Source organism: Arvicanthis niloticus, chromosome 1, assembly GCF_011762505.2.
Source record: "Arvicanthis niloticus isolate mArvNil1 chromosome 1, mArvNil1.pat.X, whole genome shotgun sequence".
Classification (NCBI taxonomy): Eukaryota; Metazoa; Chordata; class Mammalia; order Rodentia; family Muridae; genus Arvicanthis; species Arvicanthis niloticus.
The window spans coordinates 107,552,553-107,668,503 of NC_047658.1; the positions used below are offsets into that span (position 1 = coordinate 107,552,553).

Below are 115,951 nucleotides of genomic sequence, written 5' to 3' on the forward strand. Positions count from 1 at the left end.
TGGTGGTTAAATTCCGTGCTGGGCAAATCAGTTCTGTCAGAATCTGGGCTGGAGAACAAGTTGGGGCTCAGCCAGCCTGGACGAGAAACTCAAACCCTTTAACTTGCGAAAGTGGCCCCCACCCCTTTCTACCCACCACACCCACTCCCAATTCCTGGCAGCAACCACTACAGGGCCTCCCCACTAGCAGTCAAGGCACTTCAGATCCACCGGGCTGCCCTAGGTATTGTGGTGACATTAAAACCCACCACAATGGTTTAGGAGGACAAACAGAGTCCCATAGACACAAGGAGAAGACCCAGGCAACTCTTGAGGTGCCTGCCTCTGAGAACCAGAAATAAGTAACCTTGGAAAGGCACCTGTGAGATGCATGATTGGCCCCAGCACTAACAGAGACAGATACCGCCCATCCATCCCCAGGAGACTCATAAATTCAATGCACCTAAGTGAAGTGGAAACGTGGGTACTGGGACCACCTCGACCGGAGAAGTGAGTCCTCCATATCCTGGCAGAAGACTGCGTGATTGGCGGTCTCCCTTACCAGATAGGATGGGGGGGGGGGGGAGCGGGGTAGGTGGGGGGGTTGGGGTGGCCAGAAGCCCCACACTGTCACCTGGCCAGCGTATCTGCAGAATCCCAGCAGGGGGCGCCAGGGCAGCGACTCTGAGCCTTTTTAAGGTCAGTCCAGGCTCCAGGGCGACATAGAATGAACTGCAACGCTGCTGTGAGACCAGCAGGGGACACCAGGCCCCCACCACAGCACGCTGAAAATCCTGGACAAGATCAGCCCAGGGTTCCAAGGAAAGCACGCATGGAACTTATGACACCATCTTGTCTGGGCCAGAGTATTCTTCCTGAAGAACAAGGACCCGGGCTTGGTCCTCCACTTCTGAACTGGAATGGATGCCCTGGGAATATGGGGCCAAGGTCAGATGAAGCTGGAGTTCTTCCTGCCTGGAGCAGCCAAATACCATCCAGGACTTTGGCCAGTAAATGTCCACAGTAGGTCAGAAACTACTGCAAATTGAGGATAACTTACACGCCCACCCCAGAGTGAGGAAGATTGAGGGGAGGAATGAATAAAAGCAAAGGATGGAGGCTATCAAGTGTACTTTATTGAATCCACGTGGATAGATAAATGGGCGTTACACCTGCGTGTGGGGGCGGGGCAAGGAGGGATGCAGCTGAGGATTGTGGAGCACATCAGGACCAGAAGCCAGAATTCTCTAGTAAGTCTAATAACGACTAGAGTTAAGAACGACGATGACGACGGCAACGACAGTGATAACAACCATGAGGATGCTGAGGACCAGGGTGCTGATGTTCAGGCACTTGGCAGTGGAGGCGTAGGCCTGGGCCCCAGTCACATCGCCCACCATCTTCCGGTCCCTAGACTGGAGCAGAGCAGATAGATGATCAGTGGCCCTGGAGCTGATAGGCAGATGCTTTGACAGTTTTTCCTGACATACTCCCTGTGGACCGCATCTCCCCGACCTGAGTCAGGAACATTTTACATATTCTGATCATCCAGGAGACCCTAGCACTTGTGGTTCACCCCACTGTGGACTATTGTTCCTCACGAATCTTCTGAACACTTTCCACACAGGCTAGCATCCCAGTCTGTAAGGTGGAGGGGCACTATAGGTATTCCTCTAGACTGCATTGAAAGAGTCTGACTCCAGAATCCCCAGGCAGCCTCACCTTGTGTCTGTCCAGACAGTCTTTAAGCCAACACAGACACACACATACACACCCCACAGAAGAAAGAGTGCACACAAACTTATTTTAAACAAAGGACCCCCTACCTCCTCGGTGCCACCCGAGTAGACGGAGAATTTAGATGGAGAACTTCAGGCTCACACACACCTTCTTACACCATCACTCCCCACTCTAGCACACTCACCTTCACAGAGTAGGCATAGGCAATGAAGCCCAGGCAGCAGAAGTTCATGAAGAGTGTGTTGAACAGGGACCAGACCACATGGTCAGGGACAGAGACCTCTCTGGGCATGTTGATCACAGTAGTTCTAACAGAAGCCGATCCGTGGGGTGCCCCCATCTCAGACACCTCATATTCTTCCTTGATCCTTTCGTAGTTTGGGGGTTGTCCCCCAGTGGCAGTGCTAATGAAGGCTTGAGACGTGTGGTTCATGGTGCCGAGCAGAAGCAGCAGTGAAGGGCAAATGATGGAGAGGCGGTGGATCTGCCCTTTCTCCAGCAGTTTCGGTTTCTCAGAAGTTTCCTTTTCCTGAATTTTGGCTTAATGAAACTGGTCTGGGTTCTGAGAGGCGGGGAATCTAAAAAGCCTGCAGATCAAATTACACCGGGGCAGGATGTCAGGAAGGATTGTGAATCAGGGGAACTTCCCAGCCAGGAACTCCAGTCAGGACTTGTCCCAAGGCCCAAACTCAGTGTTTATGAGGAGGGGTCCTGGAGTCTACCAAGCTCAGGCTAACAGCTGCAGACCCTCAGTGTCCCCTTATCAAGGTCCCAGCCAGGCCCCACCCTCTATTCTCTCAGCAATAGAGTGCCCAGAAAGCCCACTGTGAAGGCTAGTTCTACTGGCTTCGGTTCAGATAAACAGTGGGGTGAACCATCCTTCTTGTTGTGTTTTATAAAAGATAAGGAGAGAGAAGGAATATCTTTGATGGATGTGCAGTCACAAGTAGAGGAAGGGGTGCCTCTGAGTGTCCATGCTGAGGCATCCCTTTCCCTTGAGGGACCAGCCATACGACGGATGGTATAGTAGAGGATAGAGTTTATTCAGGGCATGGGGAGGGGAGTTGAGAAGGTAGTAGAGACAGAGAAAGGAAGGGGAGGGGGAAGTAGAAGAGTAGAGGCCGGAGCACTGGAGGTGGGGGGGGGAAGAAAGGGGAGGAGCAGGAGGGAGAGGACAGAGCTACAGCAAGAAGTCAAGAGAGAGCAGAGGGGCAAACAGCCCCTTTTATAGTGAGTCAGGCATACCTGGCTGTTGCCAGGTAACTGTGGGGCGGAGCCTAGACAAAATGCTAACATTTTGTCTCTTTTTGAAGAGACCCAGTGCCCTAAGTGGACTTTGGTATTAGAACTAAATGATCTTAGGTCACTTGGCTAAGGCCTCATGGTCCTGGGCTAGCATGTTTGTGCTACGCCAACTCTTTTTCCCTCCTGCTCTATCATAATTTATTAGTGCTATTGAATGGTCACGGAGGACCTTCATCATGCCAGAGAAGCTTTCTCAAACGCATGGTGGGGTGAGGGCTGTGCCCAGGAAAGCCACTCCTGATCATACTGAAGGTTTCAGTTTAGTGTCCTTCCCTGATAACATGGAGGCTTGGCCTGGCTTCTCTTGTTAGGAGTTGTATCCACTTTCTATCTTGGTGGCACTCTAAGGACCAGGCTACTAGACCTCCTTCAAGGTGCCCTGCAGCACCCACCCTTCCTCGAGCTCTGAGTCTCAGGGGCTGGGACTTCTCCAGTTTCCAGGTTCTACTCATTTCGTTATCTTTCTTGAGTTCTTCACAGGGACATCAGCGCCTCCTACAGACAGCCCTGTTTGCAATCCTAACAGCTAGTGCTGTTTGAGTCAACATCTCTGAAAAAATCAGCCTGTGGGAAACTAGGTAGAGTGGTTTCCATGGATATACCTACCTCGCAGAGGCTCCTGCCAGCCTCAGGCCTCAGGCCTCAGGGGTACCGTGTAACAGAGCAGAGCTTTGTTCTGGCAGCAGGGACTCTGATTGGAGCCTGAAAGTGGCAGTTTCTGTTGGATTCTGATGTTATTTCTTTGTGTTCTGTGGATGGCCCCAGAGCTCGTAAATGACAGCAAGTGTTATACTGTGGTCACAACACACTCTGGTTTCAGCAATGCTGGATCTTGGCCTAACTTTTTAAATAGTTAGCAATATTTAATTTCAGCCATAGCTCTGTTTACTATGGTCTCACAATATTCCTGAAGGCAAATACATTTGTTCCTGGACAGAGACCATCCTGAAAGTTAATGGTCATCTCAAACTTCATGGCCACTTCTCTGCCTCTCTCAGTCACAGGGATCCTCTCGCCTGGTGGCCTTGGTGAATCTTGAGGGTTCTGCTATGTCAAGGCCTTCACATGCATTCAATCCCCAGACATCTCCCCACCCACAGAGGTGGGGCGCTATGCTCAGCCCTGCATGCATGTTCAACACCCCCCCCCCATCAATGTCTTCATGTGACCCCCAAGTGAGCTGGACAGAAGACCTCTTCCTGTCTGACTTGCTCCCCCCTGTGGTGTACACCCCTTGAGACTCGGTCTTTGAATTTTTTCAATTTTCTTTGTTTAGTGATAAAGACAATCTCCGCTGTCCCAGGGATCATCAGAGGGACAGGTATTAACAAGCCCTGATGTAGAAGCAAGGGTCAGGGCCAGCCTTTCCCTCCATCCAGGATGATCCACTTCTGCCCAGGATGCACATGTTCGCACTTCACCTGTCAGGTTCTGTCCTCACTCTGCTCTCAGGGGACAGTTCTGGCCAGTGCCCGTGTTCTCTGATTTAGTGTCCCTCACCTTTCAGACCCACAGGCATCCACTACCTGGAACTGATCTCTAACCAGACTCCTAATGGTGGGTCTGCGGGAGCCCATTGTCTCTGTGTGGGCTGGGGCTGGGGGCTTCTCTGCCATCCTCTCAGGAGGAGACATTGTTTTGTTTACTCTCTAGCATTACATAGGGAGCAACCTGAAGTCTTCCCCTGCCTGGCTGACCACTTGACCTTGCCCTGCAGGCCACCAACACAATGGGAAGTTATAGCAACTTCCATTGCTCCAATTACACATTTGGTGAGTGGGAAGCAAGCATAGGGACTCTTCACGGCTGAGCAGCCCCACTCTGGGCTCACTTGAGAGTTGTTGGAAACACTAGGCAGATAGTCTCATAGGTTCCACTGCAAACAAATGGTTAGGGTGGTGTTCATTCCAGAGAATGAAGCCTAGCTCCTGTGTCTACCAGTGCCTAACACGTCTGAGGTTTCCATGCCCTCAGGATAGCTGCCCACACATTGCTCATACGAAGCACTAGAAAGGACCACAGTGTGGCCTCCTCCTGAAGTCTCTACCTTTATTCAGTCATAGACCTGGAGCTGAGATGAGCACTCTGAAGTTCAGCCCAGGGCCATGTGTTTTAGTAAAAACTCCACCCCGAGTCCTTCTCAAAAACTCTTGTTCCTTCCTGGTGCAATCTAAAAAGGTCTTGATTTCTCCCTAGGACTTGGTCTGGCTGAGCCACTCACTCCCTCCGATAAGATAGCAGCTCTCCCAGTGGGATCCTGTCTCCATTGCTATTAGGGTTTCTGTCTTCCTAAGACAGGCTCAGCTTCCCAAGACAGTAAAAGGAACTGACATTGCTTCAGAAGCCTGGACCTTGGTGAAGAGGACGTCTCTAACACTGCTTTAGCCTCACAAGATGAGTTTACGGGCCTTACATTATCTCAAACCCCAGGACTAGAATCCATATACCAACACGGGTAGACAGTAGCACCCGGGGAGCTCCAAAGACTTGTAATCTTAGGGTGCTCAAAATGAGATGGAAATGCGGGCTCCAGGGCATCCAGGAAGAGGAGACATAAATGAATTAGAAACTTCTAGCTCTTTGGAAAGTTAGTTGTAACAAATGATGTCGTGCTGGGGCACACAGGTGAAATGGTGCCTTGCTAAAGCAAACACATGAAAGATTGTTTTCTTGAAGCAGACACAAGTGAAAGGATGTTTGGATATAGCAGACATGTGAAAGAGTGCCTGGTAAAGAAGTGTAGATATGACCCCACAGACAGTGGGAGAAGACCACTGAGCATTGGTTTGGTTTGCCCCACCTCGCTATTCTTCACTAACAACACGCATGTATTGGTTCACCTTACATAGCGTTTTTTTGTGATAATACCACCATTGAGAGAAAATTGCCCAAGAACTGATGTGAAGTTTTTTCAGTATCTTGCCACTTCTGCAGTCTTGCCTCAGGCCTGGAAGTTTCTTCAGGATTGAGCTACTGTTGCTGGTTCGTGCCTGGTGTCTGCTTGCCAAGAGGACTGGTCTGCAGCTGCTGAATCATATTTGGTGTTTGCTATGGGACTGAACTGCTGCCCAAGAAGATCAAGAACCCCAAAGAACTATTGCTGAACAGGTCCACTTCCCCCATATCCTAATAACTTTTCTCTTCCACTACCTCTGCTGGGGTGGTGGGCTAGAGGAGAGATTGAACTTTTTTTTGTTGTTGTTGTTTTTGGGTTTTTTTTGTTTTGTTTTTTTTTTGGTTGGTTGTTTTTTGTTTGTTTGTTTGTTTTGGTTTTTTTTTTTTTTTTTTTTTTTTTTTTGTTTTTTTAGACAGTGTTTATCTGTATAGCTCTGGCTGTCCTGGAACTCAGAAATCCACCTGCCTCTGCCTCCCAAGTGCTGGGATTAAAGGCGTACACCACCACCGCCTGGTTTATCCTTCAACCTTTTACTAAAAGACTTGGAGTTTGGGGGAAAGATAGATGGGGCTGGACCACACCTACTGGGACCACAGGCATTGCAATGCCCAGTTAGCCAAGACCTTTCTGACACTGCAATCTTTTCTTCTTGCCTCAATACACCCTGCGGAAAGATGGCAAAACAGGATTGGAAAGAGAGAAGCAAGTTATGAGTGTGCTCTTCAGTTTCCCCTAAATGACAGAAACTAAGATCCTGAAGTAATCATCCCCCCACCCCACCCCCAGGCCTGGCCCTCTCCTCACACTGCAGATGCTAGGCTACCTGCTTCTGCTGTGTTCTCAGAAGCCCCAGAACCAGTAGTCCTCAGCATGTCAAGGCCACCAAGGATAGGATGTCTTGTCCTATCAGCCAGGACTTCTGGATTCCTTAAAGCAACTGTGCTGGATCTTCCCTAAGGGAGCTGAGCTGTGTGACCAGGGGCCTGTGGAGTGTGGTGCATTGTACCCATCGAGTGCATGGAGTATAAAGCACGGACTGATTTTCGAAGACTTGGTGTTCCAGGTCCGGTTCTGCCGTTAAGACAAATACCCCGACAATAAACAATTTAGAGAGAAAAGAATTTATTTGCTTATAGCTCCAAGTTACTACACGTAATTCCAGGAAAGTAGAGGCAGGAACTCAGGCAGTTTGTCATAGTGCATCTGCAGTCAAGAGCAGAGAAATGCATGAATCGTGGCTTGCTTGCTTACCTGCTTGCCCTCAGTTAGCTTTCCCCTCTCTTCTACTTTGCAGAACACCTTTGCCAAGCAATGCGCTAGATCTTCCTGTATGTATTAGCAAACTAGACACTCCCTCATAGATAGGACTACAGGCCAACCTGATCCAGAAAATTCATCTTTAAGACTCTGCCCAGATGACTGTAGACTGTGTCAAGTTGACACTCAGAACTAACCAATAAACTCAGGGGGTTGGGGGGGGGGTAATTTTAAAATAAAGTGCAGCACGCATATTTCATCAACAATTTTTAAAAGATTTATTTTTATAATTTTGAGTGACATGTGTCTTTGGGAATGTTCGTGAACATGAGTACAGATGCTTGAAGAGACCAGAAGAAGAGGGTATCAGATACCCTGGACCTGGAGGTCATTGTGATCTGCCTAAGTTTTAGACGCTGGGAACCTAAAACTTTTTGCTTGGCCAAAATATTTGAATTGTGTGGGCATTTTTTTTTTTTTTTTTTTTTTTGAGACCACAGACCTACTTCTAATACCTTCTTCTTTTGTCAGTGCATCTTGGCATAAGTGGACATGCACATGCGCTGTGGGGCTTCTGGGTAAGAGCTCTAGCTTCTCAGGAGTGCCCTGTTCAGGGCACCACATGCTGTAGAATGGGCTTCTCAAAACGGCCACTGGCCAAGGGATCCCTCTCTGCCACAGACCTGCATGGAAAGGAGGCATTGTATCTTCAGCTTGGGCTGAAGGGGAGAGGTACCAGCTTTACAGCCCCAGAGATACTTGGTAAGCAGAGTAAGAACCAAGCCAACATATAGACAGACAGAAAATGCAGGTCCACTTCTTGTAGCTGGCTCCATACTCTGGCAACACAGATTGGGGAAGGATCCAATTAGTGAGAAATGAGGAATGAAAGGAAACCGAGACAGTGCCTTTCACCCCAGCCAGCGAGACGGAAAACTACACAGACCTAAACCCTAAAGTGAACGGGAGAGTATAACTGTGGTAGCGCTGCCCCAGCCAGCGTACCACCCTGAGGGAACACCCAACTGGGGGCTGGACAACAAGGCTCCAGAAAGATATAAGGAGCACCCTCATCCACTGAAGCCTGAGGAGCACGGGAACCAGAACAGGCACTTAAGAAAGTCAGACACCGAGAGCCTGAGGGAGCTGAAGTACAAAGGAACAGTACAGAAGAGAGCTCTGAGGGCAGACACCGGGTGACGATAGCCACGTGACTCTGAATTCAGACAGGGTTTCTTTTTTAAAAAATTTTATTAAGTTTATTTATGTATTCACTTTACATCCCAATATCAGCCCCCCTTCTCCTCCCAGAACCCCTCATGCAGATCATCCCCCATTCCTCCCTCTCCTTCTTCTTTGAGAAGGGGGAACCCCATCTAGGTTTTGCCTTCCCCCAGTATCCCCTACCACCACCAGCACATCAGGTCACTGAAGGACTAGGTGTATCCTCTCTCACTGAGGCCAGACAAGGCAGCCCAGTTAGGGTGACAGGATCCACAGGCAGGAGACAGACTCAGGAATATTCTTTGCTCCTGTTGTTGGGGGACCCAAGTGAAGACCAAGTTGCCTATTTGCTACATTTGTACAGGGAGCCGAGGTCCAGCCAGTGCTTGCTCTTTGGTTGATGGTTAGTTGACTCTGTTGGCAGCCTGGGTTTCTTAAAGCTGATGACATGGATGAAGCCCTGGGTCTACCATCTAGAACCCCAGCCTGCCTCTGCCAGGTTTTCATTGCTGCAGCACAGTCCTTGAGACTAGGTATAAAGAATTGAGGTTTATCTGGGCTTGTAAGTCTAGAGACCAGAAGTACCAAGCTGGCCAGCTTCCCAGTGATAACTCCTTCATGAGAATAGATTCCTCTCCATGAGTCCTTCCCCTCAAGGTCCAGTGCAGTGGACTACTGCATATGGTTGTACCATCTCTAGAAGTAGTCCTAAGAACAACACTAAGTGCTACCATGCTAAGTGCTACAACTGTCCTGGGTAGACTGGTCTCTGGTTAATTAGACCAGCCATAAATTTGCCATTAATTCCAAGAGTAAACTGGTCTCTGGACCAGCCATAAATTCCTATTCACTGTGTCCCTACCTGGCTACTTCCCTGCTATGTTTCTGCTTCTGTAAACAACGCTTGCTTGCTGCAGATGCCCACAGCGGGCCTTTCTGTATATGTCACAACTGGAGGCTTGCTGTTAAAAAACTCAAACAAATTGGAGGTCAAGGCTGCTTGCTTCCTGCTACTCTTCCTGCGACAGCTCAGCTGGCAGTAAATAAAGAGTCTATATGATTTATTCAGGCATCTTAGGAGTTTTTGTCTTCAGATACCCTACCCTCAACACCATCTAACTGATGACCAAACCTCAACATGAGTTCTGGTGAAAACCAGCCACATCCAAGCCACTGCTATATCTGTGTCTCCATTGGCTAAAAGGTGCTGAGAAAACTGTGTAGGTCTCACAGCGAAAAGACACACTCTGAGGGCAGGGAAGAGAGGATGTGTCATCTCATAAACACATCAGAGTCTTGTCCAGAACTACCTGGCACCCGGGTCAGGCCCTCCTTCACCATCACAGGTACTACAGGGCTATCTGCATCCTCAGGTCAGTCTGCTGCAGTCCAGCTCTTCATCTGAATGGCTGTAGGAGCAAAGAACCTGTCCGTGTAGCCAGAGTTCTCCTGCTCGAGAGCTGCTGTCCTGAAAGGGGAGGGATCAATTGAGTAGGAGACAGACAGGAACAAAACAGACAGGAATGTTCATGTCTTCTCACAGCCTCCAGTAAATAATAAATCCACAAGTTATGTCAGTTTTATTTGCAGTCATTTTCCAGATGAATCTAATCTCAATCTCTCTCTCTCTCTCTCTCTCTCTCTCTCTCTCTCTCTCTCTCTCTCTCTGTGTGTGTGTGTGTGTGTGTGTGTGTGTGTGTAGTGTGTATATAGCTCTCTCTGTCTTTCTCTCTCTCCCACTTCCTTTCCTCCCTCCTTGTAGACAGGATTCTCCCTTTTATAATCCTTGATAGCCTAGAATTACCTATATACACCATGGTGGCCTCAAACTCACAAAGATCCACCTGCCTCTGTTTCCCAAGTTCGAACATTGAAAGCACACATGACTACAGAGACAAGCAGGGTCACAGGTTTGAGCTGAGTCTTGGCGTTGAGTCAAGCTGCACAAGCAAGGTGCAAAACCATATCCAGACAGATGACTGGGACAATAACAGAAGGTATTTCAAGTAGGCTCCATCAGCGGGGGGTGGGGGGGGTGGGGGGGGTGGGGGGGTGGGGTGGGGTGGGGTGGGGTGGGGGTGGGGGTAGCATGCTGAGCCCTGAGACAACTCTGATTCTCTGACAGTTCTTCAGTGCTGAATGCTAAGATTACTGGTGGGGCTGTTGCTATCTCAGCGCTAGGCGCCGCCTTTGCCTTTTTATGGAGTCCAGATGAGATTATTTATTGTGCCCTGTCGTCAGTCTGGTGTGTTCAGTAAGTCCTTGGCCCAGCTTTCCTGATGATATTTTTACTGTGTCCCTGTGTTCACATGGTCGATTCCGGTCTGCTCAGTTTGCAGCGTGGCACCTTTGTACTTTAGAAATAAGTTATTTGATGCTGTGGCCTGGTGGTGCACCCCTTTAATCCCAGCACTTGGGAGGCAGAGGAGGTGGATCTCTGTGAGTTTGAAGCTAATATGGTCTATGTATTGAGTTCTAGGCCAGCCAGGGCTATGAAGCCAGACCCTTTTCTGAAAACAAAACAGAAACGAACAACAAAACCAAGCATCTAGCCATCAAATAAAAGATCAAATATTACTCTTGCTCAGTGTTTCACACTGACTTTAGCAGCTAGTCAGAGATAGCCCAAGAGAAAATAAATTTAGAATTTTATTTTGGGAAGTTTATTTTAAAAAAAGAAATCAGCCAGGCATGGTGACACAGGCCTTTAATCCCTAGTTTTAGGAGACAGAGGCAGAGGCAGGCAGATCTCTGTGAGTTCAAGGCCAGCCAGGGCTACCCAGTGAGACACTGTCTCAAAAGTTTTTTTTTTTTATTTTTTTTTTTAAATCAAATAGTTTAAGCATGCAACTCTAGAGAATCACAGATAATAGAGAAATATATTAGTTATATGCTTAGCAAAAAATCATAACTTAAATATTTCAAAGGCAGATAAAGAATTGAAAGACAGATAAAGTTACTTCGTTGTAAAAGTTAAAAGCTGTAACCATTTTAATAGACAGGCTTAAGTTCTTTGTAACCAAGAACCTAGGGTATGCCCCAGGGAGCACACTGGAGCATCTTGATAAAACTTAAAATCTCCCCCCAGGGCAGTAAAAACCTTTTCAGTCCTTGGCTGATCCCAGGACAATCTAAGAAAATGTTGTCATTGTAGCAGGAAGATAAAAGTCTGACACAGGAAGCTGAGAAAGGTCTGATCTCTCTGTTCACTTTTTTATTAACGTTTCCTTCGGCTGGGCACAATGGGCTGGGCACAGTGGCTGGGCACAATGGCTGGGCACAGTGGGCTGGGCACAGTGGCTGGGCACAGTGGGCTGGGCACAGTGGCCTACCTCATAGTGCCAGCACTTGAGATTCGGAGGCAAAAGTTTTGCTGTGAGTTCCAGACCAGCCTAGTTATAAAGTGAAATTTATCTCAAAAAACAAACTAATAAACAACAACAAAACTCTTTTTGGTGACCTTATATAAAATTCCATTTTGGCCGATTGATGGGAGAGGCCCCCTCTTCCTTTCTAGTCTCTCATTCTGTTTGCATCTTCGTTCACTTCTGCTGGGGAGAAGAAAACAAAAAACAAAACAAAAACTCGAACAAACCCAGGACTTTACAAAATAGCTCCCGTGACTGAAGCATGTTCCGGATCTCATATTTACAGCTGTCCGGAGAAATGAGCTGCCTCTCCAGGTCTCCTCTCAGAGGTGGTTGATCCCCTTCCGACTTCAGTACTGTCAGCTACTGTCTTGAGATCGGGCTCCTCAACCTCTCCCCATCTTAGTTTTCTCATGAAAATGGGGAAGAGAGAAGTTAGGAGCTGTTTATCACCTACAGGCACACCTGAAAGCTGCTCTTTCACAATTTCTGTGAACCGTGCCACTTCATAATTTCTAGAAAACTTGCCTCTTCTGCACACAAGATTTACTGTACTTCAGACCAAGCTTGCTAACAGACCCCAACCCATATAGTTTTTCCACATGAAGAAGTCTGGAGTAAACAAGATTCCCAATGGTACCTGATCTTTAAGAAATCTAGATATTTAGTGATCACATGTCATTTACTTTAACTTGAATCGATGGGTATGAATCACCAAGGAGATTAGAAAGATGTTTGGAAGTCAACAGAACCAAGGGAACCTTGCTGTCTTGAGGCTGTCTTTCTTGTTAGCAAATTCTGTAACAGATAAAGTGCATTTGCCCATGGCACTCCGAGAAACAGTTTGCCTCTGTTGTCCAAGGCTACGGGCTCCACATCGACATCTCTTTTCATGAAACCAGCAAACGTCAAAGTGCTTCTGTTTGCTGCAGACTTGAAGACACCGGCTCGCTTTTCTCACGTTTCTGAGAGTTTTAGGAGCACTCAAGTTGTCTAAGCACCTATTCTCCTTCAAACCTGTTAAGTGGAGCTCTTTCACCTTTTCTTCCTGTGTATATATAACATAAAGGCTGAAATTTTGCCTCAGAAATATTACTGCTGATCAGTAAGTAAGCAGTATTGTTTATAGACAGAATAAATAGACTATGGGCTATAACATCATAAAGATGTAGCAGAGGAAGTAGCCCCAGTGTCTTCTGCACTCTTAGGTCAATATGTCCTGATGTCTCCTTAAGGCCTGACTCTGATGACTTTGGTCAATAATTTTAACAAATGATTAGATTTATGAGAACTGAAATGATGCTCACACTCAACATGTAATGATTTACTTTCTAGGCTTTGTGTCAGCCATGCCATTGTCCAGAGACACAGCCTAGCACTGCTGTGAGCAGCCTGAGGTGCTCCCTTCTCCCCGCCCCCCCCACCACCACCACTCAGATGCAGCCAGATCCTTGACCACATATTACTTTTCTTTGTTTGTATTTGCTTTTTTACTAGCCCACGGTGAACGTACACTTATCCAAGACTGAGTTTCTGTAACATCAATGTTCTCAAGCTTTAGAAAAATGTAGAAACAAAAGCTTAAAGTTCAAAAACTGGAAACAAAGAGCTTTTTAATAATTTTGGCAACAGCAATGAGAGAAAGAAGAACATGACAGGAGCAGACTGTGTGACTCACATCTGTAACCCCAGCAGTAAGGAGGCTATCACAGAAAGGTGCTCATGAGTATGAGGCCAACCTGGGCTATGAGTTGCAAGCTACAATGGGCTACAGAATAGGAACTTAGAGATGGGGGTAGGGGAGCACAGGAACACACACAGATGCAGATGTGATAATTTACATTATAAAATCTTAGCAGGGGCCACATGCACATGCTAAAGTTTTTAACAATATTTGCATAAAAGCTTAAGATCTGCAAGCCAGCCTGGCCCTTTATAAACTAGTGCATTTTGTATTAGCTTATCTGACTCATGAAAGGAATCCCCTTAGGTCCTAAAGCAAGAAAACTTTTAAATCTTTTCTATTACTTTTAAAACTTTTAATCTTTTCTATTAAAATTTATATCCCAATGACTGAAGAATTAAATAACAAGGTTTGCCAAATCAAAACAGATAAGGGCATGTCAAGGCCAGGTTCAAAGGATAGACAGGAAAACCTCCAAACCAGGGAAGTCCTGAGAGACAGCTTAAAGTACAGGACATCTCTGGGGGGGGGGGGGGGGTTCAGTCCCTCAGGAGCACTCAGCTGGCCTGGGGGGTCTGTCTCTTTTACCCAGGTTGGGAAGAGCAGAAATCATAGGTAGGCCTGGAAAATCTCTTCCATGAGCTCTTCCAACAGCCCTGGTCCTAGTAGCTGTCGTTTCCTTTGGCGACTGAAGGCAGCCAGCCACAAACAGCAAAAGGTAGCCGCTTCTAATGCATGGCTCATATGCAGACCGGAATGCTCAGCCCTACCGTGAGAGACAGGTGTTACAAGTCTTGTAAAGGCCTGGGAAGTCACCAGTCCTAGGCAGCAGCTAGCGTTATAGTTTCTGGGTCCGAAGTGTTTGAACCCTTCCATCCTTACAGTCCAACGCCTCTCTGGAGCTCTCCAGGGACCATGCTTTTGCCTCTCTGGCTCCTTCCATCCTTCAGCCTCAGCTTAATCTCTCTCTCTCTCTCTCTCTCTCTCTCTCTCTCTCTCTCTCATTTCCTCTTTCTGCCCTGGTCATTCCCCAGCTTCCTGTTATTGTTATTGCTGTGGTCACAGCTGTTGCTACATTCAGTAAGAGCCAATGCCACTTCTGCCAGTCTCATCCTCATGGTCATAGCCCCTAGAGTCACCAATCTTCACAGCCAAGAGAAGACTTTCATTGAACCTAATGTTGCAAGAACAGGGCAGAAACACAGAAAGGTTATCTCAGGCGGGTCACAAAGTAAGCCAAACAACTATTATATAACCAGGAAGAAAAAACCAGGGTGTTTGCGCCAATCACAAGACATTCATAGAATTGAAGAGATGTGTTTACACCAATAATGAGATTGTCTCTTTTGCACATAGCGGCAGTCGCAGTCCCTCTGCTGGGCCACCAGAGGACATGGCCTTGCTTTGGTCTGGGAGGGAATAGATGCAGGGAAGTCTGGCATAAAGTGTGGAGATGAGACTGTGCCAGTTTTTTTTTTTTTTTTTTTTCTTATTAGATCTTTTATTTACACTTCAGATGCCATCCCCTTTCCCCATCCCCCCCCCTTAGAAAACCCCTATCCCATGCCCCCTTTTCCTTTTTGCATTTATACATTTTTTTAAAAAAATGTTAATCATAGGCTTTATAAGTTTGGTATTGTTCAATCCGAGGTGTAACCCACTACCCAATCTAGACATAACAACTATCTTTGACTGGTGGAGATACATGAACATCTGCCTCCCTGTCTCCCCCCTCTTTCTCTCTTTCATCACCTAGCTTCTCCTCTCCTTCTTCTTCTCCTCTTCTTACTCCTTTTCTTCCTCTCAGTACTCCTCCCACCTTAGCTCCTCCTACACATCACCTTTCCTGTTAAAATGAAAATTTTCTCTCAAAATACAATTAGAGCATAATTATGCCAATTTGTACCAGTGAGGTACAAGATAGTCCTAATACCCAGTCCATCCTTTTGTTGACTAACTAGCACCTCTGTCATCTATCCTAACTAAAACATTTAGTTCTGAACCTGGCTTTAGGATGAATGTCAGCTGCCGACCATCCACTCAAATCTTTTCTCTCAAGGTAAATAGCTATAAGTTTTCAACCCCGTCAGAAATCCAGAATGACTGAGTTATCTATAATTGTGGGAAGCACAAAGCATAGCTTCTAAAACTTAGCCAATTTATAGAGACCTCTGAACACCTGGACATTCTCTCTACTTCAAAACGTTGGAGCATCTGTTCTTCTGCCTTCTGGCCCAGGATCATCTGACAGACCTTAGTGCTGCAGAATTATTAAGGGCTGATTACTCTGTCTAGGCAGATATAATCAGTCGACTACTCTGCAAGTGTGTCCTTTTCTGAACAGTAATTTGTCTGTAGAAGGAAAGAGGCAGTTCTTGCCTAGTGGCTGTCTCACCACAACTGGAGTAACTCCAAGGATGCTCAATTTCTTCTTAGAATTCAATATAGGAAGCTGTCAGGAGCAGATAGGTCTCTAATGAAAATGAAGATTAATACAGAAATGTTTGTGATGTCAATTCTAAGGATTTCTGATGTTTTGAAAACCAACTATCCATGTAAGGTAATCTGGACTGTTGCCTGTTAATTCCACTCAGCTATTTCTAAATAAAACATAGAGTATACCCTTATAATAAACTCCAAGCCATGAATTTGCTATAGTCCCTTAACTCACAGGCTGACCTTCTCAAATCAGTTTAAAAAAGTTAAAGAAGGACTGGGTCTAAGCTTTGTATTCCTAAATGTGTTATACTGGTACAATGCCTATGAGAGTAACAATATTTATCTCACTCTTATATCACTAAGAAGCTCATGCCAATGAAAACCTTAAAATTTGTAATCAAAGTAAATTGGTGCCATTTAAGAATTTATATCTTCATCTTGATACTAATTATACAGATTTCTACTAATAGGTATGGCTATACAATTAACCCCTAGCTAATCCTCTCTATTCCCACAAAACCACTACGCTTTCCTAGAAAGTCCAACATTTACCACCTTAGTCCCCAAGCCCAGGGAATAGGGGCGCTGACTCTTCATTAGCTTCTTCAAGCTGATTATGGGCGTTGAGATATTAGAAGAGGAATGGGGGGAAGAGCAAATTGACAATCCTGTGATGCTGTGTCTTCACTGCCTCCAGATGGAATTCCCGGACCTCAGAGGTTTGAGCAGGTCTGCCCAGCTTGCTTGTTGAGTAGATACACCAAGGCTGATCATTCTGCAATATACAATTCTCAAAACAAATTTTAGTAGCAAGATAGTTTTTTTTTTTAAAGAGGGCTGACATTTTATTAAGAATGTTGGTTCTAACCGCTTTTCTTTTTTTCCCCTCTTTTATTGGATATAATATTTACATTTCAAATTTTATCCCCTTACCGCATTTCCCCCACCACCCAGGAACCCCGTATCCCATCCCCCCTCCTCCTGCTTCTATGAGGGTGTTTACCTACCTACCCCCAGCCCCCCTCCCCACCCTCAGATTCCCCCTCCCCACTCAGTGCTCAGCCTTCAAGGTACCAATGACCTTGTCTCCCATCTATGCCCAACAAGGCCATCCTCCCCTACATATACAGCTGGAGTCATGTGTCTCTCCATATATGCTCCTAGGCTGGTGGTTTACACCCTGGGGAGCTCTGGCTGGTTGGTGTTGTTGTTCTCCTCATGGGGCCACCAGCCCTTAAGGCTCCCTCAGTTTACTCTCTAACTCCTCCATTGGGAACCTTTGATCAGATTAATGGATAGCTTCGAGTATCTGTCTCTGGGTATGTCAGACTCTGGGGGACCTCTAAGGAGACAGCCTTATCAGGCTGCTGTCAGCTTTCCCATCCTGACATCCATATCAGCGTCTATTTTTGGTGACTGCCCATGGAATGAATACCCAGATGGAATGGTCTCCATACAACCCTCCCTTCAGATTCTGTCCCACACTTTGTCTCCATATTTGCTCCCTTGGGTATTTAGTTACTCCTTCTAAGAAAGACCTAAGCATCCTCACTTGTTCTTTCTTCTTCATGAGCTTCATGTCGTCTGGTAGTTGAATCTTTGTTGTTTCAAATTTTGGGCTAATCTTCGCTTATCAGTGAGTAAATACCATGTATGTTCTTTTGTGATTGAGTTACCTCACTCAGGATATTTTCTAGTTCCATCCATTTACCTAAGAATTTCTCGAATTCATTATTTTTAATAGCTGAGTAATATTCCATTGTGTAAATGTACCACATTTTTTGTATCCATTCCTCTGTTGAAGGGCATCTGGGTTCTTTCCAGCTTCTGGCTTTTATAAATAAGGCTGCTATGAACATAGTGGAGCATATGTTTTTGTTATTTGTTGGGACATTTTCTGGGTATATGCCAAGGAGTGGTATAGCTGGGTCCTCAGGTAGTGCTATGTCTAATTTTCTGAGGAACCGCCAGAGCCAGACTGACATCCAGAGTGGTTGTACCAGCTTGCAACCCCACCAACAATGCAGGAGTGTTCCTCTTTCTTCACATCCTTGCCAGCATCTACTATCACCTGAGTTTTTGATCTTAGCCATTCTGACTGGTGTGAGGTGGTGAGGTTGTTTTGATTTGCATTTCCCTGATGACTAAGGATGTTGAGCATTTCTTAAGGTGCTTCTCGGCCATTCGAGTTTCCTCAGTTGAGAATTCTTTGTTTAGCTCTGTACTCCATTTTTAATGGGGTTATTTTGTTGTTTGGTGTCTAATTTCTTGAGTTCTTTGTATATATTTGATATTAGCCCTCTATCAGATGTGGGATTGGTAATGATCTTTTCCCAATCTGTTGGTTGCCGTTTTGTCTTGTTGACAGTGTCCTTTGCCTTACAGAAGCTTTGCAATTTGATGAGGTCCCATTTGTCGATTCTTGATCTTAGAGCATAAGCCATTGGTGTTCTGTTCAGGAACTTTTCCCCTGTGCCTAGGTATTTGAGGGTCTTCCCCAACTTCTCTTCTATTAGTTTCAGTGTATCTGGCTTTATGTGAAGGTCCTTTATCCACTTGGAGTTGAGCTTTGTACAAGGGGATAAGAATGGATTAATTTGTATTCTTCTACGTGTTGACCTCCAGTTGAGCCAGCACCACTTGTTGAAAATGCTGTCCTTCTTCCACTGGATGGATTTAGCTCCCTTGTCAAAGATCAAGTGGCCGTAGGTATGCGGGTTCATTTCTGGGTCTTCAATTCTATTCCATTGATCTTCCTGTCTGTCACTGTACCAATACCATGCAGTTTTTATCACTACTGCTCTGTAGTACAGTTTGAGGTCCGGAATGGTGATTTCCCCCCAGAAGTTCTTTTATTGTTGAGAATAGTTCTCGATATCCTAGGTTTTTTGTTATTCCAAATGAATTTGTAAATTGCTCTTTCTATCTCTATGAAGAATTGATTTGGAATTTTGATGGGTATTGCATTGAATCTGTAGATTGCTTTTGGCAGGATAGCCATTTTTACTAAGTTAATCCTGCCAATCCAGGAGCATGGGAGATCTTTCCATCTTCTGAGATCTTCTTCAATTTCTTTCTTCAGAGACTTGAGGTTCTTGTCATACAGATCTTTCACTTGCTTGTTAGATTCACTCCAAGATATTTTATTTTATTTGTGGCTATTGTGAAGGGTGTCATTTCCCTAATTTCTTTCTCAGCCTGTTTATCCTTTGAATAGAGGAAGGCTACTGATTTGTTTGAGTTGATTTTATATCCAGCCACATTGCTAAAGTTGTTTATCAGGTTTAGGAGTTCTCTGGTGGAAGTTTTAGGGTCACTTAAGTATACTATCATATCATCTGCAAATAGTGAAATTTTTACTTCTTCCTTTCCTATCTGTATCCCTTTGACTTCCTTTTGTTGTCTAATTGCTCTAGCTAGGACTTCCAGTACTATATTGAATAGGTAGGGTGAGAGTGGGCAGCCTTGCCTAGTCCCTGATCTTAGTGGGATTGCTTCAAGTTTCTCTCTATTTAGTTTGATGTTAGCTACTGGCTTGCTGTATATTGCTTTTACTATGTTTAGGTATGGGCCTTGAATTCCTGATCTTTCCGAGACTTTTACCATGAAGGGATGTTGAATTTTGTCAAATGCTTTCTCAGCGTCTAGTGAGATGACCATGTGGTTTTTCTCTTTGAGTTTATTTATGTAGTGGATTACGTTGATGGATTTCCAAATATTGAACCATCCCTGCATTCCTGGGATAAAGCCTACTTGATCTTGATGGATAATTGTTTTGATGTGTTGTTGGATTCAGTTTGAGAGAATTTTATTGAGTATTTTTGCATCAATATTCATAAGAGAGATTGGTCTGTAGTTCTCTTTCTTTGTTGGGTCTTTCTGTGGTTTAGGTATGAGCATAATGGTAGCTTCATAGAACGAATTGGGTAGTGTTCCTTCTGTTTCTATTCGATGGAACAGATTGAAGAGGATTGGTATTAGGTCTTCCTTGAAGGTCTGAAAGAATTCTGCACTGAAACCATCTGGCCCCGGACATTTTTTGGTGGGAAGATTTTTAATGACTGTGTCTATTTCTTTAGGCGTTATGCGACTGTTTAAATGGTTTATCTGTTCCTCGTTTAACTTTGGTACCTGGTATCTGTCTAGAAAATTGTCCATTTCATCCAGATTTTCCAATTTTGTTGAGTATAGGCCTTTGTAGTAGGATCCGATGATTTTTTTTAATTTCCTCTGTTTCTGTTGTTATGTCTCCCTTTTCATTTCTGATTTTATTAATTTGAATGCTGTCTCTGCGCCCTTTGGTTAGTCTGGCTAAGGGTTTGTCTATCTTGTTGATTTTCTCAAAGAACCAGCTCCTGGTTTTGTTGATATTTTGTATAGTTCTTTTTGTTTCAACTTGGTTGATTTCAGCCCTGAGTTTGATTATTTCCTGCTTCTACTCCTCCTGGGTATACTACCTTCTTTTTGTTCTAATGCTTTCAGGTTTGCTGTCAAGTTGTTAATGTATGCTCTTTCCAATTTCTTTTTGTGAGCACTTAGAGCTATGATTTTTCCTCTTAGTACTGCTTTCAGTGAGTCCCACAAGTTTTGATATGATGTTTCCTCATTTTCATTTAAATCTAAAAGTCTTTAATTTCTTTCTTTATTTCTTCCTTGCCCAAGTTATCATTGAGTAGAGCATTGTTCAGTTTCCAAGTATATGTGGGCTTTCTGTTGTTTTTGTCCATGTCAAAGACAAGTCTTAGTCCATGGTGGTCTGATAAGGTACTAGGGATTATTTCAATCTTTTTGTATCTGTTGAGGCCTGTTTTGTGACCAATTATATGGTCTATTTTGGAGAAGGTACCATGAGGTGCTGAGAAGAAGGTATATTCTTTTGTTTTAGGATGAAATGTTCTATAGATGTCAGTTAAGTCCAATTGGTTGATAACTTCTGTTAGTTTCTGTGAGTCTGTTAAAAAAAAAACTTTCTGTGAGCTAAGTTACTCTGTATGTATGCAACAGTGGCTTCAGGCAAGGTGTGCCCCACCTTTGGCTATCAGACTATTGAAACAATAGGCCTCAAAGAATGAAAATTTCCTCAGAAATCTCATGCAGGAAGAAGAGAAAAGCCCAGATGCCAATAAAAAGGCTTGTCTCCTACAGAGAAAATTCACACCACTCTGACAGCTTACTGAACCACCTTGTGGACAGACTAAACTGAGTAAGACAATGAGAGGTCAGTGGCGAGCAGAACCTACCTCCACCTGGACTCCAGCTATGCACACACTTCTTGTCCTATCTTTAATCCTAAACTTCATGTCAGTATTCCAGAGAAGGACCTGGGTATTAGATCTGAATAGATCGAGGTGAAGTGAGGACAAAGGAGGAGCCCAACCTCCACAGAAGCGCATGGTCCTTCAACCAGAATCACAAAGATGGGCACTCTAGGACGGTGGAACTGCCCCAGGATGCAGGAGGCTGGAGGCTTACAGGGCAGGAAAAGGAACTTTAGAGGTAGAATATGTAAATCTGTTCCCTGCAGTAAAGAACAACCATGGTTCATACGTTGATCTTCTCAGAAGCTTCCTGGATCCTAAAGATGTTTTCAGCATTTAAACTTTCCTGATCAGAGTTTCTCAGCTAATCTGAGGGTTTGGGGTTATTAGCTCTTTATTGGGAGGTCACTGGAGCCCTTTATTTGTTCCTCTTCCCAACAGAGTCACAATGAAGAAATCTATTCCTTTATTACTTCTTTTTGAAATTGTTTTATTTCGTTCATGTGTGTATGCACGTGTGTGTGTGTGTTTGTGAAAAACATGATTTCTCTAAGAATGAACTCTGAATTAAAGCAGTTGTCTTCGTGTGTCATTTTGTTTCAGTCTCATAGTTTGTGTTTGTGGTGATTGACTTAATGACTGCTGAAAGTCTTTTTAGAGATTTATATATGTTCCTGGAATTAAGAGCTGATGCTCCCTGCACCGCCTCCACCGCATGCACACCCATTTTAGTGACTCTAGGTGCCAGAGGGCAGCTGTGGAGCCCAAGGGCTACACTACAGGGACCCCAAGAAGGAAACTCAGGGAGGGCAACCACTGCAATCCAAGAGGATTTAATTAGTCCAAGGCATTGGGGCCGCTTGCTCACACAGAAGAAGCAGCCGAGAATGCACTTGGGCAGAAGCATATACACAGTTTGATCAGGGCAGGTGTTTTTGGCAATAAACTGGTCTGTTGGCATTGATGGGCTGTGGGGGACCCTCTAATGGGGAGCTATCTGTTATCAGACGGCTCCATATGTCTGATAATCTAATGTTTTTCTTGGAACCATGTGTCTTCACCCTTTTTGGAAAGGGAAGGATCCTGTGGTTTTTCTTGAGACCATGTGGCCTCACCCTTCTGGGAAGGGAGGGGGTCAGGGGGTAATTTTCCATGGACTTCAGTCTCTTCCACCTCAAATAATCCAGTCAAGATAATCCTTCACAGACATTTTCACCTTGGGTTTTCATTGATTACATAGTCAAAGTGACAACCAAGATTAGCCATCACACTAGGTATTGGGGCGTGTCAAGTCAAGGTGCAGGATAGGAGGAGATATGATTTAGTCAATCAGGCTTAAGAATCAGTGAGGGTATATTTCTTCATCAATTTGAAATGTCCTTAGAGTCTGTAATTTGTATAAATATCAAACCTATTTGATATTTGAACCGTAAAATAGTCATGGTGTATAATTATTGTGGCTTTGAACTTTCAGCCTTTGGTTTTAAGGAAGACTGACCCAATCAGTATCTGTGTAGATAGCTCTGTATGAACACATTAACACATATCTCTCAATATTCAAATGAAACAATGTTTATTAAGTCACAAAACAAAATTTGGTAAAGTTGTTAGAAATCTTTATTTAGCTGCTCATATAGTATGATAGTATATATGCATGTGTCTGTGTTTCTATACCACATGTGTGTGTGTGGGTTCTCATAGAGACCAGGAGAGGGCATCAGATTCTTGGAACTGGGAGCCAAACCTCTGTAAGGGCAAGAGGTGCTCTTAACTACCGAGCCATCTCTCTTGCCCCAGAAATATCTTAACATAAGATGATAGAACTAAAATCTGAGACCTCCTAAGTAATGTCTTTTACTTTTTAAAAGTTAAATCTTTTATCAGAGGACTTTATGTGTACAAATTTTTTATTTAATGTTTTAAGTTAGTATACAAAATAACAGGTTACATCATGAGATGTGCAATTGTTAAGTGTAAAGTTGTATTAACAGTACTGTTTTATGACAATCATGGGTATATACACATTTTCAAAAGTCCTCATGTGAATGCAGATATGGTCTGTGATTCCCTTTCATGATGGAAACGCAGAAGACACCAACTGCTACTGCTAAAAAAAACATAGGTGGCATCCAGGCTGTGGACTTGCTCTCTGGATGGCAGGTAATTGTTAAATCTCACCTGGAGACAGAGATAGCTTACATTTGAACAGTGATCAAATTGCTATTGTTGATTGTTAAAAGGAATTTTTTTTGTCATCTTTTGAGACAGGGTCTTACTGTGTAGCTCTGGCTGCCTTGGAAATCATTATGTACTCCAATTACTTATAAAAATCCTCCTGCCTGACTCCTAAGGGCTGGTACGAAAGGCCTGAGCCACCAACACCTAGGTTTAGAAGTCAGTAGAATCTGTTGCACACAGCTGCAGTCAGGGCAGAGGCATTGGCAGACAGGATTTCTCTCTCTAGTTTTGAGCAAAATTGTAAACACATTCATTCCTTCATTTTCCAGAATGTTAGTTACATTGCGTTCTCTTAATGTGAGCAAATACCTAGACCCAGAACTAGCCCCATGGCGGGGCTACGGCATCCATGGGACTATCGATGCTGAGTTGAGCTTTGATTGTTTGCAAAAGAACTCAATGCTACATCCACCCTGTCTAGTGTTGTGTTTTTTTTTTTTTTTTTTTAAGATTCATTTATTTTTATGTGTGTTTTGCGTGCATGTATGTCTGTGTAGGCTTAGACTTTTTAAAACCTACCTTAATAAGGGTTCTCAAATGCTTTAACCCTCCTTCTAGTCCACCATCCAAAAGTTGAAAGAAAAAAGATGGGAAACATGACAAGGGAACATGGACCTGTTTAGAAGTAGTTCCAATCTCCATTGTTAGGATACAGTCCAGTTCAAGAATGTCACCAAACACGTGCACGATCCAGCAGAAACACCTGGGCCTCCACCGAATGGGACAGCTGGATCTACCAGAAATAGCAGGATGCAGGAAATTCTCTGCTGTGCCTTTCTGAAGGTCAGTGAAGACACGAAACCAACAACGCATTGCAAGGGATGCAAGCACCCTGTCACTGTCCATTGAGTCCTATTTATACTCTCTTCAAACATCACGTGTCTTCCCACAGGTCTTGCCTCAGCAAAACACCATGTGAATCTGCATCACATGACAATACCAGAAACTTCTACTTCATGTCTACTTCTACTTCATGTCTGTGTACCCCTTTCATGCCTGGTGCCCTCAAAGGCTAGAAGAGATCACTGAATCCTCTGGAATATATGTTATATATATATAACATATATTATAATATATTATTACAATATTTATATATTACAAACAAGCCTCACAGCCAGCAACCATCAACACTTCTGGCTCTGTTCCAGGGGTAGGAACCATGTCACTCTGTCCCTTCCATGTCATTCTGTCCTTTCCATGACCATGCCAGGCTTGGCAAATAAATAATAATAAAAGTTTTAAATAGTTTTAATTGCTTTAAATTGATTTAAATTATCAAGGTGAAGATAGTTATAAGCTCAGTGGTCATGAGGGTATTATACACCCTCTATGAGAGAGGTCCAAATAGAACAGACCTAAACAAAAGAGAGGCTGCAGGAGTGACTGTCTATACTTTTAATGACTTTAGACAGCTGGACAAAGGACGTGCTACGTTGGGAGGGAGGCTCTAAGTTTGTGTTAACTGGAAAGAAAGGCTTTGGATTCCTTCCAAAGTAATAAGAATCAGATTTGATAGAGAGCCCCCCCCCCCAAGATCTCGGCTCCAGACAGGAGACTATCGAACAAACAAACCAGCAATGCTTTTCCTCACCCCTCCAGTTGGAGAAGACTCTGAAACTGACTGAGAAAGAAAAAATGTCTCCAACCAGAACTTCAGCGTGTATGGCCAATAAACCTTGCTGGCTACAGAGTTAAACAGCACCCTAGAGTGTATCTAAGTGTCACCCATGTAGTGGACCTGTTGGGCTCTACAACAGCAGGAAAGTCCCCAGATTTTCCTTAATTTGTTAAGCATAAATTTACAAGGTACAGGTGGTTTCAGCAGCAGCACTTTCCTAAGGATCCCTGCTTTCTTTGAGAATCCTGGCCAAGGCAGTTTGGTTCCTATTTTAATAATATTAACTCTCAGTCATACATTACACATCACACAGTAGATCTGTGTGTAGGTTACAGGATGGCTGTAAGAGTATGAAGAGGCCACAGCGAGGTTTGAGAGGTTTCCCAAGTCTTGGGAATCTCAAGGGACTTGATGGAAATGTCTAAAGTGTGTCCCAGTAGATAATGAACCCACCAAACAACAGGAAAAAAATTGGAAACCCTGTGGTGGCTGCAAGTCAGGCCACAGAAAGGCACAGGCACAGGTTTGACAGTGAAGCTGCAGAGATAAAAGAGCAAGACTGGATCCACACAAGGAAATAGGTGGGAGGATGTAGTGGGTGGATAGATGGGTGGGTGGATGGATAGGTGTGGGTAGGTAGATGTGTGGGGTGAGTAGATGGGTAGGTGGGAGGGTGGATGGATAAACAGCAGATTTAGAAAGTCAAACAGGACAGGCAGAGAGCAGTTGAGTAAGTGTTGTCAATAGTGGATGCTAAGCACCAAGGCAGGTGGCAGTTCCCTGTTTGTGAGTCCTTGAAGCACAGTCCAGGTAGTCAGATGGCAGATGTTAATCCCACCGGTGAGAGTAAGACCACTACCACAATTTTGAGCCAAATTTGAAGCAAGCTTGATTTGAAGCAAGTGTGTACTCAGGAGCTGCCCAGAAACTGCCTCCTAAATCAGGCTAAAAGACAGCAGTACCCACCCCCCATTTTTGTTTGTTTTTTTGTTTTTCCAGACAGGGTTTCTCTGTGTAGCCCTGGCTGTCCTGGAACTCACTCTGTAGACCAGGCTGGCCTCGAACTCAGAAACCCGCCTGCCTCTGCCTCCCAAGTGCTGGGATTAAAGGCCACCACTGCCCGACATTCTTAGCCCCCACCCCCACCCCCCCCACACACACACACACTCTTTTAAGGAGTAAAATCACAAGTAATTGAAAATCAGGTTTGCAGAAGAGAGACAATAGGACAGAAATACAGAAATACAGACCTCAAAACAAACAAGCAAACAAAAACTCCACATGGTTGCCTTGTGAGGAGGGAGCAAAAACAAGTCAAGGTCATCTGTTAGGGGAAGTCCGGCTTCAGGAAACAGACTTAAAAAGAGCAACTCTTAGACTAAATGGAACTGATTTTTAACAATACAGGGTAACGGCTCCTGCCTTCTGTTGGCATTTGTCTAGGCTCTGCCCTACAGTTACCTGGCAACAAGTCGGTATGCCTGACTCACTCTAAAAAGGGTTGCTTGTCTCCTCCTCTCTCTTTTGCTCTCTGGCTCCATCTTCTTGCTCCCGCTCCCCTCTCTCTCCATTCCCCTCCCCCACCCCTCTCCACATGCTCATGACTGACCTCTCTCTCTCTCTCTCTCTCTCTCTCTCTCTCTCTCTCTCTCTCTCTCTCTCTCTCTCTCTCTCTCTCTCTCTCTCCCTCCCTCCCTCCCTCCCTCCCTCCCTCCTTCCCTCTCCCTCCCTCCCTCTCCCTCCCTCTCTCTTTCTCTCTCTCTGCCTTTCTCTGTCTCTACCCTGTCAATTCCCTGCCCCATGCCCTGAATAAACTTTATTCTATACCATACAATCGTGTGGAAGGTCCCTGAGGGGAAGGGATGCTTCAGCATGTTGCCCACTGAGGCACCCCTTTGCCCCACACCTCCCTTGGTCCCTCTTAAGGAAGTTGCCTTGCCTGACTGCAAAGGAAGCTGGGAAGTGTAGTCTTTTAACAGGAAACGCAGATTCAAGTCTAAGCACCCACAGGATGCTTCACAATACTCCAGCTCTAGGGAATCTGTTTCCCTCTTCTGGCCTCTGTTCACACTGCACACGTGTAGTGTACAGGCAAACATGTAGGCAAAACACACCTACATATAAAATAAAAATAAAAAAAATGTTTTTAAAAACTTTAAACTTCAATCTCATTTCCAGACTTGATGATGGGACACTGGAGATTTGCAGATCTTTTTGTCCTTCCTCCCAATGTAGCTACATTTAATAAATCATTTGCTTTCTACATTTAATTTGGCTCTTATAATTGGCTTATGCAGGGCAGGTGGCTGCACTGACTTGGGACAGGGCTAGGGTGTAGGGTTGTGTCCCCCAAAGTCGATGGCACTAAATAAGGGCAGGAGGCAGGCGCATGACAGAGACTACAAAGCGCTGCCTCCCGGTAAGCAGCGGCAAGCAGTTACCCTGAGAGGCTCTGGGAATGAAAAGTCCTTTATCTCATTAGTCACAATGATTCCTCCTATCTCCGTTTGGTTAGCTTGGTCTCCACCCAAGACCAGGGAGTAGACTTTAGAGCCAGAACCAGATACCATCATTGTTTCATATGCTAATTTAAATTCCAGGAAAGGGCAAAGCTACTGTTTACTTTTCTTGTGTTGCCAGGGAACCTGCAAGTGAGGGCCAGAGCTTCAATAGCTTGAGGCTACAGTAGCAATGACAATTTAAAATAAAACTCCATTAGGTGACTACAGAAAGCAAAAAAAAAAAAAAAAAACCAAAAAAAACCCACCAGTTTTACCTACTGTTTCCATATTCTCTCTCACCAGTTGAACCCCCTTGCTAATGGGCCTGAAAGATGAATTGAAGGCCAGATCAAAACACGATTACACAACACTTGTGAGCCAAACAGCCAGCCTGTTTTTGTTGAAACCGACAAACTCTAACTCAGGGGCAGCAGACCTTTCAAAGTTAAACAAAACAAAACAAAACAGAACAAAACAGAGAGCCCTGGAGCCTCGTCTCCTCTCCCCTGCTCAGGCAGGCACTTTCTGTCTACGTGCATTTCCACATTTCTATGTGCATTTCTTCACCATCTGATTCTGTACGCTGACTGAGATTCTCCCAGCTGCTACCTGGCACATTTGAGATTTTTTTTTTTCCTGCTGTTTTGCTGAGGCCTGCTCCGCTAGCATACCTGTAGCCATTTTGTTCCATGCCTGCCAACTACTTCTTAAATTTTTGCTGTAATATGTCTGCCAGTCACGGACACAGAAAAATAAGGACCCAGAGCAGGGTTATGTTGACCACATACCCTGTTATAGTCTGTATGCTTTTGTTTTTTCGTTTAAAGGTTTACTTATTTATTTTATGCATGAGTACACCACCATTGCTCCCTTCAGACACCCCAGAAGAGGGCACCAGACCCCATTATGGATGATTGTGAGCCACCATGTGGTTGCTGGGAATTGAACTCAGGACCTCTGGTAGAGCAGTCATTGAGTGCTTTTAACCACTGAGCCATCTCTCCAGCCCTATATTCTGTATGTTATGAAGGTTTGTTAATCTTAAGAAATTACACAACTATAAGCTTCACAAAGGCCCTATCAAATTAGAGGTCAATATGAAACGTTATGTCTAAATTGTCTTGAGTCAGGGCCGGCCACCAGGCAGCACTTCCAGCACCTGTGTATGCGCGCATTGTGGTTTTTGTAGTTTTAGCCCTTATAAGTTGGCCCTGAGAAATGTCCCGTGCACAGCAGCTTTGAGCTGTTGTCCTGGTCGATCAGTCTCCTATACGTTCAATAAACCAGCCCTATTTAACTGAGGTTGGTGTTCCTGTGACTTGTGGAGTGACTCCCGGACCCCAACAGTTTATTTATTTATTTTTCTCTCAACACTTCTTCTGTGTAATCTGTGCGTAGTCTGGCTTTTCTGCAACTTGATCTGTAGACCAGGTTAGCCTCAAACTCAGAGATCTGCTTGCCTCTGCCTTCCAAGTGCTGGGAATAAAAGCATTTACCACCACTACCTGGCCTGCTTTTTAAATCCTTTAATAAATTAAATGAACCTGATTAAGATCCTTTAGACATAATGAGAGACTAGGAGTTAGACAGACTCCCTAATAGGCAGACAGAGAGGGAGAGAGGATGTGGCCAGCTAAAGAAGCGCTCCAAGATGGTTAGCTTCTTCCTTACCTTCCTGACTTGAGACAAAAAGCTTTTGTCTCTCACCCACAGGACCCCCGCTGATGAACTGGCTGGATAAATTCAAGATCTGATCAAGATACAGTTGTGGACAGATAAACTGACCAATCCTAAAGTAGGGGAGGGGACTGTTAGATCTGAGAATCAGGAGGAGAAAAGACCAAACCCACAACTGTCCAATCAATCCAAGCTGTATTTGGGGTGCACCCAGGACTGGCCAGCTGGCTGTCTCACCCTAAGTAAGGATTTGAAAGAACAGTCCCTGCTGGCCTCTTGAAGTCCCATTCATAGAAGAGAGAAGGTGTTAGCAGGGGAGAGTGTTGGCTGTTACACATTGTTAGAAAAATACAATGAAAGGGAAGGAACAAGAATAAGGATTACATCATGTGAGTGGCGCTGAGAGCAGTTTAAATCAGATCTAAGAAATGGGAAATTAATCTTAATTACAAATAGAAACCTTAACTTGCCAACACTTAACATAGATCAAATAGAAACCTATTCCTTAACTATAAACAGAAACCTTAATCTTCCCAGGAGAAACAGGAATGTCTTAGTTACAAATAGAAACCTTAACATGCAAGGGCTTAACATAGGACATAGATTCTTAACTGTCTTAGCAGCAAAGAGAACCCTTAACCTGCAACCCTTTTAACCCTTAACCTGGGTACTTTTGTGTGTTAACTTGACACAAGCTAGATTCATCAGAGAGGAAGGAGCCTCAGTTGAGGAAAGGTCTTCATGAGATCCAGCTGTAAGGCATTTTCTCAACTAGTGATGGATGGGGGAGGGCCCAGCCCATTGTGGGTGATGGCATTCCTGGCTCGTAGTTCTGGGTTCTATAAGAAAGTCGGCTGAGCAACCCATGGAAAGCAAGCCAGTAAGCAACACGCCTTCATGGCCTCTGCATTAGCTGCCTCCTCCAGGTCCCTGCCCTGCTTGAGTTCCTGTCCTGACTTCCTTCATGATAAACAGCAATTTGGAAGCATAAGCAGAATAAACCCTTTCCTTCCCAACATGCTTTTTGGTCATAGCGTTTCGTCGAAGCAACAGAAACCCTAAAACAGTATAATTTTCCTGTTTTGGCCACCCACTAACTTGCTTGCAAGGTATATTGTTCCTGTTCTGGTCTCATAGGAGCAACTCTTCTGGGCTTTAAAGGCCCCCAGCCCTCAGGAAGACACTGGGTTTTTGGCTTCCCAGGTCCCCTTCCTGCTTTGCAGAGGGTCTTGTCTCTGTGTGCCGTTTCCTCTCCCTAATAAAATGCCTTCCCTCAACTACAGATTCTTCTGCTGCTATCTATTGAGCTTCAATTTTTTTTTCTGCCTTTTTAATTCTTTAACTGGCAGAGAAAATGAACCTGATCAAAACCCCTAGACTCTATCAATAACGTCACCAGCTGGTAGCTTCTCACCAATTCAGTCACTTGGAGAGAGAGAGAGAGAGAGAGAGAGAGAGAGAGAGAGAGAGAGAGAGAGAGAGAGAGAGAGAAAGATTTTCTACAATAGATTGTCCTTTAATTAGAACAACAAAGGATACCAGTCTCTCTGGGGGAGTGGAGGCTGTGTCCAAGGCACCAGAGCCTTAGGGACTTTGGGGAGAAGACTTTGGGAGGGAAGATTCTATCTGCAGGTCAGTTCCCCTGCAGTCTCAGAGTGGTCGATACATTAGAGATTGGTACTTCCTTGATCTCATCAAAAAGTTTCTGGGATCCTAAGAGCCCACAGGTGTTGTCAGCCAAGTCAACTTTCTGGAGTTTCTCAGCCCACCTAAGGCTGTAGGTTCTCAGCCCACCTAAGGCTGTAGGTTCTCAGCCCACCTAAGGCTTTAGGTTCTCAGCCCACCTAAGGCTTTAGGTTCTCAGCCCACCTAAGGCTGTAGGTTCTCAGCACACCTAAGGCTGTAGGTTCTCAGCCCTTCAGAGATAGCAACAGATCCCAGCAGTCATGGACTGAGCCCAGAACACTGAGTCCCTCCCCCCATACATATCCACTTCAGATGCCAGGGACAGCCCTTGGTCATGACCACACCCATGCTTCTGGATGGCAGGCTATACATTCAGACAGACACCCTTCTTGGAGTCCATTTTTTCAAGTCTCCCACAAAACAATACCTCTGGTCTTCAGGGACTCTGCCACCATGAGTTGTACAAGTCTCACTGACTGAATCCTGGTTTAAGGATTTTATTAGTGCTCTATATAAACCCATCTTGACCTCAGTCCTCTGCTCTCCTCCAAATTATCCCCATCCATCTTCTCTGGCCTCTTCCTGACTCTCTGATCTCTAGGCTGGGAGGACTTTGCCATTCGATCACTGCTGTCCATGTACCCAAATTCTGCAGGACGAAGTAACTGCCTGCATCTGACTCAGGGGTACCCTGATCACAAAGGCTTGGATGTTCTGGAACCCTCCCACATTTGGGAGTGTGGGGTCAGGCCTTGGATCATTTTCCTCTTTTCCCTAAACCCAGGAGACACACTGACAGCAGGATTAGACAATCCACCAGTCCTGAGTGTCATTTCAAATTCAAACTAAAATTTTAAAAATGGGATCTAAATATCTCTCCCAAAATACTGTCCCTGGTTTGTCTTTGAAGAAAATTTAAAAAGCTCTATCTTACCAGACTCTAAGCCACCAAGCCCATTTAACTCTGCCCTCACATATGACCACAACACTCAATAATGGCCATCCCTGGCCCCAACTTGGAACTTTTGATTTTGACATTCTTCCAGACCTAGACAGCATTCGTTCTACAGAATGGCAAGGAGTCTGAAGTACCCTACATCCATGGCTTTTTCACCCTTCATGCTCATCCCTCTCTGCAATTACTCTTCTGCCCACCAGTTCCTCCTCTGCCACCAAAAGCCTGGACCCACACTTGACGCCCACCTCCAATTCCCTGGCTTGTGATCCCGTTTCTGAGCCTCCTCCCTCCTCTATCAATAACAGTCTCCCGCTGCTCAACCCTTAGCTTCCTCCTCAGACCCCCCAGTTTTACCCTGTCCCCCCAATTCCCAGTCTGATAAGATGTTCTGTCAAATAATTTTGAGATGTTCTGCCACGTACCTACATAACCAAAATTCCTCTGGAAATCTCCCAACCCTTGAAAGCCCCCTAGTCTTGAGCTAGATAAATCTGACTTTCTCCTTTGTTTAATGCTGTCAAATCCCACTTTAGAGAGAGAGAGCCCTGTCTGACAATAAAAAAAAAAGCTTGCATAATGTGATAAAGAAAAAGATATAGGGTTGGACTTGGGAGAGCAGGTGCTGCACCTCGCCTGGATAGCTCAGCAGAGCTGGCCCTGGTTACTGGGGTTGCAGATGAGCCAGACCAGACGGGGTAAGAGTGGAAGAGCTGGCTCAGCACCACCCTCCCCCTCGCCTGCTACAGCACTGGGGAGAGCAGGCCCTGCACCTCACCTGGGCAATGCAATGATGCCGGTCCTCCTGGTGTGGGTGAGGGTTTGGCTGGTCTCAAGGGAATGAGAGCTGGAGAGCTGACTCTACCCCTTGAGAGCTGCAGCATTGATGAGTTGTCCAGAGCAGGGTAGAGAGCTCACCCTGGTGGTGTGAGTGTGGGAGAGTTGATGGGATGACCAGCTCAAATACCACCCAGGCCCAGATGCAGGGCTTTCAGTTGGCCTACCCCCAACATCTACCCACTCTATGAACTACTGTAGCATGTGAAGGGGCTGGTCCTGCAGATCCAAAGCTGCAGGATCTTCTGACACAGGGCAACAACAGGATATTGATTGATCCAGTATTGATAGTGTAGAGAAACCAGAGGCCTTGAATCGGACCAATGACTTATTGCAGCGAACATTTGCAAGCAGAGAGATGTGGATGAAGGGGTGCACTGTGGGACACACTGTGATATACAACAGCTTCCTCAAGATTTTTTTTTTCTTTTGTGGGGGATAAAGGTTGAAAGAGCAAAGAGTCGGTCAGAAGGGGTGGAGAGATGAGTGGGATTGGGGGGGTGCATGATATGAAATTCGCCGAGTCAATAAAATGTCAACCAAAAAAGGCAAAAAAAAAAAAAAAAAAAAAAAAAAAATTAAAAATCTAGGGGCTGAAGAGACAGAAAAAATTGGGGGTTGGTTAATCCCCATTCAGTAGGATTAACAAAATATACTGTATCCTGGCCTTTACCCGCACCCAAGATGAAAAGGACCACACCTGGAAGGCAGCCAGAGACCACATTGATAAACTTCATCAATAAAATGACACCCTCCCCTCTGGGAGGAGACAGTCCCTTTGAGGGAGACAAGCTGGAATCCTCAGCACACTGGCACAGGGACAGAACACCTGCAGCTAATTATAACTTATTTAGCTGAAGACACACAACAAGCTCACTCTAGAGCTAACTTTGCCATCCTAAAAGAGGTCACTCAGGGCCCCAGTGAAAATCCAGTCTTAGCCCACTTCATGAGGCAATAACAAAGTAAACTAATGTGTACGTCAGTGCCTCTCCCCTACATCTCCCCCCACCCCCTTGTCCCACGCAGGAACTTTTGTTACCCCGTGTTCATTTCCTGGGTCAATCTGTCCCAGACATTAAACACAAGCTCCAAAGATTACAACGGGGACCCCTAACTCCTCAAAATGACTCCTAGACATGGTTCTTAGAGTTCTTAGGGGTTTTAACAACAGAGAGGATGGGGCCAAAAGGGAAAGGAAAGAGATCACAGGGTAGGAGAGAATGAATGCCTGTTTCCAGTTCCTGGCAGTGACTCTCAGCAAAACAGCCCATCTCATTACCCACTGTCCCAAGGAAGCAGGGTCAGCCCCCAACACACACACACACACACACACACACACACACACACACACACACACACACACCTTGCTTTCAATACAATCGCACTGGCTACTGGGCTATGGAATGCTCTAGGCCACAGCATCCAAGGGTTGTTCCAGGAATGGATAATGGGATCCCTGGAAGATGGGTTGGTTATGTGTTGGGTTGCCCCGGCATTCCCGTGACTTTTCTTGACGTTCCTCAGCCAGTGCCTTGGTCCAGTGAAAGGGCTTCAGTTCTCTGCCCATGATGAATGCCGCCTTGGCTCATCAAATCTCAGAGTGAATGGTACAGTGGCTAATAGAATTCTCCCTCTCTCATACCAGACACAGGGCTCCTTTCTCCTTACTCATTGAGTAGCATGGGCCAAGCAAAACTACTAACTTAGCAATAATCGGAGTCTCAGGGATTTCCCATAATCTCTTCTGTACATCTGACTTTGCCAATTTAGCGACATAACCTTCACCCATTATTTTACTCTAATGCCTCAATGCCCACTCCCACAATTAGGCTGAGATCTCTTATCAAAGCTTAAGGTTCTATACACATCCCTCCCCTGAGAGCAGCCGCCATTTTCCTCCTCAGCCTGGACTCAGGTAGCATCTCCACCCAAACCAGATCTCTACCCATAGCCTCTTGCCCTTGGCTCCTGTGTCTGTTGAAAAAAAAAAAAAAAAAAGGTTGGGATTTTGGGGTTGGAGAGATGAATCAGCGATTAAGAGCACTGACTGCTCTTCCAGAGGTCCTGAGTTCAATTCCCAGCAACCACATGGTGGCTCACAACCATCTGTAATGGGATCAGATACCCTCTTCAGGTGTGTCTGAAGATAGCAACAGTGTGCTCACATACATGAAATAAATAAATCAATCTTTGAAAAAAAAGAAAAAAGAAAAAGGAAAAAAAGGCTACACATTTTAAACTCTATCTGCATAGAGGCTCAATCACAGGTAATGTTGAAAGCAGACTTAATAATTCCAAGTAACATATGATCTCTCCACAGACTCTTTTTAACCCTTTTTTTTTTTTTTTTTTTTTTTGGTTTTTGGTTTTTGGTTTTTGGTTTTTCGAGACAGGGTTTCTCTGTGTAGCCCTGGCTGTCCTGGAACTCACTCTGTAGACCAGGCTGGCCTCGAACTCAGAAATCCGCCTGCCTCTGCCTCCCAAGTGCTGGGATTAAAGGTGTACGCCACCACCGCCTGGCTTTTTAACCCATTTTTAGCCCTAATTTTCAACATCCAGAAGCAAAGAGATCATCAACTTTATCACAGTATTTTTCTTTGAAGCAAAAGCAATACGTTCAGCAAGCATCTATGTCCCCATTGTTTTCTAAGGTTTAGTAACTCCACCAGGTGCCCCTTTTACATTTCCTCTTGCATGCTCTCAGCCTTTGTGGTCAGCCTTTGTAGTCAGGAGGTGCCAGGCATCGAGTCCTGAGAAACAAACCCACAAGAGCAATTTTCAAACCTCAAGGGGCATGATGCAGTCTTTGCACCAGGTAGCATGATCAGCATCGAGCTGTTTCCCAGTTGTGTTCCTTTGTGCCTCAGTCTTACAATATGGGCTTGTTCTCCTCCTGAGCTCCCTAAAGGGACGGTCCTGATATCTTACTCTTTTCCATTGTGCCATACCATCCCGGTTCCTTCAATGCCTGCTTCTGTACATGGCAGAGGGGGATCAAGCATTCTAACTTCTTCCCAGGATCTGCTTCTCATGGGGCATGCCAGACCTTGCCATTCATCCTGTAAGTCATGTACGTACCCAGGGAATCAATTGTGGGTGCTGCTCTATACTTATTAACTGAACTCTTGAGCTCAACTGCCAAGGGCTCAGGCTCTGGGTCTGGGCCAGTTGTTTGTCTCAGTTATGTGCTTTCCTCCTTGGGACCATAAGACCGTAAGGACCCAAGACTTTCTGGTACCATACAGCTTTCACTTCTCTGTACTCGGTGCAGAGGGGCACAGTAGGGATTCCCGTGTAGGAGTAGGCAGAGTTATCGCTCTGTGTGGTTCCATGCTGGTGGAAAAGAATTATTGTGTTTAGAGAGTCTGCCATTGTACGCATTCACATCCTCTACCAAAGCTCATACAAAATCTCCCAAAGGAGAAAAGCATAAGGAAACTCCCAGAATGCACAGTGAGAATCATCAAAGATGAAAGTTAAGGATGTTGGAGAATTGTGGTCTGGACCTTTGTCAAATAGCAATGGTCTCCATGCGGTCTACGCCACCCACCTCACAAACCAAGTGTGAACTTCTTGCATTACTAGGCCTCTTTTTCTATATATGGATCCCCCCTTCTCCCTCACTGCACAGCCTCTTTACGAAGCCAGTAAGGGATCCCTGGAGGAGCCACTCTTGTCTCCCAATCCCTCCTCTGTCCCATAAACCTACTTAAGTCTGGCCTTTCACTTGCCTCTATGCCAGCTCTTCCAGACCTACACAAGCCCTTCTCTCTCTCTCTCTCTCTCTCTCTCTCTCTCTCTCTCTCTCTCTCTCTCTCTTTCATTTACGTACTAACCAAGGACAAAGCTTTACAATACTCTGCCAAGGGCAGGGGGGAGGGGACACACCTGTTGCCCCATAGCCTATTTCTCGAAACAGCTACACATGATGACCAAAGGCTGGCCACCTTGGCTACAACTGTACTACTTACAACTGAGGCAAAGAAAATCTGACTTCACAGCCCCCTCCTCATTCTCAGTACAGACTTACTCAAAGCTCTCATCAGTCACCATGTTTTTCTAACACAGCCCTTTCTAGGGTACAGCTTCTCCATGCTTACTTATTAGATCCCAACCTTGTACATGAACCATCCCTCATCCCCACAACACTCCGCCCCAAATCTCTACATCCTCAAATCTCCTTCAACATTGATCATATCTTTGATTAACCCCTGCAAAAGGCCCCAGACTGGTAGCTCCCTGAAACAAGCTCCTTACGGAGTGAGATATGCTATACTTTAAAGGGATAGCACCTCCACAAGCCTACATAGGAGAAGCCACATCCCTACCCCCACACAGCTTCCCCACAGCAGAACTAATTGGTCTTACCTGGGCTCTTGGAGGCACACAAGCTTCCAACCTTACAGCCAATAAATATATACACTGACTCCAAATGTATCTATAATATAATACATTCATTCCAATATCCTAATCTTGAGGTTGGCATTTATACTCTGATATTTCTGTTCATCCACCTCTGTATTGCTGGTATTACAGGTATACAGGTATTTGCTCCCACTCCTTTTTTTTTGGGGGGGGGGGTACTTTAGAGACACGGTTTCTCTGTATAGCCCTAGCTATCCTGGAACTCACTCTGTAGACCAGGCTGGCCTCGAACTCAGAAATCCGCCTGCCTCTGCCTCCCAAGTGCTGGGATCAAAGGCGTGTGCCACCACTGCCCGGCTTTGCTCCCACTCCTGAAGAGACTGAAGAGAGAACTCAGGGGTTTGTGCCTGTTAAATTAGTTAACAGCTGAACTACAACTTCAGCCCCAAAAGTTTTCAATGTCTTTGTCCTAGTGTGTCCGTTTTCTTTGTGTCCTGTTTATGGTATTTTGTCCTATAATTTTTCTAGCATTTCTATAACCATGTGTACTCCGCTGGTCTTTCTGGTTGCATCTGGTCTTTAAACGTTCCTTAGAAAGGCATGCCTTGCCAGGCAGTAGTGGCGCACGCCTTTGATCCCAGCACTTGGGAAGCAGAGGCAGGAGGATTTCTGAGTTTGAGGCCAGACTGGTCTACAGAGTGAGTTCCATGATAGCCAGGGCTATACAAAGAAACCCTGTCTCGAAAAACAAACAAACAAACAAACAAAAAACAAAAAAAAAGAAGAAGAAAGGAAAAGAAAGAAAGAGAAAGAAAGAAAGAAAGAAAGAAAGAAAGAAAGAAAGAAAGAAAGGCATGCCTTAATATTCAGGCTAGAGAGTTTTCCCTGTGCTGTGATGCTGGCGTCTCAGCTTTCACGTTCAGATCCCTGATCTGTTCGTTGTGTTTCTCTTGGGTATGGTGTGCAATGTGAAATAAACATCGCACGCTGTCTTTTCCCAGAGCCCTGCAGCTGCTCCAGCGCCATTCACTGAAGAATCTACATTCGCCGCACACACTTGCCTCCTGTGTCTTGGGTCAAATCTGGACTTACTGTGTTCTCACTGTCCCATGAGCCTAAGCTGGTGCAGAGGGCACACCCAGCTTTAGCTGGCCTTCTTTTATGGCTTCCTCTTGCTTAGCCCTTGTGTCTTTAGCTGTGTTCCTGAGCTTTTTCAATACAAGGCCAATCTGTGGGGCAACCTGAGCTGCCTGGGCCTTTCCACAGCCTTGCTCCACTTCTTAGATCCAGGAGCAGATTCTGAGGAGCCCCAGGGAATCACTGATCATCTGTCCAAAAGCCCAGTGTCCGGGGCTAGCCAGTCTGTGGGCAGCAAAGCTCCACTCCGATTCTTCCACCGGCCCTGTGGAGAAAGGAGTGGGACGCAGGGCACTTTCATCTGAGCCTCCCACTCAAAGCAAGATAGTGGGCCACTGTGAGGAATGGTTCCTGGCAGCCAGATCTCCAGAGTGGATTTGAGGGAGGAATGATCTGTTCTTCTCTCACTCTGGACTGACTAAAGCTTTTCCCTTCCTGGGCTCTCCTTTCCTTCCTAGACCCCAGAACCCTCTGGCTTTTCTCCTGAGAGATCCCTTAACGATTGTGTTTGTAAACTTAGTGACTTGAAGCTTATATTCTTCCAAGTAACTTTTTAACCTTTCGAAAGAGAGTTTGTAAGTATTGATCTAGCCAGAAGGTCTCAAGCCCCACCCCTCACAGGCGGGAACCACAAGTCTGTGGTCAGGGCAACCTCGGCTGTGGCAGGACACATAAAACACTGAGAAAGACTTTTAGATAAAGCAAACAGAAACTCAGTTTTCCTGATGCTAAACAAGGGTCTCTCGGTAACACAGGCTTCCAGGCTGCAGATCAGGCTTGCTGCCAAGAAACCAGCTCCAGGCCAGGCCCTGTCGGTCCCAGCTCTACAGGGCAGGAAACCATCTCCTCTGTACACATACCAATGAGCCCGTCCTGCCAAGGCCCCATGCCAGGCCTGAAAATCATGAGCCACGGCAACTTCAAGTGCTAATCAGAAGCGGCAGTTTGTTTTTCTTGACCAAGCTCTGTATCGTCACGTGTTTGGAATAGTTCTCCATTACAACCTATTTTGGATTTGTGCTTAAGAAATGGAGTTCAGGAGTTGATGGCTCAGTGGTTAAGAACACTGGTTGTTCTTCCAGAGGTCCTAGGTTCAATTCCCTAGCAACCGCATGGTGACTCACCACCATCTGTAACGGGATCCAATGCCTTCTTCTGGTGTGTCTGAAGACAGCTACAGTGTACAGGTGTGGTATAGTGGTTCAGGCTTGTAATCCTAGCAGGATGATCATGAGCTGGAGGCTAGCATGGATCAATCACATAGCAAGACTCTATCTCAAATATAAATAATAAATAAAACGTCGTTTCCTTGGGGTTTGGCTTACTTTAGGTTTTCTTGCACAAAACTTCTCCTTGGAACATTATGAATATCAAGCTGTGCCCTGCTGTAAAGGCACCCCATACTCAGTGGGATAGTGAATTGTAAGCTGCGCTTTGCCCTGGGAGACTACATTTTACAAAGCATCATTAGGCTTCATGGAGATTGCAGACACAGGACAACTGAATCTCTTCTGTGCACATATACACACCCCCAAACCTGTCCAGCATCGATCATGAGGCACAGACGGACTAAAACTTGTTCATACGCCGGGTAGTGGTGGCTCACGCCTTTAATCCCACCACTTGGGAGGCAGAGGCAGGTGGATTTCTGAGTTCGAGGCCAACCTGGTCTACAGAATGAGTTCCAGGACAGCCAGGACTATACAGAAAAACCCTGTCTTGGGAAAAAAAAAAAAAACAACAACAACCAAACAACCAAACAAAAAAACCCCAACAACATGAAAAAAACAACATGAAAAGTTTTTGTATGAAAAAACTTGTTCATACAAGTTAAAGACCTTTTTGGGCTTTAAACCGGGAACCCCTATCCCCAACCCTGTTAATATATAGGCCATCCCACTGGCCTGCTCTCAGAGGATCCAGCAATTGCTTACATTATCACCTGCTGCCACCAGGTGTGCCAACTGCATGCTGCAGATAAAAGGCACCTGTGTTCTCTTTATCTCTCTCCCCCAACTCCCCCCCCCACCAACCACACACACACACACACACACACACACACACACACACACCCGCCTGCAGGGTGATTTCCCTCACCCTGTTCTCTGAAACCAGCGAAGCTGAGAGCTGCACCAAATAAACCTGCTTCTGCTTGGGTCTCCTTGTTTTAGTTCAGGAGGTACCTGTGGGCTGGCCTGTTCCTCTTGAATTGACTTATTTCATCATAGGAGAAAACCTATTAGCCTTGTCTGACCACCCATGACCCTTATCAAAGCAGATCAGGATTCCATGGACACATTAAAACCATCTCAGGAAAGCCAGACTTGTTGGCTTACTAAACACAGCAGATCAGCCAAAGGATGTAACTCTTTACCCAGTTCATGTAAAATGAGGGACAAGTAACGCTGTGGGAGCAGTTGCTCCACTAACCAGTCACTCAACCGTCCAGTGCTGTAATGAAGGAGCAGAGAGACAGAAAACATCTGCTCCTGCAGCCCCAGCTCAGTCCCTGTTGCTCGGTGTGTCCTTTTGAACTACCGTGATGGTCTGGGCTGGTCTTGAATTTCCTGTCAATTTACCTCAGCTCTGCACCTGGGTGTCTAGAGCAGCTCCCTGAGTTCCTTAAAACCTATCAAAGGGCTGGAGAGATGGCTTGTCAGTTAAGAGGATGGATTGCCTTTTCTTTTTTCTTTCTTTCTTTCTTTCTTTCTTTCTTTTTTTTTTTTTTTTTTAAAGATTTGTTTATTTTATGCATATGAGTACACCATTGCTCTCTTCAGACATAGCAGGACAGGGCATCAGATCCCATTACAGACAGTTGTGAACTACTATGTGGTTGCTGGGAACCGAACTCAGGACCTCTGGAAGACCATGGTGCTCTAACTGCTGAGCCATCTCTCCAGTTCTGGATTGCTTTTGTCAAAAGACCAAAGTCTGATTCCCAGCAATTGTCTCAGCCTACCACAACCACCTATAACTTCAGCTCTAGGAACTTTGACTCCTCTGGCCTCTGTAAGCACCTGTACACACACACACACACACACACACACACACACACACACACACACACACACACACACTTACTTTAAAATCATAAAAGTAGGGCTGGAGAGATGGCTCAGTGGTTAAGAGCACTGACTGCTCTTCCAGAGGTCCTGAGTTCAATTCCCAGCAACCACATGGTGGCTCACAACCATCTGTAATGAGATCTGATGCCCTCTTCTGGTGTGTCTGAAGACAGCTACAGTGTACTCACATACATAAAATAAATAAATAATTCTAAAAATATATATATAATCATAAAAGTAAATATTCAAAAAAAATTATCTAAGCAGCTGAGCACAATGCTGTATACCTTTTATCCCAACAATCTGGAGGTAGAGGAGGAAGAATCTCTGTGAGTTCAAGACCAACCTAGTCTACATAATGAGTTTCATGACAGCCAGAGTTATATCATAAGATTTTATCTCCAAAAAAAATTTTAAAAAAGTAAAAAAATTAAATAAAGGAAAAAAAATTCCTAGCTAACCATCAGAATCTTTTTTGGAATCCATGTCAGCGCTCTGCCTCTGCCTTCAGTAGGGTGTCTTTGAGCTGTAATCTATACACTTTGTAAAGTGCCATACATGAACTAAGTTAATATTAGAAATTAAGATTATAATAAAGGCTGGGCATGATGATATACACATGCCTTTAATCCCAGCACTCAAGCAGCAGAGGCAGGGGGATCTCTGAGTTAGAGACCAGCCCTACTCTACTACTGAGCTCCATACAAGCCATGGCTACATAGTGAGACCCTGCCTATAAATAAACAAATAAATAAATTTTTAAAATGCAAACAAATAAAAAAGTAAACAAATAAACTGGAATAAAGGAACTTGTGACCATCATGGCCATAATGTCAAGAGAAATCTGGACTTCTATAAATTGTAGCCAATAAAACCAATTAATATAGTTTGTGAACTTTTTGTTTGTTTGTTTGTTTTTTTCAAGACAGGGTTTCTCTGTGTTGTCCTGGCTGTCCTGGAACTAACTCTGTAGACCAGGCTGGCCTCGAACTCAGAAATCCGCCTGCCTCTGTCTCCCAAGTGCTGGGATTAGAGACGTGCACCACCACCACCCGGCTTGTGAACTTATTTTAATTCAATAAACTCTGACATGGAAAAACACAACTATGACCATACTTCTGATATAACGAACGTGCTTATTCTGGATCTTAGGAAAGAATTTCTATTCAAACTTGGACATATCAATTGCATGTCATATAGAGTTAATCAATACACGACTTCATTTTCGTGTTGGGATTCCACTCTACACCTGACCTGGGCAGCCTCGGGACCCTCTGGGGCTACCGTCTGTTGAGGAGGGAGCTAGAGGAGAGGATGCCCAGCCTGATGGGTAGGCCTTCACAGTATGGGTGACTCGGCACAAGGTCGACTCCTTACAAGAACGAGAGACGGAGCCTGAAGTGGCAGACAGGGACAAATGGCTGTTGGGAGGCCTTTGTGAACTTTTGGTGAAGCCGGGAGGGTCCTACCTATCTGGAGCAGTGCAGGGATAGATGGCCATACCCTGTGGCTTCCTTAAGCCCTAGGTTGTCTCTTTGCTGGATATAAGAACACTGCTAATTGTTTTCTTGTTTAACAAGAGAAAATCATAAAAATGTTATTAAATGTAAACATTACCAGGATGCTCACACGGTGGTACTGTTTTGTTTCGAGGTGTTTGGCATTGGTGGGGTTTGTTTGTTTTGGTTTTTAAAAAGTAGAAGTGGGCTGGAACTCAGATCAGTGTCTTGCTCAGCGATCTGCAGGGATCCTTCCTCTTGCAGTCGATGGGAACTAACACAGAGACCCACAGCCAGGCAATGTGCAGGGTGAGGGACTTTAGAACACTCAGTCCTAAACAGGCTGTCTTCGTCAAACCCCTCCCCTCAGGGCTCGGGAATCTACGTGGAAGAGTAAACAGAAAGATTTAAGAGCCAAAGGGAATGGATGACACCAAGGAAACAGGCAAGACACAGCAGGTCTGACTCACTTCTGAGCTCACAGAGACCTCGGAAGCGTGCACAGGCCCTGCACAGCTTCAAGCCAGACAGGGCCCCAGCACTGAGAGGGGGAAGTGGACAGGAGCTCCAATCTTAACCAAGAAGCTATCTCCACTTGACATCTGCTTTCAAATGAAAAATTAATTTTCTCCCATGGATAGATAAATTAATTTCTCGATAGATAGATAGATAGATAGATAGACAGACAGACAGACAGATAGAGATATATCACACATAACAGTAGGCCTCATCCTTAACAGTAAATGGACAACACAGAAGGAACTCAATGGTAGTAGACCTTGTCTCATATTGCTTTATTTGGGTATTTTTGTCCTACTGGTCTTTTGCTTGGATAATATGATCTCAGAATTTGTGGTTTTATGGATTTTGTGTGTACATTTCTTTAATGGTTGTTTTTGAAGATTTGGGGGGGGGGGAATTGATTTAATTTTTTTTTCTTTTTTGCCTGTTTGTTTTCTAAAGAAAGAGAGAAAGAATGTGAAGTTGGATGGCTGGGGAAGATCTGGGAGGAATTCAGGAAGGGGAAACCAGGATTAAAATATATTGTTAAGAAATTTCTTTTTAAAAAGAAATCCAAGAATAAATAAATAAAATAAAAGTGAAGGTCACACGATGGTGAGCACAAGGCCTTGGGATTGGTCTTGTGTGTTGTGTATTATTATGCATGTTTAGATGCTGAATGCTGTGCCCCAAGATCAGGTTACACTCTGTACATGGGCACTGTATTGATCAATGCACCATAAAGAATGTCCCCAATAATCTCTGATTGGGTAATAAAAGGCTAGAGCCTGTGACTGGGCAGGAGAGAGAGGAAGGTGGGACTGGAGATCAAGTAGGGGGTGTCTCAGGGTAGGGACTATGAGAGGAAGGACAGAGGATGTGGAAGAAGAAGGTCACCGTGAGGCAGGATGGACCATGAGCTTATAGCTAAGAGAAGCTCACATTGAGGATACACGAAGAACAAAGCAAGACTCAGTCAGTTGGCAAGTAATGGGGCATTTATCTGGTTATTAATAGCCTAGCCGGGTTATAATAATTTCAGAACCTGCGTAGCTCAGGCTTGTCAATAAATTCTGATGTCTCTGAGCTGTTTACTCAGGAGCTAAACAGGAGAGAGCGGGGCAGAAATCCCCTATAAAATTATTCCATAGGATGTTTCCTCCTACGGTGTGGGTCACAGGTGGTCAGGCCCAAGTTCCCTGATGTGCTGTGCTGTTTGGCCAGCCTTCGAGAGAGATTGGAATAAAAACCAAAGTGGAATGTGCTCACAGATTTTTTTGTTTTGTTTTGTTTACTTTTTTTTTTTTTTTAGTAGAGCCCAGGATGATGGTCTTTCTGCCTCCACCTCCAAATGCTGGAATTAAATATGTCTACTGCCACACACCCTTTATGCTGTTCTGGCAATCACACCTCGGGCCTAGTGCATGCTGGGCAAGCCTCTGAGACTGGGTTGTGAGTAGTGGTGGTAAGCTCTAGGGCTGGCACCAAGAGATAGGGGGTGACTCCTTAGTGGAAGATAAAGGCTGCTGTAAAGAGTAAGGAGTGTGCTCACTTCCCGCTCTGGATACCTCGCTCAGCTCAGTTAGTTAACTGGCTTAGTTTATTGGCCACAGCAGTTTTCTGCTTCAGTGTACGAAGGATATGGTTCCCAAGAGACACTGTGGTTTCCTGCCTGTGAGGAAAGAGGCCAAAGAATCCTTTCTGAAGTTACAGCCCTGGAGAGGCCTAAGTCTGAAACAACTCCCACCCCAGTTCCCCTGTGGGGGCAACCACATCCCCAACTGCTAGAGCTTCCGGGCTGATATGAACCCCACCCAACTCCACGTTAACAGGGTTTGCCAGGTCCTTGGAAGCTGTCAGAAGACAAGACTCTTGGAGTGAGAGCCAAAAGACATGGCTCCCCCAACCCCAAGAGGAGTAGGTCACCTGCCTACTCTGTCACAGTCCAGACTGACCCTTCAATTGGTGTGATCTTTGGCCTAAGAAACCAGGGTGCTCAGGGTGGCTGAGCAGAGAGGGCTTCCTGTATAAGACCATCCCCTTTTCACCTTAAACCCTCGTTTTATGAAGAAGCCACTCCCCCTGAATTGGACCTGGACTGGCCCCACCAGGTCACTTTCCCATCTGAAGTCTGAGATGTTCGTTGGACTCTAAAATTTAGTGCTGTGTTAAAATACCTCTCTGTGCAGAGACCCAGGCACATGTGGCTTGGGGCACACGAGGGTCACAGCTTTCTCTTAAGAAGCTGCCAGCTGCGACCTTACAAAGGCTGAGGTTTTCCTTCCCTCCAACCTCTTTCAGCAGAGAAACTGGTACTGAGGGGGTCCCTGGAAGCACCTCAACCTGCGTCCCCCCGAGTCTCTATACTGTGCAGAACTAATTCTAGGACCAAGGGCAGAAGCTGGGTCCAGACAAACAGGGTGGACATTCTTCCTGGGAGAAAAAGGGTGACACTGCCTACTGTACTCCTGTACTCTGGGCCCTTCTTTCTCTGTAGACTTAGAGCTCCAGAGGCTCTCACCCCTAGACCTAGCCCTGGATCCCTCTCGACCCCTTCCTAGCTCCCATGCTGTACTCTCCCACAGTCCCAGGCCTCTTTCTGCCTCTCCCCATCTTCAGGGATTTTCCCACCCCGACCCTGCCCACATCGCTTGGTCACCTACCCCCATTCTCCAAGATCTCCCTCTCCCGAACCCCCATTGGCTTGGTCCCCTTCCCAGCTCGCTCCACCCCGCAGGCACTGTCACTTCTCGGAAAAGAGGAGGCAGGAAGCTGGGAAGCAGCCAGTCTTCTGTCCTCCCACGTCCCTACATGCCTGGTTGCACTACAATTCTCCAACTCCAGCCCCACACCCACCCCTCTCCTTATCCAAACGGGTTTGGCCCCTGTGTGCCCCCTTCCTTTGTCTCCGTGTGTTCCCCACACATTCCCATGCACCCCTTCTTTGACCTACAGCACAATTGTCAGAATGCCACGTTCTCCCATCCCCCTGTCCTCCCGCCCCACGGACCCTGTCCCTTCCTGCTGCCTGGAGACTAGGCGCTTCTGTACTCGAGGATACTGTGGACATAGCCTCCCGATATTGTGCACCAGGCACCAAGCACATCAGAAAATGTGCCACCCACTGCCAACACCTCTTCAGAGCACTCTGGCTTCCTAAGCGCCGTCTGAAGCAGATCCTGTCCCAGGGCGAGGCCCAGAGCGCTCCGGGGTCCAAACGGCAGGTCTGTGGCGCCACCTGGTGGCCATTCTAATAACACGGAACTCAAGGACAGAGGGGCGGAGCCCAGGGGGCGGGAGCAGGCAGGGGTCGGGGTGAGAGGGGTGAGTGAAATCACTCAATTTCAAGGAGGGGCTGTCCCAGTAGCTGTCCCTTTCAGTTCCACAGGACTCTAGGCACCCGCATTTCACCCAAATGTCCACTTTAGTTTTCTTCCAAATATCAGGCATTCTTGGTTTTACTGAAGCCAAAAGCCAGGCACGAGAATTGAAAGAAAGATAGAAATGGGACATGGAAGAGAAGTCCGGGTCCTGCTGGCCCTAGGGTCTGGAGCAGAGCGTATGGAGCTTAGGGATGAAGAGGATGTAGTCACAAAGGCAGTTTGAGCACCAGTCTCCCCAAACCCACTCATCTCCAGGAAAAGAGACCCACCTTCACAACAGTTAGGGACAAAACAGAAAAATGGGGTCAGTGGCAGGTTCTAGGACAGAAAAGGCGCAAAGATGCACCTGGATAACTCCCAAATGCCTATGTCAAGAACTCGAAAAAAAAAAAAAAAAAAACTCGTATAGACAGATTATGCCAAAGCAATACAGATACCAGGCAACAGAGCCCTCTTGTGGACAAAGCTGAACAATTTCAGCAACAAAGCAAAGCAAAGAGGTGTGTTGGACTAGCCAAAAATGTGACATTAATATCCACGAGTCCAGCCTGTGTGACTAAATCAATGAGGATCCAGACTCTCAGAAAGAATCCTACACCAAAGAATAGGTTCCAGCTGAGGCTTTAAACCTCCACTCCTTTCGGTTCCTTTCCCAGAGCTGAGCAGAGGTGAGTGACCTGAAGAGGCACAGGGAACAGTGCTGTGTCAACATCAGCAGTCCTGAGCCACAGAGCAGAACAGATTGACAGTGAGGACTCCAAAGGAGGCGACCTAGGGACACTGCCTTTGGTGTCTTCCTTCCCAAGTCCCTAGTCTCAGTCCCACCCTGAGGAAAACCACAGGCAGCACTGGGTGGAGGAAAGCCATAGACTGACCTGAGTCATCAGAGCGAGCCTCTGTCATGGCCTGAGGAGCTGTGGTGACTCAGTGTTATGGAAGAGCCTAGACAGATATCTGGGGCAGAGGAGAACACAGGTGAAACACAAGAAAACTGGGGAAATATGAACAGATCATGGACTTCGGGTAAACATAGTGGATCGGCCTGGGAGGCAGCAAGGGCGTTAGGGCACTGGCTGCACAAGCATGAGTGAAGTCCTAAAAGCCAGGCCTGTAACCTGAGCTCTGAGGGGGTGGGAGGTGAAAAACAAAGGATAGCTGGAACTCAATGGCTGGTCAGACTAGACTAACCAAAAAACAAACAAACAAAACCAGCAGCTTCCAGGTTCACAAAGAGATCAGGAGAAAGTCAGAAATGACAGAGAAGGACACTTGATGTCTTCCCTTGGCTCTAAGTCTACGAATGCATGCACTTATACACACACATATACACCACATGCACACACATATACCATATGCATACACCACATACAAAGTAATGCATGGATACTACAGCAACAAATACATCACAGGAAAGCAAAACTGGCTTGAACTCTGTATTATGTGTTCGGGAGAGGTTACAAGTGTGTATTACCCTTTGCCTTAATTCCATTGTTGTTGTTGTTGTTGTTGTTGTTGTTGTTGTCTTGTTTTCTGTTTCGAGACAGGGTTTCCATGTGTAACAGACCCATTGGGTGTCCTAGACTCACTTTGTAGACCAGTCTGGCCTGAAACTCACAGAGATCCGCCTGCCTCTGCCTCCTAAAGGCTGGGATTAAAGGTGTGCGCCACTACAACCAGCTGTATGGGGGTTTTGTTTGTTTGTTTTTGTTTTTTTGAGACAAGTTCTCACTATGTAACTCTGACTGGCCTGGAATTCGTTCTGTAGACTAGGCTGGCTGAACTGGCTGGTTATCAGTGTCAACTTGACACAAGTCTATCAGAGAAAAAGGAGCCTCAGTTGAGGAAATCCCTCCATAAGATCCAGCTGTAAGGCATTCTCTCCATCAGCGATTGATGGGGAGGGGCCCAGCCCATTGTGGGTGTTGTCATCCCGTGGCTGATGGTCCAGGCTTGTATAAGAAGGTTGGCTGAGTAAGCTGTGGGAAGTAAGCCACTACACTGGCCTTGAATGCACAGACATGCCCCTGCCCCTGCCCCTGCCCCTGCCCCTGCCCCTGCCCCTGCCCCTGCCCCTGCCCCTGCCCCTGCCCCTGCCCCTGCCCCTGCCCCTGCCCCTGCCCCTGCCCCTGCCCCTGCCCCTGCCCCTGCCCCTGCCCCTGCCCCTGCCCAGGGTCTGAAATCAAAAGCATGCACCACCATACTTAGTTCTCAGTTGTATTTTGTAAATTGCTACACAAATCAATTTTGTGTTTGTTTACCCAACCCTTCCCTGGTTGGGCTCCCAGAAACATTTGGAAGACCCTCCCAATTCACACGGCCCTGAGACTGATTGACAAGGGGTTTTTGAAAGCCCTCAGAGCTCTGGTTAATGCTGCCAATGAAGTGGAACTCCAGCAAGGCAGGGTCAAAGGGCCTTCACCTCCAAAGATAAGGGAGGGTGATGACCACATTGGGCAGTGGTTAAAGAAAGAGCCAGGGCCTAATGATACCCACCTATAATCCTCACGTTCGGGAGGCTGAAGCAAGAAGATCCTTCTGAGCTAGGGGCCATTCTGGTCTACAGAGCATGCTTCAGGCCAACCAGGGTACTGGGGGAGGGGGGTTGGAGAGGGAGGACTACTCACAGCAAAGAGGGAGTTGGGTGAAAGTTTAGGAGGTAAAGCTGTGCAAGCACGGGATCCCTTACACATAGCAAAAGCTAGTTATGGCTTTTCCACTTTCAGCTCAGAGGAGGTTGCGGTGCAACTCTCTAAATCTGGGTTCATCCGACACCAGCCGCCTCCATCATGCCGCTCAGTTCAACCCCAATAGGATCAAAGTTGTGTACTTGAGATGCACTGGAGGTGAGGTTGGACCACATATGCCTTGGCCCCCAAGATCAGTCCCCTGGGTCTGTCTCAAAAAAAAAAAAAAAAAAAAAAAAAAAAAAAAAAAAAAAAAAAAAAAAAAAGTTGGAAATAACATTGCCAAGGCAACCAGTGACTGGAACAGTGTGAAAATTACAGTAAAAATGACCATCCAAATTGACAGGCCAGCATTCCGAGGTGGTGCCCTCTGCCTCTGCTTCTGCCTCTGCCTCGGCCCGATCATCAAAGCCTTCAAGGAGCCACTGAGAGACAGAAAGAAGCAGAAGAACCACTAACCACAGTGCAAATGTCACTTCTGATTGCCTGGCACATACAACACTAGTCTGTCATCAGAGTTTTCTGAAACTATTAAGAAGACCCTGAGTGATGCACAGTCTGCAGGCTGCAGTGGGGACGGCCACCAGATGACATCGATAGTAGTCTCATGGGAGGCCTGCTAGTTAATAAGCAGCAAGAGAAAATATTTTAATGAAAGACAACCTGGTTAAAAATAAATAAAAAATAAATACAAGAGCTGGGCATGCCATGCTTATAATCCTAGCAGGCAGATCCTGGGAATCAATTATCAGCCACTCTAGCCTCCTAGGTGAGGTCCAGACCAGTGAGAGACCCTATCTCAAAACACAAACAAGGTGGATGGCACCTGAGGAATGACAGCTGAAGTTGGCCTCTAATCTCCACATGTGTGCCCAGATGTGCACCAGCACACACATACCCCCACACACAAACTCGAAATGACTGTGTCACAGACATCTTTGCTGGCTACTTTATAACAAGATGAAAAAGCAGCTTGCTAAAGTTTCACTCTATCCAGGCCAACTAGAGTCACATGGTGAGACTGTCTCAAAATAAATAAATAAATAAAAGGAACTGGGACAAAGTGTAGTGCAGAATTGTAACCTCAGGAAGAAGGGAGGGAGGGAGGGAGGGAGGGAGGGAGGGAGGGAGGGAGGGAGGGAGGGAGGGAGGGAGGCAGGTTGGCTGTGAGTTCAGGGCCACCTTTGGAGAAAGGAATTTATCCCAAAACTTAATCTAGTTTCTTTTGTAGCCCTGGCTATCCTAGAACTTGTTCTGTAGACCAGGCTGGCTTTGCTCAGATCCTATTCATCTGCCTCTGCCTCCCAAGTGCTGGGATTAAAGGCGTGTGCTGCCACCACCTGTACTAACATAGTTTCTTAGAAAAATATTCTCTTTTTTTTGTTGTTGTAGTTGTTTTTTGTTTGTTTTTGTTTTTTCAATACAGGGTTTCTCTGTGTAGTCCTGGCTGTCCGGCTGTCCTGGAACTCACTCTGTAGACCAGGCCTGAATTTTTATAAGAGAATATTTTTCCACTGGGCAGTGGTGGCGCACGCCTTTGATCCCACCACTTGGGAGGCAGAGGCAGGTGGATCTCTGAGTTCGAGGCCAGCCTGGTCTGCAGAGTGAGTTCCAGGGCAGCCAGGACTACACAGAGAAACTCTGTCTCGAAAAACAAAAAAACAAAAAAGAAAGAAAGAAAGAAAGAAAGAAAGAAAGAAAGAAAGAAAGAAAGAAAGAAAGAAAGAAAGAAATTCAGTAAGTAGAAACTTGCTGGTCAGCTTGGACATTAATAACAAAGCACCAAAAGAGTTCTGGCCTTAGGGCACAGGAGCAAGTGGACACCCCCAGAACTGCAGAGTCAAGGTTCTAGGGACTCACACTTGCTGTTGCCCAAGTGTGGTCCCAGACAAGAGCAAGTCCAGGGCATCTTCACAGCTTCAGTCAGAGAAACATGGACAAGACAAAAGTGGCCTCTAAACCAGAAGGGACCTGGTTCCTCTCAAGCTAACAACGATGACATGGAACACATTTCAGCCCAGATGACACCAAGAGCCACTTGTAAAGTAGCGCTATCCCAGTGGTTTCTGCCTGTTTATAGTTTGCCAGAAAACGTAGGGAAAAAGAAACCGGACTTACTCAGGGCACCACGGCAGTTACAACCCACAGCACCTGCAGCCAGGACAAGCTGGATCCAGAGGGAGAGAAACAAATGTACTGCTCCCTGCTCTGGGGGCAGAAGCCTGAGATTAGAGTGCAGATATGGCCAGGTTCAGGATCACACTTCCATCCTGGCTGCTCAGAGTCCACATTGCTCTTTTCTTAAGGGGGTGGGCTTTTATAAAAGTCCAGGACCCCTTCATGACTTCACCTGACTCTTACCTCCCCCAAATACCATTTCATACCACCATACTAAAGATTAGGACCCCAGCACATGACGAGGGGACTCTCTGTTTATAGTAAGAGCCAAATCAGACCATCACAAGAAGGAATGGCCACCCTACCTGTGTTAATCTGAGCCTGAAAAGGGGAAATAGGAAGAACTTCCAGGGACTTTAGCTCCAAATTGGTGGAGTCTTAGAAAACTGAAATCCACCCATCAAGAGGCGCATGGAGGACAGCATATTCGTGAACTCTCACATAGGTCCAACTCCCAGTAGGGCTGCTGGTTCCTGGACCCATGCCCAGACATAAAGGAAGAACCTTGTGTGGGCTCCCCAGCCCATGTAGAAGCTGTTGAAATGCCTATACCTAGAAAGCAGGAGAATAAAAGTGTACTGCACTGTGGGACATGTGTTCCCACCAAAGACTTGCTGTCTCCCCACATCACCCTACACTCCACCCGTCTGGCCTATGTAGAAGACGGTAGTTCTTGAGGAACAGAAGACTGTCATCCTGTTATCGTAAATGGGATCAGACCACGGCTCCTGCAACTGCCTTTCCTGAGTGGCTTCACTGGTACGTCACACTTAGAACACATCTCTACTCCCACCACACCACAGCTGTACTGATGTGCATGTACCCTTTCTTAACACCTGTTGTAAAAGGATGAGGATGAAGACATTGCCTTCAACAGCTAGCTACACCTTCATGGTCCTATCTCCCAAGAGCAATGCTTTATCCCAGAACTGTCTCCTAGTCCACAGGAACCGTCATTATCTTTCCTTCCCATCACTGTTGGTGACACAGTTGTGACTGCACTTGATGGACAGAAAGTAGATGCCACCATCTACATAGAATCCATGTGCTGAGAAGTGGGCCCCACAGAGGCTGGAACTCTCTCTCTCTGGAATCCCAGGTGTGCTGGTTTGAATGAGAATAGTTCCTATCAACTCATATATCCGAACACCTCATCCCCAGTTGACGAAATTGCCTGGGAAGAATTAGGAGTGTCAGCCTTGTTGAAAGAAGTGTATTACTGTGTGTGGTCTTTGAGGTTTCAAAAGCCTGTATCGTTCCTAGTTCTCTCTGTGTGTCCAGCTTTCTGGTCCGGATGTGAGGTCTTAGCTACTACGTATATCTGCCTGCCTGCTGCCATGCTCCCCAGTGTGATGATCACGGACTCTAACCCTCTGGGACCATGAGTCCCAAGAAATGCTTTCTTTTATAAGTTACTTCAGTCATGATGTGTCTTCATGGCAATAGAAAAGTGACCAAGACACCTGGGTCTAGTGTATACAGTCTCTTCAAGCATAAGACAGATAGCATGCCTAGTACATCCCTGTTATTTAAGAGACAATTTTTACCTACCTGCTAAAATTCCTTCCCAGGGAGAGACATAATAAATATCTATCCTTTCTCTTAAGGTCCCAGTGGCAAACCAAGGCAGGATTCCTGCAAAGTTCACTCTAGAGAACCAATGAGCTTACTGGGCTTCCTTACAGAACATAGGTGAGAGGTTACTTACTGGGATGTAGATGTTCCTCACCCAACAGGCCACACCTGAAAAGCCTTACCTAGCTTTGATAGGAACTTCCTGTAGCAGCATAGACGGAGTCCCCCTCTTTCCATCTAGTTGTCCCCAGCCTATAAACTCTAGCCCCTCCTCAGGATCACATGCAATTAAAGTAGAGTTGTATACAACAGATAATAAAGAACAGATGAGGGTCTCATGACCATCCCCACCTCTCTATAAGGAGGTGCAAACTGTCACTAAGCCCAGCCGGAATGATCTTTTGCAAAAGGCACGGTTGAATTCGTAGTTGTTTGGCTGGGCTGTCAGCCACTCACGACAAGGTGCTTACTGCAACCCTTTAACTGAATAACTCAAAACAAGATACGGCTCTTCAGGGGCTGGAGAGAGGGCTCAACAGTTATGAGTACTTTCTACTCTTGCACAGGACCAGGGTTTGGTTCCCAGCACCCACCTTGTGACTGACTCAGAACCATGTGCAACTTCAGTTCTAACAGACTGCAGTTGCACTCTTCTGGCCTCAGAGGGCGCTGCATGCAAGTGGTACATATGCATATATGCAGACAAACACTCATATACATAAAATAAAAATAAATAAAACCTTTGGTCGGGGGGAGGGTGAGGGGGGCTCTACAATAAGTCCAGGCTGTCACACACTGACCCAGAGCAGGTCTGATAGAGCCTCTGCCTAGCCCTTTAAATGATTATTGCATGGACTTTGGCAAAGAGCTGCCCTCACCAGAAGAAAACTAACCTGGTTCCAACCAGTGCCCCCTAGATACTGAACACCCACCCGGAAGCCACTGTTAGAACATCTGACCCATGAGCCCCAGGGCGGAGTTCACGGAAGTGCCTCTCACTAATGAAATGTGATATATACTGCTGGCTTGAAGAAGCCCCAGAGGCCCAAGAAGGCAACTCCATGCACAAGAGTCACTCCTGCATGGCTAAGTTCTTTCTAAAGCTATACACACCAATAGCTCCATGGGGAGCTCCCTGTGAACAGCTGACAGAGAAAGAAAACATGAGTCCTGGCCTCAGGTGATTTAGCATATTACAGGGATGTCACCTGAAGGTGGAAAGCTACAGTACAACAGCTGCTACAGGGCTCACATGACAGCAATGTCAGCAAAGCCTCTGAGTGAGCAGAACAGTATGGAGTGTGCCTGGCAATGGGGCACTCAGCAGTAACCATAACCGAATGAGCCCCTGTGACTGGAATCCAGGTTCTGATGTCTGTTAGTTTGCTTTTCTGTTCCTGTGATAAAACTTTTTTTTTTTTTTTTTTTTTTTTTGGTTTTTTGAGACAGGGTTTCTCTGTATTGGCTGTCCTGGAACTCACTCTGTAGACCAGGCTGGCCTCGAACTCAGAGATCCGCCTGCCTCTGCCTCCCAAGTGCTGGGATTAAAGGCGTGCGCCACCACTGCCTGGCAAAACATTCTTGTTCTAACAGGCTTGTTTTACATGGAAGTTTGAAGGTAAGAGGCATGAACCTGTTCTGGTTCACAGGCAAGGACAGGCTGAACATCTGGGTAGCCTGGTACTCACAAGGAGCAAAGGTATACTTTGGATGGCTTGGGGGGGGGGGGGGGTCTGGCCATTCTGGTAACATTTAGATGCACAGAGTATGAAGAATCTTTCCCATGTGAATACTGACCCAAGCACAACCATAGCCAATGAGGCCGTAAGACCCAAGTGACTGGAAAGCCCATCTGTGGACATTATCATCTTTTCCCAAGCACACTGTTCTTATCTAGGGGGAAAAGAAGCCATGTGATGTATCAACATGAATACACGTTAGACATGACCTCATGCGCTGGTTAATTTCTGTCAACTTGCCACAAAATGGAGTCACCTGGAGAGAGGACACCTCAACTGAAGAACTGGTTTGTGGACACGTCCACAGGATACTTTCTTAATTGCTTGATGCAGGAAAGTCCTGCCCACTGTGGGCGGTGCTATCCTTAGGCAAGGAAGGCCTTTGCTGTATGAGAAAAGTAGTTAAGTAAACCAGCAAGCAGTGTTCCTCGTGATCTTTGCCTCAGTTCCTGCATCTAGATGCCTGCTTGAGTGCATGCCTCAGCTTTCCTCAATGACAGACTATTTATCCGCAAACTGAAATAGACCCTTTTCCTCCCCAGGTTGCTTTCTGTCAGAATGTTTTATCAAAGGAACAGAAAAGCAAACTAATAGACATCAGAAACCGGACTCCAGTCACAGGAGCTCATTCGGTTATGGTTACTGCTGAGTGCCCAGTTGCCAGCAGCAGAGAATGGCACTGAACCCTGCCATCCTGAAGGGACAGAGCTAGAATCATTGCTTACTCTGGTTGTGGGTGCAGGAAGCCTAAATGCTTCTGGCACCCTAATGCTTCCCTGGCAGCCTAAATGCTTCTGCCCAAATGACAATTTATGGCCTCAGTGGGAGACCTATTCCACACAGTGCAAGTCTCTCCAGTGAACTCACTCTCTGGCCATGTTCCCATTGAACAGTAAAATGGCTCCTAAAAGCTGTTTTGGTGCCAGCAGTGTGGTCACACTGTGGAGCTGGGATGTACCCAGGATATACTTGATGCTCAAGATCAGTGTCCACCCTACAGCTCCCCACGGGCAGCGTTCAGGGGCCCAGGGGTCAGGAAAAGAAAGAGCATAATTTTGTTTCCTGTCCCTACAACCTTAGGCTCTACTGGCCTCCTGATCTCAGATCCCAAGGAACCAACCAATGCATCCTGGTTCATCTAAGACTCTCACGGGGTTAAAGCTAAAAGTACCTGGTCCTTGGAGCAAGCCCCTTCAGTCCTGGACAAATACAAGAGGATTCTACCAGAGGATACATCATATAAAAGGCTGTCATGGCAGGAGATCTACAGAGAGGATGGTCTCTGTGCTGTTCAGGATGCTAGTCCTGTCAAGAAGAGATCAAGGCCATGGTGTAGACAAGGTGAGTGACTCAGAAGGCAGAGATTCCTTGAGGGTGTTTCTTAATGCCTGCAAGTCCCATGGAAAACAACTACAGAAAACCAGATCCATCCTGTACAAACAAACTTGCTAATACCAAAGTAGACCTTTTAGGAATCTAGACTTAGGCTTTCCCACATCCGCCAAAGAACCTCAGCCTTTTCTGAGTCCAAAGGTATTAGAATGCTTCATCAAAAAGGGTAGATGTCGGGGCTGAAGAGATGGCTCAACACTTAAGAGCACCGACTGCTCTTTGAGATGGACCTGGGTTCAACTCCCAGCACCCACATGGCTGCTCACAACCGTCGTTAACACCAAGATCCAACACCCCCACACAGGCATACATTCAGGGAAAACATCAATGCACATAAAATAAAAATAAATAAATTATTGGAAAAAGAAAGGTAGTTGCCAATGCCATTACAACTCCGTGACTGAGTGACACATGCTTTCCTTACCCTCCAGAAACCAATTTCTTTGCTTCCTTTATCCTTCTCCTGTTCCCCTCCCATCTAAAGCAACACCTATTTGCAATGGCTAATGTTTCTGTGTTCCCATCATTTACCTCTTGAACATTTTCAAAAAGTGTGACTCAGCTGCAAGAATGAGTAGCCTCCAAAGGTGAACGTGAGATTTTGACCTGGTTTCTCAGGAGATGCAGCCTGTTTTGGTCAGAGAGTTTAAAATTGTGGTTTTGCTTTGGTTAAACACAGTTGTAGGAGGCGAAGAGATGACTCAGCAGTTAAAAGCACTGGTTGTTCTTGCAGATGACTCGGGTTGAGTTCCCAGTACCAGCATAGGAGCTTAAAACCAGTTCCAGAATGTTCAACACCTTCTTCTGGCCCCTGTAGGCACCAGGCACACAGGTGGTACACCAGACATGCATACAGGCAAAACATCCATGTACATAAATAATGATTTAAAATCTTTAAAGAAACAAATACAGGTGTTTTTTTTTTTAAGTGCATACTTCCATCATTGGGGCCTGTTGTCTTATTGTCAGCTTGGTTAGGCTGAAACATTTCCCTCTGTGGTTAGGGTGAGATGTGGTCACAGCCAGATGTGTTAGCAAGAGGAACAGCTGTCTAGCTGATCACAGCTTGCCTACTCATCCGTTGTTCTGCCTTCTCCTACTTGCTGTATCCCAGATGAACAGAGGAGAGTCTCTGGATCCCCTAAAGGGTCCTGGACTCTTCCCAGCCAGTACACTTCTCTGCCCAAACACTTTGCTTGCGTCCCAACATTTGCTTTCTTTAAATACACTATTTGTTTTCTATCTCTGTAGTAAAACATAAGTTCCATGAAAGCAGAGACCTCATCTCTTCTTCACTATTGCACCTTCAGGTTTTCCCATTGTCTATTTGCTGGATGACTAGGAAGATCCAAAAGTAGCTACGACACGTGCCATGTAAGCGGGGTGTGTGTGTGTGAAACAGAGCACTGTTTGAGACAATGTTCAGGATATACACAAGTGCAAGCATCAGAAACAAGTCAGAACAGGGAGCCAGCTGATGAGACCAGCAGCTGATGCTTGGAAGAAAGTTTAAAAACAACAACAACAACGACAGAAAAAAGTTGAAAAGAAAGAAAAAAAAAAAGATAGAAACGAAGTCTATTTGATTTTATGTCCCAAGGATACATAGAGATGGTAAGGCAACGTTAAAAACAAAAGGCAAGTCACGTGTGTGGTGACCTGTGCCTTGAATCCCAGCACTCAGGAGGAAGAGGCGACAGATGTTTAATAGCTCCAAGGCCAACTAAGGCTACATAGTGAGACATTGTCTCAAAACAAAACAAACACACAAAACAAAACCCACAAAGCAACCTTGCAAACAACACAGTGGTGCATGGATGGCTCCAGTGCCTGCTGAGCTGGACAGACACTGGACGGTACCCAGTCATCTCCAGTGGGGCACACCCACTCCAGGGTGTGAAGGTCTCTAAATGACTCCACCTCATTCCAATGGCGTCTTTCCACTTAAGGCCATGGTATCACGGAGGAAGGGAGACTATTCAAAGGCCCAGTCCACATTCCTAACCCACAAGCTCTACAGGCTTATAGCAGCTTCTGCTACACCAACTGAAGTACCCTTGTCAATAGGCTGGAACCTCAAGGAGAACCGGCTGGTGCTAAGGTGGAATGCACCAGCTAGAAAGCGAATGGCGTGCACAACTGAAGCAATCTGGATAGAAACACCCTTCACCCACCTGTCCTAACTCACAGCTAAATGAGAACATCCCAGCCTGGTTCAAGTCCGACTGAGAGGTAGGCTGAGCTCCTTCTCTGTGTGTCATTACTCCCAGCATTTTCCCAGACATGCAACCTGATTCCCGCAGAACCCCTCGTCCCTGCCATGGCCTCCACACTAACAACGTCCTCTTACATCCCTCTCCCCGACGTCCCTGATGTCCCTCACTGCAGATTCGGTCCCCACAACCCCCCGCATCCCCGGGCGCGCGGCCGGCGAACACCAGGTGAATGCGCGCGTCGTGTGGATCGCTGGCACACCCTAACGCGCCACCCCGCCTCCGAGCATCACGGATTGGTTGTACGCGGGCTGGCCGCGGCCGATTGGCTCGGGCAACGCGACCGTCGTCCCGTTTCACGGTGGGTAGCACCGCAGCGTGGATGCTGCTCGGTCCCGCGGCATCCAGAGGAGCGTGAGCAGTCGGGAGGGGCGGGCGGGGGAGCGCCTCAAGGAGCCGCTCCCGCCGTCCACCCCAACCGCGGCCCGAGCAGCCGGGAGTCGTGGCCGAATCCCGTAGCCCCCCGCAGCGGACAAAGGACCATGCGGTGCTGCAGGCGCTGAGCGCAGCAGGGTGGGCCGGGGGATGTGGGGCGGGGCAGGCGGGGCCGGGTGGCCGCAGCGACGCCCCTGAGTGTGGCTCCGCGATGCCGTGGTTCCCGGTGAAGAAGGTCCGCAAGCAGATGAAGCTGCTGCTGCTGCTGCTGCTGCTCACCTGCGCCGCGTGGCTCACGTATGTGCACCGGAGCCTGGTGCGCCCCGGCCGCGCGCTACGCCAGCGGCTGGGCTACGGGCGAGGTACGCGATGGCGCGCGGCGAGAGGGCCAGGACCTCCCGAGGCGCGGGGGTCTGACTGTCCAGAGCCCCTGTTGTCCTGATCCTCCCAGCTCCGCTATATTGGGGGAGGGGTCGCAGCTCTGTCCGGCGGGACGCCCAATGACGTCAGCAGTAATGCCAGGGACCCTTGGGGCTCATCCCTAACCTTTTTGGACCCTGGAATCTGGCTTAGATCCAGTGGTGATGGAGTTAACGGTGGGCCCTTGGGGGAACCGGTGCCTTCAGCCAAGAGGTCTGTCAGGCCATTGCCTACTTAGCAGGGCCTCAGTTTCCTCCTCTGCTGGAGGATGGGGAGGTAAGGGTGGTGTTGAGGAATCCAGCTGCTGAGAGTGACCAGAACATCTGGAAACCCTGAGTACACCTGTGACTGTGGACTGAGATGTCTGTGTGCTAGGGACCAATGCTAACTTGAGTAAATGCTTGCTGTAGTTTGCACATTTAAGAGCGGGCAGAGGATGCACAAAGCAACTTAGGCCTGGCAAGCCCAGTGAGCAAGAATCTGGGGAGAACCTCTGGAGATGGTGGCCATTGAACCCACACTTTGGGAGAAAAGCTCCAGAGCAGGGTGACCATCAATGACAGCTAGGTAGACAAGGACCAGGAAATGAACCTGGAGAAGCCTAACCAAGCAGCATAGAGCTCAGCCTCATCTTTGTGAAGGAAGCTGGCGAGCTGAGGATTTATTTAGTGGGAAGGGAGCAAGTGTCTTTCCTCTCAAAGTCTCAGGGCAGTGACACTGGCTCACAACGTCCTGGTCCACTCCACCTGATGGATCCAGAACTCCCTTTTCAGCCCCACTCCTGTCTCCTGCCTACGAGGCCCTCTGCCTCCTCATGTGCCTGGGCAACTCTTTCCGTACATCTTCCACCAGATGCCGGGCCAAGGATCTGAGACAGATCCCAGCCCCCAAGAAAGTTTATGGGTCATCCCAATCCATGTACCTTATTAGCTGTGACATCTTCAAGATATCCTGCCACAACTCTATCCCTAAGAGATAAGTCTGGACCCAGTACCCAATAAAGTCAGCCCCCATCAGCTGCCCTTGTGGGATCAGCTGACTTCCTGGGCAATTTGTTTCTGTCTGAGACCAACCAGGAAGGAGTGAAGACAGGGAGCCCTGCTGTTGAAGGTTGATCATTAGGGCAGCTGGCTCTGACTCTGACTCCCCTAGGTGGGTAGGATCTATTCTGGATCCTGGAAGATCAGCCCTTCCCAATGGCACTACTAGAAGCAGCCTGGGCTGCACAGATGGGGCCCCAGCCACACATTCTCTACTCTGGGCTGAACCTCCATCTCCTGTCTGGCCACCTGGGACCCACCAGGTACCACAAGGCATGTGATAAGTTGAACAGCTGCATGTGCCTAAGACTTTGCTGACAGTGTTGTCAGTTTTCAGAGCAGGCAATGTTCAGTGGGTGTCCGGCAGCCTGTGCTTACAAGTAAGGGTGGGGCAGATGCCTGTCTCCACACCCTCTGTGCTGAGGCTTAGCCCCTGCAAGGCAGTGATGGTGGCCTGAGCCGAGACCCCACTACGGAAAGTTCCCAATGTATTCAAAATGCCTGGACTTAGCTTGATGGGCTATCGGTATCCAGGCCAGGCTCTGGGGATTTGACCAGGAGTCTTGCTTGCTTACTTCTTGGTTTCTCAAGGAAGGATCTAGAATGTGGAGCACTGCAGAAATTTCAAGGGAGGAGACCACACAGGCAGCCCCTCACCTAGAGGCAGTTCATCTGGTATCAGCTGTACCTTTCCAATAGCCTAGCTTCTGAGATCTGCACAGAGGGGTAGATGTGGATGCAAGGTGTGACTTTGAAACAGGAAGAATTTCTGTATCTAGAGTCTCTCATTGGAAGCACTAGGAGGGACAGAAAGGACTGGGATAAAATGAAACCTCCTGCCTTTGGAGACTCAAGTCCAGAAAACCGGACACCAGGGAAGACAGTGGACATGCAACTTAGGGAGAAAGTCTAAGAAGTGGGACAAAACAAGGTACAAGAGTAGACTACCCCAAACTGGAGGAACTGTAGTGGACATGTCTTCATATAGATCTGGAGAGAGGAGGCAAATACCCTAGCACATGGGAAAGGCATCAAGGGTGCTAGGCCATCTGGAATTCTTCCCAAGACAAAGCCATTCTGAGAAGATCACCAGATGGGTGTGAGTGTGTACAGTTTCACACTAGCTTGAATATATATATCCCTGCTCCCAGTGCTCACTAGGGGCTGGAGAAGAGCTGGCAAAGACTCTTGCTTTGTATTGCCCACCCAACGTAGGGTCTAAAATGCCCCCACATGATGGGGCAGAAGTGCAGAGGTTTCAGCAATCCTTGTCCTGCCCCTCCAGCTGACCCCAACAACAAAGATACTCGCCTCAGGGAATCTGAGCTCTAACACGCTTCACATGCACCTGCAGATGGTGAGAAGCTGACCGGGGTGACCGATAGCCGGGGTGTCCCAGTGGCATCATCCACACAGAGGGCAGAGGACTCTAGTGAAAGTCATGAAGAGGAGCAGGCGGTAAGGAGTGACCAGGAAAAACCTGTTCCCGAGGAGCCACTCTCTCGGATGGGTAGATACCCCTGTGGGTCGTATGTGAGCCTCAGCATCTCGGTTTGGATACTGTGTCTGGGTAGTCACTGAGTTTATGCTTATGTTGTGCATCCTGTTAGCGGCCACATATCTGGCTGGGCAGATCTGCTGAGGGCATCTGTGTGGAGAGTGCTTAGGTGGTGTGAATGGATGTACGAAAGGGGGAACCATGAAGTTCTGTTTGGCTGCGTGTGTCTAGATGGACTGTGCAGTTGTGACACTTCCTGCCTTTAGATCTCTGACATGGCTACTCTTTCCTGCAGCCTGAGGGGCGGGGCCCAAACATGCTGTTTCCTGGAGGAGCTAGGAAGCCACCCCCACTGAACCTCACCCACCAGACACCCCCTTGGCGGGAAGAGGTAAGTTCTGTTGGATTGGGCTGGACTGGGCTGGGAGGAGGGGTGGAACAGACTGTATAACAGCAAATGTCCCTTCTGACCCCTAGTTCAAAGGACAGGTGAACCTGCATGTGTTTGAGGACTGGTGTGGGGGTGCTGTGGGCCACTTGAGAAGGAACCTGCACTTCCCACTCTTTCCTCACGTGAGTACCTTGAGAACATACAGGTTGGCAAGGTGGGCAAGTCATGCAGTGAGCTGTGAGTTAGTGGCTATTGCACTATTGGCAGACTCGGACTACTGTGACAAAGTTGGCTGTGTCCCCTAAGTGGAAGAACTATGGACTCCGGATTTTTGGCTTCATCCACCCAGCCAGAGATGGTAAGTAGGCTGGGTATGGCAGGGGCGGAATGTCTTGAAGAATTCAGCTTCCTGAGCCTCTGTCCTGTGGACTAGGAGACATCCAGTTCTCTGTGGCTTCGGATGACAACTCTGAGTTCTGGCTGAGCTTGGATGAGAGCCCAGCATCCGCACAGCTTGTAGCCTTTGTGGGCAAGGTAGGTTCTGCCCTCTTGCCCTAGCTCCTCCATCCATACCACATATGTCTTCACTGGACCTCCTGCAGCCTCCTGGAAACACAGACTGTGTCAGATACCCCCAAGGAGAATGTGGTCACTCCTTTGTCCCCCTTGTATCACCCCTAGACTGGCTCTGAGTGGACCGCGCCTGGAGAATTCACCAAGTTCAGCTCCCAGGTGTCTAAGCCACGGCGGTGAGTAACTTAAGAGTGCATGCATTCACATGTGTGTGCACATCTGTGTTGTCACATGAGAGGGAGGCTGGATATCATCCTTGCCCATGTTACACAAGTGCTATCTTCCTGAGGGACCATCCTAGAGGATTATAAGATTCTGTCCTGACCCTCTGGGCTCTTAATCTATTTGGTGGGAGATAACTCCAACTCCTTATGTCCACAGGCTCATGGCCTCCCGGAGATACTACTTTGAACTGCTTCACAAGCAAGATGACAAGGGTTCAGACCATGTGGAAGTGGGTGTGAGTGTGGCCTGCCCTCTGAAGGAGCTCCAAAGACCACAGCTCCCCACCCCCATCCACTTCCTCTATCATTGGACAGTCACTGCAGGGTGGTCCCCAACATGAAGGGATTTCCAGTCTAGGAGATAAAGCAGATATTCGGGGACATGGACCAGGGTCAGGAGGGTATGTTATAACTGCTGGATGTTCAGAGGTGCTGCACTGAAAAGTGGCCCTTCACCAGGAGACATGGGGAAGACAGAGTCTATAGCAGAAAGTGTAGCATATAAATTCTGTACCTAGAGGACTAGCCCCCATTTTCTAGCATCTGAGTCTCCAAGAAGTCTGGTAGCCAGGCCTGCAGTGCTGTGATGAACTGCTCAGATTGTCATGGAGTAGTTGAGATTTTGCCAGGAATCCCTCCGGCCTGTGTGGAACAATGGGAAGCTGAGAGGCAGAGCCTTGGGAAGTATACTATCTTTTTATTGCCATGATTTTCACTGTAACAAAATACTTGACAAGAAGCAACTTAAGGGATGGTTTATTTCCGCTCACAGTTTGAGGGTGCAGTCCATGATGGAGGGGAAGTCCTGGTAGCAGGAGTGTGAGGTAGCTGGTTACATTGCCTCTGTGTCCAGGAACTGAGAGAGACAACCACTAGTGCTCGGCTCACTTTTTCATTTTTACTCAGTTTTGGACATCCATTCATGGGATGGTGCTCCCCACGATTAAGGGGAGGTCTTTTCCCCCAGTTAACCTCATCTCTGTACTCCCTCACTGACGTGCCTGGAAGTTCGTCTCCAGTGATTCTAGAACCTGTTAGGTTGAAAATCAGCGTCAGCCACCACAGAGAAAAAAGACAGGTAGCTGGGAGATAGGGAGGAGGGTTTGACAGCCAGACAGAGCCTAGAAGATGAGGTACAGCATCCACAGTAGCATTGGTGGTTGTGGGCCTCAGCACCTCAGTACATGTCGTCCCAACTCAGTAGAGTGGAGACGTGGTGTTTGAATGATCTGAGGGAAGAGAGCAGAGGTACAGAGGTCCCAGAGGAGCTGGAAGCAGAAGTGCCCAGTCAGCCCCCCAGAAGCACAGGCTGAATAGAAGTGGGAACACAGCTGCAAGGAGACTCGGGAGCATCCATGGAGCTGGGGCATGGGGAGGGCCATCTGGTGGCAGATACTAGGTCAGGGGCTGAGGAAAAATCCAGCATTGACCCAGGAAGGCAACATGCAAAACCAGAGAGAAAATGGAGTCAGAAGTTATAATCAGCAACCTTTGGAGAAAGAAGGGAGGGAGGGAGGGAAGGAGGGAGGGAGGGAGGGAGGGAGGGAGGGAGGGAGGGAGGGAGGGAGGGAGGGAGGGAGGGAAGACCCTTGGGTGGAGTCTGGATCTGCCCCATGAACTCCTCAACTTCCTGGGCCTTCTGTCAGGTGCCTCTTCCTTAAGCCCCTCCTACTCTCCCCACCAAGTGTCTTGCATCCTTTGAGGATTTTCACTTTGTAGTCCCTCACCTATGAACTAAGGAAAGCCACCCACCAGGACCCAACCTCTTTCCTATCCCTACACCCCCAGTGGCGAGCTTTCCTGCCTGGTCTGAAGTTCGAGATCATTGGTTCTGCTCACATTTCCCTGTACACAGGTGCGGGCTGGGTATTTCCTCAGGGGAATGGCTGGGTTCTGAGGGGCTCAGCATGGGGATGGTGAAGGGTAGGCCGAAGTTCCAGGTACCCTCCTACTCCTAGATGAGTCATCTCTCAAGATGGATCATGTGGCCCATGTGCCTCAGTCTCCAGCCAGCCATGCAGGAGGATACCCACCACAGGAGGAACCCAGCGCCGACATGCTACACCCAGACCCCAGGGACACCTTCTTCCTCAGTGAGAGGAGGCCCCAGAGGAGGGTGAGGATGGAGTGGGGTGAGGGCCAGGCCACCAAGTGACTTCCCTTTTTATAGCTCCTCGGATGGAACCTTTGAGCCTGGAGAATGTACTGGAGCCCTGTGCCTATGCACCTACTTATGTCCTCAAGGATTTCCCCATAGCCAGATACCAAGGACTACAGTTTGTAAGTGCCTGGTGAGGGAGGTGTCTTAAAGCTACCCTTTGCCCCCAGGCCCTACCCCTAAGCTGTTGGCCCTGCCCTCAGGTGTACCTGCCCTTCATCTACCCTAATGACCATACCCGTCTCACTCACATGGAGACAGACAACAAGTGCTTCTACCGTGAGTCCCCACTATACCTGGAAAGGTAGGTGGGGGCGTGGCCTGTCAGAAGTGAGGATGAAGAGTTTCAATGAGGAAGGCCTCTGATGCACTTTCTCCCTCAGGTTTGGGTTCTATAAATACATGAAAATGGACAAGGAGGAGGGAGAGGAAGATGAGGAGGAAGAAGTTCAGCGAAGAGCCTTCCTCTTCCTCAACCCAGATGGTGAGTGTCTCGCTCCTGCTGCCCTCCCAACGCAAATGCCAGTTACTTTTGCTTACCAGACATTCTCTACAGACTTCCTGGATGACGAGGATGAGCAGGAACTGTTAGACAGCCTGGAGCCCAGTGAAGCCTCCCTACAGCAGAGTCACAGGACCCCTACCCCAGCAGCCTCCACTGGAACTATAGCCAGCACTACCCCACCTACGACTAGTCCTCTGGATGAGCAGACCCTCAGACACTCCCGGGCACTGAATTGGGCCCCACGCCCCCTGCCCCTCTTCCTGGGGCGAGCTCCACCTCCCCGAACTGTGGAGAAGTCGCCGTCAAAGGTGTATGTGACCAGGGTACGACCTGGACAGCGGGCTTCCCCAAGGTCATTGAGAGACTCACCCTGGCCACCCTTCCCTGGTGTCTTCCTGCGCCCCAAGCCTCTGCCCAGAGTACAGCTGCGGGTGCCCCCACATCCACCTCGGACCCAGGGCTATAGGACCAGTGGCCCCAAGGTCACAGAACTAAAGCCCCCAGTCAGGGCACAGACCAGCCAGGGAGGCCGGGAGGGCCAGTTGCATGGACAGGGACTCATGCTGCCCACAGTGGACTTGAACTCCTCAGTGGAAACACAGCCTGTGACCTCCTTCCTGAGCTTGTCTCAGGTATCCAGGCCACAGCTGCCTGGAGAGGGTGAAGAAGGGGAGGAGGATGGGCCCCCTGGCGATGAGGCCACATCAGAAGACAGTGAGGAAGAGGAGGAGCAGGCCGCTGGGCGGCCACTGGGCCGCTGGCGTGAGGATGCTATTGACTGGCAGCGCACATTCAGTGTGGGTGCCATGGACTTCGAGCTGCTGCGCTCCGACTGGAACGACCTACGCTGTAACGTATCCGGGAACCTGCAGCTTCCTGAGACCGAAGCAGTGGACGTGGTGGCTCAGTACATGGAGCGGCTCAATGCACGCCATGGCGGGTATGGGGCAGGCGTCTGCTTGAAGAGAAGGCATGCTGGTGTCTGCAGGAATCTCAGAACTTCCTTGGCTCTCAGCAGCTCTCTGATCCCCTTCTCCCTCTCTGTAACTAGTGTCTTACTTATCCAGGTTGAAGGGCTCTCTAGAGCCCCACTCAAGACTGACTTCATCTGTCCTCACTGCCAATTCCCCTGTCTGTCACCTTAGACCTAGTCCCAAGGGTGAATCCAAACCATAGGCAACAGTAGTCAGGCTTAGCCAGATTGTGGGCAGACAGCCTTTTCAGGGACCAGAGACACTAAAGTGTCAAGCTCAGAAACCCTAGACCTCTCCTTGTGGAGCACTGCAGGGTCTTAACTAGAGGACTGTGTCTAGCTCAAGGGGGCCTTGGTCCCCTAGGTCTCAGGCATCCAACTTGTTTCTGCCCCATTTTGAAGGAGATTCAGTCCATGGTTTATCATTGAGGGAGTTCTTAGGAGAGGCTGTCCTGTACAGTTGTCAGCCTTGAGGAAAGGGAGACCCTTCTGTGAGCCTTGATGAACTCAAGGACATCAGGACAAGGTGTCTGTCTGGCAGCCAGTGTTGAGAGCTAAGCTCAACATGAAGTTTTGAACAGGACAGGGGTTGTACACAGATGTGCTGCTGTTCCAGAGGGCAAGAGCATGACTGTCCTCAAAAGGGGCCATGAGATCCTTCCCACCAGTGGTGACGTTGGACAGACCTAGGTGGCTCAGAGGGCAGGTCTCCTGAGAGCAGCTTATGGAGCAATCTTATGGTCTCTTTATAGGACTGTCCACTGTGTGGTCATAGGCAAATCTGGGTGCTATGGTGTGGGTGACCCCCAAGGATTGACCCAAAGTGTTTGGTTGGGAGTAGAAGCTTCCTGATTTGAGTGGGGTTGAATCACAGGACTCCCGTCTGAGGTCATGCCAATGATCTATAGGGGAGTACTAGCTGTCACCAGAGGGTGGGAGGCAGAGTGACTAGCCTAAGGACTGAGACGGTATCAGGGGCCTGCTAGGGGTATGAGGGAGACACATGGGAGAACTAACGGCTTCCTGGTGGTTCTGTGAAAGGCTAATCATAGAAGACTGAGACATCACCTCAGGACAAAGAAAATCAGGCAAAGGAAGACATCCGGGAGAACTTGACAATCCTGGGCTCATATCGCCCCCTAGTGTAGCCTTTCCTACTTCCTGCTGGTCTGGGGAAGTGGGAAGGCCAACCTGTGTTTGGGAGCGATGTAATGCGGTGTGGGGAGTACAGTCGCGTGGTTCTCGGGGTAAAGGGGGAGGCGTTGAGTGGAGCTACAACCCTCGGTTAATCAGCCTTGCCTCGCAGGCGCTTCTCGCTTCTACGCATCGTGAACGTGGAGAAGCGCCGCGACTCTGCACGGGGAAGCCGTTTCCTCCTGGAACTGGAATTGCAAGAGCGCGGAGGCAGCCGCCAGCGCCTATCAGAATACGTCTTCCTGCGATTGCCCGGAGCCCGCGTTGGGGACGAAGATGGAGAAAGTCCGGAGCCTCCTCCTGCCTCCTCGATCCACCCAGACGGTCGCCCAGAGCTCTGCCGGCCTCTGCATCTGGCCTGGCGTCAGGATGTCATGGTTCATTTCATTGTACCAGGTATGTGCACCTCTATGAGGCTTTCGGGGGTGGGATGGGAGGTGGGAATCATTCTGTCCAGTCATGCTGCTTCAGTGACACCCCCTCTTCCAGTAAAGAATCAGGCGCGCTGGGTAGTGCAGTTCCTGGCAGATATGTCCGCGCTACATGTGCATACGGGGGACTCCTACTTCAACATCATCTTAGTGGACTTTGAGAGCGAGGACATGGATGTGGAGCGGGCCCTGCGTGCGGCTCAGCTACCTCGGTAACGATGTTTACCTGCACCACTTAGGGAAGCCAAGGATCTTTCCTCTTACGGGAGGTGAGTTGTCCTGACACCGTCCACCTCCCTTCATGATTGTTGTGATTCCTTCGCTTCTCCAGGTACCAGTACTTGAGACGAACTGGAAACTTCGAGCGCTCTGCAGGCCTGCAAACTGGAGTGGATGCAGTGGAGGTCTGTGGGCCAGTCAAGGGCTTAGGGGAAAGAAATAAGGGTGCTGAGCTCACCTTGGGGAGGTGAGCAGGGCTCAGACCTCCCAACCTACAGGACCCCAGCAGCATCGTATTCCTCTGTGACCTGCACATCCACTTCCCACCTAATATCCTGGACAGCATCCGCAAGCATTGTGTGGAGGGCAAGCTGGCCTTCGCCCCTGTGGTCATGCGTCTGGGCTGTGGGAGCTCACCGTGGAACCCACATGGTAAGGACCTGAGTGTTCCCCCAGGAACTTCAGGTTCTCACAAGCACTAGGGCAAATCTAGGGACCCAACGTCCCGGGTAAGCCTAGGACCTTATCCATACACGGGTCATGCAGAGGTCGTGAGACCCTTTCCTTATGAGCTCCCGAGTTATTAACAAATACACCACCCCCACCCTCCCACCCAGAGTCTCCAAAATAAGAAGGCTTCTTAGAATTCCTCCCAGGGTCCTCTAGCCGCCCTGGGGAGAAACTGTTAAGGACCACTCCCTAATGGTTACCCTCTCCACCTCCAGGTTACTGGGAAGTGAATGGATTTGGCCTCTTTGGGATCTACAAATCAGACTTTGACAGAGTAGGAGGCATGAACACTGAGGAGTTCCGTGACCAGTGGGGAGGCGAGGACTGGGAACTTCTGGACAGGTGACTGCCCTCCCCTACCTCACACTGAGACATCTCTATCTTCCTCCAGTGAGAGGATGGAATGGCAGAACCCCACCTGTCAGGATTTTAGAGACACACAAAATCCCTTCCACCTACCCTATACCAGAGAACCCTTCCCACCCCCAGGCTCCTGCAGCTGCAAGGGCAGCCCCCAGCCAGAGCATCTGAGGCAGGGTTCTGATGTTCCACCCACTCCTCCCAGGGTCCTGCAGGCAGGGCTGGAGGTGGAGAGGCTTCGGCTGCGACACTTCTACCACCACTATCACTCGAAGCGAGGCATGTGGGCCACACGCAGCCGCAAAGGTGCCCGCACACAGCGATCCTGAAGACCTAGCTGTCCTCCGAGCCACTGGGTCTTGGTGCAGCAGGTAGAAGCTGTATCCTGAGCTTGATTCAGGCTCTGCCACCACCTGTGCTGTCCCCTAAGAGCCTCCTCTGTGACTCCGGACAGGCAGTGTTCATGGCAGGGCAGGCACCTTGGTCTCCACACTCCCTGATGATTTCTGTGAAATTTTCTGTAGCAATGACATTGTTTTCAGAATTTACAAGAGTTCTGTCTGTTCTGTTTTTTATTCAGAATGAAATGAAATATTTTTTTTAGTTCTGACTCGTTTTCTGTGACTGTTCTCTTCCGTGAGGCAGAGCTCTGGTTACCAGGGTGGCTCCCCTCCCACACCCACTTCCTGTCTGTAGCCTCCGTTTCCACCTGGTTTCTGTGGAATCTGTCTACTCAGAAAAGACACTGCGTGAGAACTTCCCACACAGGAACTGCTGCTGAGCCAGCATATGTGGTGACACCGAGTCTCCAGAATGACCTTGATCTGTCACCTCACACAGCCAGAGCAGACACACTGAAGCCCCCAGTTACCCACATTGCCTTCTCTCTATCTAGTTCAGATGAAGTGCCGCAACTTACAGAGGCTTTGCAAGAAAAGCATTGGATTTAAAAATATATCGTCTAGGTGCTGGAGAAATGCCTCAGTAGTTAAGAGCACATGTTGCTCTTCCAAGGGACCTGGGTTCAGTTTCCAGCTACCGCATGGTTGGTCTCAATCAGCCCTGACTCCAGGGATCCAACACCCTCTTCTGACATCTCAGGTTATGTGGTACATATACATATGTGTAGAAAAACACACATATATAAAATAAACAATCTTTTAAAAGCAGCAGCAGCAGGAGAAAGAAGAGGAGGAGAAGGAGACATCTTACAAGTAAGAAATAGTGGCATATACCTGTAATCCCAGACGATGGGAGAGAGACGGTCATATCTTTGTACCCTGGGTACATAAATGATACTCTACCTCAAAAAAATAAAAAAGAAGGGGCTGGAGTGATAGCTCATCGGTTAAGAGCACTGACTACTCTTCCAGAGGTCCTGAGTTCAATTCCCAGCAACCACATGGTGGCTCACAACCATCTGTAATGGAATCTGATACCCTCTTCTAGTATGTCTGAAGACAGCTACAGTGTACTCATAAATAAAATAAATAAACCTTTAAAAAAAATAAAAATAAAAAAATAAAAAAGAAGAAGGCAGCATGCTACCAGGGCTGTCAAGATGAATCTGCTGCCAACTCTGAGGACTCACATAGTAGAACTAACCTCTACAAAGCTGTCCTCTGACGTCCACAGGCATGGCACATGCACATAGAGACATAAAAAATTTTTTAAGTACTGCAAGTTAAAGAAAAAACTCTATAATAGTAATAATGATTATGATGATGATACATGGTGTGAGCTGGAGCTGGACAGCTGGCTCAGCAGTTGACATCTGCTGCTCTTGCAGAGGATAGAATTCAGTTCCCAGCACCACATGGTGGTGGCTCACAGCCATCCATGACTCCAGCTCCAAAAGATCCAATACTCTCTTCTGAACTCCACACGCACCAGGCATGCACATGCATGTGATGCAATACATGTGTGTGTGTGTGTGTGTAGGCCAGACACTCGTGAGCATATCCACTCAAAATATGAGCTGAAGAGACACTTAGGCACTGCTGCTCTTCCAGAGAAACTATCAGGTTCCTGGCATCCGGATCAGGCAGTTCATAATTTCCTTAACTTTCAGATCCAGGGGATCCAACGTTCTCTTCTGGTCTCTGTGAACACCCACACACAGATGGCATACACACACACATAAGTAAAAAATAAAAATCCTTTTAAATTAAAAAGAAAACTAGTGTAATGATACACCCATGTAAGAACCACCACTCAGAAGACTAAGCAGGAAGGTCTCAAGACTGCATCAAAGTGAGGTGGACACACAGAACACCAAGAAAGAAACATTCCTAGAAGAAAAGGAAAGGGGAAAAGGAATACCATAAATAAAAAGAAGGTGAAGCAGATTCATCTCAGAAGCTCATGCCAGCAGTCAGGCTGTGTTGTGCCTGCATGTATGCAGTTCTAGTTCTGGAGTTACGGACAGTTGTGATCTGCCATATGGGTGCTGGGAATTGAACCTGGGTCCTCTGGAAGAGCAGCCAGTGCTCTTAACTGCCAAGCCATCCCTCCAGCCCTAGCAGCCAGTCTATGTTCACACCATAAATTCACATTCACAAGCCAGAATCATCTCTCTCTCTCTCTCTCTCTCTCTCTCTCTCTCTCTCTCTCTCTTTTTCTGTCTCTGCATATGCCCCACCCCACCCCCTCTCTCCCCATCTTGGTTCTCACTATGTAGACAAGACTGCTTTTGAACTTACAGAGAACCTCCTGCCTCTACCTCCCAGTGCTGGAATCAAAGTGTATGCCATCTCACCCTGGTATGTTAAGGAGTTCTCAGTGAGCACCAGCCAGAGGGCCAGACTTAAATGCTAGCACAGTACTGGGGCAGCACCCAAGAGTCACACTAGTGCAATGTCTGACATCAGTGTCAGTTGATGGCAGGTGCTATAATGAGTAAGGCCAAAAAAAGAAATTAGTGCTTCTGAATGGTACTGCATTTGTAATTTGTAGTGGGCAGGGCAAGCAAGTCTGCAGAGGCCTTCCTTGTCGTCTGAGGGCAGGGAGAACAAGCAGATATTTGAAGGAAATTTAGAAAATTGATGATGAGAACAATGAAAACAAATTGTTGACAGCACTTATGTAGGACTGTGAAGGGGAGCATGGTTTCTGGTCGAGCGCTGGCTAGAAATCACCAGAGACCCCAGGTGATCCTAAGAGATGGCATGAATTTCGCCACGCTCCCAGTCTCCAGGCTCCCTCCATAGAGGAGGGTCCTCCAGTCACTTAGGACAACACCCACTAGCCCCTCCACAGGTAAAGGGTGTGACCACAGGCCACAGAGCCTCAAGACAAATCTCCATATTAATGAGATACAACCCAACACACTTAGGCAGGAAAAATTTAAAAAGTGAAATAAAATATTTGCAGAAATAAAAGTCATCTTAGCATTTTGGATCTAGCTTAAAGACAGAGCACTTCACATACAAAAACTCACTCAAAATTATTTTTTAAGGTGTACATAATGAAATGCTAAATAACACAGATAAGACAGTCAGACATGATGGCACACGGCTGTCATCCGAGGATTCAGGAGGCTGAGGCAGGGGGATGGCAAAAGCTAGAGGCCAAATGGTCTACAGAGTGAGTTATAGCCAGCCAGAACTATATAATGAGACTCTGCCTCAAATATAGGAAAGGATGACAAACATGGCCCATGAAAAGACAGTATCTGACAAAGCAGGAATAGAGAAGCCAAAGGGGGAAAAATACCTGATAAAACAAAAGAGCCAGGTGCCTTTAGTCCCAGCACTCGGAAGGCAGAGGCAGGCCAGTCTCTGTGAGTTCAAGGACAGCCTGGTCTACAGAGCAAGTTGCCAGGACAGCTAGCGCTACATAGTGAGTTCCAGGACAGCCAGGGCATGTAAAGAGATACTGTCTCAAAAAGCAAAAACAAAGGAGAGCCTCAGGTGCACACCCAGGCTAGCCAAGGGCTCCATGGAGACAGTAGCATCAGGAGGAGACTCACAGGACCAAAGAAGCAGTCTTCAGAACAGACTGACACCCCACCACTAAGAGAAACACATAGTCCCTTGGAGGAAGTGTCTAGGCAGTGGCCCAGACCTAGAGATGACATTAACAACTCTACCAAGGCTCACATTCTGCCAGCAAGAAACACTCACCATCACCCCTGCTCTGACACCATGCAGTGTTAGAAATGTCTCTAGACGCTGCAGGCGATGCACCATGTCTGTATTCCTAGCACTCAGGAAGCAGAGGCAGGCAGATTTCTGTGAGATCAAAGCCAGCCTAGTCTACATAGAGAGGTTTAGGCCAGAGAGCTACACAGAGAAACCCTGGCAGAGGGGGTGGGGGTGGGGGAGAGAGAGATGCAGAGACAGAGAGACAGAGATTCTGGCTCTCTTTACATTTATGTAATTTATGGAAACTCATTTAGCCGTACAGAGCCTCAGTTTCACCATCTATAAATGGAGGTAGTCATAGCTCCACCCTCCTGGAGTCCCTATGAGGATTAAGGGCAGCGTATGAATAAAGCACTCATCAACCTGTCTGGTACATCATCCTTCTGGGGTCAGCATTAGCCACACTCTAGGGATAACTCACTGCCTTGGGGCAATGCTTCCCATCACCAGACCTGCTGTAGGCTGCTACTCCTGTCTTTCCCCTCCTAATTCCTTCTCTACAAAGGCTAACACGAACGAACGTACGTATGCATGCATGCACACACTTGCACATGCACACAAGCACAAGTTACTCTTTGGTGCTTAGCTCTGTTTCCGTCTCTCTGCTACAAACTGGCCATTACCCCACCTTGCTCTCCTTGCTGCAGTGTCTGGGAGGGAATGCTCATGGAGAAGTTCTGGGTGAGCCTCCGTCCAGTGACCTTGTCCAGTGAATGGATTAATATGGATGGACTGATGGGCAGGTAGACATGCTCCCACATGTGTTGGTGACCTGGACTGGCACTCCTCAGCTACCTTCCACCCCCGGGGTGTAAGTCTGAGATTGGAACATGGGTAGTGATAGTGAAACCAGCACACCCATGGGCCCAGGATGGGGTAGGGGCTGCAAGGCCAGGGAACAGGTATGAAGCGACTCCCATGGAACAAGTCTGAGTAGGCTTTGAGAAAGAGGTGGCCTTTGGGCAAACATGATGACTCTCAGACTTCTGGACATCACCGATATAAAAATGTACACTAAAGGTCTCTGGCCCAGCCAGTTCATCAACTCACACCAAAGTGGTGCTGACATCACCCTGCCCCTCAGGCTTCATGACCACCAGGAACCTCCTTAACCTGTCTGTGCCCTGGCATACTCATGACATCTGCGTCTGAGAGACTCTGTTGTTAATATCCTAACACTCTCCTCCTAGGTGTTCAGCTTCCACTCCTTAGTAAGCCCATCCCTCACCCTTGTACTATCCACAGGCTCCCAGCCCAGAGGCTCCCCCTCTGTGCCCCTCCCCAGCTCTTTCCTCAACTGCTGCCCACAAGCAGAATTCTCCCACTCCTCCTTAACTGAGAAACCCTCAAGTCCCCCCACCCCTAATTTACACTCCTCTCCTCTCCTCTCCTCTCCTCTCCTCTCCTCTCCTCTCCTCTCCTCTCCTCTCCTCTCCTCTCCTCTCCTCTCCAGGAGGTGAAGCCACTGGGAGGGTGGGAGAGAGGATGGCAGCCCATCAACAGCTTTACTCACTCTTTGTGATCCTGAGTTCCAGGTTCCAGGCTTGATTACCTCAGAGGTTCAACCATCTGTCTCTCAGTTCCTTGAGTAAGCATTCTTCACCTCCTCCTGGAAACCCCCGCTGCACCCTTCCCATCCTCCTCCAAGAAGACAGAGAGACACAGAAGTTGAAGGGACACTGGTCACAGGGGTCAGCCACAGATCCAAACGTGGGGTGGAGAGCCACAGAACAGACTCAATGAGGATTAACCGACCCCAAAGCCATATAGCCATTAAAGGAAGTGCCCAGATTCCAGGCTTCTTAGGGGTGCCAGGTCTCAGAGGTGGTGGCCTGTGGCCTGACGTGAGAAGTAGATACAGCTCTAGGTCCCCATGTCCTTATGGAGGCTGGTCACAGCTGTGGCACCCACAGCCCTCTGCCAAGCCTACCCCTAAAGCTGACTCTGGCCTTCCATCCAGGTGCCATGAAAGCTATGTCCTCATGCCCACCAGGTGCCTCCTTACCTGGCTACAACCACACCTGAGCCCCTGGCAGCCCTGTGTAATTATGGGCCTCCACTTTGCACTCTCCTGGAACCCTTTGCCCCCCTCTACTCCTAAACCTGGCTGCTGCAGGGCTCTGGGTGGACCTAGCGCATGCAGGGCGGGCCTCTTCAGACCAGGCGTGTGCCTCCAGGCCGCACGGCGCCGCACAAACTTGTCTCCCAGGATTTTTCCACACGAAACACGTCTCCCAGGGAAGCAACCGGTCTGATGAGATGGGTGTGCAACATTCCCACCCCACCCTTGGGTGCCCCCACAGTACCATCTCCAAACAGAGGCTGTTGCCCACAGGAGCTGGGTCCTGATGGAGCCCACCACAGGATCTCGGACCCGGATGGAGCCCAGGAGGACTTGTCATACAGCAGTGACCTCCAGAATGAGCCAGGGGGCCAGTGGGATCCAGACCAGCAGCAAGGTAGGCTGCCAAGTCCCTGCCTCCACCGACGACCAGTAAACCCAAGTCAGACTCTATCCTAGGGGTGGAGGGCTTCACCCTCTGTGCTCTCTCCCCAGCAACCTCTGACCTCTGACTCCCATCCTCCAGCCCTTCCTACTCACCCTGATCTTGTCCCTGATGCTCTTTGTCCGAACACTCCTCGTTTCCAGGATTCTGCACCTAGTCACCCTCTGTTAATGTCTTTAAGAGACCAGGACTCGCTGGGCAGTGGTAGCGCACGACTTTAATCCCAGCACCTGGGAGGCAGAGGCAGGTGGATTTCTGAGTTCGAGGCCAGCCTGGTCTACAGAGTGAGGTCCAGGACAGCCAGGGATACACAGAGAAACCCTGTCTCGAAAAAACCAAAAAAAGAGAGAGAGAGAGAGAGAGAGAGAGAGAGAGAGAGAGAGAGAGAGAGAGACCAGGACTCTTAAAGGGCCTGGTGTGGGACGGAGAGCTCAGGCTGAGCCTAGGGACTAGGTTCTAGAAAGAGGTACGGCCTAAGGGTAGAGACCCAGGAATGCTTAAGGGAAGTCCCCAGCACATGTGGCAACTTGTCCCCATATGCCAATTTCCCTAGTTTTGTCTTTTAACCTTCCCAATCTACCTAGATGGCAGACCTAACTCATATCATGCTAGTCCTCCTAACAGGGGTGCTTGGGAGACCTTCTAGGAACAAGCTTTGGTACCCCTCACTTCCAACACTCCCACTTTCTCTAGCCCAGCTCTCCCCACAAACCTCCTGGCCCCCCAGCCTGGCAGGTGCTGACATGAGCCTAGGCCCCTCTGAGTCAACCCCCTGGGGCGGCCCAGCCTGCCTGCCCTGACTCATATGTTGGGAACGGGCCTCCCACCCCAGGCCTGGGGGGCAGAAGCTGGGGAGAGGTGCCAGAGAGGGCCAACCAAGCAGCCCTTCTGAAGCCTCTGTACAGGTAGAGTCTGGGGTGAGTTTCTAGGTTTACAGGTCAGGGGGTGGACATGTCTACCTCACTGGGCTCTCTTACTGAGTTGACAGGCCCAGGTTTAGGGCCATCATGGAGCTGCTTTTGACCCTAAGACTTCAGCGCTCAAGTTTTTATCCTCTACCCAGACTCTATAAACCTGAAACTGTCTCAGAATGCCAACCTTGCTGGGACCACACCAAGCCTGGGTCCAGCTGTCTTGGAGGCTGCTTGGTCTTTGATGCTCTAGAGCTCCCAACCCCCAGGCTGGGACATTCCTTCTCATACGGCTTGTAGTGACAGGCCCCCACAGGCTCCCTGCCCTACTCTCATACTAAGAACGCTGGCACCCATGGGGTTTGGTCTGGGCTTGGAAGACTGAGAGCAAGTAGAACCCACGTCCCTGTGGCCCTGTCCTGGGATAGGAGAAAAGGGAAGGCCAGGCGACTTGAGGACACGCAGGGCCAGTTCTTCCGCCCAAATTCCACCTTAAGCAGGCAGAGGCCCCTCCCTCCCACCTGGCCCAGGTGTCCCCGCCCCCAGCCAAGCTCTGGGCTGGGCGGCGGGCGTCTGTCTAAGAGAGCCAGCCAGGAAGAGACTCTGGAACCGGGCCTCGAGGGACAAGACCAGGGAGAGGCCCAGGACAGGTGGGCTGGCTAGTCGCCCCTGTCACTATGCAGGAAGGTAACTTCCTGCTGTCTGCCCTGCAGCCTGAGGCTGGGGTTTGCTCCCTGGCGCTGCCCTCCGACCTACAGCTGGATCGCCGGGGTGCTGAGGGGCCGGAGGCTGATCGGCTTCGAGCTGCCAGAGTCCAGGAGCAAGTCCGAGCCCGCCTCCTGCAGCTGGGCCAGCAGTCGCGGCACAATGGGTCTGCTGAGCTTGATGGCTCCGCGGAGAGCGCCAGAGGTAGGCCAACTTTGGGTATGGTAGGCGACAGAGGGTGATGAAGTTGGTAGTGGTGACAGTGGCCGGTAGAGGTGCCTAGGGCAGGAGTGATCGTGCCAGGGACAGAAGCCGTACAAGCTCGGGGTTCAGGCTTTGACTCACCTTACAGAGGCCTGCTCTGAGTCACTGCCCCGCCCCAGCAGGCATAGGGAACAGCCTGGGTGGGGCATCCCTCCTTCCCCAGCCAGGACAGGGGTCCCGGGGCTGGGCCTACTCACTTTACTTGGAAAGACTCGGGAGGCAGCCAGGCCCACCTGTCGGCAAACTCCCGGACACATTCTCTCCCAGCACCACAGAACACAGGCATACTTGAGGTCTCAGAGAAGCCAGAGTGCCTCCTAACCAAATGGGAGTGAGTCTAATAGTAGCATGTGAGAGAGGGGTGATCCTGGATAGAGCCCAGCTCTGTCTGGAGCAGGGGCTCCCTGAGGAATTGCAGAACTGGGCCTACCAGGAGTGACCCAGATACACTTCATGAGAATAGCCCACAAGGTACTCCTCAGGGGCAGTGTGTGTGTGTGTGTGTGTGTGTGTGTGTGTGTGTGTGTCTGTTAGAGGGTCACTCAGACATGCTGGGTTCAAGGCAGTCACTCCAGAAACATCATTTCCATACCTGCCAGGCGACAACAGCAGGAATTAAATTTACACAGTACAATGAACCTCTGTTCGGAGGTCCAGACCTCAGTTCACAGTGGGCCCATGATGGCTGGCCAGAAGGAGAGGGTTGACTGGCAGAAGGGAAGGTCAGGAACTGGATTGCTGCCTAAAATCTTTCTGAGCCTAAGTCTTACTGGAGCCAAGTTGATGCCCAGGGGTCATGGGGTGGGAGAGGGTACAGGGAGGGGTTAATTATCACCTGGCTACCCTGCCAATTAGGAGGAGGAGGATAGTAATTTGGGGGTGGGCGTAAGGTCCCCAGGCTGGGGTGTGCCCCCTAGGCTGGCCTTCACTAGCGTCAAAGGGTTAACAGCCCCTGCCCAGAAGCCTCATTAACCTGGGTGGGTCTGGAGAATATTCATGTCCACCCCCTGAGCCGAACTGAAAGGAGCAAAGGAAGGCCCCTTCCCCATACCGATACTGACCTCTGTAGTGCTCTGATACTGACCTCCGCTCAAGGAGCTCTTCCCAAAACCAGAGGAGCCTTGGCAAAGGCTGAGTCCACCCAAGGCCTGCCCACTGTCACCATCAACTCTTGGGATGATGTTTCCTGTGTGGCCTCACCTCTGCCTCTCTACCCTATACCATTCTCTCTGTGTTCATTCAGTTGCCTGGGTTTTTGTTTATTTTGTTTTTTAAAGATTTAGTTATTTTATGTATGTACCAGACACACCAGAAGAGGGCATCGGATCCCATTACAGATGATTGTGAGCTACCATGTGGTTGCTGGGAATTGAACTCAGGACCTCTTGGGGAGCAGTCAGTGCTCTTAACCACTGAGCCATCTCTCCAGCCCCAGTTGCCTGTTTTACTATACACCCATGTGATCCTCTTTCACCCCCTTCTCCCCTACCGTCCATCCACATATTCCAAACTTCTGACCAGCCCTCCCTCCCCTGCCCCACCTTTCTGTCCACTGACCATAGAGCTGGGCTGTCACCCTTTCCTCAGCTAATGTGCAGCTGGATGGTGTAGGTGTGGTGCCTGCCTCAGGCTCTACCAGGTGGTTCTACCACTGCCGCTCTGAGCAGACTGATCTAGAGAGACTGCATCCTTGGCCTGTACAGTGTCACTCCCTTGTGACTATAGTACAGATGCAGTCTGGGCACAAGAGGAGCTCAATGGGGGTCACGGTGGGTTGAGGTAGGTTGGGCTGTCTCCCTGGAGGGGCCAAATGCTGTGCTCTGGCAGGGACTGGGCAGCCAATGGAGACCCTGGCATCTTCTCCAGACAGCCCAGAGGTCAGCAGGGTGAGTTGTCTGGACTCCTTTGAACAGAGACAGCAGTTTGGAGTTCTAGGGAAAGAGGACCTACAAGACCAGACTGGATGAAGCCAAGCTGCAGCCAAGGCAGAATCATGGGCAAGGGATTAGCCACCCTGCCCTGGGTCTGATGTTACACCCAGGGTTGTGATCAGAGACTTCTGGCATAAAAAAGGAAAAAAAAAAAGCCAACACTTTTCTATTGGTCATGGTGTCATGGTTGTCACTGTCTCTGTCCACAGGCATGCCCAGAGGTCAGTACCACACTATGCAGACTGGCTTCAGCTCCCGATCCCAGGGCATGAGTGGAGACAAGACCTCGGTGAGTCAGAGAGTCAGCTCTGCAGTCCACAGTGAGGGGGAGGCTTTACAGGGGAGGCTGGGAGCTCCGGATCAGAAGGGGAAGGTGTCAGGTAAACCCCAGATACCCCTTCACTGTGCCCTCCCCTCCCATAGACCTTCCGGCCCATCGCCAAGCCAGCCTACAGCCCAGCCTCCTGGTCCTCCCGCTCAGCCGTGGATCTGACCTGCAGTCGGAGGCTGAGTTCTGCCCACAATGGGGGCAGTGCCTTTGGAGCTGTGGGATATGGGGGTACCCAGCCCACTCCACCTATGCCCACCCGGCCAGTGTCCTTCCATGAGCGAGGTGGGGCAGCCAGCAGAGCTGACTATGACACATTATCCCTGCGCTCACTGAGGCTGGGGCCAGGAGGCCTGGATGACCGTTACAGCGTGGTATCGGAGCAACTGGAGCCTGCAGCTGCCTCTAGCTACAGGGCCTATGCTTATGAGCGCCAGGCTAGCTCCGGCTCTAGCCGAGCAGGTCTGGACTGGCCAGAGGCCACTGAGGGTCCACCCAGCAGGACCATCCGTGCACCTGCCATGCGAACCCTGCAAAGATTTCAGAGCAGCCACCGAAGCCGAGGGGGTACTGGGTCAGTGTCAGGTGCTGGCCTGGAGCCAGTGGCCAGAGCCCCATCTGTGCGCAGCCTCAGTCTTAGCCTGGCTGATTCAGGCCACCTGCCGGATGTACGTGGGTTGGACAGCTACACAGGCCATCGAACCCTGCAGAGGCTCAGCAGTGGGTGAGGAGCTGGGCTTGGAGCAGGGAGGGGACTGTAGCTCACAGTTTGGCCCAAACTTATGGTCTGCCTGGCCACTGACTAACCCCTGGTTTTACAGCTTTGATGACATGGACCTGCCTTCAGCAGTCAAGTACCTCATGGCCTCAGACCCCAACCTGCAGGTGCTGGGAGCAGCTTACATCCAGCACAGGTGCTACAGTGATGCAGCAGCCAAGAAGCAGGTGACAAATCCCACGGACCATCCCCTGCTATCTCTTGATGACTGCCTCACTGGCCCTGATGCCCCCGATGGCTATCCTCACTAGCCCCTAACCTTCCCTGAACTATGGTCCTTATCCCTGCTTGCTAATCACTGGGCTGGCTGGGCAAACCTCACCCTTCTATATCCTCAGGAAAGAAAGGGCAGAAATGCCCTGTGTGTATATACCTGCATCACCGATATACACCTACATACATATACATCATACACACACATACATCATATACATCATATACACATACCTGTGGCATATCTATGCTGCATCATCTCCATAGACCTCAATATACATGCACAGTCCTGTATACTCCTGTAGCATATATAGTCACCATATCCATACACCTGCACCCCCAAAATATGTTTGCATCCGTTCTGTCCAGACTTGCATATCACCTGTACCGCCTGAATTACCGACATACATATGCATAGTTCCATGCTTGTGGATATGTCTGCATTCATGTTCACAGTCTGCATATGCCCACATATATCTGTGTATATGTACCACAGGCTCGCAGCCTTCAGGCAGTGCCTAGGCTGGTGAAGCTCTTCAACCACGCCAACCAGGAGGTGCAGCGCCATGCCACAGGTGCCATGCGCAACCTCATCTATGACAATGTCGACAACAAGCTGGCGTTGGTCGAGGAGAATGGCATTTTTGAGCTGCTGCGGACACTTCGAGAGCAGGATGATGAGCTACGCAAAAATGTTACAGGTACCTCTGTGCCTCTTCCTCTCCATACTGTCCCCCTCCTTTGGCCCTCCCCCTGTCCTGTCCCCACCCCTCTCTCACCATACTTCCCTCTCTTCCTCCTTTGTCCTCAACAGTCTTTATCTTATGCCTTCTCTGTCCCATCTTGCACTTTGGGGGACTTGTTGTTCAAGTTTCTTGCTGCTCTTGTCGCTTACCTTTTTGTTATCCCTTGGTGGATATTCAACTAGTATACATGTGTATTCAACATGTATTCAACTAGTGTACGTGTGGAGGTCAGAGGACAACTCTGGTAGTCATCTCCTTCAACTATGGGTTCTGGGGACCAAACTCTGGTAATCAGGCTTGTGCTTTACCTGCTGAGTCATTTTGCCAGCCCATTTATCTATCTATCTATCTATCTATCTATCTATCTATCTATCTATCTATCTATCTAGACAGGAACTTACTATATAGCCTTGGCTGTCTTGAAACTCACTATGTAGATCAAGCTAGTCTTAAACCCATAGAGATCTGCCTGTCTCTGTTTCCTGAGTGCTGGGATTAAAAGTGTGTCACTATGCCTGGCTTCTTTTATTATTTTTTTAAAGATTTGTTTATTTTATGTATATGAAGTTTTTGCCTGCATGTTTGTATGTTTACGGTATACATGCCTGGTACCCAGAGATGTCAGAAGAGGGCATTGGATCCCCTGAAACTAGAGTTACAGATGGTTATTAAAAGCCATATTGGAAGTGGGAACCAATTCTATGTCCCCTATAAGACTAGCGAGTGCTCCACTCAGCCATTTCTCCAGCCCCTGATATATATATATCAATTTGTTGATTTTATTTTATATATATCAATGTTTTGCTTGCATGAATGTCTGTACACCACATGCATGCCCTGTGCCCATGGGGTTCAGAAGAGGGCATCAGATCCCCTGGAACTGGAGTTAGAGATGATTGTGAACTATCATGTAGGTGCTGGGAATTGAACCCAAGTCCTCTGGAAGAGCAGCCTGTGCTCTTAACCAACCCATTCTCATTGTCCCACCCTGTACACCAAACTGGCCTTCATCTCACTATGTCTCATACTCTGGCCATGAACTCATGGTAACCAATCCTACATAGGCCTTCTGAGTTGTTGGGATTAGAGGCATGAGCCATCATGCCAAGTTCAACTTCTTATTGTTGTCAGTGTTTGTCACTGTTATGTGTATTGTTTGCTTTTTGAGACAAGGTCTCACTATATAGCTCTGGCTGACCTAGAACTCATGTAGACCAGGCTGGCCTCACATTCACAGAAATTACTTGCGTGTGTTTCCCAAATGCTGGGGTTAAAGGCATGTAACTTATGCCTGTCAATTGTTTATGAGAGAGGGTTTCTCTGTGTAGCCCAGGATAGCCTCAAACTCATGGAAATTCTTCTGTTTTTAGCTCCCTAAATTCCTAGATTATAAGTGTCTCACCCACGAAACTATTTTTGCGACTTTTTATTCTTATTTTTCTGTGGCTCTGGGTATGGGACTCAAGTGCACAAGCAAAGCAAGTGGTCCACCACCGAGCAACATTGAGCCCAGGCTCTCCCTTTCCATTCGATTCTGCTCCTAAGCCTTCCAATCCCCACCCCTTGTCTTTCTTGCTCTGCTCCTGCCCCATGCCTACAAAGGTCACAAGTAAGGTAAGGCTCCAAGAAAGTGTGGGGTCAAGAGCTGAAACGGTGGCCCAGGGAATGAGAGTGTTCGCTGCTCTTCCAAAGGACCCAAGTTCTGTTCCCAGCACCTACACCAGACAGCTCATAACTGCATGTAGCTCCAGCTCCAGGAGATCAGATGCTTTCTTCTGGACTCCACGGGTACCTGTACTCATGTGCTTATGATATACTCATGCATGGACACACACATCATTTCTTTAAAAAAAAAAAAAGAAAGAAAAGAAATCTTTGTAAACAGCTGTGGAGAGCCTGCTCTGCACCATCCTCAGAGGAAGCAGGAGCCAGGGAGCTGACTCCAGCCTTGGCCCCATCTTGTGCAGGGATCCTATGGAACCTGTCCTCCAGTGACCACCTGAAGGACCGTCTTGCCCGAGATACATTGGAGCAGCTCACAGATCTGGTGCTAAGCCCCCTGTCAGGGGCAGGTGGGCCCCCCCTCATCCAGCAGAATGCTTCTGAGGCAGAGATCTTCTACAATGCTACTGGCTTCCTCAGGTGTGCTAAGTGGAGGCACTGGGCCAGGAGATGCTGGGGGCAGGGAGCCAGGTGCCAGAGCAGGATTAGGGAAACTCCTAGAAGCATGTTCATTTGCCATCTAATTGACAAGAAAAGTTAGCTAAGCCCCGTGGGAGACATAAACAGCAGAGAAAAGTTTAGGGGCAGACGCAAGAATGGGACGGGCAGGACACCCTGGAGCCTTATGAGTCACTGAATCAAGTCCCTTGCCCTGACATCCACCTTCCTAAACTTTGAGTTAGTTGGGGGATGGGTATGTGAAGGGCAGGGCCAGAAGTGTCTGGTAAGGTCTAGGAACAGAAGGGCACAGGGGCCAGTGCCAACTCAGAATGGAAAGACCGGTGCCTGATGATTTCGTCTCCAGGACAGGGGCTTCAGATAAAGGGTCCCTGAGGTGGCACTTCCAGGCTCCCTGAGGGGACTGTGTTGATATCTCTGGGGAAGCTCTGATCTGCCTCCATCCCCAGGAACCTCAGCTCAGCCTCCCAGGCCACTCGCCAGAAGATGCGTGAGTGCCATGGGCTAGTGGATGCTCTGGTCACCTACATCAACCATGCCCTGGACGTGGGCAAGTGTGAGGACAAGGTGAGGGGCAGCTGGTGAGCCAAGGGGGCCCAGGGGCTTCGGCCCACTCTGATCACCCTCTGCTCCTTCCCTGCAGAGTGTGGAAAATGCTGTGTGTGTGCTGAGGAATTTGTCCTACCGCCTGTACGATGAGATGCCACCATCAGCCTTGCAGCGGCTTGAAGGCCGGGGCCGCAGGGACATGGCCGGGGCACCACCTGGTGAAATGGTGGGCTGCTTTACACCACAGAGTCGGAGGCTGCGAGAGGTGAGCCCAGACCTGGGAGGCCAGGGACAGGGAGTGGCAGCCTGATGCTCTGACCTCAGTTGTACCCCTGGTCCTGGCTGATTCCTGTTCCCTCCTGCTCAGCTTCCTCTCACAGCTGATGCACTCACCTTTGCCGAAGTATCTAAGGATCCCAAGGGCCTCGAGTGGCTGTGGAGCCCCCAGATCGTGGGGCTATACAACCGACTGCTGCAGCGCTGTGAACTAAATCGGCATACAACGGAGGCGGCCGCAGGGGCACTACAGAATATCACCGCGGGTGACCGCAGGGTCAGTAGGCTGACAGGCCCCACTCCTGGTCTTATGCTAAGCACTAGGGCTCATGGAGGAGAGCCACGCCCTAGGAATTCATGGTCTGTTGTGGGGAAGGATCCCTAAGAGTGAGTCATGAAACCCTTGCTTGGCCTGAGGAATGGGACCATATGGATTTGGGTTCTGACATTCCGAGCAGAAGGGTTACCTGATCAGGTCCTGACTTGGCAGAAGTAGCAGGCAAGAAATGAAGACGTGATTCTGCCTCAATCCTGAACAGGGCTGTCTAGGGCTGGCTGGGGTGCTTCTGGGCTTCACCATGTTCTCTGCCTTTCCCTGCAGTGGGCAGGTGTGCTGAGCCGCCTGGCCCTGGAACAGGAGCGCATCCTGAACCCCTTGCTGGACCGCGTTCGCACCGCTGACCACAACCAGCTGCGTTCACTGACTGGCCTCATCCGAAACCTGTCTCGGAATGCCAGGAACAAGGACGAGATGTGTGAGTTCTGTCCCTGGTCCAGTACACAGCCCATGTCTCCCAAGGAGCTGGCTTCTGGTTAGCGAGTCAAATGGAGTGGGCAGGTGTGTGTGTTAGCCCCCAGGGGAGGCAGAGGTTCTGGGCACCAAGGCAGCAGGGAATATGGCAGACTGACCGTAACCTCTTATCAGCCACAAAGGTAGTAAGCCACCTAATTGAGAAGCTTCCTGGAAGTGTGGGTGAGAAGTGTCCCCCAGCTGAGGTACTAGTCAACATCATAGCTGTGCTCAACAACCTGGTGGTAGCCAGTCCCATTGCTGCCCGGGACCTGCTCTACTTTGATGGCCTCCGAAAGCTGGTCTTCATCAAAAAGAAGAGGGATAGGTAAGGACCAACCAACCCACAGCAACATGGCCAAGGTATACCGCACCCCTTCTACCTCCTAGTCTTGACCCTGACCCTCTTGGAATGCCCACAGCCCTGACAGCGAGAAGTCCTCCCGGGCAGCCTCCAGCCTCTTGGCCAACCTCTGGCAGTACAGCAAGCTCCACCGTGACTTCCGGGCGGTATGTTTTATAGAACCCACCAACAGGGTCTCAGGGCATGAGGCTCAGTACAGGATGCAGGTCACCAGGGGAGGGACACAAGCCTGGAACACAGAGGCAAGGGACCCAGGCTATGCCCAGAACATTATGGGGAAGGCAGGATCTCAGGGATGGCAAAGGCAGTCCTAATCTCCCCTGTCCTCTCTTCACTTTAGAAAGGCTACCGGAAAGAGGACTTCCTTGGCCCATAGGTGAAGTCTCCTGGAGGTGAAGTGATCCAGCTTCCAAGAGATAGGTTCAGCTCCTGCTGTCCCCCAGCACATAGAAGAGGAGCTGATGCCACAGGACCTCTCTCTCTCTCTCTCTCTCTGGAGTCCTGTGTGTACCCTTGAGGGGCCAGAGCCACCAGAAAAGAACAGGCGCTTGCAACTGGGAAATGATTGGCTTCTGCAGGGCAGGGGAAGTGGGTAGGGCTTGAGCTGCTCTGGTGTACTGGGTGGTGATTAGTCACACTGGCAAGGGTGGGGCTGCCCGTGGCCTGACAGCTTTGTGACGGCAACATTGGGAATAAAGGTGGTTTTGAACACATCCCCAGCTCCGTGTGTTTCCAAGACTGGCCGTAGATCCTGAAGTGTACATTGCCTCCAAACATGCCTACCTGTCCCAGAAGATATACCCCCAGGCCTACACAGGCCTCCCAAGGCAGAAGACAGTCAGGACAGGGAAGAAATTAAAAGGGATAGCCAACCTTACTGCTATCTGAGGCATAAACACAGCAGAGCCGGGGACTTCCTGAGCAATATCCATGCCATAAACACACCCAATACTCCCTGTCCACCCTGAGCTGGTGCTAGGAGGTGCCCTGGCCAGAGGATCAGATTGGCTGCCCAAGGATTGAAGTCCAGGAGTATCAGAAACAATTCCTTGTAAAGTTATAAACTGTGGCTTCTTACTGAAAGATCTGTCCAGATGAGAGAGGACTAGAGACAGCCGTACTCCAAGTACCAAGGAGAGGTACTAGGAGCTATCGGAGCAAGGGATATGCCAGGGGTAGCTGAGGATAGAAGGCAGGTTTGAGGGGATAGCAGCCTGGGAAACATCGTGCTGGGGAGGATGAAAAGGAAGAGGCAGGGTCTCATGATGAGGCATTAAGAGATTATAGCAGTTACCACCCAGAGAGAAATAAGCCCAGGCAGGAACCAAGAGGATTTTATTTTGTGACACTCCTTTCCTGAGGGGCCCAGGGATAGAGGCAAGGGTTGTGGTCCTAGGAAAAAGAGGTGCCTGCCTCTACCCTGGAAGCTGCCGCCATGATCTGGGCTGCTAGGATGCGGGCTACACATCATCCTCAGACACAAGGCAGTAGAAGTCTGTCCGTGCACTGTAGTTTCGAGAGCCAAGGTCAGAGACATCCATCTCACTGTCATGGCCCTCTCCTATGGAGACCCTGCTTTCATGCAGTGGAGTCGGTGGCTCCCCAAAGACAGGTCCCCGGACACCTGCAGGATACCACAAGGCCTGAGGCTGCAAGATCCACAGCCAGTCTTCTACTAGGATCTGTGACCAGAAGGGGCTACTTTATGCTCACCCACCAGCCACAAAGACACCAGAAAACCCTAAAAGTTCCCCCATAGAGGCCTAGGAGCAAAACACCTCCCCAGTAAGAGGTAGTGAGGGCCACTGTCAGTGGAGGTCAAACCTCCTTAGGAGGATCTTTTGATGCCAGAGTCCTCCGAGCCTGGGTCCTCTCCAGGACGCTGGAGCTGTGTCTGACCCCTTGATCTGCAGAGAGCATACCCAGGTCTCCCTCAGGGTCTGGATCCAGCTCTGACTCCACGCCCCGGCCCTGGGCAGTACGTCCTCTCACGATTAGCATGGGATCTTTGTCATCCTGAAGTCGGGTTTGAGGGTCTCCCTCCACGGGCCTGTATTGCACCTTCCGTGGCAGTGCCAGCTGTAGCTCTTTCCAAAAATCAGAGGAAGGTGTCTGGGGGCCAGGTTTGGACCGTCAGTATAAACACATGGGGATCTACAAACTGGAAGCCTCTAGCCACCCAGGCTCAAATAGCACTGCTGGTGGCTGACTTGCAGGTCCCCCAGCCCTCCAACACCCCAGGCACCCACTCACAACCTTCCTCCCGCCCCCAGCCATCGCACCACGGAGCCAGGCTTCCAAAGCAGCAGGGTCACAAGGTGGCGGTGCTGGCGCAGGAGATGGAGAGCAGGATGCATGGGTTCACGCCTCTGGCCCTCAAAGGTGATGAAGATAGGTCTGCGGGTGAGCTCCAGCAGGCGGCACAGTCCCTCCCTGAGAAGACCGGACTGTCAGGAGAGACAGGATAGGCCTCCTGGTCCCCCACCCCAAGCCAATAGCCCGACGCACCGGAAGCTCTGGCTACACCAGGGCCGGCTCAGGAAGGCATCTGAAAGAACCACAATGAGACGCCGACAGCGACTCAGGTTCACCAAAAGGTCGGCAGAGGGCTCTGTAGGCAAGGGCGTGGGCAGACGGATGAGAGGCGGGGCCAGTGGCAAGGGCGGGGTTCAGGGAACAGAGTAGGGATGAGGAGGCAGGACTTGGGCGGTACCCGCGCGCGGCAAGAGGTCGCGGTCCTCCAGGAAGAGCTTGTATCCCCGACGCCGCTCCAACTGAGGCTTCAGAATAAAATTTACAAATTTGCGGTCCTCTGGGCAGTCGCTATAGGACACGTACGCATCGTATAACTTCCCATCTGTAGAGAAAGCCAGTCAGCACGGCCAGTTCTAGAGACACCCCTACTCCATGCCCAGCACTTCTCTGTCTCCTTCGGTTGACCCCAGTCCTGTGCCCTTCTGAGACACTGCCATTCCACCGCCTTTGTACACCTAGAACCCTCTAGAGCTACAACTCCCTCCACCCAGGACTGAACCCGGCATGCAGCAAAGCCACTGGCCAAATCCTGTGCCCTAAACCCTGCAGAACCCCACATACCGTTCATCTCCACCTCTCCATAAGTGTCTTGGTACCAAAGCAGCACGTTCAGACGACACTTAACATAGAGCAGAGCCACCAGCAGCAGAACCACCAGGACAAGGAGGGAAGCCAGCACTGCAGCCACATGGCCAGCAGGGCCTGCAGACAGGGAGAATCACTATTCCTTTAATGTTAGGACTACAGGAAACCCTTGCTATCCACCACCTCGAACCCCCTCACCAGCTCGCCAAAGAGTGAAGGAGTGGGAGCTGACATTCCAGACAGAACAGGTGAAGGTTCCATAGTCCTCAGCATTGGTCAAATTGAGCTCCAGAACACTGGAAACAATCTCTGAGAAGTTGGTGCTGACCCTGAGAAAACCAGACCAAACCCTCACCTGGGGACCAAGAACATTGGGAGATGCCCAAGTCCCACCTGTCTGGGGTTCACCCAGGGAGAGATTGCAGATTTGAGCTAAGTGGCCAGAATTTGGGTCTGGGTCATGGGGATCCTTTGGTTACAGTCTTAGCCAGTCAATGAACCATTTAAGACTTAGGATTCTATCCCCAGACAGTCTACAAGATACATGAATAAATTAAGACCTGTTCCCAAAGTCAACCCTCTTATCTGTGGCCATGGAAATTCCATGTCAGGTTTGCATAGGTAATATATAGCCCTTGTCCAGGTTATTAGAGTTTAGGGTGTAGGTCAGAAAGGCTGGACACCAGTATATCCTGGATGCCTCAGTCTCTTACCAGAAGTCCTGATGGAGGCTGAAGTGGCTTCCATTGCCCAGTGTCAAACCATCTTTTAGCCATTGCACTGATGGCTGGAGGCACTGGGGCCTAGAGACCACCCAAGCTGTGCAATTCAAAGCAACTGCACTGCCAAGGGCAGGTCCCAAGGTCTGGTCTTCAGATGGGGAAAGGAAATTAGGGGCTGTGTCACAGACACCTGCAGAAAGAGTACAACAGGTCAGCCATGTTGGGATGCCTACTGCCATGCTATCCACAGATGCTCTATGATCAAGAGGTAAAAAAAAAAAAAAAAAAAAGGCAATGGGCAAGTGGCGTCAGTGATCACACTACATCCATCATGGATCCTACAAGCCAGAGCCCGGGCTTGCACTCTTCCCTCAGCAGTGGGCAGTTGTGTTCTGCTGGTCCTCATGTGACAGCCTTGTGCTCAGGGGGAACATTAACAGAAAGAGGAGTGGCCAGAGTCATATCTGAGCTGAGCCAGCCCAGCCAGAGGAACCCATCTGTTGGTTTGTCCCTGCTGGACATGAATCCAGCAGGCCCTTCAGAGTAGAGCCATCTCCTGCATCCCTCAGCCTGACTGGCTTCTACTGAAGAGCTCCAGGGACTATGGGCATCAAAGGTTGAAAGAATACATATAGCGTTCTAACTTCTTCCACAGAGACAGGGCAAGCCAGAGTCTAGGCTTCCAGGAACCCCCTCCACTGGCCGCAGACCACCCTCCCACTTCTCTGAGGCTGAAATTTTCCCGTCTTTAAGTAAAAATGTGACCCTAGCAGGAGTCTGGAGAGGTACACTGGTACACTTTAACATTCACATCCCAGAACCCCACTGAGATTCCTGGCTTACTGATTCCTGTATGCCTCATCTGGAAGCCTTGGGCAAGAGAGAAATAGAGGCTTTCATCACTGCCCTGAGTTCAGACAGCTTTGACCTCTGGCACATATCCAAGCATAGAGTTGAGCAGAGAGCACAACGCAGGGGTAGCCTGACAGGCAGAAATTGGGGTGGAGACTTTGTCCTGGCCCTCTGTGGCTTGCCTACCTGCCATGGCTCTTCCAGGACCTCTTCACGGCAGGCTGAACACTGGTTCCACCCCTGGCACCACGGTGGCTCCTTAACCGAGCAGATGGGTCCACTGAAGGATGAGAAGGACTCCTTTCTGTCTATTCAGCCAGATGGACTGGAGGTCAGAGGCTGCCACCATCCCCAGGGGAAAAGTTAAACAGGAACAAGATGAGTTAACCAGTAACTGTCAGCCACCAGCAGTACTGGCTGCACACCAGATAGCTGCCTTGCAACCTTGGCCAGTCTCAGAGTGCTAGGTCAACTCCTAGAGCTCACAAGCCCAGAGCAGATTCTGCCTCACACAGTTTGGAAGGGGCAGGCCCATGGACCACCTTCACTTGTCCTGTGGCCACTGTGGTCACTCAGGCACACAGCAGACATGCTCCAAGAAGGATCTGACCTCAGGAGATAGCAATTAGCCTCATTCCTGTCCCCTGTAATGGATGGACTGCTGTATGCAGGTGGGTGCATGGGTGCTTGTCACCTGGCCAGGACCTGGGGATTAAAGGGATATGAGCCATAAGTGAAACCTAACTGTGAGATTTTGCTCTGGATGCAGTCACGCATGCACATGTGAATGAACGCATCACTCCCGTGGACACCCTGAGACCCATCTGGGCCAGGAGAGGTAAATGGGGACCAGGCTGGTATAGAGGCCACTCTGAAGAGCCTTGGGAACCCCTTCTGGGAGCCCTAAACACAGATGACTCCTTTCTAGAGTCCTGGGTCAATCTCAGCCCACAGTAATTATACACATCTAGAATTCGCAAAGCTCTGTAGCAACATGACTGCAGGAAGCACTTAGGAGCTTGTCTTTAGCAGCCCAGGGCCCCAGGCAATCCCTCTTTCCTGGGTGCCCCAAGTTCACTCTCTATGCAACAAGCATTTATTGAGTTCCTGCTCTCCTCCATGTTGCACAGACACATAGGCAGCAGGAACATGGGGTCAAGCCCCAAGACCCTGGGCCTGGCCTGCCTCAGATGCCCCTCCTATACCTAAGGCCCCAGAAGCTTTAATGAGAATGAGTCTCTTACTCTGTTTCCCTTTGTTCTGCACTGGAGAATGCTCAGCCAGAAATCTCAGGCTTGGAAGCTAGCTCAGCAAGAGGGACATTACTGTCAGGGTCGGCAAGGTAAATCCTTCTAGAAACCCCTTAGGATGAAGGAGAGTCCTACTACAATTCTGGAAGCAGAACCACCCACCAAAGCTACTCAGCTCACCCCTCAGAGTGATCAGAAGTGCATACCCTAGCCCAGCAGGTTCTAGAGCACATCCTGCCATAGCCCACAACCTCCTCCAGCTCAGAAGACCTTGACCCCTGCAAAGGCAGCCACAGAGACTGCCAGAAGTCAAGACTAAACTTCCAGGATGTGACTCACTGAAGCAGCAGGTGCCCCCGCCTGTGCTCCCTTCTCTTTCATATTCTGTGCGTGCACACCCCCTCTCTGTCCCCCACTCAGCCACACTGAATTCACCTTTGCCAATGTGCACACGTGTATCTTCTATATAGCACTGCCTTTCCCACAGGGTTTGGGCTGCATACACCTCACCTCACAGGCTCCTTCCTAATACCTCAGGGGCCACAAGTACACCCATACATGAGTGACCCTCTAACACACACACACACACACACACACACACACACACACACACACACACACACACACACCACTGTGCCTCCATGCATCTCAGCACCATGGTCCTCTCCCCAGCCAAGCCTACATCCAAGGGCAGACCACAAGGCCACAGGATCACTCAGAGCAATAGGGAAAGCACAGTCACCTGGTTCCGGATCCTTCCTCCAGAAGGGAGATGGCCATTGAGGTCAGTAGCATGCACTTAGGAGCAAATTGTTCCCTCAGCTGGGCCCCAGAGAGGAGCCACAGTATTGTGGCTACCCACAATGCATCGCCAAGCTTGGGCGAGGACCCAGCTTTTGTTGATGTGTATTTTAGTCAGAACTTTCCCCCTTAGTTTCCTGGCCTTGCAGTCACATCCTCTCCTAAACCTAAACCCCACCCAGGTACCCACCCCTTCCCCTGGCGGAGCGGGTGGTTGGCGGTCTTTGCCCCGCCTTGCCTGGTTCTTCCTGTAACTCTGAATAAGAAGGCCCCTTCCTCGGGGGGGGGGGGGGGGGGGGGGGGCGCGCCCTAGTCCCTAAGCACTACATGTGTTCCTGTGCAAGGGTGTAGGTGGTTACTCCAAGTGACAGAGGTTAGAGTGATCCCCAGCCAGAGTCATCCTTAACATACACCAGGAAGACAAGCTGGGCAGGAGGCATGCCTCCTAAATTCCACCCCCCCCCCACATCCTCTTTGACACAAGGTCTTGCTATGTAGACTTGGTTGACCTGAAACTGTCTATGTATACCAGGCTGGCCTGGAACTCAGAGCTCCACCTGCCTCTGTCTCTAGAATGCTGGGATTAAAGGCATGTGCCTGGTAACAGATATATATATATATATATATTTTTTTTTTTTCTTGTGAGTAGAGAGGAGGAATTATCCTATCTGACACACACACACACACACCACCACCACCAACAACAACAAAAAGCCCCATCCATGACTCACCTCTGACGTACTGTGGCAAAGGGGATCTCTCAGAAACTGGTGACCAACAATGAAACCTAGAGTGTATTTCTCTGATCCTTACCCTGTCCACCTCCCAAGCAAAAGACTGGGAGGAGTGAATAGCTGTGAAGGCTGTGGTATCTCACAGATATTAGCTTAGAGCTGGTATGAGATAGCAAAGCCCTTTTTCTTCCTTCCTTCCTTCCTTCCTTCCTTCCTTCCTTTCTTTTTTAGTTATTTTATTTATTTATATTTCAGATGTTGTCCCCCTTCCCAGTCTCCCCTCTGCAAACCCCCCATCCCCTCCTCCCTCCTCTTTGCCTCTATGAGAGTGCTCCCCCACCCACTCACCTACTCCTGCCTCACTGCTCTAGCATCCCCCTATGCTGGGGCATCGAGCCTCTGCAGGACCAAGAGCCTCCGCTCCCGCTGATGCCAGATACGTCCATCCTCTGCTACATACGTAGCTGGAGCCATGGGACCCATCCATGTGTACTCAGGTTAGTGGTTTAGTCCCTGGGAGCTCTGGGTGGTCTGGTTAGTTGATATTGTTCTTCCTATAGGGTTGCAATCCCCCTCTGCTACACCATTCTTTCATAACTCTTCGACTGGGGTACCTGGGCTCTGTTCAATGTTTGTCTGTGAGTGTCTGCATCTGTCTTACTCAGATGCTGGTAGAGCCTCTCAGAGGACAGCCATACCAGGCTCCTTTCTGGGAGCACATCTTGGCATCAGCAATAGTGTTGGGGTTTGGTGTCTACAGATGGGATGGATCTCAATGTGGGGGGCTGTCTCTGGATGGCCTTTCCTTCAGTTGGCAGAGCCCTTTTTCAAGTGTCAAAACACAAGAGCCACAAGCCCCTGATTCCAACGTGGGACAGGGGAAAAGATAACTGGTTTCTCCTATTGCTACCAATGACTCCCCCCCCACACACACACACCACCGCACCACCCCCTAGATTGATTTGAGCCTTGGAGCCCAGTAGTAGTATTTACAGACTTGAACAGGCTTTCCTCCAGTTCCTGGCTCTCCCTTCACAATTATAGCTACAGGAGTAAGTCCTGGAGACTCTCCTGTGGCCTTCCTGTCTCTGGTTCAGGCCACCCAGGAGCACTGTCAATACAGAAGCAGGCTTTTTTGCCCCTTTACCTGACTATGATGCAGCCCTGCTCAAGCTGATCCACTCTCAGCCCCCATGGCCTGGCATTCATGATCTCTGGGTGATGATGCACTTTGGGCTCAAGGCTGGAAAGGCTGAAGGGAACAGATCCCCTTCCTCTACACTTGTGGATCCATTTGTTTCCCGAAGCCGTCTCATAGGCCTCCTGAACATCGCATCCACAGTAATTGGCTGACCTCACTAGAGGCGGTTCTGTGTTCCCCATACTGTGAATCAAGAAACCGTGATGCAGCAAAGCTCAGGAGTCCCCAGGCAGAAGTGAAGAGATGGGTGCCCCAGTACTGAGGACAGTGCCCTCAAACAGCTTTGCCCCCTGAGTCGGGCAGAATGTTTGAGCTCCTGCACCTAGACAACCTGTCAGCCCCTCAGAGTCTTGAGTCAATACTGTCCTCTTTTCCTGTCTGCTAACATCTATCACCCTGTATCCCAGCGGTTCTCAATCCGCAGAGTCAAGACCCCTTGGGGGTATGTGTGTCAATCGACCCTTTCACAGGGGTCTCCTAAAAAACACTATTCAAAAATTCAGGTATTTACAGTTCCTAACAGGAGCAAAATTACAGTTATGAAGTAGCAATGAAAATAACTTTCTGGTTGGGGGTCACCACAACATGAGAAACTGCATTAAAGAGTCGTAGCGTTAGGAAGGTTGAGAACCACTGCTCTATCCCATACCCCAGCCTCAGGACAATCTTGCATAAAAACCCAGATAGCTTCAGATAGCTGCCTCTGAAGTCCTTTGGAGGCACTCCAGGGCCTCGGAATTTAAACCCCAGCCTAGACCCTCGGATCACTCAGCATTGCCTCCATTTATATCATGAGGTTCCTGGAAAGCCCTTCTCCCGCAGGCACAGACTCTAGAAGCACCTTGCGCTATCAGATGAGTGAGTGTTCTGGGGCGTCCCGCTCCCCACTTGCAGGTCTGTTTTTGCTGCTCAGCATCTCGAGGCCTGGGTGCTGCTCCAGCGCAACTCTTGACTTGCGCCGCCCCTGTTCCTAGCGTGTGTTGGGTCCCCAAATATCTTTTTTAAAGGAAGGAGTGTGCATAAAAGACCTCGAGGAGATCGATTCTCCCAGTTCACCAGGCTCCTACACCTTGCCCTTCATCTTCTGTGGGTGGCGCACGACCTGTTTCCTGGAACCCAACAGGTGAGGCAAGCCGACCTATCAGGCACGCGTGCAGAAGATAGGGACACGCACGGATTGCGGAAGCGCGCCGACAGTTAGTCTGAGAGCGCACCAAGCCCTGGCGCTCAAAGGACGCGAAAGTTCTGCTAGGGTCCCCGCGAGCCTGAGTCCCTGCCAACCTCTCAGTCTGCCCAGGTGTCCTAGAATTGCTCAGGTTTGAGATAAGCTCGTGGGAGCGAAGGTGAGGTCTTACGCCCCGCTTGCCCGCCTCTGCAGGCTTGCACTGAAGTCGAGAGGAAGCTATTGACTATGTTGGGCAGAGAGAAAAGAGCAAGGCCAGAGAAGGGGACTGGACGCAGCGCTCTCGCGCTTCCGGGGTGACCGGGGAAACCCGCTTGATTCAGAGCTACTTCCTGAGGGACTATGGCCCCAAGGCTCCCCGGAACGAAGTACTCCCAGGTCCTCAACATTGAAATTGAAGCAGCTCCGGGAACGACGACCTCTACTCACCCCCACGTGTCTGAGTCACGACTGCAACCCACCTGCTTTCAGACCTGAGACTCCCGCGGAAGCTGACAGTTTACCTGGCCGAGGTGCGCAGCAGCGACAAACCCAGCGGCAGGTGCAGCCCCGCCCCGCAGGCAGGGCGAGGGCGGACCCTAGTGTCCCGCTTTAAGCCCGAGGCTAGTGCTAGTGAGTGTCGGGAATTCAGTCCCGGGATCTTCAAACTTCCCGGCTTTGGGGCAGTGGTCAAACCAGCCCACCCAGCGCAACCCGCAAAGGGCCACCGTGCTGACCGTCATGGTGTTTTGCTTCTCCAGCCCGAACTCTTCCTTTTCCTCCAGGAAGTCAACTTGATCCACACCCTACCCATAACTGACTCCCGTGCCTTCTCTTGCCACTCAAAACCCCAGATATTTGGAAAGCAGAACCTTCTTCCATAAGGTGTCCCTCGCTTAGACGATGAGGCAAACCAGAGAAGGGCCAGGTGGCCCCAAGCCACCACAGTCCATCCCATCTCAATCTAGCAGAAATCATCCCTAGAAACTGGATCGACATCATGAGGCTCAGAAATCAATACACACAGGTTTATTTTGTTTGTCAACAGTTTTGCTGGCTGTGGGGAGCCAGGTTAATTGGGGGGAGGGGACCCGGAAGTTAGTCTCTGGGCCTCCCACAAAGCAGGAGGCCACAGAGCAGGATCTGAGGCCCAGAAGCCAGGAGGTCCATGGAACTTGGGCTAATTTTACCGCGTGGGGGTTTTATGAGCAGCCTGTGATTCTATAGGTGCTAGGGTCACTCAAGAGTTTTAAGTCAGGCCTGTACCAATCTGAACCCTAGGAAAGTTGAAGCAAATTTCACAGGCACATCTGTGCTGTTCATAAATACTGTAAATATACATGGAATTTCAATGACCCCTACATATACAAAAGTCTCCCGTGATTAACATATATACATGGGGCTTCCTAGGGTGCCTATATACAGCTACATATATCTAAGGCCCTCCTATGACCTTCATTCACTAACATATATGTAGAGCGTCCAGGATCCTACATAGACATGGACCATTTTCCAGCCTCCCTCAACACATGCATACACATTGTTATGGACAAAGGCAAACTGCAGAGGTAGGGACTTCTTCCTAGTCCAGGCTCCCGGAAAGTAGCATTTCTCCACCTGCCCCAGGTTATCTATACATCCGTGCTCCTGGAAGTGAAGCTACAGGAAGGGTAGGGTTGGTATGGGTCAGAGGCCAGGCCTGTCCCCACGCACAGACTTGCCCCAGCCAGGTGAGCCTCTGCACCCCTACCACATTCTCTCGCGGATTCTCTTATACTTCTCCTTCAGAACCTCATTCTTCACTGCCTGGGGCACGTCAGGGACAAACCATGCAGCTATGAGCTTGATACACAGGGCAAAGTGCTGTGGGTGACAGGGAGAGTGGCCTAGCAAGGTCAGTGGCTACGGAGACTCTAGGATTTGGGGACTAGGAAAGAGGAATAAGAGAACTGCCTCTTCTCGGGCTCACTCACAATTTACCCACCTCAAAGAGGATAACAAAGGTCAGTCGGATGGCCAAAATGAACCAGTACTGCTCAGAGAAGTTGTAGTCATGCTCATTTCTGTAGTCCCGGTACCTGGGGTAGGAAAGTACCTAAGGTCAGGAATCAGGAGTTTAGAGGCCATTTATGGAAGATGAGAGGTTCCAAACCTGCACACGGTCACATTTTCTTGGCCTTCCATCCTGCTGTGGTCCTTGAAGTCTTTGGTGTAGAAGACAGACAAGCTATGGTTGACATAGTTCTTGAGGCAGCTGGAGAGAGAAAAGTGTGGTGTCTGCTCAGCCTGAGGCCTTCCTGAGAAGTCCCTGCACCTAGAGGGCACTAGGGGGCAAGCCACCACGGAAGGCATCCTCCATTCTCCTTCATGAGGAAAGTCCCACTAACTAAGCACAAGACTACCTCTGGGAGAGCAAAGAGAAGCTGAGGGGTCTTGGGGATGCCACCAACAGTTTGCCCTACCAGGCTGAAAGAATACTCCTGGTGCTGACCTAAAGAACCCCAGTCTGCAGGTGCAGTGGGAGCTAAGACACATTTCTGCCTTGTCTTCCCATGCCAGAAACAGGACAGAGATGCAAAACTTAGCAAGAGAGGCATTTAGATACTGCCTGCTCAAAGCCAACAGAGCCTGGTACTTCCATTTCAACAAGGGTTCATCAGTTATTCCCGGAATCCAGCCAAGGTATGTAGGCCATGTAGACAGTGCAAAGAGTCAAATCCCAGCCTACGTACAGCCCTGGGTAGCTCCAGCAGCACCCACTTATACAAAGGAGAGCCCTAGGTCTGCGCTCCAAGGACTTAACTGGAAGGGTCAGTTCAATGCCTTACTCATCTGTGAAGGTCTGATTCTTTCGGCACGGACCATAGTGGTACTTGTAGACTACTCTGGGGATGAACTCAGAGGTGAAGGCGATGACCATTCCATTGGCAATGACTGCCAGCACTCCAATGGTCTCCAGTACCTGCAGCCAGGTCCCTGAATGACAGCAGTGGAATGAAGCAGCCAATCCTGATCATTGGTAGTCTCCTGGCCTAAAAGCTTGGAGCCTGATTGGTCAAGGAGCCTTGTGTTACCTCTGTTCATGGCCCCAGTGCTGCTGGGGGAGCTAACTTATCTGCTCGGAAATCCCCAGCTAATACAGACTATAATACAGTAATATAGTAATACAGTATAATATAGTAATACAGTATAGTTACACCTTTTTCTCCCAGACATGATTAGTGAAGGACTCAGACTTCCCCATCCCCAATTTCTTCCTGGAACTTTTCAACAGGTTGTCTGTCTCCTGGACCCCACCCAAGTGAGAATTCCTGAACCCAGCCCCAAGGCTGAGGCTCTCCCTGATGCTTTGCTCCACCTCTAACAACTAAACCATCTGTTTCCCTGACATCTGTCATTCTCATTATGGAAAGTCAGGATGACTGAGGCCTTGGGCTCTCTGATCTGCCATATCTTCTCTCCCATGGGATCAGATTCCTGCTCTTCCATAAGGTCCCCTTGGAGGCTGCATGCTCTCCAGCCACATGTTGGAGGCTCATGGGAGAACCTTGTCAGGCAGTACCTAAATGCACTCTAGCTTGCCTTTTTCTAGGGGTTGAGCCCACGAGGCTTAGTTACTGTATCTGAAAAACCTAATGTCCCTAGAGTAAAGGGAGGGGCTGCAGTTATTACAAGTTGCTTCAAGGTGGTCTGGCATGGGCTGGTGAAAGCCCAGGATTGGAAGTTGATCTTCCCAGATCCCTGGCTGCTCTCCTCCATTGTACAATGTGTGTGCACTCTGACCTATATCCTTAGCCTTTCGAGGAACCAGGCGCCGCTGTAGTCTGACCATCTTGATGGCATCCAGGCGGATCTCCACAAGGTTGCTGAAGAGCGCCAACAGGGGTGCAAGTGGGAAGGCAGCCACAAAGATGGTGGTGAAGCCATACTGGATCACTGCAGGGTGAAAATGTTACCATGTCCAGTACAGCCACCCTCTCTTCACCCTGCACACCCACCCTATCTGCCCAGCCAACTGGAGCACCACACACTCATCTCCATGAACTCATCAAACAGGCTGAAGGTGTTGACTGAATTCATGTGGTAGTTACGCTGCCACTCGTTCAGTTCTGGGTCTTCGGACATGTGACCATGTTTGTAAGCCCGCATTAAGTGGTATTTGTGGGCCAACAACCTGTGGGCACCAAGAATGTGTGAAACATACAGAAAGACTGCAGGGCATGGGGACAGGCACTGCAGGAGGCTGGATGGGATGGAAAGAGGTCCTCACGGGCTCAGGTACTCAACGCAGTTGCTCAGGGTTTGCTTCAGGCCCATGATGATGGCCATCTGGATGAACAGGTCCATCATGCAGCCACTGAGATGACACTGTGGGGCCAACGTGAAGGTAAGGGATGGAGCTTGAGGGAGGAGGGGAATCAAAAAAGTGGGCAGTGAGGCCTCAGGACAGACTGACCTCCTCCAGCTTCCACAGGCCAGCCAGGCGAGTGGACTTCCCAGGGTGACCATTGATCCTAGGGAGAAAATTAAGGCCTGTGAGGAAGATGGACAGCACCTTGATCTTGTGACCATGGAAGGTAGAGTAATAGTGTGGTGGTTTGAATGAGAATGCCTTCCCACCCCCAGTAGGCTCATATATTTGAATACTGCATCCTTAGTTGGTGGAATGTTTGGGAAGGATTAGGAGGTGTGGCTTTGTTGAAAGAGATAAGTCACTGGGGTTAGATTCCTTTGCACTCCCCCCACCCTTGCCTCTCTCTGCCTCATGGTTGTAAGTCAAGATGTGAGCTTTCAACTGTTCCTTCACTCCACCATCATGGACTCTAATTCTCTAAACCGTGGGCCAAATTAAGCACTTCTCTTTATAAGTTGCCATGGTAACACTGTTTTATCAATAGAAGAGTAACTAAGACAGAAGGTGGTACCAGGCTGTGGCTACTACTGAAAAAAGACCTGACTATGTTGTTTTTAGAGAAATGTAGAAGACTTTGGGACTTTGGACTAGATAAGCAGTTGAATGCTGTGGGCCCAGCTTAAAGGGCCATCCTAGTCTTTCTAGGAGCTTGGACAAATTGCCAGGAATGACTTCCAAGGGCATGACGGTTAAGGGACTCCCATGTCTCTGAACACACTGGGAGGTTTGGTGGGGAGGCAGGGTTGGGAGGAAGTTTGTGACTAACTGGTAATGTTTAAATGCCTTATGACATTTAAGCACGTAAATAAAGCAGCAATCATTTTCTTCAGAGAAGACAAAAAGGTGTACATTGACTGCACCAAAAATAGTCATTTAAATAGGGAAGGCGAGGGAATATTCACATAGCTTCTTCACGAAGCACAGCACAATATAATAAGTGGGGAGAGTGTGGTACACTGGGCAGAGCCACTGGGATGTTTCCATGGAAAAAGTCAGTCTGATTACTGACAGAGCAAAGCTACCTACGTAGTAGTTAATTAAAAGAACTGATCTGACCACGTTTTTAAAAAATATGGAACACTTCACAAGTTTGCCTGTCATGCTTACAGAAGGGCCATGCTAATCTTGTGTGTATTTTTCCAATTTTACCACATGTGCTGCTGAAGGGGGCACTTTTTCTTTTTAATGCAGGGTCTTATGTAACCCAGGCTGACCAAAAACTCACTCCAATTATTGACTTCTGAAATTACAAGAGTATGCCACCATATCAAGAGGTCACCACATTCAAGAGGTCACAGATACAAGAGGTCAAACAGGGCTTCATGCTTTTCAACTGAACTATATCTCCAGCCTCGAGATCTGCCACTTTTATTTTTTTATTATTTATTTTTTTATATTTATTTACTCATTTAGTCTTTTTTGAGACAGAGTCTCTCTATTTAGTCTTGGCTATCCTGGAGCTCAACATGTAGTCCAGGCTGACCTCAAACTCAGAGATCTACTTGCTTCTATAGGCTCAGTGCTGGGATTAAAGGTGTGTGACACCATGCCTGGCTAAGATCTGGCCACTTTTTTTTTTTAAGTTTGTTTGTTTGTGATTTAATATGAGTGATCTGCTGCATTCATTCATTCATTCATTCATTCAATGTATGAGTGCTCTGTTGCATATACACCTGCATGACAGAAGATGGCATCGGATCCCTTTCTAGATTGTCATGAGCCACTATGTGGGTGCTGAGAATTGAACTCAGGACCTTTGGAAGAGCAGCCATCTCCCCAGACCCAGATCTGGGCAATTTTAAAGGCAAGAAATAAGACAGGAAGGCTGAACCTGAAGGAGCTGGGGGCTAGGGTGGACAGCAGGCTTCTGGGGCCAGGGAGCATACCTGCCCAGAATGAAGGCAATGTAGATGAGAGAGGAGAAGTGGGCAAAGAACTGCAGGATGAAAAACTTGACAGTGAACTTGCTCTCTTGCTCTGAAAAGGTCCTGGGTTCCTCTGGAATGAGATATGGTCATTCTGTCTGTCCTTAGACCAATGAGACAGCATGACCTACACTCTCAAGTGAGGGGCCCCAGAAGAGGAGGAAGCCCCCACCCCACTTTTGATCACAGCCCTGTGACTCTCAGCCCTGAGTCCTCCCAGTTCCCAGAGAGAGGATAGCCTCTTCTCACCAAATTTACAAAGCTTCAGGGCTACACATTTGTTGACCTGAGGGAAGAAGGAACCAAGTGGGACTTACCTAGGATTTCAGTGGAGCCCCCCCCCACCCCAGGGCCTCGCCTGCCTGATCCTCACCTTAGTCATGATGACAATGATGACATAATGTACCACTGCCCCGGTCACCACCACAGCGGTGATCGACTGCTGACCCAGGAATCTGCTGAAGAAGGCACCAGCCACCACACGGTAGACAACCAGCACATGAGCCATGGCGATCATCACACAGATCTGCGAAGGGTTGGGGTTGGACATGAAGGGTAGGGATAGCCGGGTCTCTAGCGTTTACCACAGATCCCAGAAGTACCATGAACAGAGTCAGAATCAGGATGATGGTGCTGTTCAGGTAGGAATGGTGGTGCTTTTTCAGCTCATAGTGCGGAGAGTTGATGAGCTCAAGGGCCATCTCTTCCTAGGGAGGTCACCAGACATGCCTCAGACACAAGGATTCAGGTATGGGCCACATGGGACACTGTAAGCAAGCAACCTTGATGCTGCCGTCCCTGCCTTACCTCTTCCTCATCCCATTCATACAGGTCCCAGCTCTGGACCTCACGGGCACGCTTTCGCTTCCAGATCTCCAGGAAGACTGTAGCTGCAGTGAGCACAGAGAAATGTCACAGGATACCTGGGGTGAGCCAGAGTGGCTGAAGAGCTCAGGTTGGCTGGAGTCCTAGAGTCCTCCAGGGATGCCCAGCAGCAACTCACCCCACAGAGCCATGAAGATGGCAAATAGCACAGTGCCCTCGTTGTCAAAGAGATGAGTGAGCTAGGGAGAGGAACAGAAGGGCTTCATGCTGTTTCCTACCATGTCCCCTGGTGGGGGAGAACCTAGCTCTTCGGGGCAACAAGGTGCCTTCTCTTCCCCACTTCTAGACAGATATCCTGTGCCCACCCCTGCATAGGCCCAGGAAAGACTCCAGTAGCAACTAACCTTCGAGAAAGTGCACATGTCTGAGAGCGGCTGGTATCTGTGACTGTGGTCGCCAAGAGGGCACATGAAGATGTCATGGGCATCACAGATTTCTTTGCTGTGAGTGTAGAGACAAGACTGGTGATTTTGAGCTGCAGAACCCATCCAGGCTCCCACCTCCATACCTGTCCCACAACGAGATTGCAGGCCTCAGGCCCAACCCACCTGATCTGGCTGGAATCAAACAGGGCAAAGCCACTTAGAAAGACGATGAGGCCCACCACAGCAGCAGGCACCAGCATGTAGGTGTACCAGCCAAGCCAGGTGAAGTACAGAGCCACCTTCTCGCCAAAGTATTCCCTGTGGGAAAGCTTCCCCATCAAGGCCACCCTCCCCATTGACCTCAGTACCTGGTAGGGTATGGGCGGATGAGGAGAAGGTGGGGGGACGGTACTGCTAGCATCAATGTAAGTGGGGACTGTATCTGTCAGTCAGGACTGGATTGGCTGGGCCACAGATTATCCGTTTTGAACACAGATGTGTCAGTGACCCACAGGTGAGCTGCTTGGTATGGTATTACCTGATTTTATCAATCGGCTGTAACTGGAACATGTTCCTCCATCGAGCCCAAATTCTCTTCAGGTCTTTTTCCCCCTGGGTCCCGGAAACAGACAATGAGAGCTTAGCTTCCTCCCTCAGATCCCTACCCTCAGGCCCATTCTGAGCTAGCTGGTCTACCCCTCACCTTGTGCAGAAGAAACATGGTCTCAAAAACCCCAGCCTTCACCAGATCCTCAAAGGTTTCTAGGGTTACAGGGAGCCTCAATCAGAGAGCAATGACGGGTGGGAGGATCCAGCCCACAGCGGCACCCTCCTCAGCCACCTGCCCATCTGAGCTCACCACCAGGTCTCATCTTGCTGTTCACGACAAAGCTCACAATTCGGATTCTGAAACCCAAGAATCTAAGGATCAGGGTAGTCCCATGATAGCCTAGTGGACTCTGCTCCTAAAGACCCTGTTTGCCACACATCCAGGCCCTCTCTGTTCTAGAAGAGGTACCCCACCACTACTGACCAGAATCCAGAGTCCAGAAATCACCCTGAAAACCTGCTCAGGTCAAACTTGCCTGACTTCCAGAATGGGGTTCAATTCTTACTCTCAGGCTTCCACATCTCGCCCAGATGCAAGGCTAAGAGCCCCAACCTCTGACCACACTCCTCTACACATGCTGAGTGTTAATGTGCACAGATCTGTTTACATGGCTATGAGTCGTTCTCCTTATGTGGAAACTGATGCTCAGAGGTTAGAGTAACTTGCCTGAGGCCACACAGGCATTTGTGCAGCCATACTCAGATACAGCTTAAGTGCCTGAGAAGGTCACCTTGTGGACACAGGGAAATCCCCCCACAAGTCTGTCTTGTTTTGCCCCCATCAAGGTGTCTGTGATGGTTTGTATATGCTTGGCCCAGGGAGTGGCACAATTAGGAGGTGTAGCCTTGTTGGAGTAGATGTGTCACTGTGGACGTAGGCTTTAAGGCTCTCGTCCTAGCTGCCTGGAAGCCAGTCTTCTCCTTGCTGCCCTAGGAATAAGAGGTGGAACTCTCAGCTCCTCTGCCTGGATGCTGCCATGGTCTCACCTCAATGATAATGGAAGGAACTTCTGAACCTGAAAGCCAGCCCCAATTAAATGTTGTCCTTTATAAGAGTTGCCTTGGTCATAGTGTCTGTTCACAGCAGTAAAACCCTAAGACAGTGTCTCTACTCTTCTGATTTTCCCTCATTCCTTCCCAATACCAAAAAATTCTGTGTTTACAGGACTCTGTTGCCTGCTACCCAATTACCTGTCCGTCCTTTGCCATAGTCAACTAGCCAGGCCCCCAGATAGCTATTCCTAGAGCTGGGTAAGTGACACAGAACAACCAGATGGGATTGTATGAGCATTTGTGGAGGAGCAGGTAACTGGGGACATAGTAAGCTCTCCCTGTCAGATATCGAGGACCAGATGTCCGAGGAGAGTTCGGGCAGATGAGGAAGAGGTCTGTGGGAGATAAAGACCTCAGAGTTCAGAAGCAGTGACTGATGACTTTGATTCTGGATCTCCAGGAAAACCGTGATAAAGAGTTCTCACAGGATGTCAAGAAGTGAGCGTCAATATTACTATTATAAAATGTAAACTGAGGCACAGAGCCTTGTTCAAAACTGTGTCTAATCCCCTGTGACATCCACACTGAGACTGTGTGGAACTGTTGTCCTGCCTCAGATGGGATGTGACCCTTATCCTGCCTGGACACAGGGCAAGGGTCCTCCTGCCTGGCTCTGGATACATGCTCACCTTGTGGTAGCTATGTTGAAGCTCTGCTTGGCTTTGGAGCTGGGATCTTCGGGCTTCATGAGGAGAGTCCGGTACATGTCAATGACGCCACTGTCAGCTCGGATCCCAAAGAACACCTTCTTCTGGTCCCTTTTCACCTTGAGAGTCACAGGAGAAGAACTCATCCACAGCCACTATCCTGTCCCCTGTCTCTGGGGTATATGACATGGCATTCCTCATGACTGGGGTATATGACATGGCATTCCTCATGACTGGGGTATATGACATGGCATTCCTCATGACTCTCTGGCCCATGATTTGGCCCCTGAAGCAAACCAGCCCACCTTGAAGTGGAAGCCCCGGCTCTCGAGATTTTTTAGGAACTTCCGTTGCCTATCAACATGCTTCGGGATTTTCTGGGTCTGGAGATCAGCCACCAGGACACAGTCCCATTGATCAGAGGCCTCAGGCTGGAGGAATAAGGTATGGGATAGAAACACAGTTAGGAGGAAATGTAAATCTGAAACCCAGCACAAGACATAGGATGGGAGAGGGTGTGGAGCGAGAACCCATAGTCCATGGGATATGGAAGGAGGTTTAGAGCCATAACCAAGCACAGGATACAGTGAGTAGGTGGAATCCAGACCTACCTGACAAGTACCCATTTCTATCAATGGCAAATGGTCCCCTTCTGACCCCACCAAGATCTGGAGGCTCTCATCACCCTGGGGGACAGAGAAAGATAGGGAGACAAGTATGTAAGTCCCTCACAAACCTTTTCCTACATTCTCTGAGCAGACACATGAGCACTTAAGGGAGTGAGACTCCCTATCCTGCACCAAGCTGGGGACTGGTCTGCCAGAAACTAGTTAGCAAATAGGCAGCCCCTGGTGGAGGTCAGGCTGAGGATGTCACAAGGTGGCAGAAAGTGGAGCATGCAACACAACCAGAGTACAGTCTGTGTGGAAACACCAAGGAGTTCCTTCTGGGCTTGAAGGAAAGGTAGACAGTCCCGCTTCTCCATGACAGACACAGGCTCAAAGGAATGTCCCTGAAAGGAGTCCCAGTGAACACTAGATGGGCAGGAAATGGCAAACTCAGGACAATCAAGGTGACATTGGTCAGTGCTACCAATAGCTGGAGGGCTAGATGACACCAGCTACACACATTTAAGAGTCTGACGAGGGGGCTGGAAAGATGACTGCTCTGCCAGAGATCCTGAGTTCAATTCCCAGCTCATAACCATCTGTAATGGGATCTGATGCCGTCTTCTAGTGTGTCTGAAGACAGTGGCAGCATAATCATATACATAAAACAAATCAATAATTATGTTTTAAAAAAGAAGGGTCTGAATATACCAAAGTCTGGGGGCATCAGGGAGGGACATCAGGGATACACTTGGTACTGGTGTTTCACATAAACTTGGGGAACATTTTCACTGGGCAGTACAAATGTGGCCTGGCTTTTCTTGAGGACACAGACAAGAAACTCAGGACAAGGCATAATCCCCATCGCTGAGAGCCACAAGTGGAATCTGAAGGACTTGAGATTTTTCTGACTTGTTCACAGTGCAGATCCCAGATCTTCTGGGAGACAGGGTTACATCTTTCCCCACTGTGGGCTGGATTCAGTGCCTAGAGAAAGCTGTGAGTATGAGAACCAGTGGGCACCGGTATCACCCCAATCCATGGGAGGAAGGTTGCAACTGCCGCTGATAACCCTGGGAGTTGGGCACAGCAGGAGTGTGAGCGATGGATGGCCCCCCTGCCTGTAGCCAGTAGTCCATCCCACCCAAAGTCCTCAGAGAAGGTCAGAGGGTCATGTGAAGAGTGTCCAGGAGTTATGTCACCAGGACAAGGGGGGAAAATATCTTAAGTGGAAGCTAAGAAGACAGTGACTAAAAGCTACAATGATCCTGAGTGACCAGAATAGGAAAGGACACAAGGGTGTGTGTGGCTGAAGAGCTGGACGACACAAGTGTCTCCTGAGATGTGGTCACAGGAAGGTAGCGTATGGGCAGGGGACACCAGAATGACAAATGAGCTTGTTTTTAAGAAAACAGACCTTGGGAATCTACATCTGGCATGATGGCCTTTTTTTTTTTAAGTGCATAGAATAGGTGTTTTGCCTGCACATACGCCAGTCTGTACACCATTTGACAGTCAGTTGCCCATAGAGACCAGAAGAGAGCATCAGATCTGATGGAACTGGATAGGTGACACAGAAAGACCAGAGGAGTTACAGATTTTTGTGAGCCACCATGAGGATGCTGGGAATTGAACCAGGGTTCTCTAGAAGAGTATCTGGTGCTCCTAACCACTGAGCTATCTCTCCAATCCCTAGCATGATATACGTTTTTATATAAAATGAAAAGCAATTAACAAGTAAAGCTCCGCCGGGCAGTGGTGGCGCACGCCTTTAATCCCAGCACTTGGGAGGCAGAGGCAGGCAGATTTCTGAGTTCGAGGCCAGCCTGGTCTACAGAGTGAGTTCCAGGACAGCCAGGGCTACACAGAGAAACCCTGTCTGGAAAAACAAAACAAAACAAACAAACAAAAAAAAAAAAACAAGCAAAGCTCTGCTTTTTAATTTTTTAAAAGATTCTTTCCCCCTTCCCTTCTCCCTCTCGCCCCAGCCCGACTCACTCCAGCCCAAAGGTTTTTATTTATTTATTATTATATGTAAGTGCACTGTAGCTGTCTTCAGACACCCCATAAGAGGGCATCAGATCTCATTACAGATGGTTGTGACACACCCATGTGGTTGCTGGGATTTGAACTCATGACCAGTGCTCTTAACCACTCACTGAGCCATCTTACCAGACCTAAAGAAATATTCTTTTTTTTTCTTTTCTTTTTTCTTTCTTTTTTTTTTTTTTTCCTTTCTTTTTTCTTTTTTGGTTCTGGTTTTTTGAGACAGGGTTTCTCTGTGTAGCCCTGGCTGTCCTGGAATTCACTCTCTGTAGATCAGGCTGCCGCCCAGAATCCACATGCCTCTGCCTCCCAAGTGCTGGGATTAAAGGCGTGGGCCACCACTGCCCAGCCTTAAGAAATATTCTTAACTCTACTTTTTTTTCTATTTTATGCCTACATATATGTCTGTGTGAGGGTGTCGGATCCACCTAGAACTGGAATTACAGATAGTTGTGAGCTGTCGCGTGGGTGCTAGGAATTGAACCACTGGAAGAGCAGCTCTTAACCACGGAGCCACTTCTTCAGCTTGCTTTTTTCTTGCTTCCTTCTTTCCTTTTTTTCTTTCTTTGATTAAAAAAATTTTTTTTTTCTGTGCATTGTTGCTGTGTCTGTGTGAAGGTGTCAGATCCTCTGGAACTGGAGTTACAGACAGTTTCAAGCTGCCATGTGATGCTGGGAAATGAACTTGGTCCTTTGAAAGAGCAGCAAGTGCTCTTGACCACTGAGCTGTCTCTCTAACCCATTTTTTTTTTTTTTTTTTTTTTTTGAGACAGGGTTTCACTATGTAGCCCTGGTTAGCTAGAACTCACTATGTAGACCAGGTTGGCCTCAAATTCAGAGAGATCCATCTACCTCTGCCTCCAGAGTTCTGGGATTAAAAGCATGTGCCGCCACCACCCCTGCCCCATTTTGTTTGTTTGTTTGGGTTGGGTTGGGTTTTTTGAGACAGGGTTTTTCCAGTAGCCCTAGCTGTCCTTAAACGTTCTATATAGGCAGGCTGGCCTTGAACTCAGAAAACTGACTGCCTCTGCCTCCAGATTGCTAGGATTAAAGACATGTGCCACTACTGTCTGGCTCCCTTTTTTTTTTTTTTTGTATCTTTTTATTGTACAAATGTTTTGCCTTTACATCTGTTTGCCATGTATATGCCTAGTCCCTGTGGAGGTCAAAAGAGGGCATCAGACCCTCTAAAATAGGAGTTACAGGCAGTTGTGAGCCACTGTGTGGGTGCTGGGAATCAAACCCGGGTCTCTGCAATTGTTTTACCTTTTTGAAATAAATAATTTTAAAATGTTGGTTTTACAAAATTTTACAAAATTCTGTAATTACTGGCAGACACCTCCACGCCTGGTTATGTGATACCAGGAACTGAACTCAGGGTTTCATGTGTGCTAGGAGCGTGTGCTAGGAGAGCTATCTACTAATTGAGCTACACACACTAAAATTACACCACCAAGGACGGGAGAGGAGTCAGAGCAATGGATGCTGTGGGCTCTGTCTCACTGGTGCTGGGTCCTGGGTGCCTAGGATTTCATGTACTCTCAATAAATCAGGTGCCTGAGGACTGAAGTTTAGTGGCAGTCAGGGCTTCTTTCCCGAAGGTGTGGACTGTAGGAAGCAGGGAGAAAGACCTGGGGAAGTGGGGGCTGCCAGGCAGGTTGGAGCAAGTTGTGCTTTCCCAAACCCGGTGGAGTAAAGACCAAGGGAGGGGTTGAGCGGGCCAATGCACTGGCTAAGAAGACAGCATTGGGAAGATGCTGAGGACACTGGTTTTGTAATTCATGATGTGTCCCTTGGCTCTGCACACATGGAAAACAAGTCCCATCCATGTCTCTACAAGCAATGCAGGAGTCGATAGAAGGACTCCACGGTGGCAAGGACCCTGTGGCTCCATGGTCCCAGATGCAGGGGACTTTGTCCTTCTAGACACTTCTAGAGCCAAATAAAGCTGTTTCTCTAGCTGTCCAGCAGGTTGGGATGCTGTTCTCATACTCCATGGTCTGAGGGGCCCGTGTCTTCCTTAGCCCATGACCAACTCCAGTGCCCATCCTCAGTGGTCCCCACCTCCATCCCCACACTAAAGTTACCATCTCTGATGTTACCGCAATGCCATGTCTGACTCCTGCTTCCCCCACCCCACGAACCTGTAATCCCTCTCCTTCTCAAACACATTCCTCCTACCTCCTCCAGAGAGTCTCACCATACTGCTCCAACAGGCCAGTCGAAGAGCTGCCAGGCAAAATACAGGCCACCCAATCATGTAGGAATTTCAGATAGACAAACAGGCTTTGGGATGGGCATGGTAGTGCATGCCAACAATTCAGAGGGTTGTGGTGAATTTGTGGCCAGCCCGATGTACATAGCAAGTTCCAGGCCAGCTTGGTCTATATAGCAAGACCTCATCTCAAAACAAAGCAAAACCAAATAAAAGAAAGGGTTTATTTGGGGTGGGAGGGTATATTATTAAGTATATCGCAATATTGCCTGGGTATACTTATACTAAGAAAAAAAAAATTATCTGAAATCCAATTTAACATAAGGTGGTTTTGTTTTGTTCTGTTCTGTTTGCTTGTTTGTCTGCCTTGCTGCTGAATCCACACCCTACTGAAGCCTCATGAGTGCAGATTCATTCATATATGCCCAAGGAGCTTCTGGTTTGAGAATCAACAGGTGCCTCCCCTGCCCGCACCTCCATTCAACTGTTGGAAGGTAACAGAGGCCTCAGACCTTCATCTCCCTGTCTTGTGTGCACCCTGTGTGCTATACTCGACTCTCCACCTGGGCATTTCTATCTGCTCTCTCCTTCCCGCCTCTGACAACATTCCCCAGACTCCTGGGCTCTCTTGGCTTCTCATCTACTGCCTACAAACACATGTAACCCAGATATTGTGGGCAGGGATTGAAACTTCTCTAGGAGAGAAACCCACACTTAGAGCTGAAGTATAGGGTGAGCACCTGTGTCTCAAGTTGGGAAGGTGGTGACACCCCAACTAACAAGAGATGTGGGCAGGGGACCCTTATGTCCCTGGCACCCTGTCTAGTAATCCACCCACCACAAGGGCCCAGCAAGTGTCATGTGTGATGAATTGGTGAGTGAAATGAGCTTGACTTTGGGCCTGGGCAGATGTCCTCTGACGTCTCCCCTTTCCCATAAGCCACAATCATCAGTGTGGGCCCAAAATGTTAGTGTGTAGAACATATTAGAGCAGAGGCAAGACCTAGGACAGAACCAGGAACCTGTAGGACTTAGGAATCCAAACTCAGAGGTAGCCTGGGAAGAGGAGGTCATCCACAAAGTATACCTTTGAAGGCTGGGCTAAGAGACTGTCTCTATCCAACCCCCAAATTATATCAGAAAGCCTCTTCCCACTAGAGACATGTGCAGCTTTGGAACAGTTACCTGAAACCTCCTGGGGCTGGGGATTATCACTTCAGCCAGTGTAAGCTGAAGCCACTCTGGGCAGGACCACCATTTATATATCCATGGCAAAGTTATACACATACCTGATGACTGCACTAGCTTTTAGCTGCCACCGTAGCACAGGCACAGTGGCCAATCTATCAGCAAGGCCAGAGATCCTACCCAGTTCTGGTTCTGTCATTTCCAGTCTATGGCAAGACAGGCCCAGCCACTAAATTCTGCATTCATGAATGTTGGGCTGGGCCAGGCAGTGGTGGCACACGCCTTTAATCCCAGCACTTGGGAGTTCGAGGCCAGCCTGGTCTACAGAGTGAGTTCTAGGACAGCCAGGGCTACACAGAGAAACCCTGTCTTGAAAAAACAAAAAAGCTGGGTGGTGGTGGTGCATGCCTTTAATCCCAGCACTTGGGAGGCAGAGGCAGGCGGATTTCTGAGTTCGAGGCCAGCCTGGTCTACAGAGTGAGTTCCGGGACAGCCAGGGCTACACAGAGAAACCCTGTCTCGAAAAAACAAACAAACAAACAAACAAAAAACAAAAAACAAAAACAAACAAACAAACAAACAAAAAAGAATGCTGGGCTTACCAACCACCCATCCACAGCCACAGCATCCAGACTTCAAGGTCTAGCTGTCTAGGGCCAGTGTGTATAGGACCAGATCCTGCTGGTCCCTAATGGATGGGGGATACCCATGAGCATCTATCTCGGTGTTGCCCTTGGGGCACTCATGATGGGACCAGCTTGTGAAGCTATCTTTACCTCCGGCCAAGCAGCTTGCTCAGTGTTCCTGAAGTGTTCAAAACTCCTGGGTCCTAATCCATTGGATTCTACCTCCAAGAAGCTGTGTGGGCTCCTGAAACTCCAGGATACATAAGATAGGGACAAGGCTGTCCCCACACACTCAGCTGGGGCCTTGGACCTAGAGTTTCAACCTTGCCACATATAGCCAGACTGGGGCTTAAGCACAGGCGGACACCCTGGCTCTGATGTGACCAGCCCCTCAGAGACTCAACTTCTTTACCAATAGAATCTAAGGATATCACTTCTGCAACAAAGAATCACCCTGGCACAGGCAGGAAAAGAGTGAAGAAAATCACCCGCCCACCCAGCCACTAAGGTTCCTGCCATTTCCCCCAGTCCTTGCCACCTCCAATTCTACAGGCCGTACACAGTGGGCTAGGGCTCAGGGCTCAGGACTCAGGTAGGGCCCCAAGATCTTCATTATGGACACAGGTCACCTCTCCATAGCACCTAAGCACCTAAGGAATCCTCTCTCCTGAGGGTCAGGATTGCAGGGAACTAGAGCAGGGCAGTCCTGCTCCCTTCTGTCCACCTTCTAGCCACCTTCCTGGTCAGTACAGGCAGAAAAGACATGTGCATACAGCTCATCCATCTCCAAACCAAGCCCGCCCTGTGGGTACACGGTCCACATGCATGAAGACACGGACCTCGCTTCCCACCCCATTTGTCCTTTGGCCCACCTTGTCCTAAGATCATGTTTACCTCTCTTGCTAATTCTCTGAGGTCTGTAACACTCTTCAGTTTCATTATCCACAGGGGGATCCACCTGCTCCACCAGGGATTGTGGGCAGGGACTGAAACTTCTCCAGGACAACAGAAACCCACACTTATAGTACAGGGTGAGCACCTGTGTCTCAACTTGGGAAGAAGGTGACACCCCAACCACCCACCACAAGGGCTCAACATCTCTGCTTCCTTTGTCTCCTAGAAACTCCTGAGGCTTCTCTCTCTCTCTCTCTCTCTCTCTCTCTCTCTCTCTCTCTCTCTCTCTCTCTCTCCATCTCTCCTTGCAGTGGTCTGTAACTATCTGTCTCCCACAGGTCCATATTCATCCCTAGATACTAAACTGGAAATTCTTTCTGTGTTCTCAGTGCTGAGACCTGGAGGATGGTGCATTGGGTGGATGCATACAGACACTGGAGGCATGTCTACCTGGTGACAGAGGTGGTCCCAATCTTTACCTCATAAGGCAAGAGATAAACAAGCTGAAGAGAAGATTGGGACAGCATTTCTGGGAGAGAGACATGTATGTGTGTCAGTCCTAAGAGGCAGGCTGCACTTGGAGAGTTTACTCAGCTCTCAACCCCTTCAGAGACTCACTCCTTATCACCTCAGAGGACTCACTAGTTACGGACCTCAAGAACTCAGTCCCAGACTAGTGAGATAGCTCAGCAGGTGAAGGCACCTGCCGCCGAACCTCAGTTTCATCCCTGGGACCACACAGTCAAAGGAGAGAACTGACTTTAGAGACTTGTCCTCTGACCTTGCACATGCAAGTCCCGACAGGTCTCAGTCCTCACACCCCTGGAAACTTGGTAGTCACTACTCCTGGTGACTTTGTCCTCAGCACTTCAACTTTGCAGGAGTATAAAGGGCAAGGAGAAAGGCACCAGGTATGGCTAGAAGTTTACAGAAGCCAGTCAGCAAAAGCAACGGAGAGCCATGAAAGAAATGTAAACAGTGGAGGGCAGGCTCAGATCCAACCAGGAGCTGGGACCACCAAACCCTCTGTGTACCTAAACTTTAGGTCCTAACGACTCTCTCTTTATATCACTAGCTTGAGGAAGAGGCTGGCAAGAGAATGGGTATTAGAGCCAGGTTAAGGGTGTCTAGGTGCTGGCTTGAACAGTCAGCTCCCAGAGCAGGGTCTGAAAGGACCAATGAAAGGACTGAATAAAAGCAGAGGGAGCAGCCACCCACACAGCCCACACCTGGAGGCCTGGTGCCTCAGTGGGAAGTTGGTTTCACTCTCTACCTCACCCTTGCCTCCTCCCTGGGGATGAAGTGCTGGCCTATGCCCCAGGTGACCATTTTAGTTGACAAAAGGGAAAACTATGCTTTCCAAATGGTACCCCACGAACACACACATCTTACCTTCTAGACTACACCTAGGCTCCAGGTCCAGTCTGCCTGGAGCAGGATCTAGAAAGCGTGGCACACAGCCACACAGGCCAGTCTCACCTGGTGCCCATAGTCCCTCCCCGTCAGTGCAAGTCCCAGGTCTGAGTGCCCCAGCACAGCATCTCTATTCTCACCTTGCACCAGTCAGTCTGGCAGAAAAGCCCTAAGTCACACACATTCATAGAAGTCCAGTCCCTGGGATCTCCAGAATTCCAGAATAGGACTAGAAAGCTACTTCATCTGTCGTGCCTCACCCTTAGGCTGCCTCATAGGTACTGATCTAACTCCAGCCAACACACTCCCTGGATGGCAGGTTGTTGGGAACTACCTGCCACCAAGCCTTCCAGGGAAGGATGACAGCTGTAGGGGCTGCAGGCTTCTATCTTCAGAACCCAGGCTCACCTGCATGCTGGTGGCTGGTCCCTCAGTCAACGTGGGGATCTGGATGCTGGCACTGGCAGGTATGAGAGTGGTTGCTGGCTCCCGGTTGTTACCTGACTTCCGTGTGTGATTTGCCCCGCCCACTCCTCTGATTGCTTGCCCTAGTATGCTGGGGAGGAGCCAGCAGCAAACCCGCCAAGAAAATCCAGTGTCCTGCGACCCCAACACCTTCCTTTCAAGGGTAGGGCGGAGCTAGAAGGCAAAAGGGCGCTAGAGCTCCTTCCTGGATTTCCTATCATTTTCCCTGCATAGATGCCCTGGCTGCAAGGTAGAGTCCATGACACTTGGCTTCGAGAGAAAATGGTGACATAAACGACCTTAATAGACAGGTACTCAGTACCACCTGTCCCCACAACATCTGCAGAGTTCATTCCTGACCTTCCAAATGTACTGTCGACTCCACGGAGGAGAAAGAGGCGAAAGGATAGCAAGAAAGATTCCTCAAAGGAACTGTCTTCTCATTCCTGGACTCCTGTGATGACCTGAAGCCTGGGATCCTGAGACTGTGAGCCCTGCTATGCAGCTGCACTGAGACAGCTGCTGGAGAAGGCTATGGGCAGCCTTAGAGTAATCAATGTGTGTTCGCAGCCTGAGGATACTGAGGCTGGCAGGGAGTGGATGGCCTCTCCCTCAAGGACACTGAGGTACAAATGCCATTACACATGTCAGGGGACAAATAGGAAAACCACTGTGAAGCTGCGGATACAGGAACAAGGTTGATAGTCAGGGCAGGATCTCTGAAAGTATCTATCACAG

The 115,951-nt window shown here is 48.9% G+C and overlaps 5 protein-coding genes, 1 long non-coding RNA gene and 1 other non-coding gene across 12 annotated transcripts; 3 read left to right on the forward strand and 4 right to left on the reverse strand.

Annotated features, from left to right (window-relative positions):
• Window positions 1-1,093: 1,093 nt before the first annotated feature.
• LOC117713944 (interferon-induced transmembrane protein 3) lies at window positions 1,094-2,474 on the reverse strand. The gene is made up of 2 exons (XM_034510499.2): window positions 1,904-2,474; window positions 1,094-1,394 (listed from the first exon to the last, which is right to left on the reverse strand). The coding sequence occupies exons 1-2, from the start codon at window positions 2,150-2,152 to the stop codon at window positions 1,236-1,238; spliced, it is 408 nt and encodes a 135-aa protein (XP_034366390.1). The 5' UTR covers window positions 2,153-2,474; the 3' UTR covers window positions 1,094-1,235.
• Window positions 2,475-58,753: 56,279 nt separating this feature from the next.
• Window positions 58,754-69,940, forward strand: B4galnt4 (beta-1,4-N-acetyl-galactosaminyltransferase 4). The gene is made up of 20 exons (XM_034499413.2): window positions 58,754-59,196; window positions 61,649-61,752; window positions 62,088-62,183; window positions 62,270-62,365; window positions 62,451-62,541; window positions 62,617-62,717; window positions 62,865-62,932; window positions 63,138-63,216; window positions 64,769-64,835; window positions 64,939-65,073; window positions 65,151-65,260; window positions 65,342-65,442; window positions 65,522-65,622; window positions 65,695-66,583; window positions 67,923-68,206; window positions 68,300-68,453; window positions 68,573-68,645; window positions 68,739-68,892; window positions 69,186-69,312; window positions 69,536-69,940. Exons 1-20 carry the CDS (start codon window positions 59,046-59,048, stop codon window positions 69,657-69,659), a joined length of 3,105 nt encoding a protein of 1,034 aa, XP_034355304.1. The 5' UTR covers window positions 58,754-59,045; the 3' UTR covers window positions 69,660-69,940.
• Window positions 69,941-75,755: 5,815 nt separating this feature from the next.
• On the forward strand, window positions 75,756-86,731 carry Pkp3 (plakophilin 3). The gene is made up of 14 exons (XM_034485660.2): window positions 75,756-75,934; window positions 77,607-77,802; window positions 80,003-80,082; window positions 80,217-80,845; window positions 80,943-81,066; window positions 81,609-81,813; window positions 83,826-84,000; window positions 84,489-84,606; window positions 84,683-84,853; window positions 84,956-85,141; window positions 85,466-85,619; window positions 85,790-85,982; window positions 86,077-86,164; window positions 86,359-86,731. Exons 1-14 carry the CDS (start codon window positions 75,824-75,826, stop codon window positions 86,392-86,394), a joined length of 2,466 nt encoding a protein of 821 aa, XP_034341551.2. The 5' UTR covers window positions 75,756-75,823; the 3' UTR covers window positions 86,395-86,731.
• Window positions 86,732-87,331: 600 nt separating this feature from the next.
• Window positions 87,332-96,549, reverse strand: Sigirr (single Ig and TIR domain containing). 4 transcript variants are annotated; one of them, XM_076913201.1, is made up of 10 exons: window positions 96,385-96,549; window positions 90,899-91,051; window positions 89,852-90,050; window positions 89,337-89,467; window positions 89,115-89,255; window positions 88,732-88,875; window positions 88,527-88,629; window positions 88,301-88,451; window positions 87,941-88,130; window positions 87,332-87,642 (listed from the first exon to the last, which is right to left on the reverse strand). In XM_076913201.1, exons 2-10 carry the CDS (start codon window positions 90,903-90,905, stop codon window positions 87,479-87,481), a joined length of 1,230 nt encoding a protein of 409 aa, XP_076769316.1. In that variant the 5' UTR covers window positions 90,906-91,051; window positions 96,385-96,549; the 3' UTR covers window positions 87,332-87,478. The 4 variants fall into 4 exon arrangements, with proteins under 4 accessions (XP_076769316.1, XP_034367051.1, XP_034367050.1 ...); XM_034511160.2 differs by having other exon boundaries at window positions 96,343-96,549; XM_034511159.2 differs by having other exon boundaries at window positions 96,311-96,549.
• LOC143434474 (uncharacterized) lies at window positions 91,487-96,349 on the forward strand. Its single transcript, XR_013103951.1, has 3 exons — window positions 91,487-91,550; window positions 93,869-93,994; window positions 96,077-96,349. It is a non-coding gene; the product is annotated as an uncharacterized LOC143434474 (long non-coding RNA).
• Window positions 96,550-96,874: 325 nt separating the features above from the next.
• Ano9 (anoctamin 9) lies at window positions 96,875-115,252 on the reverse strand. Of its 3 annotated transcripts, XM_076913192.1 has the most exons (24): window positions 115,157-115,252; window positions 106,370-106,444; window positions 106,064-106,189; window positions 105,741-105,877; window positions 104,309-104,355; window positions 104,153-104,211; window positions 103,988-104,061; window positions 103,633-103,767; window positions 103,429-103,525; window positions 103,203-103,263; window positions 103,007-103,089; window positions 102,802-102,906; window positions 102,573-102,725; window positions 102,449-102,485; window positions 102,161-102,272; window positions 100,317-100,374; window positions 100,131-100,228; window positions 99,892-100,034; window positions 99,644-99,796; window positions 98,689-98,836; window positions 98,013-98,114; window positions 97,845-97,938; window positions 97,611-97,723; window positions 96,875-97,519 (listed from the first exon to the last, which is right to left on the reverse strand). In XM_076913192.1, the coding sequence occupies exons 1-24, from the start codon at window positions 115,160-115,162 to the stop codon at window positions 97,492-97,494; spliced, it is 2,244 nt and encodes a 747-aa protein (XP_076769307.1). In that variant the 5' UTR covers window positions 115,163-115,252; the 3' UTR covers window positions 96,875-97,491. The 3 variants fall into 3 exon arrangements, 2 of the variants coding, with proteins under 2 accessions (XP_076769307.1, XP_076769309.1); XM_076913194.1 differs by lacking the exon at window positions 96,875-97,519 and having other exon boundaries at window positions 97,607-97,723; XR_013103939.1 differs by lacking the exons at window positions 96,875-97,519; window positions 98,689-98,836 and having other exon boundaries at window positions 97,676-97,723.
• Window positions 101,341-101,447, reverse strand: LOC117699415 (U6 spliceosomal RNA). The gene has a single exon (XR_004605177.1). It is a non-coding gene; the product is annotated as a U6 spliceosomal RNA (small nuclear RNA).
• Window positions 115,253-115,951: the final 699 nt, after the last annotated feature.

Coding starts and splice junctions, on each gene's coding strand:
- LOC117713944 (XM_034510499.2), bottom strand. CDS start 2,152: ATGAACCACACGTCTCAAGCCTTCATTAGCACTGCCACTGGGGGACAA. Junction 1,395..1,903: donor CCTATGCCTACTCTGTGAAG/GTGAGTGTGCTA, acceptor GCTCTGCTCCAG/TCTAGGGACCGGAAGATGGT.
- B4galnt4 (XM_034499413.2), top strand. CDS start 59,046: ATGCCGTGGTTCCCGGTGAAGAAGGTCCGCAAGCAGATGAAGCTGCTG. Junction 62,933..63,137: donor CAGGTGTCTAAGCCACGGCG/GTGAGTAACTTA, acceptor TTATGTCCACAG/GCTCATGGCCTCCCGGAGAT. Junction 65,074..65,150: donor CAGGGACACCTTCTTCCTCA/GTGAGAGGAGGC, acceptor CCCTTTTTATAG/CTCCTCGGATGGAACCTTTG.
- Pkp3 (XM_034485660.2), top strand. CDS start 75,824: ATGGAGCCCACCACAGGATCTCGGACCCGGATGGAGCCCAGGAGGACT. Junction 84,607..84,682: donor TGGGCAAGTGTGAGGACAAG/GTGAGGGGCAGC, acceptor CCTTCCCTGCAG/AGTGTGGAAAATGCTGTGTG. Junction 84,854..84,955: donor AGAGTCGGAGGCTGCGAGAG/GTGAGCCCAGAC, acceptor CCTCCTGCTCAG/CTTCCTCTCACAGCTGATGC.
- Sigirr (XM_076913201.1), bottom strand. Junction 88,452..88,526: donor TGGTGTAGCCAGAGCTTCCG/GTGCGTCGGGCT, acceptor CGGTCTTCTCAG/GGAGGGACTGTGCCGCCTGC. Junction 88,131..88,300: donor TTTGGAAGCCTGGCTCCGTG/GTGCGATGGCTG, acceptor CCTGGCCCCCAG/ACACCTTCCTCTGATTTTTG.
- Ano9 (XM_076913192.1), bottom strand. Junction 98,837..99,643: donor TCGAAAGGCTAAGGATATAG/GTCAGAGTGCAC, acceptor GCTGTCATTCAG/GGACCTGGCTGCAGGTACTG. Junction 98,115..98,688: donor AATCAGACCTTCACAGATGA/GTAAGGCATTGA, acceptor TTCTCTCTCCAG/CTGCCTCAAGAACTATGTCA.